At 45.2% G+C, this 142629-nt stretch overlaps 9 protein-coding genes and 4 pseudogenes across 14 annotated transcripts; 7 read left to right on the forward strand and 6 right to left on the reverse strand.

The window, feature by feature from the left end:
- Positions 1-21118: 21118 nt before the first annotated feature.
- LOC136549121 (uncharacterized) lies at positions 21119-21421 on the reverse strand. Its single transcript, XM_066540410.1, has one exon. It carries the CDS (start codon positions 21419-21421, stop codon positions 21119-21121), a length of 303 nt encoding a protein of 100 aa, XP_066396507.1.
- A 13268-nt stretch (positions 21422-34689) lies between these two features.
- On the forward strand, positions 34690-44011 carry LOC136550382 (peroxisomal (S)-2-hydroxy-acid oxidase GLO4-like). 5 transcript variants are annotated; one of them, XR_010782265.1, is made up of 4 exons: positions 34690-35065; positions 37044-37160; positions 43298-43402; positions 43546-43579. XR_010782265.1 is itself a non-coding variant. In XM_066541937.1 (3 exons), exons 1-3 carry the CDS (start codon positions 38448-38450, stop codon positions 43723-43725), a joined length of 300 nt encoding a protein of 99 aa, XP_066398034.1. In that variant the 5' UTR covers positions 38403-38447; the 3' UTR covers positions 43726-44011. The 5 variants fall into 5 exon arrangements, 1 of the variants encoding a protein (XP_066398034.1); XR_010782263.1 differs by lacking the exons at positions 37044-37160; positions 43298-43402; positions 43546-43579 and adding exons at positions 35450-35545; positions 35630-36078 and having other exon boundaries at positions 34690-34882; XM_066541937.1 differs by lacking the exons at positions 34690-35065; positions 37044-37160 and adding an exon at positions 38403-38462 and having other exon boundaries at positions 43546-44011.
- Positions 44012-46255: 2244 nt separating this feature from the next.
- LOC136549122 (uncharacterized) lies at positions 46256-46708 on the forward strand. Its single transcript, XM_066540411.1, has one exon. The coding sequence runs from the start codon at positions 46256-46258 to the stop codon at positions 46706-46708; it is 453 nt and encodes a 150-aa protein (XP_066396508.1).
- A 3392-nt stretch (positions 46709-50100) lies between these two features.
- Positions 50101-56789, forward strand: LOC136550381 (peroxisomal (S)-2-hydroxy-acid oxidase GLO4-like). Its single transcript, XM_066541936.1, has 12 exons — positions 50101-50260; positions 53430-53579; positions 53654-53778; positions 53859-53905; positions 54008-54085; positions 54172-54296; positions 54643-54709; positions 54836-54898; positions 55330-55399; positions 55543-55643; positions 55839-55943; positions 56281-56789. The coding sequence occupies exons 2-12, from the start codon at positions 53434-53436 to the stop codon at positions 56458-56460; spliced, it is 1107 nt and encodes a 368-aa protein (XP_066398033.1). The 5' UTR covers positions 50101-50260; positions 53430-53433; the 3' UTR covers positions 56461-56789.
- Positions 56790-58798: 2009 nt separating this feature from the next.
- On the forward strand, positions 58799-68353 carry LOC136550386 (peroxisomal (S)-2-hydroxy-acid oxidase GLO4-like; annotated as a pseudogene).
- LOC136550384 (small ribosomal subunit protein uS2y-like) lies at positions 62575-66060 on the reverse strand. Of its 2 annotated transcripts, XM_066541938.1 has the most exons (6): positions 65795-66059; positions 64869-65131; positions 64594-64791; positions 64282-64483; positions 63455-63505; positions 62575-62888 (listed from the first exon to the last, which is right to left on the reverse strand). In XM_066541938.1, exons 1-6 carry the CDS (start codon positions 65943-65945, stop codon positions 62776-62778), a joined length of 978 nt encoding a protein of 325 aa, XP_066398035.1. In that variant the 5' UTR covers positions 65946-66059; the 3' UTR covers positions 62575-62775. The 2 variants fall into 2 exon arrangements, with proteins under 2 accessions (XP_066398035.1, XP_066398036.1); XM_066541939.1 differs by lacking the exon at positions 63455-63505 and having other exon boundaries at positions 65795-66060.
- Positions 68354-68497: 144 nt separating the features above from the next.
- On the reverse strand, positions 68498-71429 carry LOC136550385 (small ribosomal subunit protein uS2-like). The gene is given in 6 exon segments (XM_066541940.1): positions 68498-68751; positions 68754-68801; positions 69584-69788; positions 69900-70097; positions 70177-70439; positions 71178-71429. Coding segments are annotated over 6 exon segments (909 nt in total). The 5' UTR covers positions 71326-71429; the 3' UTR covers positions 68498-68704.
- A 198-nt stretch (positions 71430-71627) lies between these two features.
- On the forward strand, positions 71628-73414 carry LOC136552699 (uncharacterized). The gene is made up of 3 exons (XM_066544262.1): positions 71628-71893; positions 72538-72794; positions 72931-73414. Exons 2-3 carry the CDS (start codon positions 72545-72547, stop codon positions 72963-72965), a joined length of 285 nt encoding a protein of 94 aa, XP_066400359.1. The 5' UTR covers positions 71628-71893; positions 72538-72544; the 3' UTR covers positions 72966-73414.
- Positions 73415-75367: 1953 nt separating this feature from the next.
- Positions 75368-79092, forward strand: LOC136550387 (uncharacterized). Its single transcript, XM_066541943.1, has 5 exons — positions 75368-75590; positions 76386-77227; positions 77308-77508; positions 77973-78168; positions 78652-79092. The coding sequence occupies exons 2-5, from the start codon at positions 76424-76426 to the stop codon at positions 78834-78836; spliced, it is 1386 nt and encodes a 461-aa protein (XP_066398040.1). The 5' UTR covers positions 75368-75590; positions 76386-76423; the 3' UTR covers positions 78837-79092.
- A 709-nt stretch (positions 79093-79801) lies between these two features.
- On the reverse strand, positions 79802-82176 carry LOC136550388 (ethylene-responsive transcription factor 1-like; annotated as a pseudogene).
- Positions 82177-85741: 3565 nt separating this feature from the next.
- LOC136550389 (uncharacterized) lies at positions 85742-92049 on the reverse strand (annotated as a pseudogene).
- Positions 92050-108240: 16191 nt separating this feature from the next.
- LOC136549123 (uncharacterized) lies at positions 108241-110615 on the forward strand. The gene is made up of 5 exons (XM_066540412.1): positions 108241-108349; positions 108454-108522; positions 108723-109049; positions 109750-109811; positions 110517-110615. The coding sequence occupies exons 1-5, from the start codon at positions 108241-108243 to the stop codon at positions 110613-110615; spliced, it is 666 nt and encodes a 221-aa protein (XP_066396509.1).
- A 298-nt stretch (positions 110616-110913) lies between these two features.
- On the reverse strand, positions 110914-112069 carry LOC136549124 (uncharacterized; annotated as a pseudogene).
- Between the last annotated feature and the right edge of the window lie 30560 nt (positions 112070-142629).

Raw genomic sequence — 142629 nt, forward strand, 5'->3', positions numbered from 1 at the left:
AACCCCTGCCCAGTCCTGCCTCCCGTCCCGTCGACCATTCCGCTGTACTGTGCCGAGCATGTGGTCGATGTCAGTGGCAGCAGTTGGCTGAGTTAATGCGACGCGATGTTTTGTCAGAGGGACAGGTGAAGGAAGAGGCAGCGGAGTGTTGCTGAGCCCGCCTCGCGTGAGGCGGAGGGTCGGCGACCCAGCCGAGGCCTGCGACGAGAGGGGGTCGGCTGAGGCCTTCAGTGGGGGATCGCCCGAGGCCAGCGGTGAGGGGGCCTCGAGCGATACGGAGAATTGGCTGAGGCCTTTGGTGAGAGGTCGCTCGAGGCCAGCGATGAGAGGGCCTCGGGTGAGTCGGAGAGTCGGCTGAGGCCAGCGATTGTTAGCTGGTTTCGATCTTTACGAAGTCTAAGTAGTCGTTTTTTGGTTCTTGCTTAGGGTACCCCTTCTCATGGTATCCGACAGTAGCCCCCGAGCCTTGGGGGGAGTGGAGGCACTCCCCCTGAGGTTCTGACGAGAATTGGCTCTTGATAGTTCCTGTCAGGATGGTGTTTCGTACTCAAGGTTTCGATGGGTGCGCGCGAGCGCACCCTCCGGGTGTAGCCCCCGAGGCCCTAGAGGAGTGATTTCACTTCTTCAGGGGCTTTTTTCACTTTCTAGTGAGGGGTTTTCATTGTGTTTGCCGAGCCCGTGGATGCGAGTTCGGATCGCTGGGCCTCGACGATGCTGTGGGAAGAGCCCCTTAGCCTCTGCCTGGAGCGAGAGGGCCGTCAGGGGTTCCCCTAGCTTTTTGTATGACCCTCGCGCTTCCTTTTCGCTCGGAAGGAGGGGTGGAAGATGCCATGCTACCCTCAGTGGGCGTGAGCGCTAGCATTTCCGGTGAGCTGTTATCGGGTAAGTCCGAGTGGAGGCCCGTACCCCGTTCGCTGGGGGTCGGCTAGCGGTCCAGAGACGCACTCCAAGAGTACCGGAGGGTTTCTCTAGTGGGTGCCGAGGCCGTTCGCTGGGCCTCGGTGGCTCGGTGCCCCCTACGGTGGGATCCCATTCAGAGACCTCTCTGCCGGTCTCGGACATGACACAGGGCATCCCAAGCGTTTCGCTTGCTTGGGCCTCGGCCTCGTACAGGCTCGCCCGTAGTTGCCCTTAACTCTGTTGCCCTAGGATGGCTGTCGAAACCCCTAAGGGCCCAGCCTTTGAACCCCTAGACCGTAATGGGCTTGGGTCGCTTGTCTTTATCTTGGGTGCAGGAAGAGCCCCCGAGCCTCCGCACGGAGCGAGAGGGCGGTCAGGGGTCCTCCTGACTTTTTCGTCCGTCCCCCGCACGTCCTTTTCGCTCAGACGGGGGGTTGTTTGCCGAGCCCACTCGTGTGCGAGCCTAAGCCACTGGGTCTCGACAAAGTTGCAGGAGGAGCCCCCGAGTCTCTCGCACGGAGCGAGAGAGCGGTCAGAGGTCCCCCTGGCTTTTGGTTCGCCCCTCGCGTGTGAGGGTCTGTCTACCGAGCCCCCCTCGGGTGCGAGCCTAGGTCGCGGGGTCTCGGCATCTTTGCAGAAGGAGCTCCCTAGCCTCTGCACGGAGCAAGAGGGCCGTTAGGAGTTCTTCTGGCTTTTTGAACGACCCTCGCGCTTCCTTTTCGCTCGGAAGGAGGGTTTGTTTTGCCGAGCCCCCTCGTGTGCAAGCCTAAGTTGCTGGGCCTCGGCAATGTGTTGCAGGAAGAGTCCCTTAGCCTCTGCGCGGAGCAAGAGGGCTGTCAGGGGTTCTCCTGACTTTTTGTTCGACCCTTGCACTTCCTTTTCGCTCAGAAGGAGGGGTGGAATGTGCCACGCTACTCTCGGTGGGCGCGAGCGATGGCATTTCCGGTGAGCTGTTATCGGGTAAGTCCGAGTGGAGGCCCGTACCCCGTTCGCTAGGGGTCGGCTAGCGGTCCGGAGACGTGCTCCAAGAGTACTAGAGGGCTTCTCTAGTGGGTGCCGAGGCCATTCGTTGGGCCTCAGTGGCTCGGTGCCTCCTTACGGTGGGATCCCATTCAGAGACCTCCCTGCCGGTCTCAGACACGACACAGGGCATCCCAAGCGTTTCGCTTGCTTGGGCCTCAGCCTCGTACAGGCTCGCCCGTAGTCGCCCCTGACTCTGTTGCCCTAGGGCGGCTGTCAAAACCCCTAAGGGCCCAGCCTTTAAACCCCTGGACCATAGTGGGCTCGGTGCCCAGTTCCTTTGCCTAAAAGGAATCAGGTGGGGGTTATTTCTCTCCCTATGGCTAACAACGGCAGGCGTGTCTTTTGAGGCGGCTTTTTTGGGGAGGCGAAATGGCGCCTGCTGCTGCTGAGGTTGGACGCGACGTGGTGTCAGCCGATGGGACGTAACCGTACGCGCAATTAATGAGGAGGGAGTGGGTGCATGGGCGGTAAGACCGGATCTAGATAACCGCAGCGGATTTTGGGGGGAAACTTCCCCGATTTCGTCGCCCACGATTTGCTCCCTTCCCTGTATAAATACGAAACGAGCCTCGCCCCTTCTCCCCTTACCTTGCCTGTGTCTACCTTTGCTGCCTTCTAGCTGTTGCTAAAGAAAAACAGAGAGCACCGGGAAGAAGGGAGAGAGGGGGGAGTGAGAGGCAGAAGGCGAGCCTTACAGCCGTAGTCGCGACCTCCACCGCGTGCATGGCCAACATTGTGGTCCTCCCGGCGGACCCATGGGATCGGTCTGATGTGATCGTGGGAGTGCTGTAGTCGCTTGTTGATGACGGTCTCCTCCGCCCGATCACCGATCCCAGCAGGCCAGAGTGGATGGCTCCGGGAGGCGAACCAGAGCCGAGGCCTCGCGACGGCTATGTCGTGAGCTTCGTGTCCTTCCACGAGCGTGGTTTCGGCCTTCCGGCGGATCGGTTCATGCGGGCGCTCGCGCATTACTATGGCGTGGAGCTCCACAACTTCAACCCCAACTCCATTGCGCAGGTGGCCACCTTCGTCGCTGTCTACGAGGGGTATCTGGGAATCCCTCCCCATTGGGAGCTGTGGCTTCACCTGTTTCGGGTGACGCATACCACCAGGCCGATGGGTATGACGGGCATGAGGAAGGTGACGAGGACCGGCGGCTGCACTCTCCAAGTGCATTAGGACCAGCTGAACCTCTACATCCCAGCCCATCTCACGTCATCCAATCATCGCTGGTACTCCAGCTGGTTCTACCTTCGCAACGACGACGGCGGGCTTCCTCCTTATACTGGGAGGGTAGTGGAGGTCTAGCCAGAGCACTGGCGGTATGGCGTCCTGAGCAAGGAGCAACACAGGCTGCGGCCACTGCTGAAGGCGCTAGAGAGGCTGCGCGATCGTGGCCTTACGGCGACAGTGGCGATGACGGCCTTCCATCGCTAGAGGGTGCTGCCGCTGATGGCATGACGGCGACGTTTGTTTGAGATGACACCGGACGAGCCGATTGACGGCATCCGGATGTCCGCCGCACCCCTCTCCGACGAGGAGGTTCTGCGCCGAGTGAACGAGGCGGTCAAGGGGCGGCAGAAGATCAGCGGCCTGTCCCTGTTCCTGATGCGCCCGATGCCAGGGTACCTTTCCCTGGTGAGTCGTGTGCGGCTGCAGCCTCCGAGGCCTCCTCGTTCCTCTCCTTGGCCTAAGCCCTTATTCGTATTCGTCGTTTTTTGCAGGGGATGAGGGACATACGAGCCTCCCCACCGCCCATCCCTGAAGATGCACAGCGGCGGGCGGCGAACCGGGCGTACGCGGAGGCCCAGAAGAAGAAGAAGGACGCTAAGACAGCAAAGCGTAAGAAGAGGATCGTTGAGCGTGACACTCTAGAAAAGCGTCGCCGAAAGCAGAAGCTCGAGGGTCTCCTAGTGGAGGCGTCTCCGTCGATGTCGGTGGAGGGTTCGAGCGGCGACGATGGTGGTGAGGTGGAGCGGGGTCCCCTCGACCGCCTCCCTGACATCAGGGAGATGGTTCTTGGGGCGTCGGCGGGTGGTCCGGCGTCCCAAGGAGGAGGAGGAGACGGCGACTCGGGGCAGATGAGCGCCCGCCCCGCGGCCGAGGCTGATACGCCCGAGACGAGGGCGTTGGGAAAGCGCGCCATCAGCCCACTGGGCTCGACGGTAGAGGTGGAGCAGGCGGCTACGGGGCCGGCTCCACTGGGGGTTGAGCGAGCGCCAGAGTCCGACGAAGGTCGGCCAACCTCGGCAGATACGGGGGCTGCGCCACCGCCACCGTTGCAGAGGAGGGACACGGTGAAGAAGCGGTTGAGCATCCGCTCGGGGTGAGTATTTTGCTAGTGAAGTCTTTTAACATCTCCTGCTTTTGTTTTGGTCGTGGGTCTAACCGTGTTTTACCCTCAGCCGGAAGCATTAGGCGGAAGTGCCTGCCTTTGCGCCGCGCAAGGCGCTCAAGGTGGGCACGGATTCCATCGCCCCAGGGGCGATGGAGGCACAGGAGTTGGTCGCCTAGGTAGGGGCTACCCAGGCGGCCGTGGGGCGAGAGGAGGAGGAGGATCCTACACTCCGCGAGGCCATAGCACCTGCAGCTGTCGAGGCCACTGTGGGTGCGGCTGAGACCCCCTTGGCCGTGGAGGCCACCGAGGGCGAGGTCGAGGTCGAGGCCCCCTCGGTTATCGAGGCCACCAAGGGCGAGGTCGAGGCCTCCACGGTTGCCGAGGCCCTCCGGACCTCAGGGGCCGAGGTGGTGGAGATCACGACGCCTGGGAACTTCGGGGCCGAAGTGGTGGAGGCTGGAGGGAGCGCGGCGAGGGCGGCAGCCCTGGAGGTGGAGATGGAGGCGAGGCAAGCCTCAACCCTGCCGCCAATTCAGAGCGCGCTTCCGATACAGGGGAGCGCCCGAGAGGCGGAGGTCCGCCCGATCCCTGCCGACAATGCTTCCCGAGGGAAGGGGGTGGCCGATGCCGAGGCGGCCAGCGCCGTGGAATAGCCGGCTTTGGCTTTGGGTGAGGGAAGTGCGGCCCTCGTGCGAGTGCGGCCTGAGCCGTACGGGTGGGATCACCCGCGCGTCTGGTGGCAGAGCCGGGACGACCCCGAGGGGGAGCCCATCTTTGCACTTGAGGACGTGGCCGAGGGGGGTCACTGGGACACCCTCGAGCAGTATCGTAGCCTGGCGGAACGGTCGCTGCGGACAGCGCTGTCCGTCATGGCCAATGACCTACCTGGGGTCTCGCGGGTACGTATCCCCCTTTTCTCGTGTGACGTCGTCTTTCTCTGGGTTTATTCATAGTGCTCAACTTGTGTTCTGCCTATCCAGGAGCTCGAGGCCCGATCCTTCAGGAAGTCGTTGTTCCTTTGGTGGGAGAGGGGCGTCTGGGACGAGCTCTGTCGGCAGAGGGAGCTGCTCACCCATGCCAACAAGCTTCTGTTGGCGCGGAGCACAGAGGCGGAGGATCTCCATCTTTGCTGTGACAACCGGGAGGCTGAGGCAGCCATGGCTCAGGGGCAGGTCGCCCCTTTGGTGGTGCGGGTCAAGGAGCTGGAGGAGGAACTGACCCGTGTGGCCGACGAGCGAGACGCTTCCAACTCCCGGGCAGAAGAAGTGAGGGCCGCTGCCGTAGCCACCACCAGGCAGCTGGGTGCAGAGCAGCGGGCGCACGAGCTGACGAAAGGTGCCTTGGCAGAGGCTACCAAGGCGGCCGAGGCTTCCTAAGGCGAGGCCCTAAAATGGAGGGAAAAGGCCGAGGGTGAGTCCTGTTCCCTTTGTTTCGTTCGTCTTTTCATGCGTTCGACACCTGACTTCTTGTCGCGACGTAGAACTGGAGAAGGAGGCTTCTAGGGCAGCCGAGGCCTCTCGTGTCGAGGTCCAGCGCTGGAAGGAGAAGGCCAAGGGTGAGTCCTGCAAGCCTCGCGCCCTTGTTTGGCTTGTTTTCTTTGACGCTTAATCCCATTCTACTTATTTTGGCGTAGGGTTGGACGATGAGGTCTCGCGGTTGACCGAGGCCTCCGTTGTGCTGCAGACAGTGCTCGATCACGAGATCGAGGAGCACGAGGTGCTGTAGAGCGCCGCTCGTGCCATCTGCGAGGCCCTGGAGATGGAGGGGGTTCAATCGGGTAGCTCCCTTAGGAGCCGCCTGACTGCGTTGATTGGCCAAGCGCATCAGCGACTGCGAGAGGCGCTACACATAGGCGTCAAACGCGCCCTGGCCGTCGTCTCTTCGCACTACGCCGGTGTTGACGTCGAAGGCGTCAGTGATGGCTATGTCCTGTCCGAGGATGCCGTCGAGGCCGAGGAGGAGCTGATGAGGCTAGAAGCGGCAGTCGAGGGCCCCAGCACGGCGTTGGCGAAGCTATTCGAAGAGGAGGTGGTCCCTCCTTCGCCGTCTGCCGACGCGGGAGACCCTGCGCCTTGACCTAGGCCGAGGGGGCCATGTAATAAGTTAGATTTATTACTGTATCATGATGTTTGTTGCCGTCAAGGCCTTTGTGAGGTGCTTGTATATATATGTTTTTTCTAATCGTTTTATTGTATTTCCGAGCCTCTGTCCTCTGTCTCGCCTCCAAACGTATCATCTGTAAAAACTCCCTTGGAGCCTAAGTTGTCCCTCGGGTAAAAGGTGGTGAGGGAGTTGCCGTAGCCCAGAGGCGTAGGTCGTTCTCACAGCTTGGCCGGCCTTTTAGCCTTGAGACATGTAACACCTCGGGTGTTTAAATATTAAAATCTGGCATGTCATCATATGCATTGCAAAGCATTTGGCATTTGGTGAAAACTTTGATATGCATACACTAATACGAGTTTATATTTATGTGGTATGTGTTGCATTGTATTGTTTGACTCAAGTTCAATGTTTGTTTGGATTTTGAATTTTTCTAGAAAACCCTGCTTTTCAACATTTAAACCCTACCCTGAAAATCCATTTCAAAATCTAAGCATATTTTGGGGTTGGGCCCAAAAGCAAAAGTGTAGAGCTTGGCAAGTTATACCAAGTTTGTTTTGGAGTTTTTCAAGTTGTTTAGAAAATTTGTAGTACTAACCACATACTCCGGTAAGCCTGAACTTGGCAATTCTATTACGAGAATGGCTACTCGCGCACTGGGAGTGGAGAGATGGCGGGAATAGCGTGTACCCACGTGGCCATGGGCTAGAATGGTGGAGTACTGTGTTCTCGGGTGGCGCGGACCCGTTCTTGTTTTAGAGGATCCGAGGATAGGTTGGTATATGGAGGTCAGGGACCTACATATGTCGTGTGGTCTGGAATTCCCAGCTGGGTTTATAATCGGTTCGAATCGTCGTTGCTCCTCGGTTAAGGAGACTCAACTCACTGTTCATCATCGTAGAATTAATAACCGGAACTTGAATAAGGCTTGTGAAGGTGCTGATTATGAAGTTTCATGATCTCAGTGCGGATCGTGTCAGCTTTATATATAATTCTTGAGAAGTTTTCTATATAAAGAATGTTGTTAAAATAGCTTTTACACAAAAGAACTTTGATCATTGTTAAAGCTATACCTTGAATCCCTGAGCCTGCATTACTGAGTTTATCAGTTAATATTTCGGATAAGTCTTGTTGAGTACTTTTATACTCAGGGTTCGTTGACCCCTTGTTGCAGGTGAACCTCATGAGCAGATCTGTTTTGGATCGTGCTGCATGACTATCGTTCGTTCTGACGATGAGAAGTAAATGTGTGATCCTTGGGCAGGATGTTTATTTTGTGTGTTATGTATATATTAATCATGCCACTCCACTACTACTATGGTTTGTAATAATTAAAGAACTTAGTTTGTAAGGTTTGAAATAACTGGTTTATAAACTATGTTATCGTAAGACTTCCACTGATTTTATTCTGGTTTTGATATTTGAATAAATGTTGTAATACTGCAATAACTCTGTAACGTGATCCTGCTCAGAAATCGTGGATGATTCGGGGTTCCCCGAGGACACCCGACAGTCTTTTTAAGTTCATGGAAACATATGCATAGATGTCAAAGGTCGTGAGACAGTGACAGATGCATGTGGGCCCTATAACTTAGGAGGTTCTGCCACAGAATGGTATCAGAGCGATCGTTACAAGGTTTTGTTGTATTGTTTTACAAAAACTTCAAAATGATTTGGATGACTAAATTTAACTTGGTAATTTAGTCCAAATTGCTTCTGACTTATCTTATTTCTTTCTCACCATTCCCTATTTGATTAAAAGGTTTTTGTGTGGTGGAGTAGTAATCATACTATGCCCTATATAAAAATAAATGTTGTTTATGTGCATTATAAACTTTGATGTTTTTGTTCGTAAGAACGATTCATGCATCAGGAATAATTCACTCGTTACTTCCTTCACCTCTTAGTCTGGAGTTAAGCAGTGAGTCTGGTTTGAGGAATGTAATCCCTTTTAGCTACTTTTTAGATTTTGATCTAATGGTCTTACTTGGATTAAATTGGTTTCCTATAGTATGGCTCGTGCCAAGATGACGCCCCGTAAGTCCACCGGACCCAAAGGAGTTCCTCGTCACCAACTTGCCCCTAGAAACGATGGTGCTAGCAGTAGCAGTTCTAGGCCTGATCCTAAGGCAGAGATATAGAGGATTTCCGCAGAGTTAGCACAAGCTACTAGAGATAGGGCTTTGGATGCTATATAGGTGGGAGAATTACAGGATCAATTGAGGCGTCTCACTACCGCACATAGGAACTGTGAAAGTATGTTAGTTCATACTGTGGAAGGAAGAAATGAAGCTTGGCACAGGGAAAATGTAGCTAGAGCTCGAACTCATGAGCTAGAATTCTATATAGAAGATTTAGAAGAACATAATACATATCTACATGAGGAAGTTCATAGGCTTAGCAATCTACTAAATCCGAATCATGAGCCTCAAGCTGATGCCATGGACCCCGGTGTCATCCTTGCCGATGATGATGAATCGGGAGAGGAAGAAGAAGAAGATCCTGAAGAATTAGTAATGATCGATGAAAGTGATGATGAAGGCGGTAATAATTCCGGAATAGATACCGAGCCTGAAGTTTGAAGAAATTGAGGAAAAGAGTAGAGTTGTATAATAGTAGCTCTAGTTAAGTTAAGTAGTTTTGTTCTCGTACTCGTGGGTTTGTTTGTACATTAGTAAACTCTTTGTAATGTGTCTAGAGTAAGCTTTGGTGCAATTCAATAAAGACATATGAATAAAGTTTGGTTTGTTATGAGCAGATGCGTCGTACGCGGAGTTCGTATATTCCTGGAACTTCACAAGATGAGGATGGTATTCCAGATCCGCCACCAGTTCTAACCAATTTAGCTGATGCTATAACTGCACTTGTCAATGTGATGGCTGAAAATTCTCGTTTGCTTCATGAGATGGTCCAGAGTAATCAGAATCAGATGTACGGAAACCGTGGACGCCACCATAACCGACAAGAGGCTACATATGTTGATTTCACAGACACAAGACCCCCAGTGTTCACCAAGGCAGATGAACCATTGGAGGCTGATGACTGGCTTCGAACCATAGAGCAGAAATTTGACCTTATCCCATGCACGGAGTATCAGAAACCTACGTTTGCCGCCCAACAACTTAGAGGAGCAGCAAGTGCTTGGTGGACAAACTTAGTGGCTATGCAACCTGCTGGTATTCCAATAACTTGGGCTAAGTTCCGTACTGCCTTCAGAGCCCATTATATCCCTAAAGGAGTGATGGCTATGAAGCTAGATGAATTCCTTGCTTTGAAACAAGGAGATCAAACCGTGATGCAGTATGTGGGAAGATTTAATCATCTGTCCCAATATGCATCCGAACATGTCAATACTGATGCCAAGAAGAAGAGGTGGTTTATGAGAGGCCTGAATACCAAGTTGCAGACTATGATGACCACTTGCACTAATGTTACTTATCATGAGGCAGTAAATATTGCAATTGCTTCAGAATCAAAGTATCGGCAGCATAAGGAGCTCAAAAAGAAAAAGAGTGTGCCATCTGGATCTTTTGGAGGAAATCCGAAGAGGCAGAGGGTGATTTATCATCCAGTACATCATAATCGTCCTCCTTATCGTCCGCCGCAGTTCCAAGCCGGGCAACAGTCAAATGTCCGTCCTGCTATAACCTATCCGAGTTCACAGTCAACCAATACTCCTGGTGCCAATGCTCCAACATCCCAGGGTCACAACTATCCGTGTTACAATTGTGGAAGAACTGGTCATTTTTCCAGGGAATGTCCATATCCTAGACAGGCTAATCAAAATTATCAGAAGACCCCTGCTAATCAACAACAGGGTCAGGCACCAAACAAAAACCCCAATCAGAATGCTCAGAAGGGCAAAGATGAGAGAAAGACAGGACGGGTGTTCTATATTCAAGCTAGAGAAATTCTGGAAGGGGAGCCAGTGATGATGGGTATGTTTCCTGTTGCCAATCACCCTGCTGTTATACTTTTTGATTCTGGCGCATCGCATTCATTCATCAATAGAACATTTGTCGTGAAGTATGAAATTTCAATTGGGGCAACAACGGAAAGTTTCTTTATACAGTCGCCCGAGGGACGTCTATGTACTAAGGAAATGGCATACCAGGTACCCGTAAACCTGGGTGGGCATATTTTTCCCACTACCATGATTATCCTTAAGGATCAGGATATAGATGTAATTTTGGGAATGAATTGGATGTATCAGCATAAGGTTGTTATAGATGCTTTGAATAGGACCTTACGAGTGAATTTGCCTGATAGTAATTCTCAACTTCTTATCCAACTTCCAACCCTAAGAAGATCAGTGTGCAAGATTTGTGCAACTGCTGTCAAAGAGATTAGAGATATTCTGGTAGTGTGTGAATTTTCGGATGTGTTTCCTGAAGATTTACCCGGTCTACCACCTGATAGGGATGTACAGTTTAATATAGAGTTACAACCTGGAATAGCTCCGATTTCTCGGAGAGCTTATAGGATGCCACCTAAGGAATTGGCTGAGTTGAAGACTCAGTTACAAGAATTGATTGAGAAAGGGTTTATCCAACCTAGTTCTTCACCTTGGGGATGTCCGGCAATTTTTGTGAAAAAGAAAGATGAGACCCTGAGGTTATGTGTTGACTATCGTCCGTTGAATGAAGTGACCATCAAGAATAAATATCCATTACCTCGGATAGATCTGCTTTTTGATCAATTGGCCGAAGCCAAAGTTTTCTCCAAGATAGATTTGAGATTAGGATATCACCAAATCAAGATAAAGCCTGAAGATATTCCCAAAACGGCGTTTACCACAAGATATGGATTATATGAATACTTGGTAATGTCTTTTGGTTTGACAAATGCTCCAGCTCATTTCATGTATCTAATGAACTCAGTATTCATGCCTGAGCTAGACAGGTTTGTAGTGGTGTTTATTGATGACATTTTAGTATATTCCAAGAATAAGAAAGAACATGCGGAACATCTCAGAATTGTTCTAACCCGTTTGAGAGAACATCAACTATATGCCAAGTTCAGGAAGTGTGATTTTTAGCTTAAGGAAGTGCAATTTCTTGGACATGTCTTGTTAGCCGAAGGAGTTGCAGTTGATCCAAGCAAAGTGAAGGATGTGCTTGATTGGAAACCGTCAACCATAGTTCATCAAGTTCGGAGTTTTCTGGGTTTGGTGGGATATTACCGCCGGTTTATTCCAGATTTCTCAAAAATATCAAAGTCCATAACTGAATTATTGAAGAACCAAGTTAAGTTTGTCTGGTCATCAGATTGTGAGGAGGCTCTCTAGACTTTGAAGAGACTGTTAACCACTGCACCAGTATTAGCCCAACCAGACATCGAGAAGCCGTTTGATGTTTATTGTGATGCTTCAGGTATTGGTATTGGATGTGTATTGATGCAAGAAGGTCGAGTCATTGCTTATGCATCCCGGCAACTTAAGCAACATGAAGAACACTATCCGACCCATGACTTGGAGTTAGCAGCTGTGGTTCATGCTCTGAAGATTTGGCGGCATTACCTGCTTGGTAATACATGTCATATGTATACAGACCACAAAAGCTTAAAGTATATCTTCACTCAGTCAGAGTTAAACATGCGACAAAGAAGATGGTTAGAACTGATTAAGAATTATGATTTGGAAGTACATTATCACCCCGGTAAAGCAAATGTAGTTGCAGATGCCCTCAGTCGCAAAGGTTATTGCAATTGTTTGACAGTGAGGACAATGGATTTAAATTTATGTCAAGAAATGGAGAAGTTGAATGTAGAAGTAATTCAACAAGGAAGTTTGACCAACATAATTGTTGAAGCCACTATTCGAGATCAAGTTATTGCTGCTCAGAAGGAAAACAAGGGTATAGCCCATATCAAGGAAAGAGTTAAGAATGGAAAAGCGGAATGCTTTAGTATTGACAATGAAGATGTGTTATGGTTCAAGGATCGCCTGATGGTACCAAAAGTTCCTGAATTGCGGCAGTCAATTCTAGATGAGGCACATGCTACTAGGTTATCAATCCATCTGGGAAGTAACAAGATGTACCATGATTTGAAGCAAAGATTCTGGTGGACTAAAATGAAAATAGAAATTGCTAGATATATAGCGAAGTGTGATACTTGTCAAAAGGTGAAAGCTATACATTTGAGGTCTGCTGGTGAATTACAACCATTGCCTATTCCATCTTGGAAGTGGGAGGACATAAGTATGGATTTTATTGTTGGTCTACCTAAGACATCAAAAGGATTTGACTCAGTATGGGTTATTGTAGATCGACTCACTAAGTCAGCACATTTCTTCCAATTAAGACAATATATCCTATGATCCAATATGCCAAAATGTACTTAGCAAGAATCATGAGTCTCCATGGAATACCCAAGACTATTGTGTCAGATAGGGGTACATAGTTTGTCTCCAACTTTGGAAACAATTGCATTCTTCATTGGGTACTAAACTTCTATATAGTACAGCTTATCATCCACAGACTGATGGACAGACTGAAAGGGTTAATCAAGTACTTGAAGATATGTTAAGGTGTTGTGTCCTTAACTATTCCAATAAGTGGGACGAATGCTTACCTTTGGCCGAGTTCTCATACAACAATAGTTATCAGGAAAGTATTAGAATGACTGCATTTGAAGCACTCTATGGTCGTAGATGTAGAACATCATTGAGTTGGTCTGAACCTGGAGAAAGAAGATTCTTTGGAGTTGACCTTGTGAAAGAAACAGAAGACAAGGTTAGGCAAATACAGAGTAATTTGAAGATAGCTCAATCCTGACAAAAGAGTTATGCGGATAGAAGACGGAGACCATTGGTATTTACCAAAGGAAATTTTGTATATCTGAAAGTATCACCAATGAAGGGAGTTACCCGTTTTGGTGTTAAAGGAAAGTTGGCACCTCGATACATTGGACCATATCAAATTTTAGAGAGGTATGGAAAAGTGGCATATCGCTTGCAATTACCTGAACGTCTCATAGCTGTGCATGATGTGTTCCATGTTTCTCAATTGAAGAAGTGTCTCCGAGTGCCTGAACAGAATGTTGAAGTTGAAGGAGTGGAACTAGAACCGGATTTAACTTATTCCAAATATCCTATCCGAGTGTTAGCTCAGAAAGATCGTGTTACTCGAAGACGGACAATCAAGTTCTATAAAATACAATGGAATCAACATTCAGAAGAGGAAGCTACTTGGGAATCAGAAGACTACTTGTTAGAAAAGTTTCCAGAATTTCTAGCGTCAATATAGAATAGAGTAATGTTAGTTGAGTTCGGTAGTACAAATTATGTTTTGTAAAGGGACCTCAGCTGTTTTATGGACAGAGTTTGTATGTGTTCTCGCGGACACATTTCCTTTTCCATTACTTACCCTATGGCTTTGAATCTCGGGGCGAGATTTCTTTTAGGGGAAGGATTATAACACCTCGGGTGTTTAAATATTAAAATCTGGCATGTCATCATATGCATTGCAAAGCATTTGGCATTTGGTGAAAACTTTGATATGCATACACTAATATGAGTTTATATTTATGTGGTATGTGTTGCATTGTATTGTTTGACTCAAGTTCAATGTTTGTTTGGATTTTGAATTTTTCCAGAAAACCCCGCTTTTCAACATTTAAACCCTACCCTAAAAATCTATTTCAAAATCTAAGCATATTTTGGGGTTGGGCCCAAAAGCGAAAGTGTAGAGCTTGGCAAGTTATACAAAGTTTGTTTTTGGAGTTTTTCAAGTTGTTTAGAAAATTTTTGAGTAAATCAAAAAGGCGTAATTCGGTAAATTTCTCTATTCAAATTCAAAAGTTCATTTCAAAATCTACACCAAATTAGGAGATGGTTATAAAAGCAAAGTTGTAGAACTTTTGATTTTGAACAACTTTTATTTTTGGAGATTTTTGAGTTGTTATGAAAATTTGGGAGTAATTTGTGAATTTTGGCGAATGGCAAACTTGTAAATTCGATGAACAGTACTCACCGCTCAAAGCTACACCGGCGGCGACCTTCGGTTTGCTTCCAGGCGCGGTCGTGGCCGTCTTTGGCGTTGCGCTGGCGCGGTGAAGGCCACAGCGTAGCTTCCTTGCGCTTCTGAGCTGCTCTATTTAGCCCAGGCCGTCGCCGTTGGCCCCGTTCTCTTGCTCTGTTTTCCCGACGTCACCGCCATAGCTCCGGCGAGCCCGCACCGTCTCCCTAGTGCCGTGGTCGTCTTGGTAAAGGCCGTTCCAGTTCCGTCTTTCTCTTGCGCATCCACCCAGCCAACTGTGGTCGGCTGATTTCGCCGGGAACTCGCTGACCACGCTCTTCTTCCTCGCGGCCGGCAGAGTCCCCGTCGAGCGAGCGCCGTCGTGGCCAGTACTCTACGGTGAGCTTCTGATCTCGGGAAGCATTGTTTTAGCTTCTCCGTGATGCCGTGGTGCTTAATATCTTGTTGATTGCTCGTTTTGTCCACCACAGCCACTGGAACACCACCGTCGCCATTGCTCGCACCGCCGTGATCGCGTGTGAACGCCGCCCCCGCTTCACCGTTGCTTCTCCGGCCTTAATTCTTGCTTAAACGTGTTCGTGGTGAGCTACTGGACCTTCCCATGCCCTCTGTTTCCCCGTTTTTGGCTTCGTTTCGCTGGCGTAGCACTGCCGTGCCACCGCATCCGCCATAGCCGACGTTGAGCTAGCATAGGACCGTTATCAGATCAAATAGGGACGTCAATAGATGCGCCTAGTCTTGGTGAACGTTTTGGTACCTTGGCCATCGCCATTGGACTCACCGTCGGCGAGTTATCTCTGGTCAGAGCCGTCGCTGCCATGGTCAACGTCGGAGGTTGAAGATGACATGTGGGACCCGTTGTCAGTGACTCAGCGTTCAAATGGATTTTTCTATTTTCAGATTTGAATGAATAGTGTCTGTTTTTGTTATTTTTGTGTAGATTTATTTAGAGCTCCAAAAATTATGAAAATTTTTGAGTGACTTCTCTGTGAGGTATAGTATTTAAGAAAAATATGAAATAATGTTTTTCAGTAATTTTTAAATGTGATAAAAATTGCTCAATTTATTCATAAATGGATTCCCATGATTTTTTCTAGGCTTATTTATTTATCCAAAAATTATGAAATTTGTTTTGCCACTTAGTTAACATGTAATGAACATGTACTAAAATTTTGAGCTCAATCAGAATAAGTTGATTTATTTCATAATTTTGAATTAAATAATTAATTCATAAAAGCAAATAGTAACCTTTAATGATTTAGGTTTTTGTTTGGACTTTTGGATTGAGTAATGACCTCGGATCATTTGTTGTTAATGATCCTTGGCAGTTGATATATGTGTTACGAAAAAGATTTAGTTTGTTTGACTTGCAACTGTACCGCGAAGGAAAGTTGTATTCAAATTATTAATTTTGCATCCATCGTCGAGCATCATATTTCGTATTCCGCATCATGTTAAACATGGCATTGTTATTACGTATAGTGAACGAAGGTGAAAACGTGGTAGTTAATCAAGCTGTTGAAGAGGTTAATCCGTCTGTTGAGGTCGGATCGAATACTTGTGTAACGTCGCAGGAATCGGACTTTTCCGTCAACGAAGGCAAGCCCCGGATGCATACAACCCTACCTTGTGTTTTACAAATTAATTTTGCTTTTGCTTTCCGTTACTGCATTAAGTGATTAAGAGTTAAGTAAAAGCCTAATTGGTGCATTACCACCCTTGTTATTCCATATTTACCATATTACCTGTTTTTAAACTCGTATATGCCTAGTTTTGCTTAGCTATGCGTAGAACGATGAAAGTCGGGTGACTACCTGCCACCTGCTAGTTTTAAATGGAACATTGGTTAATTATGTTAGCATGTGATATGGGAATGTGGAGTAATAAATCTAGACCGGGCGGACTCGGTGTGTGTGAGCCACAACACATGGAGGTCTTGTGAGCGGGTTCTTTCCGCCTGTGTCGATTAAGGCACGTCCGTTGTTGAATTGTATGAGGTGAGAATTTGTAGTACTAACCACATACTCCGGTAAGCCTGAACTTGGCAATTCTATTACAAGAATGGCTACTCGCGCACTAGGAGTGGAGAGATGGCGGAAATAGCGTGTACCCACGTGGCCATGGGCTGGAATGGTGGAGTACTGTGTTCTTGGGTGGCGCGGACCCGTTCTTGTTTAGAGGATCCGAGGATAGGTTGGTATATGGAGGTCAGGGACCTGCATATGTCGTGTGGTCTGGAATTCCCAGCTGAGTTTATAATCGGTTCGAATCATCGTTGCTCCTCGGTTAAGGAGACTCAACTCACTGTTCATCATCGTAGAATTAATAACCGAAACTTGAATAAGGCTTGTGAAGGTGCTGATTATGAAGTTTCATGATCTCAGTGCAGATCGTGTCAGCTTTATATATAATTCTTGAGAAGTTTTCTATATAAAGAATGTTGTTAAAATAGCTTTTACGCAAAAGAACTTTGATCATTGTTAAAGCTATACCTTGAATCCCTGAACCTGCATTACTGAGTTTATCAGTTAATATTTCGGATAAGTCTTGTTGAGTACTTTTGTACTCAGGGTTCGTTGACCCCTTGTTGCAGGTGAACCTCATGAGCAGATCTGTTTTGGATCGTGCTGCATGACTATCGTTCGTTCTGACGATGAGAAGTAAATGTGTGATCCTTGGGCAGGATGTTTATTTTGTGTGTTATGTATATATTAATCATGTCACTCCACTACTACTATGGTTTGTAATAATTAAAGAACTTAGTTTGTAAGATTTGAAATAACTGGTTTGTAAACTATGTTATCGTAAGACTTCCACTGATTTTACTCTGGTTTTGATATTTGAATAAATGTTGTAATACTGCAATGACTCTGTAATGTGATCCTGCTCGGAAATCGTGGATGATTCGGGGTTCCCCGCGGACACCCGACAGTCTTTTTAAGTTCATGGAAACATATGCATAGATGTCAAAGGTCGTCAGACAGTGACAGGTGCATGTGGGCCCCTATAACTTAGAAGGTTCTGCCACAAGACATACCTTTGGTCCTTAGGTTCTTTACAAATGGTCTGTTAGAGCGCGCTAGAGAGAGTTTGGCATAGGAATTTAACTAAAAATCGATTAAGAAATGGTGTCCGGGACTTAGGGGGGTTCCCCCCCCCCTTCTAGCCCTCGAGGGAGGCTCAGCCCTATGGAGGCATGGCTGAGTCTCCCTTGAAGCGTTATCATAAAGTGTTTTACCTTCTGTTCCGATTTCTAGACAAGTCCTTTGAAAAAACCCCCTCAGAGCCTGGGCTGCCTCTCGAGTGAAAGGTGGTGAGGGAGTTGCCATAGCCCGGAGGCATAGGCTTATCTCTCGGCTCGGCTAGCCTTTTGCTCTTGAGGCGAACCTCCGGTCCTTAGGTTTTTTTGTAATTGACTTGTCCTAGTACAGGACAGGTTCCCCTTGATGGGGGTTTCTCGAAAAATTAGAACAACTAAAGACGCTTCTTTAATGTATTTTGAGAAACAAAATATACAATGCTTAGAAATTTAAGGGTAGAAGCGACGTAGCAATTCTATGTTCCAAGCGTTGGTGAGGACTTCGCCCTTCTCGTTGGCTAACTTGTAGGTCCCGGGCTTCAGCACTTGAGCGATGATATACGGCCCTTCCCAGGGTGGGGTCAGCTTGTGGCGGCCCTTGTTGCTCTGCCTCAGTCTCAGCACCAGGTCACCCACCTTCAGGTCTCGGCTTCGGACGCATCGGGCATGGTAGCATCATAGGGCTTGCTGGTACCTGGCTGAGTGTAGCAGCGCGACGTCTCGGGCTTCCTCTAGTTGGTTGAGGGCGTCTTCGCGGGTAGTGCGGTTCCTTTGCTCGTTGTACGCCTGTAGCCTTGGGGAACCGTATTCTAAGTCAGTGGGGAGGATGGCCTCGGCTCCATAGACCAGGAAGAACGGTGTGAATCCCGTGGCTCGGCTCAGGGTGTTTCTTAGGCTCCAAACGACTGACGGGAGTTCAGCAAGCCATTTCTTGCCAAACTTCTTCAACCGGTTGAATATTCTTGGCTTAAGGCCTTGTAGGATCATGCCGTTGGCACGCTCTACTTGGCCATTCGTCCTAGGGTGTCCTATGGCCGACCAGGCCACGTGGATGTGGTGGTCGTCACAGAACGTCAGGAACTTGCGACCGATGAATTGTGTCCCATTGTCAGTGATGATGGTGTTAGGAACCTCGAACCTGTGGATGATGTTAGTGAAGAATAGAACCGCTTGCTCAGATTTGATTTGCGTGATCGGGCGAGCCTCGATCCACTTGGAGAACTTGTCGATGGCTACCAGCAGGTGGGTGTAGCCCCCGAGGGCCTTCTGCAGAGGCCCAACCATGTCTAGACCCCACACGGCGAATGGCCATGTGACGGGGATGGTTTGGAGGGCTTGGGCCAGGAGGTGCGTCTGCCGCGCATAGTACTGACATCCCTCGCAGGAGCGTACTAGCTTGGTGGCGTCAGCAACTGCCGTTGTCCAGTAGAAACCTTAGCGAAAGGCGTTTCCGACGAGTGTCCGAGGTGCCGCATGGTGCCCGTAGGCTCTCGCGTGCAAGTCCCAAAGCAGGGCCTGGCCTGCCTCGGTAGTGATGCATCATTGGAGGACGCCTGACGGGCTTTGCCTGTACAACTCGCGGTCGCAGAGGACGTAAGTTTTGGATCGTCGTGCAAGCCATCGGGCTTTGGTCCTGTCTGCAGGGAGCTCTCCCCGGATGAGGTAATCAAGGAGCGGGGCTCGCCAGTCCGTACCCTGGTCGGCCTCGGGAGGCTCTGCTTCGATTTCCATGACTTTAGGCTCGACTGCGGAGGGTCTCGGCGGTAGAGGGGGCCTCGGGCCCTTCGACGGGCTTGACCGGTGAGCCATCTTCCGCCGCCGAGGTGCAGTCGATGGAAGGTTTGCGGAGGTCTCTGGCGAAGACGTTCGGGGGGACCAGGGCCCTCGCCGACGCCATCTTTGCCAGTTCGTCCGCGGCCTCGTTGTACTTTCGTGCAACATGGTTGAGTTCGAGACCGTCGAAACTTGTTCTCTAGGCGACGTACTATCGTGTAGTATGCCTTCATTTTGGGGTCATGGTAGCTTGACTCTTTCATCACCTAATTGACGACGAGCTGCGAATCACCCCATACGTCGAGACGTCGCACTCCAAGTTCGATGGCGATTTGCAGGCCGTTGACGAGGGCCTCGTATTTGGCCACGTTGTTGGAGGCGGCGAAGTGAAGCCAGATCATGTAGCGCATGTGTACTCCGAGGGGCGAGACCAGGAGCAGGCCCGTGCCAGCCCCAGTCTTCATCAGAGACCCATCGAAGTACATGGTCCAGCATTCTGATTGGATCTGAGCGGGTGGCAGCTGTGTGTCGGTCCACTCGGCTACAAAGTCGGCCAGGACCTATGATTTGATCACTTTCTGAGGCGTGAAAGACAAGGTCTCCCCCATGAGTTCGACAGCCCACTTGGCTATTCTACCCGAGGCCTCTCGGTTTTGGATTATCTCTCCCAGAGGAAAAGACGACACCACAGTCACTGGGTGGGACTCGAAGTAGTAATGTAGCTTGCGTCGAGCCAAGACTATGGCATAAACCAGCTTCTGGATGTGGGGGGTAACGCGTCTTAGTCTCGGAGAGCACTTCGCTAATGAAGTAGACAGGTCATTGGACGGGTAGAGCATGTCCCTTCTCCTGCCTCTCGACTACTACGGCCGCGCTGACCACTTGGGTCGTCGTGGTGACATAGAGTAAGAGGTGCTCGCCCTCGGTGGGCAGAACCAGGATGGGGGGGTTGGTGAGCAGTGCTTTGAGCCTAGCGAGGGCTTCCTCGGCCTCGGTGGTCCAAGAAAAGCGCTCGGACTTTCTCAAGAGGCGGTACAAGGGCAGGCCTTTTTCGCCGAGGCGCAAGATGAAGCGGCTTAGGGCCACAAGGCATCCCATGACCCTCTGCACCCCTTTGAGGTCTCGGATCGGGCCCATGTTGGTCATGGCCGAGACCTTCTCTGGGTTGGCCTCGATACCATGTTCCGAGACTATGAACCCCAAGAGCATGCCTCGGGGAACCCCGAAGACACACTTCTCGGGGTTGAGCTTGATGCCCTTCTCTCTATGACATGTGAAGGCAACCTCCAAGTCACCGACGAGATCACTGGCCTTCCTAGACTTGACTACGATGTCATCCACGTAGGCCTTGATGGTTCACCCGATGTGTTCGCCAAAGACTTGGATCATGCACCGCTGGTAAGTAGCTCTTGTGTTTCTGAGGCCGAACGGCATGGTTACGTAGCAGTACATGCCGAATGGAGTGATGAAAGAAGTCACGAGCTGGTCGGACTCTTTCATCTTGATTTGGTGGTAACCGGAATACGCATCAAGGAAGGAGAGGGTTTCGCATCCTGCAGTGGAGTCGACGATTTGGTTAATTCGTGGTAGTGGGAATGGGACCTTCGGGCATGCTTTATTTAGACCAGTGTAGTCCACGCACATCCTCCACTTGCCACTTTTCTTCCTGACTAATACAGGGTTAGCCAACCACTCTGGATGGAATACTTCCTTGATGAACCCAGCTGCCATGAGCTTCTGCACTTCTTCGCCGATGGCCCTGCGCTTCTCCTCGTCGAACCAGCGCAGGCGCTGCTTTGCCGGCCTGGAGCCCGCCCGGATATCTAAGGCATGCTCGGCGACCTCCCTTGGTATGCCCAGCATGTCCGAGGGACTCCATGTGAACATATCAATGTTTGCACGGAGAAAGTCGACGAGCACGACCTCCTATTTGTTGTTGAGGGTGGCGCTGATCTTCAGTCCTCGGACATTGGGGACGATGGGATCGATAGGGATGAGCTTGACGGCCTCCATGGGCTCGAAGGTCTCGACGCACCGCTTGGCGTCGGGAACCTCGCTACCAAGCTGGTCAAGATTGGCGATGAGGGTCTCGGCCTCCACGATGGCCTCGGCGTACTCGATGCACTCGACGTCACAGTCGTATGCATGTTCATACATGGACTCAACGGTGATGATGTCGTTGGGGCCTGGCATCTTGAGCTTGAGGTAGGTGTAGTTGGGGACCGCCATGAACTTGGCGTAGCACGGGCGCCCCAAGATGGCGTGGTAAGCCCCCTTGAACCCAACCACCTCGAAGGTGAGGACCTCCTTGCGGTAGTTGGAGGAAGTGCCAAAGCAGACGGGTAAGTCGATGCGCCCGAGGGGGCCGTGTGCGCTTTCCTGGTACGACGCCGTGGAAGGGTGCGAACCGCCTCGGAGCCGTGACTGGTCGAGCTCCAGGAGCTCCAGAGTGTTGACGTAGAGGATGTTGAGGCCGCTTGCCTTCCGTCCATGAGCACTTTGGTAAGCCGGGTGTTGTCGACGATCGGGTCGATGACAAGCGGGTACTGCCCAGGGTTTGGAACATAATCGGGGTGGTCATCCCGATCAAAGGTGATTGCCTCCCGAGACCAATCGAGGTACCGGGGGGTGGCCACCTTGACCGAGAAGACCTCCCGGCGTTCCCTCTTTTGCTAGCGCGCCGTGAGGCATGCCGAGGGTCCACCAAACATCATGAAGGCGTTGCGTACCTCGGGGAACCCATCATCTTTATCGCCGTCCCTCTCGCCGGCGCCCCTTTTCCTGGCGTCATCGTCGTCGGGGAGCCCAAGCCTGGCGTAGTAACGCCAGAGCATGGTGCACTCCTCGAGGGCATGCTTCACCAGACCTTGATGGTAAGGATAGGGCTTCTTAAGCATGTCGTCAAATAGCCCAGGGCCCCGGGGGCCTCGGGGATTCCTGCGATCTGCTGTGGCGACATGGCCGGCCTTGAGGACCTCCTGCTTCCTTGAGCGACCCTTCTTCTTTCTCTTGGGGATGCGGGTGGGTGAGGCCTCAGGGGCCTTGTCCATCTGCTTCCCCTTGGCGTCGTTGTTGGGGAAGATGGCCCCAACCGCCTCTTCACCCGAGGCGAAGTTGGTGGCGATGTCGAGGAGTGCGGCCGCTGTGGTTGGTACGTTCTGGCCCAATTCTCGGACTAGGTCTCGGCAGGAGGTGCCAGAGAGGAATGCTTGGACGATTTCCGAGTCACCGACGCGGGGCAACTTAGTGCATTTCTTGGAGAAGCGCTGGATGAAATCTCAAAGAGATTCATCTGGCTTCTGGCGGCAACCTTTGAGGTCCTAGGAGTTCCCGGGGCGCACGTAGGTGCCCTGGAAATTCCCGACGAAGACCCTCACCAAGTCGTGCTAGTCGTGGATTTGCGCGGGGGGAAGGTGTTCGAGCCAGGCTCACGCTGAGTCTGACAAGAACAAAGGGAGGTTGCGGATGATGAGCAGGTCATCATCCGCACCACGTAGCTGACAAGCCAGGCGATAATCGGCTAGCCATAGCTCAGGGTTCGTCTCGCCGCTATACTTTGTGAGGTTGGCAGGTTGCTGGAACTGGGCTGGGAAGTGAGCGTTGCGGATGGCTCTACTAAAGACCCAAGGGCCTGGTGGCTTGGGAGAAGGACTGCGGTCCTCTTCGCTGTCGTAGCGGCCGCCTCGGTGTGGGTGGTAGCCCCAGGCAGCCCCATCGTCGTGGCGCCGTTGCCTGCCAACTACTTTGTGGTCGCCTTGTGCCTCGCGTTGGTCTCTAGGTCGATCCCGCACCGAGGGGGCCCTGTTGGCCGTCAGCACGTGAGCGGGCTCGGGACGGACCGAGGCATCCTAGCCCCGGCGAGGTTGCGCCGTGGGTTGCTCCGAAGTGCCTCTGCGCCGGCGGGAGGCGGAACTTTCGGCCTACTGCACCGCAGCGGTCTCGAGGAGGTCGCGGAGCTCTCCGTGGACCCGTCGCCCCTCAGTGGTGGAGGGCTCAGGCATTGCTCGGACCAGCATCGCAGCCGCTGCGACATTCTAGCTAGCACGATTAAAGATTGGGGGTGGCTCACCCCCCTCGTTGTCATTGATGCGGTGATGGACGTCATGGGCCCTCTGTCGGGCTCCTCCGCCCTCACCACGCCCTTGCTGCTCCTGCTCGAGAGTGTCCCGAAGCTGTTGCAGAAGGAGTCGGTCTTGTTCGACCTTGGCTTGAAGCTCGCAGAGCTGCTCTAGGTCTGGGCGTCGATGCTCCCCACGGACGGGATTCTTGTTCCGTGCTGTCGGGGCTTCGAGATGTGGAGGTGTGGCATCACCCGCCCTTGCCCAGGGCGGGGAATGGTTGCCTATCCTCTCGTCCTCTTCGCCCACCCTTGGCATCCTGAGCCCGACATGGAAGCACTCACGAGATAGATCGTAAGTCCCTTCATCGTCGGAGTTGGAGTAGCCGAAGCAGTAGTCGCTTGCAGTCATGAAGCGGCGCATGGCTTCGGGGTCACAAAGACTAGAGAAGTCTGCTCTGGCCCACGCCTCGTCTTCTTCCGAGGAGTCAGCGTGGGCGTGCGCCGATGTTGCGGGGGAGAAGTGGAGGGCGAAACGTTGGTGGAGTCCTGAGGGCTCTGCATGCTTGGAAGCGTAGGCAGAAGCGAAGGCGGCGGCAGCGTTTATCAACCCGAAGGGGTACAGGGATGGTGCCATTGCTGGGTGCCGCTCCGCCGGGGCTGGCCCCTCAGGAGGTGGCGGGACAGAACTCGATGACGAGGCGTCGCCGTGCGTCGCCGGAATCTTTTCCTTGCCCAAGCTTAGGTTGGATAAGTCCCCGACCAGGGACTCTGTACCAACAGCCAGGCAAGGGATACCGGTGGAGCGCGGTGCGTTGCCCTGAGCTTGCGTGGTGTCAAGGCAGTCCCGCTCACGTCGCGCCTAGCGAGTGCTACGGGAGCCATGGCCCAGACGCTGCCTGCGCCTAGGCTGCGGGTCTGTGGTAACATCATCGGGCAGTGGAGCTCGGGGTGTGAGGAGTACCATATCGTATCCACATCCTAGAGACATGAACTCTAGGCTCCCGAACCATACCACCATGCCGAGACGCAACGGTCGTACGGGGTCTGCCATCCGGAACTTGCTGGGATGATGAAGCTAACACGCAGCGAGCCCCTACCTGGCGCGCCAACTATCAGCGTTTCGGACCGGGGGGTCCTTAACCAACGAGTGAATTTGTGCTGCATGCCCCTAATCCCCGATGGTGATGCAAAGAGACACAAGGTTTATACTGGTTTAGGCAATCGACGCCCTACATCTAGTCAGAGAGATCGATCTTGTATTCCTTGCACTAGAGTGCTCGTAGTAGGGGGTTACAAGCTAGGTGAGAGAGGGAGCTAGCCCTAGGTCTCGGTGGGGGTGGTGCGAGCGGCTTGAGGCGTTGTTCTCAAGCAGCGTAGAAGTGTGTGGTTCTATTAGTGAGTTCCTCTTTCTGCTCGTTGTTCTCCCGTCCCTAGAAATGGCCCCGGTCCCTCCCTTTTATACTCTAAGGGAGAACCAGGAACGTACATATGTTGCTACATAGCGTTCTATGAATGGGGATGGCATGTCCGAGCCCTGCAGCCGGCCACTGTTGTGGTATGGTCGATGGAGTGGCTCCGTCCTTGTCGTGCAGAAGTGACACGCCGATCATACTTGATCTTGTGCGTCGTGGGGCTCCAGTACACCTTGAGGCAGGACATGGCGGGTGACGTGCCGGTCATCGTGCGATGACGTCGTAGGGAGCCGAGGCTCTACAGATGCCGAGGCTGAGCCATCGTGGGGGGCTCGGCGGACATGGATCCTCAGGCTGCCAAGCCCCTGAAGCGAACTGCCGAGGCTTTGGAGGGAATTATTGGTCCTGGGTACTGATTCCGAGGCCACAGTATCCCGGATGTGGCTCCCCATGCCGCGTTGTTCTCGGAGCAGGAGTTGGCAGCACAGTGAAGCATGGGCGTCAACCATGTGCATAGCGGTGGGCACAGTGGCGGGTAACCCCTGCCCAGTCCTGCCTCTCGTCCTATCGGCCATTCCGCTGTACTGTGCCGAGCATGCGGCCGATGTCAGTGGCAGCAGTTGGCTGAGTTAATGCGACGCGACATTTTGTCAGAGGGACAGGTGAAGGAAGAGGCAGCGGAGTGTTGCCGAGCCCGCCTCGCGTGAGGCGGAGGGTCGGCGACCTGGCCGAGGCCTGCGACGAGAGGGGGTTGGCCAAGGCCTTCGGTGGGGGATCGCCCGAGGCCAGCGGTGAGGGGGCCTCGAGCGATACGGAGAATTGGCCGAGGCCTTTGGTGAGAGGTCGCCCGAGGCCAGCGATGAGAGGGCCTCGGGCGAGTCGGAGAGTCGGCCGAGGCCAGCGGTTGTTAGCTGGTTTCGATCTTTACGAAGTCTAAGCAGTCGTTTTTTGGTTCTTGCTTAGGGTACCCCTTCTCACGGTATCTGACGAAAACATTTCAACTACAAAATTGTATTGAGAACTACAACTTTGATATATACCATGGCAACATTTGTGGTTGTTTGAAATTTGTAAATTTTAAATTTCAAAATCTAAGAACTTAAAACAACATTTTGATACTCTAATCTAAACAGTTTAAAATAAAAAACTTCTCGACGACAAAGATGTAGATTGGTAGGGAGGTGCCTCTCTAGTTCAGTGGGGCCCACCTAGAATAACACAAATTTCTTTGGAGATACTTTTAGAAGGGTTACAAAAGCTAAGGTTTGAAACGCAATATGAAAAGTAGATATAGATTGATTTTGATTGATCAGGTGCCCTCAGTCAATCATGACCCTTTATATTTATTGGGTAGGGTAGTCTTATCTCGTTAGGAATCATTTACAACTTGAACTCTACACGGTAACTAAATTATTACAACTTGTATCGGGCAAAACTGGCCTGTCCAATTTCACCAAAAACCTCACAGCAAGCCCAAAAACGGCTCTCAATATGAAGGAAGCTAGAGAGCTTGATGGACCATGATAGTGCTACAAAACATCATCCAATGGCAAGTAGTAGCTTTATCAGAAAAAAAGAATATTTTCTGGACATTTCTTAGATCTGTACAAGTTCAACTAGTGTGTCTCAGGGTCTGTTTGGTTCGGCTTTTAGCTTTAGCTTTTGACTCTAAAAGTCAAAAGCCCAACCAAAGGGGCTGTTTTTCCATGCGGCTTTTTTAGAAGCAGCAGCTTTTTCGTAGTACATTTTTGAAAGCTGGTTTGACTCTGCTTTTGGCTTTTGGCTTTCTGCTTTTCGAAATTGGTGGAATAAAAAGCTCTTCCATAGTTGTTTCAAGATAGGTAAAGATAGAAGATATATTTTATACTTGTTTAACTAAACAGCTTTCAGCTTTTCTATAGCTCACAGCCCACAGCAGCTTTCCCACAGCTCACAGTCCACAGCAGCTTTTTTCCATAGCCACAGCTCAACCAAACACATCCTCAACTTCTGAGTTTCCAAGGTAGTTTGGTTTCCGTCGCATGTCAATTTTTTGCTGGACCGCGCAGATCCGGTCGCGTTTAGTTCGGCCACCGAATCGGCGCCGCCAAATTTGCTGCGCTACTGTAGGTACAGTACCGTTTTGTTTTTATTTGGTAATAATTGTCCAATCGTTGACTAATTAGGCTCAAAACGTTCGTCTTATAAAGTACAACCAAACTGTGCAATTAGTTTTTGATTTCGTTAACGTATAGTACTCCATGCATGTACCACAAGTTTGATGTGACGGAAAATCTTCTTTTTACATAGTGCCAAATTCTGAAATTTGGGACAACTAAACATGGCCCAATACTGGCCTATAGTACTTCACTCTGCACTATGCAGTCCCATAATAGGAAGATAATTTGTCAATGATAGGCACGTAGCTGATAGGAGTACAATCTGAATAGGAAAGGACAACGGTGTTTTAATGCACTGCGGTTTAGTAATTTCGTCTGTTCAAAGGACACATGTGAAGTCCAATGTAAGGCCTTGTTTAGATTGTAAGAGCCTGTTTGGCACGGCTCCAGTCAGCTCTGGTTCCCGCTTGTAATTTCACTGTTCATTCACTGTAGCAAGAGCCGGTTTTCTCTCTCCTTCCCTCTCCCTCTCATAGACAGTCACAGCCAGCGGCTTTACCGGCGAAGCTCGAAATTTTGGCTCCGCTGGCTCCGTAAACAGTACCCGAGCTACAGTGAGAGAAGGCAGCAGGAGAGAGAAAACCGGCTCCGAGCTACAGTGTTTCTACAGTATCTTACAGGTGGGAGCCGGAGCCGTCCGGATCTGTACCAAATGGGGCCTAAGTTTTTTCACTCTCTTTTCATCACATCAAATCTTTGGATATATGCATGGAGTATTAAATGTAGATAAAAAAATAAATAATTACACAATTTGATTATAAATTACGAGACGAATCTTTTGAGCCTAGTTAAGTCATGATTGGACAACAATTATCAAATACAAACAAAAGTGCTATAGTGCCAAATACTAATTCCTAACCTCAATCTAAACAAGGCCTAAGGCATAGTTTCACAAGAATTTTGTCAACTAAACAAAATGTATTTATACTTCTATAGCTCCTTGTGTTGTTTCTTATCTAATGACATATTATCTATTAATAATTACACACAATCTAGCCCATTGAAATTGATGGTTGTTCAGCTAAACATGATTCTATAAGACATAATCTGCCGCTCCCCATTTGAACTAGTCGGCTAAGCTGTTCACTCCTGAATTAGGAGTTGGAATTAGTCGGCTCAGCTGTCCAGTCCCTCCTGCTGTTGTAGTAAGGGAGTAGGAATGACTTACTTCAGCCATGTAGTGTATAGATGGCTGAGCTAAGCCTTATACCTTAGGAGTAGGTAGTTGGTGTACCTTAGGAGTAGATAGTTGGTGTATTGGTGTACTCATCAACAACTACGTACCTGGTAGAGGTACCAAGCACCTGTATATATGCTATGCCAAGGCAATACAACAAATAAGTTTAGTTTGCCACATTCAAAAGCAGAGCTTTCGGCCAGCGCTAAGCTTGCGCTGTGTATGTGAGTTGTTCTCAATATCTTCTTCTACCTCTAGCCATAGTGAGTGAGAGTGCTGGTAAGCTTATTGCTTACCTGTGCAAGGCAGCCGAGGGACCAACAAGTGGTATCGAAGCCATACAAGCGTCATCACCGGACTAACCACTAACGATGACGGACGATTTGGAGATGGGCGACAGCAACGGTGCTGCTATGGCTACCCAGCCACGATAGGAGGTCGTCGTGCGTATGGTGCGGGAGGTCAGCGACACCAGTTGGCTGACGCTGGCTCGCACCAACTATGGCTAGTGGGCGGTGACCGTGAAGGTCAAGCTCAGAGCCCGATGGCTCTAGAATGCCATTAATAAGGGCACCGACAACGAAGAAAATGACATGTCAGCGTTGGAGGCTATCATCGTTGTTGTGCCAGTAGAGTATAGGGAGCCATTGGGGGGCAAAGAACTCTGCTAAGGAGGCATGGGAGATTATTGCAGCGATGTGTGTTGGCTCCAACCGCGCAAAGAAGGCGACAACCCAGCTGTTGAAGCAGGAGTACGCCACCCTCAAGTTCAAGGATGGTAAGTCAGTGAAGGACTTATCCCTCCGCCTACAGTCGCTTATCAGCAAGTTGAGGAGCCACGACGTCACCATCAACGAAGAGAGAGGTGGTCTTCAAGTACATCCACTCCGTGCCGGTGAAGTATATCTAGATCGCTCTCTCTATAGAGACGATGCTAGACTTATCCTCCCTCACTATTGAGGATGTGATAGGCTGCCTGCAGATGATGGACGAGCGCATGGAGCAGGCCACAGCAACGATAGACAACGGCAAGCTGTTGCTGACAGAGGAGGAGTGGGCTGCTTGGATGAAGAAGTTCAGGAAAGCCTCCTCCAGCCACAGTGGTGATGGCAAGCGCCACGACAAGGATTCTTTGGAGAAGAAGAAGGTCGACCTCAATGCCTACCGGCGCTGCGGAAAGATAGGCCATTGGGCAAAGAAGTCCCCAAATTGCAAGTAGGAGAAGAAGGCTGAGGCTCGTTTAGCGTAGGCTGATGAGGATGATGAGGCCACTCTCCTGATGATGACATCACACGCAGGCGAGCTGTGTGACAGCTCCCTAGCAGGGAAGCAGAGGAGGATGCCGTTCCCAAAGGCGTCCAAGTATCGCGCGGTGGACGCTCTCGAGCTCATCCACGGCGATCTCTGCAGGCTAATCACGCCAAGCACAAACAGTGGTTGGTGGTACTTCCTCATGCTCGTGGATGATTGCAGTCGCTATATGTGGCGCAACTCCTAATGAGAAAGGATGAGGCGACAGAGGCAATCAATAGGTTTAAGGCACGTGTGGAGGTCGAGAGCGAGAATAATCTACGCGTGCTAAGGATGGATCGTGGCGGTGAGTTCACCTTGGTGGAGTTCACCACATACTGCATGGATCAATGGGTGGTGCGTCACCACACCGCGCCGTACATACCATAGCAGAATGGTGTGGTGGAGCGATGGAACCAGACGGTGGTCGGCATGGCGGGGTCGATGATGAAGGCCAAAAGCTTGACGACAAAGTTTTGGGGAGAGGCGGTGACCATAGCGGTGTTCATCCTCAACTGTGCACCCACCAAAGCCCTGAAGGGCAAGACGCCATTCGAGGCTTGGCATGGACACAGGCCGAATGTGTCCTCCTCAGGATATTTGGCTACGTTGGCCATGTGAAGAACGCCAAGCCTCACCTTGGTAAGCTAGAAGACAGGAGTACGCCGATGGTGCTCCTGGGCTACAAGAAGGGCATCAAGGCGTATCGACTCTATGATCCCAAGAGAGGCAAGGTGGTGATCTCTAGAGATGTGATGTTCGATGAGATGGCGGCCTAGGACTGGGAGGGTCCGAACACTGGGAAAGCTAGCAGCTTGAACAACACCTTCATCGTCGAACACTTAGTCATCCATGGTGGTGGAGACGCTAGAGAAGAGGTGCCGACCACTCCAGGAGTGATGCCGAGCGGTCCAGCAGCAATGCTGACCACTCTAGAGGGGGTGCCGAGCACTTCAGCAGCAGTGCTAAGCACTCTAGCAGTGGAGCCGACCACTCTAGGAGTGGTGCCGACCGCTCCAGCAGTAGATCCAACCACTCCAGAAAGTGGTGCCGAGTGGTCCAGCAGTGATGCCAACCACTCCGGTGGTGGTGCCGAGCGGTCCAGCAGCGATGCCGACCACTCTAGCAGAACAGGAAGACTGGGAACCACCAATCGAGTTCACCTCCCCTCCAAGCGACATCAGTGAGTTTGTGGATGCCTTCCATGATGGCGAGAAGGTGCGTTTCCATAGGCTGGACAACATCATCGGCAATATAGGGGCCACAAGCCTAGCGAGTTGGCTGCTCAACGATCTAGAGCTGCTCCTTGTTAGTGCCGAGGAGCCACCGACATTTGTAGTGGTTGAACACGACGCTAATAGGCGACGAGTGATGTTGGAAGAGATAAAGGCCATTGAGGACAATGGCACATGGGAGCTGGTAGATCTATCGGTGGGCTGCAAGTCGATCGGCTTGAAGTGGGTCTATAAGGTGAAGCGAGAAGAGCACGACGCCATTGTCAAGTACAAGGCTCGGCTCGTTGCCCGCGACTTCGTGCAGCATGAGGGCATCAACTTTGAGGAAGTCTTTGCTTTGGTGGCGCAAATCGAGTCCATTCGTCTTCTATTGGCCATGGCAGTAGCGAAGGATTGGCACATCCACCACCTCGATGTTAAGTCTACGTTCCTCAACGGCGAGCTCGCAGAGACGGTCTTTGTCAAGCAAGCTCTGGGCTTCACCATCAAGGGCGTTGAGCACAAGGTGCTCAAGCTGTGCAAGTGAAAGCTCTAGTTTGGTTTTGGTGAATTGATGAAACTCTAAGTGCTAACCTAGTTTATCAAAGTGTTCATGAGATAGGTAGCACATTCTAAGTGGCAAAGCAAATAAAGATCATAACATGATGATGGTGATGATCAAGTGTTTGGACTTAAAAAGAAGAAAGAGAAAAACAAAAGGCTCAAGACAAATGTATAAATTTTAGGAGCCATTTTGTTTCAGTGATCAAGACACTTAGCGAGTGTGATCATATTTAGGTTCGATAGCCATACTATTAAAAAGGATGGAACTCGTATCGAAATGCAGTTATCAAAGTGCCACTAGATGCTCTAACTCATTGCATATGCATTTAGGATCTAGTGGAATGCTAACACCCTTAAAAATATTTGTGAAAATATGCTAACACACATGTGCACAAGGTGATACACTTAGTGGATGACATATTTGAGCAAGGGTAAGAAACTTCACCGGTGGAGTGTCTGCCCGTGTAGAAAAGATAGGATTTCACAGAGTGCATCAGAGGCTGGTCTCAATTGGACCAGAGCGTCCGGTCAGTGGAAGCAGTGAAGACGCTGGCGTCGGTCTTCGACCGGATGCTAGGTCACTTCATGACCAGACGCTGGCTGGCTGTGTTCAGTCCTGCTGATATGGCAGTGCATAGAGGAAACGATAAGTGACCGGACGCTGGGTGAGTCCGATCGGGCATGACCGGATGCGTTCGGTCACGAGTGGAGTGTTACTAGAAATGACCGGACGCTGGGGTCCTACGTCCGATCATGATCAAACTGACGCGATAGGTCATAGCTGGAACCTTACTAGAAGTGACTAGACGTTGGGGTCCTACGTTCGGTCATGGCACTATGTTGCGTCCTGTCATCACTTGATCATTGGGATCGGGCGCTCAGTATTTGAAGAGAGGGATGACGTGGCAGCCATCCGTTGACCGGACGCTGGCAGGGTACGTCCGATCACCCCGAGCAATGCCTAGTGAAGAAGTATAATGACTCTATTTCGTGGAGCTTCTATTTAAACCTCATGGTCGGCTCAAGCTCACTCTCTTGACCATTTGCATTGACATAGCAACCTTGTGAGCTTAGCCAAAGCCCTCTAACTCATTTTCATCATAGATTCAACATCTTTATGAAATTGAGAGTGAATCCAAGTGTATTGCTTGAGTGTTTGCATCTAGAGGCACTTGGTGTTCATGTTTTGCTGTGGGATTCACTTGGTACTCTTGGTGGTTGCTGCCACCTAGATGACTTAGAGTAGCGAGGATCGTCGAGCGGAGGTTGGTGATTGTCTTCGGCTTCGATCTTGGTGATTGTGAGGGGTTCTTTACCTTTCCTCGGTGGAGAGGTAAAAAATACTCTAGTGAATTGCTCATGGCTTATGTGATCCTCATCTTGTGTTGGTTGTGTGGCACCCTATTGAGGGTTTGGCGTGTGATGCCAATTAGCGCATGAACCTCCAAGTGAGTGAATCGCCACAACAAGGACCATCTTGTCGGCAAGCAAGTGAACATCGGTAAAAAAATTATTATGTCATCATTTGATTCTGAGGTAACTGGTCTTTATTGATATTGATTCTTGTGATTGATTGGTTCATTTCTAGACTCGACGGTATAACCATCTTGCTCTCTCTCTTTACATTATCGTAAACTAATTATCAAGCTCTTTAATATAGCTAGTTGTGAGAGCTTGTTAGTTTGGTTAGTGTGGCTCTTTAGTTAACCTTTGAGAGCACACTAACTTAGTGTAGTGACATAGCTAATGTGTGGTTAGAAACTATAGCAGCTAGAATTATGGTAGGTGGCTTACATTTTTAGTAGGCTAGCGCAACACGTGCTTCGCCTCATAATTGTTTAACCGGTTTGTTAAGTGTTGTTGTAGAAATTCTTAATAGGCTATTCACCCCCTCTAGCCATTAGGACCTTTTAGCAAGACGCTCTATGGGCTGTGGCAGGGCCCTCGGGCGTGGAACGCTAAGCTCAACGCCACTTTGGACGAGCTTGGGTTCATTCACTGCGCTACGCAGCACGCGCTCTACATGCGGCGATGGGGGAAGAAGGAGCTCGTTGTCGACGTGTATGAGGATGACTTTATCGTCACTGGAGCGTGGGCGAAGGACATTGACGACTTCAAGCGCGAGATGGCTGCTCGTTTAAAAATAAACAATCTCGACATGCTCTCCTACTACCTCGGTATTAAGGTGAGGCAGGGGAAGGAGCACATCTCCCTGAGCCAGCGTGTCTATGCGGAGAAGCTACTGGAGCGCAGCAACATGACGAAGTGCAAGTCGTGCGCAACTTCAATGAAGGAGCGGTTGAAGCTGTCCAAGCACAGCACGGCGGCGAATGTGGACGCGATGCGCTACCGGAGCATCGTCGGCAGGCTACGTTACCTCACGCATACTTGGTCGGACATCGCGTTCGCGGTCAGGTACGTCAGCCGTTTCATGGACCCATGAGAGGATCACTTATCGACAGTGAAGAGGTTACTGTGCTATGCCAAGAGAACGTTCGATCAAGCGATCATCTTCCCCAAAAGTGACAGCAATGGTGGGCTGCGGCTCACGGTCTTCAGTGAGGCACCCCTCAAGGCAAAGGAAGGTGAGCCGGAGCTCACTATCTTCAGTGATACGGATATGACGGGCGACATTAATGGGCGACAGAGCACCTCCGGCATGCTCGTCTTCCTTGGAGCGGCCCCCATTGCTTGGCAGTCGCTGAAGCAAAAGATCGTGGCGCTGTCGACATGTGAGACGGAGTACGTCGCAGCAGCCACGGCGGCGTGCCAGGCTGTCTGGTTTTGCCGGCTGCTGGGCGAGTTAACCAATGAGGAAGCTCACCTGCCAGTTCTGATGGTGGACAACCAGCCCACCATCGCCCTCGCCAAGAATCCTGTCCTCCACGACCGGAGCAAGCACATCGACATCAAGTTCCACTTTTTTCGGGACTGCATCGATAGAGGGCAGATCGTCAACGAGTTCGTCGAGACCGGCAGACAGGTCGCTGACATCCTCACCAAGTCACTCGGACGCCTGCAGTTTATGGAGCTGAGGAAGATGATTGTCATGGTTGAGGTCAATACATCAGGTTAGCAGTAGGATTAGGAAAAAACTGTAAGACATAATCTGCTGCTCCCCATTTGAACCGGTCGGCTTAGTTGTCCAGTCCCTGTTGCTGTTGCAATAAGGGAGTAGGAATGATTTATTTTAGCCATGTAGTATAGAGATGGCTGAGCTAAGCTTGCTACTTTAGGAGTAGGTAGTTGGTATACTTTAGAAGCAGGTAATTAGTTTACCTTAGAGTAGGTAGTTGATGTACTCACCAACAATTACGTAATTGGTAGAAGTATCAAGCACCTGTATATATACTATGCCAAGGCAATATAACAAATTAGTTCACTTTGCCACATCTAGAAGTAGAGCTTTCGGCCACCGTTGAACTTATGCTATGTGTAAGCTGTTTTCAATATCTTCTTCTATCTTTAGACATAGTGAGTGAGTGTGCTACTGCTTACTTTTGCAGGGAAGCCGAGGGACCAGCAGACTCAGAGTTAAAAAAATAACAGGCAACTTGGACATAACAAAACCAGGCACGGTACCTAAAAAATGAGGACTTTGGACGAACAAGTAGGAGATTTATTATTTTGATGGCCTGTTAGGGAAAAGGGTAGAGTGGTTGGTGAAGCATTGCTGTCACTTTTGATTCTGGGTGCAGGATCAGGATGTGGCCACCACTGGCCTTGTCCTCTACCTGAGTTTCTGAAGCTGCTGCCTTTCACTCATCTTTCTGCCATCCTTGACTGCGGTCCTTCCTCCCCCAAGTCCCTAGAGGTATGGCGCTGCGGCTGACTATTCCTTCTTCAATTCACTCATGTAGTCATGTATGAGGAATTTTCTCTCAGTTTTGTGTTCCGACCATGTGGCGAAAGCCTGTGTGCATCTTCTTGATTTCCGCCGAACCCTAGGTGGATGGCCATGTTAGATGCTGCTGCAAATCTTGAATGCTCCCCAACTGTAAGCAATAAAAGGGATTGCCATACTAGACGGCCTGCCAATTTTGTACAATCCGCGTCTATATCCGGCATTCCCCCAGATATGGGGGCTGTCTTGAATTCAGTGGGGCACCCGTTCGGTTGTGATTTCTTCAGAAAAATATCTTTCAGTTGTGTTGGTCTTCTAATAAGCGCTACATCACTCATTAGCCTGTTCGTTTGGCTGTGACTTGTCGTAAACGATCGTAAATTTTCAGTCGGAACAGTATTTTTCTCTCACACAAACTAGCTAGCAGTACTTCTTCACGAATCAGCAACGATACGAACCAGTCAACCGAACAGGCTGATGAGTGCTCAAGTAAGACAATCTGTTGTAATAGGAGCTGCTCTTCTTTTTCGGTGTTAGGTGTTGGGTCGGTGGTAATCGTGGGATTACTATTGGCCGGTTGTGTACTTCAAACTCTACTTCCTCTCAATGAAATACGTGTCCTAACCGAAGAAGGTAGGACAATCTGGACTTCCCTGTACTTTTTAGTCCTGCAGATTCTTAGTATTCTGACTATCTCAGTTTATTTAACCTTTGCAGCAGAAGATAGCAGTATGTTTGGTCCTAACTTAGATATATGTATCTGAAAGCTTAAGTGTTTTTTGAAGAGAAGAATTCTGGAAACTTCAGTGACGGCATGGGTTTCAGCTATAGCAGTCTTACTCGTCCTTAAAGACAGAGAAGAGATTAATTCAAAGTTTAGAAAGAATAGGTGCTATGGGCGCATCTTATCAAGTTATCATTTATGTGGGGAGGGAACGTCTATTGTGAAAATTGGAATATTCCCTAACTAAGTCTGTATGATTGTGACATAGGAGTAGCATACATAAATACATCAAAGGGCAGCATGCATTTACATGTATTTAGCATGCCAGCGCACTTCTGAATAATGAAGTGTGATGAATGCTGAACAGATTGAGTTATGTTTCAGTTGTGATGAGTAGGACCGATACTAGATCTGAACAGTGATTTCAGAGTCATTTGAGTTTTCTCGTTTCTCCTTCATTGCCCACTGTTGTTACAGATCAAGAGTAGAAATCCACTTTGCTGCCTTTTGTTGTCTGTGCATTGTTGTGTCTAGCTCTAGCCAGAGTCGCTACAAAGTATGATCCGCAGTAGTTATTTTTGCAGTACATAACTACTCCACCTAAAACTGCAAATTGGAACGCAATGTCTTCACTGAAAAGTGAAAACATATGTAGATCAATTAGTCAGTATGTCCTTTCACATCTGATGGTTGAAATTTTCAGTTGCAATACTAGAATCTGCTGGCTTCATCGAAACTGATTCATAAATTTTGAGTTCACTTAAATACGTTGATGCTAGTTTTGTCACATGGTACTTATTGCTGTATTCCGTGTACATATGGTAGTTTGGTTTTATCTTTCATTTGCATTTCTAGTAGGGCTCAATTGTTTCGGTTAAATGAACATGTCCTAGTGTTTCTTAGAAGGGTTGTGAGGGGATACGGTTGGCAAAGATGAGGCAGCAGGAATTTTACATTTTATACCAAAAATAGTAGTTTGGCCACACATGTTTGGTTATCTTAAATCTTCTTCTGATGCCTAGTATGTAGATATTCCTCCTTATCTATTGGGCACTCTTAGAGAAAATTTATATTGTAAAACTTCAGGTCAATCTACTTTGCTTAACTCTAGCATTTACCTAGTTTTGAACTAGTTTGAACAATTGAGGAACAATGCAAAGTGGTAATCTTCCATTCCAAATAAAAGGCTAGAAGTAAAATGACTATATTACTCTAGTCGTTATTATTGAAGCATGCAAGTATCCTAAGGTTTTGTATGTGTCCAAATTGACATGTTTTAGTGCCTGTACTGAAAAAGGAACATTTTGTAGCCTAATTTTCTAAAATTTTGAACCTAACGTATGACTGTAACTGTAATAGATATATTTGCAACATAAGAATGACCTTTTTAACAATTTAATGAAGCAGAATGGAGGATAATCTACCAGTTAATGTCCGGGAATACCAAGAACTCGCCAAGAAAGCACTACCAAAGATGCACTATGATTATATCAACGGGGGAGCAGAGGATGAGTATACACTGAGGTAGAATATTGCAGCGTATGGAAGAATTCTGTATTGTTCGCCTCACCAATACTTTTAAACCTCATTAAGAAGTGGGTCCTTACTTTTTGGCATCGATTATACAGGTTACGGCCACGAGACCTTATAGATGTAAGCAAGATAGACATGTCAACAAGCTTATTAGGATATAATATGCCATCACCAATAATTAGCAAATCCAGAAGGTACAATATCAAGTCATCCAAGTTTTAAATGATAAAACCTGCTATGTATCTCCACAACCCTTGGTTAAATGTTCATTTCAGGGGAGGTGGCCAAGCTTCCCATCGCTGGCAGTGCCTCCCTCTGGATCGGATTAGGGTTAGGACAGTGGGGCTGTTACTGTAGCGGTGAACCTCGTGTCAAGAGCCGTTTGCCCCACCTCCTCTTTATAGGCACTATGCAACGGGGGCCCACTAGCCACTAGATGGCTGAACGTCCCCGGTTAGGACGCGGTCAAGGGGTCCGTCTCAACCATTGGGTCAAGACGGATGAGATCAATTCTAACATTCTCCCCCTTGATCTCAACTCATACTTTAACTTTGAACTTTGACTTTAATCCCTTTCACTTTTATTTGTTCCATCATAGATTAGTGCATAGAGCATGCTTCATCGTCACGGTCAATCGTCGATAGACTTAACAGCTACAATACACATCTCTGTTCTGAAACAGATTCTTTAACTTTTGGGCCCTTTATTGTCCGGAAATCATAGGCTATACCATAAACTCATGTCGATTGTGTGTTCTCTAAACACACTGGGTGGTAAGTCTTTTGTACGCGGATCCGCAAGCACTTGCCTGTTACTTTAATACTTTTAGTATGATTCCGGACTTTCTCCTTCACAACGTATAACTTTAACGTCAATGTGTTTGGCACCACACTTGACCCGTTGTTATGGGAGCGAACTATTTAGATGGTTATTGCTGTTGTATACCATTATCAATTCTGGGTATAAGTTCTTTTAACCATTTCGCCTGTCCTTAAGCCTCATAACAAGCTATACTGTGGGTATGCATATTTGATGACACCACAACTGTTTCTTTGGAGCTTTTCCACAATAAAACTCCAATTGCGGGTGTTAGCTACTATGTGGATTTCACTAAACATCTCGTCAAAATTTAACATTTGTACCTACAACTATTTGAGAGTACTTATTCTTTCTTACTCACCATGAGGCCTATAAATCTTTGCACAATTATAAAACATTCTCAACTCCATTCCAGTGATCTATATCTGAACTGGACTTCTGCCAAAACATTCCGGATACATGAACTATGTCAGGGTAAGTTCTTACTTATAAGCACTCATTAAGCTTTCAACAGCTGAAGCATATATGACGTCCTTTCGATCTCACATTGGTTATTGGAACACTGAAAGTTTCCAAAACTATTACCCTTGACTATAGGAACAGACGCCGGTTTATTTACATATATACTTTATTTCTTTATAATCTTCTCTAAGTATACACTTGAGATAGTTCTAATACCCCTTTTCCTTTTGTCTCGGTAAGTTCCAATTTCTGGAACGAATGACGCTTTACCAAGATCATTCTCATTTAAACTTGAGGACAAGAATTGTTTCTTCTCCAACAGTAGATTAACACCACTACTAGCGAGTAAGGTGCTACCCACATGTAGGATTAGGAAAATAAATTTCCCATGTTTAAACTTTGCATAAATACAATTGTCCTCTACATTCCCTTTAAACCCAAACTTTCTTATTGTACTGTCAAACTTCAAGTACCAATGTTTTGAAGCTTGCTTTAATCCATAAATGGATTTCTTTAGACAACATCCCTTACGTTCTTTTCCTTCCACGACAAAACATTTTGAGTTATGCCATGTAAACTTTTCCATACAAATCCCCGTTGAGGAATGTGACTTTACATCCTTCTGATGTTACTATAAATCGTAACGTGCCACTAACACCATTATGATTCTAAAAGAATCCTTGCATGTTCATTATAATCTATTCCTTCTCTTTGTGTGAATCATTTCGCCACAAGTGGTCCTTTATAACTTTCCATATTCCCTTTGGAGTCACATTTGTCTTGCAGGCCCATTACAGCCTACTGTTTTGGCTCCATTGAGAGTTTCTTCTAAGTCCCAAACATCGTTGGTATTTATCGATTTTATTTTATCTTTCTTTGCTTCTTGCCATTTAGACGAGTGAACGCCTCTCATGGCCTTTTTTCAAATGAGTTGGAATTACCCTTCATTTGAATTTCTTTCTTAACATTGACTCTTTAGTCACCAGAAATATCTGATTTTCTTATTCTTTGAGACCTTCTGGGGCCTCGTGGCACTTCTTTCATATGGGGCTATTGTTACTCTTCATTGCCAAAATGCTATTGTTCTATAGCCTCCTGTATCACAAGATCCTTATTTACTTATTCATCTTCTTTAAGAGCTAACATCAGGTGTTGTATATGTCATACAACATCAACATGTATGAAGCAATTTGTTGCTCTAAAACACTGCAGTGGATATGTAATCCCACTTCTATTCAAGCCTTAGGTATCTACATACCATGCTCTCCCAGATTACTCTATCTTCTGTAAAGATGGTGTATCTTCAAATTTCTTATTTTGGGTTTAATCTGCTAAAAACTCATATGACGCGTTTAGCACTGCCTTGATAACTCTGAACTCATCCAGTATGAATACTAGCCGACTATGCTATCTTCCTATTGGAATTGTAAAAGATTCAGGAATTTAGCTATTTCTTTACTTTAGGGGTATCGTTATTATGACCATCTTACTCCCTCAACGATCACATTTTTATAGATTACTTTTACCTTCAATGCATAGTATGCATTGCATTATCTGAAGTATAGGGAAGTTTCTTTCTTAATTGTCTTTCTTAATTAATCTTACATTTCTCCCCCTCGAAATGTGGTATGAACTTTTCTACCATAATTTCGAAACATTTAGAACTCTTGTGAATGAGAAAACTTTGATTACTTACTTTATTCACATGATTATATCATGCAAACAAAATTCGTATGGGAGTATATTTTCCTCATTACACTTCAAAACTCAACATAGTCTATTATTATCAATACTTCTGCAAGTCACACTTGCATATCATTCTTATCTTTTGGTTCACATGCAACTTTCTTTTGTTCCTAAACTCATTGAGTACTTAATGACCATGACACATTCAAAGTGTACGGTCAATACTAGGATAGCATAAGAGCTATCCCAAACTTCTCTCCATGTGCGAGATATTTCTTTAGAGCACATGAGTCATCACATCCTCCTCCCGCCATGTGGGATAAGTACTATGCCAACTTTACCCTATCATGTGGGTATTTTCTCAAACTTTTCCCGTCATGTGGGTACTATCACAAACTTTTACCGTCATGCGAGATAATTCCCTTAAATGGACATAAATGCCAGGATTGGCTCGTGTTCAATCATCAAATTCAGAAATAAATCCGAATATTCTTTTAACACACATGTTTAATCTAATGTTGGTCAAATTAAATATGTATATGACTTTTACAACTCTCATAAGTGAAACTGAAATAAATTCTTCTTCACAGAGAGTACATAAAAGACATTTCTCAATGAAGACTCTCATTGATCTATCTCTTTTCTTGTATCAATATTCTAGAATTCTTTTCTTTTGAAGCCATTCTTTAAAGAGAACACAATCCCTTAAGTAATGGCATTCTTTCATACATAATTTGCCCTTAGACATTTCATCATCTAAGTCACAAGTACCCAGCTCATTTCTCTTACTGCCTTCAAGAATGAAAGTACGGAAGTCTTTTGTCTGAAAAAATATTCAACAATAATGCTCATTAAACTTTGAAATCTTTATGTTTTATTCTATATCACCGATGGGCAGAAATAGAATAAAACATCATTCTTCTACATTAATTCCACATCACCGTTGGGCAGAAATAGAATTAATGTATAGAACCTCAATAATCTTAAAAACATAGAACTGCTCCTCAGAATTAAATTCTCCCGTTGGTTCGAATTTAATTAGAAGACAATCAACTTCATTTCAGCGAAAACATGAAAATACATTTATCTAGTTTAAGAGCATTTCTTGATCTTTATCTTTTCTCTGAAAAATTGGTCACTTTGATGCAAAATTCATCAGAGATTTAAATTTTAAACGTAGAACTCATAGAATTATAATATTGTTATCATCAACGTTGGTCAGAAAATAACAATACCATAATTTAACTTTAACTATCAATCGATTATTCCTCCAATTAATTTTTTTCTCTTTGGTTTCAATTTTAACCGGAGGATTAACTTTTCATCATTTACTGAATAACTACAACTGCTCTTCAAATTAAATTCTCCCGTTGGTTCGAATTTAATGAGAAGATAATAAACTTTAACTTCGCAGCGGAAAAAAAAAACTTATTTTCTTGAATTTTACCCACAGGGAAAATCACTTTTCTAATTTCTTTTGAGCCAATTTTCATTTTTCAATCTTCTGGAAAAAAAAGAAAAAACAAAAAATCGGCTCGCGGGCTCATTCTGACTGTTTTGGCCCAATAACCAGCAAAAACCGGCTCGGCCCACCACTCCGCGCGCGCGCAAGCCGCACCCAGGCCGCAACGTGGGCCTGGGCCGGCAAAGCTCCGCCTGGGCCGCGACACTGGCCCGTTCGATCTCGGCCATCAGCGCCGATCCGACGGCCGAGCGCGCATTTCGCTCGGATAAAACGCCGACGCCGCGCGCCCCCGAGGAAAACCCTAACCTCATTCTCTTCGGCCCTCTCTCTCTCTCTCTTCGCAGCGCAGCAGCACCGAGCGAGCAAACAAGAGCGACGACGACGAGAGCGAGCATAGAGCCCCAGCGCCGTCGCCGCCCCCTCGCCAGTGTGCGCGCTCCCCAGCGGGTGAGCGCGTCGCCGTCGAGCGGCCTGGCCACGGCGCCCCTGAGGCCAGTTTCGGCGAACAGCTCCCCCCGAGTTCGGCCCTCTTTTCCCCGCGCGCCGTTCTGCACGACGGCGAGGTAGACTCTCTGGGTTTCCCTCTTCCCCTTTTCCCCTTCTTTGGTTCTCGTTCTCTTTTGGTTCTGATTCCACCGATTTGGGGATTAGCGTTAGGGTTTCGGTTCCTATTCTTCGTCCCCGAGTTTGAGTCACGGGTTTAGGGTTCGGATCAAGCGGTCTTGAGGCCGAGCCCCTTCTATCTTCACCCGTTTAGGGTTAGGGTTAAGGAACCCCTTCTATCTGCTCAGATCCGAAGGATCTAATCCGTTCTTTCTTTTCTGTTCTTTTGATTCTCTTCCCGTGCGTCAGCAAGCCGGCGGCGGGTGCTCCATCCCGCGTGAGGCGGTAGTGACGGCGGCGGGGAAGCCCTGGTAAGACTTCCCCGGACCGTCCAATTTCTTTAGGGTTAGGGTTTGGGTTCACTTTTCCGAGTCGAATTCGGTTCTTCATCTTTGTTTTTCCTACTCGATCTACACGGAACCCGCTCTGATACCAATGTTATTACTTTGGACCATCTAGGTGTAGATCAGAGGGTGATTTCTATTCTTTTCGGAATAAATAAGTGGATGATCTTGGGACACGAACTAGAAAGGGTGACTAGAGGAAGAGAGAGAGAGAGGTGCAGAGGTATCTGACCGTCAGTCTTGGAGGAGGAGTCCACCGTGGTTCTCACCGTGGTGGTGGTGGTGAAGTCGTAGACGTCCAGTGATGGTGAAGAGATAGCAGTGACGTCCCGGTAGCGGCGTGGACGTCGGGGTGGTGCAGGGGCAATGGTGAAGATGCTGGCGGTGCTTCCCGTCGCTGGCAGTGCCTCCCTCTGGATCGAATTAGGGTTAGGACAGTGGGGTTGTTACTGTAGCGGTGAACCTCGTGTCAAGAGCCGTTTGCCCCACCTCCTCTTTATAGGCACTGTGCGACGGGGGCCCACCAGCCACTAGATGGCTGAACGTCCCCGATTAAGATGCGGTCAAGGGGTCCGTCTCAACCGTTGGGTCAAGACGGATGAGATCAATTCTAACAGAACCCGATCGCTGCATCATTGCATGTGTGGGACAGTGGGCGTGCTGTTATTGCGACGTGCGGCGGTAGCGGCTATAAACTGACAAAGGGCCTCCGGGGTCGTCGGGGTGTCGTGTTGTGTGCTGCATTGCAGGTGGTTAAGGCGGTGGTGGGGGCCGTGCTGGTGCTGGGGGACGGTGGCGTCCGGCGGGGCACCGACGTGTTGAAGGCGCTGGCGCTGGGCGCCAAGGCAGTCATGGTACGTACGTACGCAGCTCCTCTCCTCTCGCCGAGCAAGGACTTGCTGGGCATGCACGGGCAGTTTCGGAAGAGGAACCGAAACGTGGACAGTTGGTTGGTTGGTTCGTTCGTTCTGACGAGGATGAGCGCGTGCGTTTGCAGGTGGGGAGGCCAGTGTTCTACGGGCTGGCGGCGCGCGGGGAAACCGGTGCGAGGCACGTGATCGAGATGCTCAACAAAGAGCTGGAGCTGGCCATGGCGCTCTGCGGCTGCCGGAGCGTCGCGGAGGTCACCAGGGCGCATGTCCAGACCGAGGGCGACCGGATCAGGGCCCTGCTGTGACTGAGTCTCTAAGTGAGGCTGCGACCCAGCGAGCGACCAATCTGGACGGACGAACTGAATCCATTTATACTAATACTATACTACACAAGAGTCCGACCATCGTGCTGTCAGGGTTGCGATATATGATTCGTGCTGTCAGGGTTGCGATATATGATTATATGAACGTGAGGGCATGTGATGTGACATTGATTATTGCCTCCACAAATATGCTTTGTGCGTCGCCAAGATCCAACTTACTATTACCAGAGCCTGGGCTAGATTAAGCTTTCAGTGATTACCTGCTCAACATATCTTGAGAGCTACTTTTCAGCCATAGAATAGTGTTTTTCTTTTACAATATTTCAACATAAGCATTAGCATAAGTCAAATTTCAGCATAAGCGAACACGTGAGAACATTATCATGGAGCAAGTCTCGTAGATGCTGTTGCTGAGAGCGTGTGGGCTCACTTTGTTTGGTCTTCACCGATGGATGCTTTGCTCTATGGGTGGATGCTTTGCCACCATGACTTTGTCTATCTTGTAGGTGAACCTTTGCGTTGATTCTTTTGTTGCAGGCTCGGTTGTAGGTCTTGGGTGTTGAGGGCAATTGCAATTTCCCCTTCTTTCTCTCTTCCTATGTTTATTCCAGGTCATTCATCACTAGCTTGGTGGTTTGTAATCTGTGCTATGAGGGTTCTCTAACAGCTATGATTCACTCCTCTTAATGAAAAACAAACTATATTCCCCGGTCGCAAAAAAAAATATCATGGAGCAAGTAGTAACATTTCAAGCTCTACCCTCCAAGTGACACAAAATTACTTCTTCATATGCTTTCCATATGCATTTCATGTAAACCTCTTCTTCATATTCTCCTTCAAGTGCCTAAATACAATGGTCACCCAACGCATCGTCTCGGACCCTCACGTCATCTCGGGCAATTCGAGGGGTGCTCGGCCGCCGTCGCCGAGGCCTGTACCGTCCGGCCGCAGCGAGCGGTGGCGACGGGCAGCGGTGGTGCCCCTAAAAAGCTACGAAAGATTCCAAATCAAGAATAGTGGAATTCAAACCACACAGGTCCAGCCTTATAACTACTCCTTAGGAGAATAGGGCTCCGTATCTCACCTTTAGGTCCTGTTGGGCACAACTTCATCACAGGCTCTTTAAGCTGTTTGGAGCCGTTTTGCGCTAAACGAGGTACAACAAAATAGCTCCACCTTCGGAATATGGATAAATTCCGAGATGATCTTGCATGGGCAACATATCTTTCTAGATCATTATAAGCATATATGTTTTATGAGTAAAGTGCACCGGTGGTCCTCGAACTTGTTTGGCTGTGTCATCCCGGTCCCTAAACTCGCAAATCGATCGTTCAAGTCCTCAAACTTATTTATCTGTGTCATCTTAGTCCTTAACTCTCAAATCGCTCGTTTAGGCCCTCAAAGTTGTTCGGCTTAGGTCCGTAAACTTACGAATCACCCGTTTAGATCCGCAAACTTATTCAGTTCTATCATCTCGGTCCCTAAATATTGTAAACTTGTAAATTCAATATATATTTATAGAACTGTTCAAAAATTATAAATCTAATTTGGTTAGACTTTTGGTAACATGTACTTTAAATTAGAATAAAAGAAATCATCATGTATTTTCTATTATAAAAATATATGTGACTATTTAATCATGTAACTACATAGTTAAAAATAGAAAGTACATGGTGATTTCTTTTATTCTAATTTAAAGTACAAGTTATCAAAATTAGACTTATAATTTTGGGATAGTTCTATAAATATATATTGAATTTACAAGTTTACAATATTTACAACATTTAGGGACCGGGTTGACACAACTGAAAAAGTTGGAGGACCTAAACAGATGATTTGCATGTTTATGGACCTAAATGGTACAGTCAAATAAGTTTGAGGGCCTAAATGAGTGATTTGCGAGTTTAGGAATCGGGATGATACCGATATGTTTGAGGACCTAAACGGTCGATTCGTGAGTTTAGGGACTGTAATGACACAGCCGAATAAATTCGAGGACCGCTAGCACACTTTATATTATAGACCAACACATATCATGACTTTGCACAACTACTTTTGCAACGTTCAGATGAAACACATAAAATATACATCTGAAACGCATGAAACACACGGTTGCAACGTGTGCTCATTTACATGCTGCTTAGGTAAATGGAGGCTCATCGGCGTGGAGCTCGATGCCACGGAGTGGCGACGAGGTCGTCGATGCAAAGCTCATTGGAGGACCTCGGCGGTGGGCGCAACAGGTAGACGGAGCGCGGCCGTGGCGGGCGGCACGGTGGAGGCAGCGAATCCGTGCAGGCGAGGCGCGTGACGGAAGGGAGCAAGTGTCGCAGGCGAGTGTGAGCGGCGTGGGCGGGAGCAGCAAGGCGGAGTGGGTGCGCGGCGTCCGGATCGACGAACGCATGCATTTAGGGCCTGTTCGGCTGGTATTAAAGCTGGCTGATAAACCGACTGAAGTTGTTTTGTTGTGAGAGAAAAATGCTGTAGATTCGTGGCCGCTGCCTCCATGCGCATGTCGTTTGGTGGCGCCCCCGCCCTGCATCTACGCCACCGTTCGCTCACCACTGTAAAAGCCGCCTCAGCTGGACGCCTGGACTCGTGCTCGCCGCCGCCACGAGCTCAACGCCCCGCACACCGGCCCGCGCGCCCCCGTCAGCCATACCCGTGCTCGCCACGCCGACCGTCTTGCCTTCCCCGCGCTCGCCACACGTACGGCTACAAGCTCGTGCACCGCCGCACGGGCAACCCACCGCTGGCCGCCTCGCCCGTGCGTGTCGCTTGGCCCTCGGCGCCTCGCCTCGGCCACGCCACGCACGTTCCGAACACGCCGCAGCGCCCCTGGCCGACCAATGGGTTGGGCTGCGCCAGTGGGCTGTGCAGATCAATTTGTTCGCCCAAATCACCACCGTCCCTCTCCCTCCGGGCGCCGCTGCGGCCTGCTTTGCTCCCCACCTCTCATTCCTGATGGTGTGCCCCACTTCTCGTTCCTGATGGGTTAGATCGTGGATTCGTGGTGGAGGCAGATTCGTAGATGGGTGTCGTTGGTGGACAACGGCACCGACCTGGAACCGGAAGCCGTGTCTGAGCACCCTGGTCTCGTCCTAATTTTTTACAATTTAGTCTGTTTTTTAAGAAAACTTACGTCTAACTTTCTAGAAGACTTAAACTTATCTTTAACCCTGAGGTCAGCGTTAGGACTCATGACGTTAGGGTAACACGTCTCGGCGCCACAGATCACAGATCTTGACTCCGAGATGTCTGACCGTGTATAGCAGAGCATTCTAGGTGGCGTTGACGTGACCGATACCTCGGCGCCATGTATTCTGACGTTGAGCATGAATTCAGAGCGCGGTGGAGCAGGCGGCGGAGGTCGCTGAGGTAGCTGCTCTGCTAGACCGGGGCCCTACTGAAGTGAAGCGACTGCAGGATCACAGGGAACAGACAGGGGCATCTGTTCCAGAAATTAAAGGCCCGGTCAAGAGTTCGGGTGTGTTTAGTCGGGTGAATTTAGTAATTTGGGCTATTGTAGCATTTTCGTTTTTATTTGACAATTAGTGTTCAATCATGGACTAATTAGGCTCAAAACGTTCGTCTCGTAATTTCCAACCAAACTGTGCAATTAGTTTTTTTTCGTCTACATTTAATGCTCTATACACATATCGTAAGATTCGATGTGATAGGTACTGTAGCACTTTTTTGGATTTTGGGTAGCAACTGAACACGCGCTTCATGGAATGCCAGCAACTCATCAGCTGTTACCTGTCTACCAGCTCCATTGCTTGCAGCAATAACGACCCCCGTAAGTACCACTACCACAGTACCAGTTCTGCAAAGATCGATAGATGCGGTTGCAGTAACACACTGACCCTGGCCTTCATCAGATCGATCCCATGCCCCTGGTTCGCGCCAAACCTGTACAAACCCAGCGGCAGCGGCTTAAGGTCCGGTTTAGTTCCTAAAAATTTTCATCCTAAATTATCACATCGAATCTTGCGCCACATACGTAGAGTATTAAATATAAACAAAAAAACTAATTGCACAATTTGATTGAAAATCGCGAGACGAATGTTTTAAGACTAATTAGTCCATGATTAGTCATAAGTGCCACGGTAACTAATATGCGCTAATGATGGATTAATTAGCCTTAACAAATTCGTCTCGCAGTTTCCAGACGAGCTATGTAATTAGTTTTTTATTAGTATCCAAAAACCCCCTTTCCGACATCCAAAACATTCAATATGACATTAAAAAATTTTATTTCACCAACTAAACATAGCTTAAATTTCCGCTGTACGTGCGCAGTAACTGCAGTCTCTCTCTCAATCTCTCCCTGCAACTGTAACCTACTGTGCAAACCTAACAGCATTGAATCATCATCAGTTCATCACCATCCTGGATTCCTGGTTGTGGTGCTACCAAGCATGCATCGAGCCGACGACGATGCTACTTCTAGGACCTCTTCACACCGGCCTGCTCTCCTGGGCCTGGCTATAAGTAGCAGCGCCAGAATGCGACCTCACCGACATTTTGGCAAGCTCCATCATCCCAGATTGGCATGGGATCGATCTGATGAAGGGAAAATCACATGAACATGAAGGCCAGGGTCAGTGTGTTACTGCATTCGGATCCTGAGATTTACTACTACCGCATCTATCGATCTTTGCAGAACTGGTACTGTGGTAGCGGTACTTATGGGTCGTTATTGCTGTAAGCAATGGAGCTGGATGATGAGTTGCTGGCATTCAATGAACTCTTGATCGGGCCTTTAATTTCTGGAACAGAAGCCCCTGTTTGTTCCCTGTGAACCTGCAGTCGCTTCACTTCAGTAGGGCCCCGATCTAGCAGACCAGCTACCTCAGCGACCTCCAGTGCCCGCTCCACCGCGCTCTGAATCCATGCTCGGCGTCACTATTCTGACGTCGAGATATTGATCACGTCAACGTCACCTAGAATGTCCTATTATGCATAGTCAGGCACATTGGAGCTAAGATCTATATCGCCGAGACGTATTATCTCGACGCCATGAGTCCTGATACCGACTTCAGCGTCCAAAGATGAGTTTAAGTCTCCCAGAATCAAACATAAATTTTCTAAAAAAAAAGCCAAATTTAGAAAATTGTGGCGGCTCGTCTCGTCGCTACAGAGTCGCTGACGTCGCTGATGCTTCTGCTCTGCTTCGGTTAAGGGTGTGCTACTGGCTGGTGACAAGATTTGGTTAAATTTGCCCCCATTTTTTAGGCACAGAAGGTGTTTGCGGTTTGATACCAAGTGAAATTTAACGATGTTCATTTGAGTTTAATGGCAAAGCGACAATAATGGCACCGGAAACTAAAATTACGAACCAACGACAATCATCGTCGTATTCGGCTTATAAGCCACGGTTTATCAACCAACGAACAGTATTTTTTTTCATACCAAATCAGCCAACGGTACTTTCAACCATAACTTATAAGCCAAACAAGCCCAAACGAATAGGGCGAACGAAGGAAGTCTATAATTTTCAATGGCACGAGAGAGAAGAGTATACAATCAATGGCATTAAAGGAATTTTCTCCGTTCTTAGATCTGTGCAAGTTCAGCTATACAGTCTGTTCGGCTTGGCTTATACGATCGTATAGGATCGTGGATTATAAGCTGGAATAATATTTTTCTCTCACACCAAACCAGCCAGCAACAAATAATCCACGATCGTTTACGACGAAATGAACAGGCTGATAGTGTCCTAAATTTCCAAGGTAGTTTGGTTTCCTTCACATGTCAATGTTTTGCTGGACCGCGGATAATCGTCATGTTCGCTTAGCTTATAAATCGTACTTTTTTAGTCAACAAATAATATTTTTCTCATTTAATAAATCAGTCAACAATATTTTCAATCTTAACTTATCAGCCTAGCGAATACCTAATGCCTATTGTCCTTTACACTGCAGCCCCAGCACAGGAAGATGATTTGTCAGTGATAGGCACGAGAAAACGACACATGTGTCTTAAAGTCTAATGTAAGGCAGGCATACGAAATATATTTTTAGCTTCTTGTGTTTATACTTTTAGTTCCACAAGAATTTTTGTCAACTAAACAAAATGTATTTATACTTTTATACCACCTTGTGTTGTTTCTTATATAATGACACATTATCTACTTAATAATTACACACAATCTAGCCCATTGAAATTGATGGTTATTCAGCTAAACATGATTCAGAGTTAACAAAAATCAGGCAACTTGAACATAACGAAACCATATTCAAGGAGGGTGATGTTATCATCCAAGCACGGTACCTAAAAAAAAGAGGGTTTTCGATGAACAAGCAGGAGATTTATTATTTTAGTTCACTGTTAGGGAAGAGGGTAAGAGTGGTAGGTGGAGCATTATTGTCGATTTTGATTCCAGGACCAGGATGCGGCCAGCACTGAGTTTCTGTTTCTGACATCACACCGGGGAGGCAAGCACTAACCTCTGAACCTGCTGCGTTCCACTCATCTTTCTGCCATCCTTGATTGCAGTCCTTCCTCCCCCAAGGTATGGGGCTGCGGCTCACTGTTCCTTCTTTAATTCACTCATGTAGTCATGTATGAGTTTTTTTTTTCTCTTTGTTTTTTGTGTACCAATCATGTGGAAAAAGCCTGTCTGCATCTTCTTGATTTTTGCCGAACCCTAGGTGGATGACCATGTTAGATGCTGCTGCAAATCTTGAATGCTCCCCAACTGTAAGAAATAAAAGACATTGCCATACTAGACGGCCTGCCAATTTGTACAGTCCGCGTCTATATCCGGCGTTCCCCCAGATATGGGGTTTATCTTGAATTCAGTGGGACACAAGTTCGGTTGTGTTTCTTGAGAAAACTATCTTTCGGCCCGTGTTTAGTTCACATCGAATCTTACGATACATGTATGGAGCATTAAATGTAGACGAAAAAAAAACTAATTGCACAGTTTAGTTGGAAATCGCGAGACGAACGTTTTGAGCCTAATTAGTCCATGATTGAACACTAATTGCCAAATAAAACGAAAGTGCTACAATAGCCAAATTCCAACTTTTCAACCAACTAAACACGGGCTCAGTTGTGTTGGCCTTCTAACAAGCGCCACTTCAAGTTCACCACTTTGGACCTGACTACTTATTACGATGAGTGATCAAGTAGGAAAATCTGGACTTCCCTGTGCTTTGTAGTCCTGCAGATGCTTAGTATTCTAACCATCTCAGTTTATTTAACCTTTGCAGCAGAAGATAGCAGTATGTTTGGTCCTAACTTAGATATATGTATCTGAAAGCTTAAGTATTTTTTGAAGAGAAGGTGTCTGGAAACTTGAGTGACTGCATGGGTTTCAGCTATAGCAGAGTCTTACTTGTCCTTAAAGACAGAGAAGAGATTAATTCACAGTTTAGAAAGAATAGGTGTTATGGGCGCATCTTATCATTTATGTGGGGAGGGGAACATCTATTGTGGAAATTGGAATATTCCCTTGCTAAGTCTGTATGATTGTGGCACAGGAGTAGTATACATAAATACATCAAAGGGCAGCATGCATTTACATGTATTTAGCATGCCAGCGCACTTCTGAAGAATGAAGTGTGATGAATGCTGAACAGATTGAGTTCTGTTTCAGTTGTGATGAGTAGGACCGAGACTAGATCTGAACAGTAATTTCAGAATCATTTTAGTTTTCTCGTTTCCCCTTCATGGCCCACTGTTGATTACAGATCAAGAGACAAGAGTAGAAATCCACTCTGTTGCCTTTTGTTGTCTGGGCATTGTTGTGTCTAGCTCTAGCCAGAGTCGCTACAAAGGTATGAGCTGCAGTAGTTATTTTTTCAGTGCATAACTACTACACCTAAAACTGCGAATTGGAACACAATGTCTTCACTGAAAAGTGAAAACATACGTAGATCAATTACAATTAGTCAGTATGTCCTATATCTGGCGTTCCCCCAGATATGGGGGTTATCTTGAATTCAGTGGGACAACCATTCGGTTGTGTTTCTTAGAAAAATACTTTCAGTTGCGTTGGCCTTCTAATAAGTGCTACTTGAAGTTTACCACTTTGGACCTGACTACTTATTACGACGAGTGATCAAGTAGGAAAATCTGGATTTCCCTGTGCTTTGGAGTCCTACAGATGCTTAGTATTCTAACTATCTCATAGCCTTTGCAGCAGAAGATAGCACTATGTTTGGTCCTCGCTTAGATGTATGTGTCTGAAAACTTTGGTATTTTCTGAAGAGTGGTCTGAATTAGCAGTCTTGCGTCCTTAAAGATAGAGAAGATATTAATTCAAAGTTTAGAAAGAGTAGGTGTTATGGGTGTAAAAAATTTTAGACCATAGAGCTAAAGCTACTGTGAAATCTTAGTTTGGGTCCACATGCAGTTATGGTGCCTTGGACACAGTTGTTCCTCAGCGCTGATTTGATTGAGCTCGAATTTCCCAAAATACTGAAACAAAATGGGCCTACCCACCTTGCGGTTACTAGAGTTAATGATCCTATGCCAGAGGAATAGCAACCATATATATGGGTAACATCTCTGGTGAAAATTGGAATATTCCCTTACTAAGTCTGTATGATTGTGACATAGGAGTGGTAGACATCAAAATATCGAAGGGCGGCATGCATTTACATGTATTTAGCTAGTCAGCACACTTCTGAAGAATGAACTGTGATGAATAGCTGAACAGATTGAGTTCTGTTTCAGTTGTGATGAGTAGGTCAGGGACTAGATCTGAACAGCAATTTCAGAGTCATTTTAATTTTCTCGTTTCCCCTTTATTGCCCAATGTTGATTACAGATCAAGAGTAGAAATCCATTTTTCTGCCTTTTGTTGTCTGTGCTTTGTTGTGTCCAGCTCTATCCAGAGTCACTACAAAGGTATGATCTACAGTAATTATTTTTGCACTACACAAATACTACACTTAAAGCTGTAAATTGGAATGTAATGTATTCACTGAAAACATATGTGGATGAATTAGTCAGTGTATCCTTTTACTTCTGATGGTTGAAATTTTCAGTTGCAATACTAGAATCTTCTGACTTCATCGAAACTGATTCATAAATTTTTGAGTTCACTTCAATATGTAGATGCTAGTTTTGTAACTTGGTACTTTCATTGCAGTACTACGTATGCATCTGGTAGTTTTGTTTTACCCTACATTTGCATTTCTAGGGCTCAATTGTTTTGGTTAAATGAACATGCCCTACTGTTTCTTAAAAGGGTTGTGAAGGGGTACAGTTGGCAAAGACGAGGCATCGGAAATTTACATTTTATACCAAAAATAGTAGTATGGCCACACTTGTTTGGTTATCTTAAATCTTCTTCTGATGCCCAATATGTAGAGATTCCTCCTGATCTGTTGTGCACACTTAGAGAAAAATTGTATTGTAAACTTCAGATCAATATCAATCTACTTTGCTTAACTCTACCATCTACTGGTTTTGGACTAGTTTGAACAGTTGAGGAACAATGTATAGTGGTAACGTCCATTCCAAATAAAAGGCTAGAAGTGAAATGACTATACTAGAGTTTTTATTTTTGAAGCATGCAAGTATCCTAAACTTTCGTATTGTCCAAATTGAAATGATTTAGTGCCTGCACTGAAAAAGGAACCTATTGTTGGCTCTTTTTCTTAATTTTCTAAACCAATGTATAACTGTAATTGCAATATAAGAATGACCTTTTTAACATGTTAATGTAGCCGAATGGAGGATAATCTACCAATTAATGTCTGGGAATATCAAAAACTCGCCAAGAAAGCACTACCAAAGATGCACTATGATTATATCAATGGGGGAGCAGAGGATGAGTATACACTGAGGGAGAATATTGCAGCATATGGAAGAACTCTGTACTGTTCACCTCACCAATTATTTACAACCTCATTAAAAAGTGGTTCCTTACTTTTCAGCGTGTATTACACAGGTTACGGCCACGGGTCCTTATAGATGTGAGTAAGATAGACATGTCAACAAGCTTGTTAGGATATAATATGCCATCGCCAATGATTGTCGCTCCTACAGGGGCACACAAATTAGCAAATCCAGAAGGTACAAAATCAAGTCATCCAAGTTTTAAGTGATAAAACTTGCTATTATCTCCACAACCCTTGGTTAAATGTTCATTTCAGGGGAGGTGGCCACAGCAAGAGCTGCCGCAGCATGTAACACCATAATGGTAACTGCTGAATTTGTTTTTGGGGGTCATCTGGTGATGTACTCGTCTTTAGACCCTATGTAGATTGTTACACATGTTCATATATGTCAATATGTCATACAGGTGCTTTCCTTCTCATCAAGCTGCAGAATCGAGGAGGTTGCCTCCAGCTGCGATGCCATTCGCTTTTATCAGTTATATGTATGATGCGTTGGCATTGATCTTTTTTAGTAAATTCCCCTTTCTGCTGCTACCTGGTTTCTGAAAAATTCGTTTGTGTACCTTAGATGTGCAAGAGAAGGGATGTTTCGGCAACATTGGTACGGCGGGCTGAGAGTTTAGGATTCAAGGCAGTTGTTTTGACAGTTGACAGGCCTGTGCTTGGTAGTCGTGAAGCAGATATTAGAAACAAGTACAGTGCTTGTTATCTTTGTTGAAATCTCCTAAAGTTCAGTGAAATTATGTTCTTTTACAAATCATAATTCCAGTTTCCTAACCCATTGTTACTGAGGTTAAAATCTTCAATTACTCTATCCATTCCAAATTATAAGATGTTTTGGTTTTTCTAGATATATGCACTTAGATATACATTTTGTCTAGATACATAGTGAAAGCTATGTGCGTAGAAAAAAAAGTCTTATAATTTGGAATGGAGGTAGATCGTCAATACATTTATAGCTTCAACAACACTATGTTGCAAAAATTTCCCTTTTGTTTTATTTTGGGATGTTCTGTAACTGAGCTGATTGTTCATGCAGGATGATTGCTCCACGGTTTGTAAACCTTGAAGGTTTAATGTCATCAGACAACGACATAGAAAGTGCTGTGAGTGAAACATTTGCTCGATAAATCTCTGGTTTAGAGCTACAAAAATTCGTTCACAGTGGACGAACTCCTTTCTTTCTGAAAAACTGAACCATTATCGTCTCGCAATCTTGATCGTGTTGTTAGGAAGGTGGCTCCAAGCTGGAACGATTCTCATGGGAGACGCTGGATCCATCATTGTCATGGAAGGTACGTACAGATAACACATAGCAGACTGTGGCCGTGCCATAAACTTTCTTGAATCTCGAGTTCCATAGCATGTGGTCTGGCACCTACGGTACTGGGCAAGCATATGGAACAGTTATGGGTGGTGCATGGACGCATCAACATCGGGCATAAGGGCTGACACTGGATACTGAAAACCTGTTCTTTGAGCAGCCGTATGGCACTTAATATAACATGCTGGTATAGCGACCGTTGGCCTACTGGCATAGTGGCATCTTTCTCCTGTGATCCTGTCCAATGGACACGTAGTGCCCTTGAATTGCATGCATCGCCGTACTTGGTCACAGCGGCCTTGGATCACTGTACAGGCGACCATGCCATGACGGGCCGTCTTGCCGGCAATTAAACGGCTAGTGGGTTGATGGGGTGTGTTTTTGCTGAATTTGTGCGTGCAGGACGTGGAGTGGCTCAAGTCCATCACCAACCTGCCGATCCTGCTCAAGGGCATCGTCACCGCCGAAGACGGTAATGAACGATAACTAGCATAATATATACTCTATCAGTGTATCAGCGTTGGATTACTGGCATGCATGGTGCTGAACCGGAGAACTGGTATGGTCTCACTGTATGTGTCACTGAACTCTGATGACTCCGGCGGCGTTGGGCAGCGAGGAAGGCCGTGGAGGCGGGGGTGTCTGGCGTGATCGTGTCCAACCACGGCGGCAGGCAGCTGGACTATGCGCCGGCCACCATCTCGGCGCTCGAAGAGGTAATAACTGGCCGCCGGCCGACCGACCACATTTATCCTCCTGACTCGCGCCACGCATTTACCCGATCGATCGCTGCACGTGTGGCGTGTGGGACACAGTCAGCGTTTGGGCGTGCTGTTATTGCGAAGTGCTTCTGTAGCGGCCGTATACTGACAAAGGACCGCCGGGGTCGGGTGTCGTGCGCTGAATTGCAGGTGGTTAAGGCGGTGGAGGGGGCCGTGCCTGTGCTGGTGGACGGTGGCATCCGGCGGGGCACCGACGCGCTGAAGGCGCTGGCGCTCGGCGCCAACGCTGTCATGGTACGTATGCCGCTCCTCTCCGAGTCCGACTTCTTGCAATTGGGCATGCACGGGCTGTTCGCCTGTTAGATCAAAGACATTCGCCGGGCTTTATTGAAAGCTTATCGAACGAAAGCCCATGATCCAGTGCTGGGAGGCCAGCTTATAATGGAGTTCAGACACCTATTACAGAGTTTTAAGTTCGAATAACAAAAGAACTCAACCAACACCTCCACCCAGATCTCACAGCAACTCAAGACACACTAAACTTGGCACACAGCAAAGCGCCTGTTTCGGAAGAGAAACCTTACCGTGGACAATTCGTTCGTTCTGACGAGGATGAGCGTGTTTATTGCAGGTGGGGAGGCCGGTGTTGTACGGGCTGGCGGCGCGCGGGGAAGCCGGCGCGAGGCACGTGATCGAGATGCTGAACAAAGAGCTGGAGCTGGCCATGGCGCTCTGCGGCTGCCGGAGCGTTGCGGAGGTCACCAGGGCGCACGTCCAGACCGAGGGCGACCGGATCAGGGCCCTGCTGTGATCCCGCGACCATCCGGACGGACGGACTTCCTGAATCACATAGGCGTTGTTTAGCTGCGTAAAGTTTGAAGGTGTCGTATGGAGCGTTCGGTACCGAATCCGTCAGCCGCAGGCCGAATTTATTAAACCTAATTAATCTATCGTTAGCACTTGTGTTACTGTAGCACTTTATTATCAAATCATAGAGTTTAAAAGATTCGTCTCGCAAAGTAGTCGTAATCTGTGTAATTAGTTATTTTTTTAATTCTATATTTAATACTTTATGTATATGTCTAAACATTATAAACTTTTGGAAGAGGAACTAAATAAGACCATGATGCTTTGCTACTACTACATTAATACTACAGACTACAGAGTCCGATCATTCATCATGTTCGTTTGGGCTTGTTTGGCTGATAAGGCATGACTGAAAGTACTATTGATTGATTTGGTGTGAGAGAAAAATATTATTTGTTGGTCGAAAAAGTACGGCTTATAAGCCAAACAAGCCCAAACAAACAGGGTATTATGCTCGCTGTCAGTGTTGCGATATGAATGTGAGGGTATGTGATTGACATTGATTGCTGCCTCTAGAAATAAGCTTGAGCTATTTTTTAGCTATGGAATAGTATTTTTCTTTCACAATATTTTAATATAAGTATCAGCATAAGTTAAATTTCAGCATAAACGAACAGGGTGTAAGATTCAACTTACTATTTCCAGAACATGAGCTGGATTAAGCTTCAGTGATTTCCTGCCCAAAGTGCTCAACGTATGTTGGGACTTCGGAGCCCTGTCCCGAATACATGAGAATATCGACGTGGAGCAAGTAACATTTCAAGCTAGGCACAAATAACACAAAATTGAACTCGTAACGCGTATCGTAAGGGCGTGAACCGTGAACAGAGAAATAACGTCAGCCTTATGCCATGTACTTCTATGATCTTGTCTGACGTGGAAGAGATAGAAATTAAAATATCGTCTTGTATCTGACGGATGGTTTGAGAGCACGAGTGAAAACTTTATAGACAATAGTACACACGTGAACACACATACTTAAACCCTATCTCTATGAGTGAGCACCTTCGAAGGCTCCTCGCTATCGACGGGATGTCGCCTACCACTGAAAGGGTGAGCACCTCCGAAGGACTGAGCCGACAGATTTCGAGATTCAGGAAGTCACCACAGGTGTCACGCTGTCGACGGGGACGTCGCCTACCACTGAAAGCATAACGTCATTAAATCCTAAAAAAACTAGAAAAATACGAGCACTCATGCCAAGTCGAGGACTTAAGCCCGGGTGAACAGGTTCCACCACAAGGAACCCAACGTACTGATCTATGATCAGTTCGCTTCCATTTAGAATTTTTGAATGACCTCATATGTTGAAATGGTCTACACCAAAATATAATTCTTGATGCGATCTACAAATATGTGGTTGTATAATTCTCGATGCGATCTACAAATATGTGGTTGACAATTTTTTCATTTAAAATCATTTAGAGTCACAAATACTTATTTTTATTTTCTTGGATTTGAAAATTAAAAATTTAGAATTCTCAAAGGACCTCAAATGTTGACTTGTTGTATACTAAAGTTGGGATGCTCAGTGTGGTCTACCATTTTGTAGTTGACAAATTTTTTTATTTAAATTATTTGGAGTACTAAATATTCGTTTTTTAAATTATCATAATTGAGATCCATTCAATTTTTCAAACGTTCTCGAACGGATACTTACCAAAAGTTCGATACTTATCAAAATTGCAGCGCTCAATAAGATTTAAACTTTATAGCTAAAACGTTCTATATTTGAGATCGTAAATATTCAGAAATGGTTTGTACCGAATACTTTCCCTGTTCGTCTATGTGCACGTAAAATTTGAGCTTAAAAAAACTCTTCTTAAAACTTTGTGCAACAAAGAAAATGGAAAAATCAACATAAGGCTCAGGGTGGACGTGGACCCGTTGAAGTTCACGAAAATTCCCACAAAGGCACAAACTATATGCATAGGTGGAGCATATAATCATCTATGTGCACGTCAAATTTGCGCTTAAAAAACTTGTTTAAAACTTTTTCAATAAAAGGAAAAGAAAAAATCAACATGATAATGGTTCCTTTGCTTTTTTTTTTCCTTGCAAAATTTTTATGCGCACTACGTCGATGGGACCACTGGAGCCCTAGGAGCTCAGAGCACTATGAAATGTTGGGTCCTGTCATCCTGTGTCTCGCCCTCTCTCTACCTGAGCTTTTGACATCCCACCAAGGGGGCAATGGTGTGCCAGTGAACTTTTATACAACATACTCCGTATCAACCACAGCGATATTTGCAACGTCAGAATGGCCTCTTGATGTAGCAGGAATGGAGGATAATCTATCAGTCAATGTCCGGGAGGATCAAGAGCTCGCCAAGAAAGAACTGCCAAAGATGCACTATGATTACTTCAGTGGGGGTGCGGAGGATGAGTACATTCGGAGGGACAATATCGCAGCATATGGAAGAATTCTGTATTGTTCACCTCACCAGTCACCACTAATTCTGAACCTCATTCAGAAGTAGGACCTGAACCTCATTCGGGAGTATCAAGAGCCCACGGGTCCTTGTGGATGTCAGCACGATAGACATGTCCACAAGCCTATTAGGAATTGATATGCATGCCGTCACCAATAATTGTCATTCCAACAGGGGCACACAAATTAGCAACTCCAGAAGGTACAAAAGCTCAAACTCATCGAAGTTTTGAATGATAGAATATGTCATCTGAGGATTGGTGCTATACATTCAGAGTTTCCCTTTATATTTCATCAGCTGAATAGCTGTAATAACGTTGTAAAAAAATCATGGCTGTGTGCGGCTGCAGAGGCCGGAAACAATTCCATTTTCTTAAAAAAAGCAGGATTGGTGCCATCTCCACAAACTCTTGGTTAAATTCTCATTTCAGGGGAGGTGGCCACAGCGAGAGCTGCAGCAGCATGTAGCACCATAATGGTAACTGCTGAAATTTTTCTTTTAAGGGTCATCTAATGATGTACTCATTTTTATGCCCTCTGTAGATTCTTGCACATTTTCTTATATGCCATACATGTTCTGTCATTCTCATCCAGCTGCAAGATAGAGGTTGCTTCCAGCTGTGACGTACGCCATCCGCTTCTATCAGTTACATGTATGTATGAGGCCCCTCTTTCCGTGGCCACCTGACTTCTACAATTTTCCTTTTGTGTATGTACCTAATAAGGTGTACAAGAGAAGGGATGTTTCAGCAACATTGGTGTAGCGAGCTGACAGTTGACACGCCTGTGCTTGGTAGGCATGAAGCTGACATCAGAAACAAGTACAGTGCTGATCAGAGTGATTTTGTTTCTCGAGATCTCCTGAAGTTCAGCGAAACTATGTTCTTTGCAAATCACATTTCAATAGTTACGCAATGCTACTGAATGCTAAAATTTCATAAGCTATATCTTCCCGTGTCATATCATGATCCTCAATCATGTACTTAGAGCATTTCAATAGCTTGAACATCACAACGTTGCAAAAAAAAGAAAGAAAAGAAGATCCCACTTCTATTATTTGTGATTCTGTGTGCCTGAGCTGGCTGTTCATCCAGGATGATCGCTCCAGTGTCCCCAAACCTTGAAGGTCTAATGTCATTCGACGACGATCTTGACACTGTGAGTGTAACATTTGCTCGATAATACAAGTGGTCCATCAGAAGTACAAAAGCTTGTTCAATCATAGTGGGTCGTCTCCATTATCTAAAATAGTTACTCTGTCTGTTTCCTTTCTGAAAGACTAAACCACTGTCATCTTGATGATAACCCAGGACCAGGAGGAAGGCGGCTCCAAGCTGGAACGGCGGGCGCGCGAGACGCTGGATCACTCATCGTCGTGGAAGGGACTGTACGTAGAGCGCAGCGCAACCGGTGGCCGTGCCATAAATCTCTTGAACCTTGAATGCCCTAGCATGTGCGAGCGCCCGCCCCCATGCGCAGTGTACTAGTACTTGGCAAGCATACGGACCAGTTATGGGCGCCAAGGACGCGTCCGCGTCAGGCACCAGGTCGCTATACCGGATACTGAGAGCCTGCTCTGTGATCAGCTGGGAGCAGCATATGGCTCTTAACATGCTGCCATAAAAACGGAGCTGCCTTTAGGACACTGATGACATTGGCTGCCTGCTGCGGCCTTGAATCGCAGTACCGGTGGCCATCCGTCCATGCATGGCGTGATGGCCTGATGGGCCGGGTGCAGTAGTCTTGCCGGCCGGCGGGGCAATTATGTGGCGTGTATGGTGGTTGATGGCGTTTGTTAGTTTGTGTCCCTGAATTTGTGTGTGGTTGGTTGCAGAGCATGGAGTGGCTCAGGTCCGTAACCTGGCTGCCCATCCTGCTCAAGGACTTCCGTCGGTAATGAAATCACTTCACTACGTATCAGCGTTGAATTGCTGAGTGACGAGATGCTGATAATCGGCGCACTGGAAAATGGTAATTTCCTATATTGGTCACTGAATGAACTCTGACTCTGCGGCGGCGGCGCTGGACAGCCAGGAAGGCCGTGCAGGCAGGGGAGGCCGGCGCGACGGCGCCCGGCAGCTGGACTACGCCCCGGCCACCATCTCGGTGCTCGAAGAGGTAGCAGACGGCACGGACGTTCCCACATGCAAACACAGCGCATGCAAACACAGCGCATGGACTTCGGCAACGTGCGGTGATCAGTTGCACGATGCGTCTCGAAAGCTGACAGCGTTCGGTGATCAGTTGCACGATGCGGCTCGAAAGCTGACAGGGGGATTACCATCGACGGGCGGCGCTACATTGCAGGTGGTTAAAGGCGGTGGCCAGTGCCGGCCCAAGGGACAGGGCACGAGGTGCGACGGCCAAGGGCCCAAACGGAGGAGGAGCCCAAGCTCAAATATACAAACCTTCATGTCCTATAGTCTATTAGATATTAGCAAACTAATGAGAAGAAAGACATAAAACTGGCTAGGCGGCCCAAAAAGACAACATCGGTATTTCTTTCCTAGTTTCTTTCCCCACGACTCTCGGGTAGAGAGGAGACGAGGAGTCACGCTGCACACAGCACGCTCTGATCGTGAGTTCGCGACGTGCGGCTTACACACGCGGAGCTGGCGAGCCGCGCCGCCGCGAAGAGCTATACTACCGGAGACACGAACGCGGCGTACGAGGACGGCGACCAGGTAGGGCTCCACGACGACGACATCTTGATTCTTGGCTTCTTATGAATTGCGATCACCGATCAGTTGTTAGGCCCAAAGTATTTTTCCCTTTTTATTTTTAATCCAAATTAATTATTTGTATAGTATTTCAGACTTCCAGTACTTTGTACCCATATAGTCATATTTTTTTTCTAATTTAGGTGTTAGAATTTTAGAATGTTACCTAGAAACATTTGTCATGGGTAAGAAAAGAAAACAAATATATTGTTTTTTTTAATCTACATTGTTCTTCGATAATTATCATATATCTATAAATATATTGCTTAATCTACATTATTTCTCGATAATTATCAGACATGTTAAATTAAAAATATGTTATTGAATTTATTTTTGTTTTACAAGTAAAATTAACATCTATATATTATAAGATTTTATATATGATCAAGATGGCTCCTTACGACGAGATCTTTAAAATCCAGGACCGGCACTGGCGGTGGCGGGGGCCGCGCCGGTGCTGGTGGACGGCGGCGTCCGCGGGGGCACCGACGTGTTCAAGGCGCTGGCGCTAGGCCACCGCAGTCATGGTAAAGCAACAACTCCAGGTCACTCAAGATGGAACCGTGGCAAATTCTCGCGGGCGTCTGCAGGTGGGGGGACCGGTGTTCTTCGGGCTGGCGGCGCGTGGGGAGGCCGGCGCGAGGCACGTGATCGAGATGCTCAACGAGGAGCTAGAGCTGCCGGAGCGTGGCGGAGATCACCAGGCGGCACGTCCAGATCGAGGGCGACCAGATCAGAGCCCTCTTGTAAACCTGAGGCATTACCTGTTGTACCAGAACCTTCATCAGCTTTCAGCGAACCTGAACAACAAATCTTTGGTGCGGTGACCGGTGTACCACATTACAACATTGACAAACCCACAAAAAAGCAAGCTGGCGAGACACTTGCTGCAACTAAGAGCATACAGTTCACAAAATACGCTTAAAACAGAGCTATCCATTTGGCATAATAGAAAGGGGCCTGATTCACTCGCTGTCTCAGCTGAGTCAACACAAAATTGATTCTCATCTAGTAGCACGTAAAGAGTTCAATGCTACTACTCAAGCAGTGTCTACCAACGAGTTCTGATGATAACTAATATATGCCATCAACCATGCTGATTTACTCTTTACCCCCAGTTCGGGCCAGGGGCAGGTGCCGCATCAGGGGCAGCGCCTTGTTCCCATCCGGTGGCCGTTGGAGGAGCCGCGGCTGCATCCCAGACACCATCAGCAGGTGGAGCTGAAATTCACATGGGGAACTGTAAGAGCCACAGGTGTATGAAACTAAACAAAACAGATAATAAAAATAAAAGAAACAAGCAAATGAAACATTATTGAGTATACTCTATAGTGATCTAAAGCTTCCTCACAGTTACCCATAAAATCCTATATAATGAGACTAAACAAGCAGATAACCAGGCAATAATAAAAGTAAAAGAAACAAGCAAAATGTGATCAAACATTATTATGAGAATAGTAAATCTAAATCTGTAAAGATTTAAAGCTTCAACACGGTTACACATTAAAAACTATAGGTCAAAGGGCAACTTGTGATAAAAAAAATTGTTTGCATTTTAAGCCATGCTAGAAAAACATATCAAAGATTCATATCAAATCACCTTCTAGCTTTAGAAACACAGCAAGCTACTTCTAGGCAGACAAAAGGTAGAATAGAGCATCAACTATCAATAAATTGAACATTGTACCCTAGAAAAACTAAGCATGTGTAAACAGAATACTACTACAAAGATTAGAATGAATCGTCTTCAAATGCAAATCATATTACTATGAGAAGATAAACTGGACCTGGAGCAGCAGCCCAGTCTGCACCAGCAGCAGGAATGCCAGCAGGAGGAGCTGAAATTCACATGTGTAATTGTAAGCGCCACAGGTGTACTAAACTAAACAAGCAGATAACCAGGTAATAATAAAAGTAAAAGAAACAAGCAAATGTGATCAAACATTATTATGAGAAGAGTAAATCTATAAAGATTTAAAGCTTCAACACAGTTACACATTAAAACCGATAGGTCGAAGGTCTACTTGTGACAAAAAAAACGTTTGCATTTTAAGCCACGCTAGAAAAACATCAAAGATTCAGCTCAAGTCACCATCTAGCTTTAGACACACAGGACAAATTAAAGAAAGACTACAATTGATGAATACAATTTAAGGTACGAACCTAAATATCTAATACCCAATCATGGTATTAATTTTTAATTTGTAGGTGAACTAACATTTTAATATTGTTAACTAAAGAGGGACATCCAACACGCCCATATACTGCACAAAGTCAACTAAACTAGGACATAAAACAAACAAAGAAAAACAACCAACCATAGAATCAAACTAATGTTACATCGTTAGTTGTGCCACGACGATCTCTTTGATTCATGCCAATACAAATCTATACGTGGGTAACTCTAGATTCAAATCAAAGTCACAGATTTCTATTGCTTAAGTATCTCAAAGATCTTCTAGGCACACAAAAGGTATAATAGAGCATCAACTATCAATCATTTAAACATTGTACTCTAGACAAACTAGGCATGTGTAAACAGAATACTCCTACAAAGATTAGAATGTCTCGTTTTTAAATGCAAATCACATTATTATGAGAAGAGTAACTGTACCTGGAGCAGCAGCCCAGTCTGCACCAGCAGCTGGAATGCCAGCAGGCGGAGCTGCAGCTTCACCAGCTCCCCAATCGGCGCCCCAGTTGTCAGCCCCTGGAGCAGCATATTCTGCAACGGCGCCATAGTCAGGAGCAACCAGAGCCTCTTCTTCCTCCTGCTCCTTTGCTTCCTCTGGGTCTCTGTAGAAGAACAGATCAACCTGCAAAAGAGAAACAAGCATACGATTCAAGAAGCGACAAAAAGTAAATGCTTTGTTTATTCAGGTCAGAAATTGTTGGGATGAAACTAGTTCAGATTATATCAGTTTACCATTATGTCCCACTTGTGTCCTGGAAGAATTGTACCACGCATCTGGAGGACCATTCTGGCAAGCAGCCAGAACAGACAACCAATGCTCTGTTTCCCCTTGTTATTGGCAGGAATGCCAATATCAACATAGCGCATAGGAGAGTCAGTGTCGCAGAAGGCAATGGTGGGAATGTTTCCAAGTGCAGACTCCTTAATGGGCTGTGCAAAGTTTGATAAAGAAGATTTGTAAGTGCTCTGAATCAACAAAGTTTTTCCTTCAGCAGATATAAGTTTACCTGATGATCAGTCCTGGGGTCAGTCAGGATAAGAAGGCGCGGCTCACTGAATGAGGTTTGCAACTGGTTGGTGAATGTACCAGGAGTGTGCCTGCCGGCAATGGCATGAGCACCAGTGTACTGCGCAAACTTGAGGACAGCCCTCTGGCCATAGGGTCTAGCAGACTGTACTATAATATCTTGTGGATTTTCAATTGCAACAATGACCCTCGCAGCCAACTGTAGCTTCTCCCAGGTCTTCCCAAGGTTAATAATGTAGATACCTGAATGATAATATACAACAGCACTATTGTTAATTCACAGTTCGCCATAGTCAAATGACAAAGGGGATTGATCGGCAAAAGCAACTTAAGTTAGCACTGAACTACTAGACATTCTTCCCATTGATTCAAGTGAACAAACACAGCAACACAGACATAAGATGTTAGATATCAGTCAATTGATCCTATAATTTTGATAGAATCTAGTCTGAACCAATCCCACAGCTCATATTTATGGTATGACATTGAGAAGAATAGTAATTGTAATGTCGCAGCAAGACCTTACACGTATGTGTATCACACTCACTCCAGAAACCCTCCAAATCTTCATGCTAGACAAATCCTCAAGACCATACTGGAGAAATAATACTAAAAGTAGACGACGCACATGTGTATCACACTGATACCAGAAACCCTTAACAACTAGAAATTACATACACATACGTGTATCACACTGACACCAGAAAACCTTAACTAGAAATTACATACGTATGAATCAATATCTGTCGACTGAAACTACGCGCCAATATTTCTCAATTGAACTACAATCGCAGCCTAATATCTGCATGCGCATAGCAAGATCCCAACAGATCTATAACTAGATATGCAATACAAGACGCGTTCGATGTAAACATTTGGTTAGTCTAGAGAGAATTGGACTTATACCATCAGTGCGGCGCTTGTATACGTAGCGCTCCATCTGGAAGTCGCAGTTCTTGGTGCCGAGGTGGACGTCGGCGGCGAGCATCATCTGGATGTCCTGCTCCCGCTGCGACAGCGCCCGCGCGCCGCCGCCGCCTGCCGGTGCCGCCGCCATCGTCGCCGCCGAAGTTTAGGGTTTCTGACGGCTGCGCCGTGCGCTAGAGAGCTGGAACAGGGAGGTGGCGGCGCGAGGCAGAGGTCGCCAGGTGGCTGGTGCTCTGAGCTTTTATGTGGGCTGGGTCATCACGTATGAAAACCCTAGGTCGTGATGTCCTGCGGTTTTGCTTTACGGGCCTTCTTTCTGGGCCCTTTGGGGTGGGCGATGGACCTTGTAGAATGTAGGCCCACCACTCTTCTGGCGCACTGCAAATGGTAATACGAAACTCCATGTAGCGCCTGGGATCCGCGCTTCAACAGCATCTTAATCCTAAGAGCATCTCAAGAGTTCCCTAAACCTTCTCCTAATCCTTAATTTTTAGAAAAAAAGTGAAAAAATCCCTCTCCAACAACTCCTAATACAACCTCCTAATATATATTTTAGAAGTCAGGAAAAAAGAGGTTCCTTCGCCTCTTCCATCACCAGTTCGCGAGCTCTTTCGCGTCGTCCATCACCACTTGGCCTTCCAATTCCATGATCGGCGTCGGGAGCGAGAGCAGCGGCACTGCATCTCCCTGAACTTGCCGGCACCTGGAGCCAGCGACTTCCACGACGATGAGCCTGCACCCTAGCGCCGAAGACGCCGTCGACGGAGTGGTTTTGCTGCTCCAGGTCACGCGGTTCGCGCGTCGGCGACGGCGTCGCCTTGCGCAGCCTCGGAGGCGGGTCCCGGGCCACCGGAGGCGGCGGCGGCGGCGCTGACTCCATCGGTCCATCGTGATTCAGCTTGCATGTTTGGGCAGGTCCATACGCCGCACGGAGGAGGCGGCCGCCAGCCTCGACGTTCGCATCCACCGCCTTCCGGCCGTTGAGCCCCCGACGGACCACGCGGGCTCCATGGAGTTCATCTCGCAGGTCGTGCAGCTGCACGCGCCCCACGTCAGGGCGGCCGTCTCGAGCCTGGTGTGCCCGGTGGCCGCGCTCGTCCTCGACCTGTTCTGCGCCCCGCTAGTCGTCGTGGCCCGCGAGCTCGGAGTGCCGACGTACTGTACTTCAACTGCAACGCCGCGGCGCTCTCCTAATTCCTGCGCCTGCGGACGCTATGCGAGGAGGTGGCCGGCGAGTTCGGGGAGGTGGACGGCGCGGCGGACATTCCCGGGCTGCCCCCAGTGCCGCCGCTCTCGCTCCCGACGCCGATCATGGAATTGGAAGGCCAAGTGGTGATGGACCAAATTTTAATTTTTAGGGTGGAATATTGGGTAGTATTGGAGATGGATTTTTTTTTCTCCTAATATCTTTTTAGGAGTTGAAAAAGATGATGTTTTTAGGAAGGAAATTTAAGAAACTCTTGGAGATGCTCTAATTCCTGTTTATGTCCTGTGTCTCCAATCCCTGCTAGCCACGTCGTTTGCTCTCCAGCTCCTGTGACCGGCTGAGACGGACGTGGGCCGGTGCCGTTCCTGCGCTAGGCCGTTACAGGTGCCGGTGTCAAGGTACTATGACCGGGGGGCGGGGGGACCCCGTTTCTGTGCTGGCCACCTCCCACCTACAGTCGAGCATGTGTACCCCTCCATTTCCTATTCCCTGATTCTACGGGCCCTCCTTAGCTCTAGCCCATTTTCAGTTGCCCTACCCATTCTCCCAGTTGCCGCATCGTAGCCGTCGTCGCCACGCTCGGAGGCTGGCTTCTCCAAGCGCCGCACCGCATGGGGCATCAGCCTCGCCGCATCCGTCGCCTGCGTTTTTATTACCTATGGTCACTGACTGAACTCTGACTCTGCGGTGGCGGCGTTGGACAGCCAGGAAGGCCCCGGAGGCAGGGGCGGCGGGCGTGATCGTGTCCATCCACGGCGTCCGGCAGCTGGACTACGCGCCGGCCACCATCTCGATGCTCGAAGAAGTTACACACAGCACGTACGTTCGCACATGCAAACACAGCGAATGGACGTTCGCAACGTGCGGCGATCAGTTGCGCGATGCGGCTCGAAAACTGACAGGGGGATTGCCATCGCCGAGTGGCGCTGCATTGCAGGTGGTCAAGGCGGTGGCGGGGGCCGTGCCGGTGCTGGTGGACGGCGGCGTCCGGCGGGGCACCGACGTGATCAAGGCGCTTGCGCTCGGCGCCACCGCAGTCATGGTAAAGCAACTACTCTAGGTCACTGCCTGCTCCAGAGATGGAACCGTGGCAAATCCTGACGAGGATGAGCGCGTGCATGTGTGTATGCAGGCGGGGAGGCCCGTGTTCTTCGGGCTGGCGGCGCGCGGTTCCGCGGTGAGGCCAGGGTGAGGCACGTCATCGAGATGCTGCACGAGCTCTGGCCGCCTCAGCGTGGCGGAGATCACCAGACGGCACGTCCAGACCAAGGGCGACCAGATCAGAGCTCTGTTGTAAGCCTGTGGCTGTGGCTGGCAATACCTTTGTACAAAAACTTAGCTTCATCAGCTTTCAGGGAACCTGATCAATAAATCTTGGGTGCGGTGATACAACATTGACAACTCAGAGATTTAGATGCCACAAGAAGCAAGCAGGCGAGACAATTGCTGCAACGAAGAGTATACAGTTCACAAAATACGCTTAAAACACAGCTATCTATTTGAGATGATGACAAAAAAGGGGCCCGATTCACTCGCTGTCTCAGCAGAGTCAATAACACAATTGATTCTCATCTAGTAGCACGTAAAAACTTCTAAGCTACTACTCAAGCAGTGTCTACCAACAAGTTCTGATGATGACTAGTATAAGCCATCAGCCATGCTGATTTACTCTTTACTACCAGTTAGGGGTAGGTGCCGCGACAGGGGCAGCGCCTTGTTCCCATCCGGTGGCCGCTGGAGGAGCCACAGCTGCATCCCAGACACCATCGGCAGGAGGAGCTGAAACTCACATGCTTAACTGTAAGCGCCACAGGTGTACTAAACTAAACAAGCAGATAACAAGGTAATAATAAAAGTAAAAGAAACAAGCAAATTTGATCAAACATTAGTATGAGAAGAGTAAATCTATAAAGATTTAAAGCTTCAACACAGTTACACATTAAAACCGATAGGTCGAAGGGCTACTTGTGACAAAAAAAACGTTTGCATTTTAAGCCACGCTAGAAAAACATCAAAGATTCAGCTCAAATCACCATCTAGCTTTAGACACACAGGACAAATTAAAGAAAGACTACAATTGATGAATACAATTTAAGGTACGAACCTAAATATCTAATACCCAATCATGGTATTAATTTTTAATTTGTAGGTGAACTAACATTTTAATATTGTTAACTAAAGAGGGACATCCAACACGCCCATATACTGCACAAAGTCAACTAAACTAGGACATAAAACAAACAAAGAAAAACAACCAACCATAGAATCAAACTAATGTTACATCGTTAGTTGTGCCACGACGATCTCTTTGATTCATGCCAATACAAATCTATACAAGTGGGTAATTCTGGATTCAAATCAAAGTCACAGATTTCTATTGCTTAAGTATCTCAAAGATAGTCCTTCTAGGCACACAAAAGGTATAATAGAGCATCAACTATCAATCATTTAAACATTGTACTCTAGACAAACTAGGCATGTGTAAACAGAATACTCCTACAAAGATTAGAATGTCTCGTTTTTAAATGCAAATCACATTATTATGAGAAGAGTAACTGTACCTGGAGCAGCAGCCCAGTCTGCACCAGCAGCTGGAATGCCAGCAGCAGGCGGAGCTGCAGCTTCACCAGCTCCCCAATCGGCGCCCCAGTTGTCAGCCCCTGGAGCAGTATATTCTGCAACTGCGCCATAGTCAGGAGCAACCAGAGCCTCTTCTTCCTCCTGCTCCTTTGCTTCCTCCGGGTCTCTGTAGAAGAAAAGATCAACCTGCAAAAGAGAAACAAGCATATGATTCAAGAAGCGACAAAAGGTAAATGCTTTGTTTATACAGGTCAGAAATTGGTAGGAATGAAACTAGTACAGATTATATCAGTTTACCATGATGTCCCACTTGTGTCCTGGAAGAATTGTACCACGCATCTGGAGGACCATTCTGGCAAGCAGCCAGAACAGACAACCAATGCTCTGTTTCCCCTTGTTATTGGCAGGAATGCCAATATCAACATAGCGCATAGGAGAGTCAGTGTCGCAGAAGGCAATGGTGGGAATGTTTCCAAGTGCAGACTCCTTAATGGGCTGTACAAAGTTTGATAAACAAATCTGTAAGTGCTCTGAATCAACAAAGTTTTTCTTTCAACAAATATAAGTTTTTTACCTGATGATCAGTCCTGGGGTCAGTCAGGATAAGAAGGCGCGGCTCACTGAATGAGGTTTGCAACTGGTTGGTGAATGTACCAGGAGTGTGCCTGCCGGCAATGGCATGAGCACCAGTGTACTGCGCAAACTTGAGGACAGCCCTCTGGCCATAGGGCCTAGCAGACTGTACTATAATATCTTGAGGATTTTCAATTGCAACGATGACCCTCGCAGCCAGCTGTAGCTTCTCCCAGGTCTTCCCAAGGTTAATAATGTAGATACCTGAAGGATAATATACAACAGCACTATTGTTAATTCACAGTTCACCATTGTCAAATGACAAAAGGGATTGGTCGGCATAAGCAACTTGAGTTAGCACTGAACTACAGGACATTCTTCACATGGATTTCAGTGAACAAACATAGCAACATAGACACATGATGTTCGATATCAGTCAATTGATCCTTTAATTTTGATAAAATCTAGTATGTATGTTGTCTCAACATAGCAGGTCCCAAGCACTGGTAAAGGAGAAGGGTTGTGATAGGCTTGGCGAGCCAACGTTCAATCTAGCCATTCTAATGGAGATGAAACCCTAGTATGAACAAATCTAACAACTCATGGATGGTATGACATTGAGACGAATAGCACTTGTAATGTCGCAGCTAGACCTTACACGTATGTGTATCATACCCACTCCAGAAACCATCCAAATCTTCATGCTAGACAAATCCTCAAGACCATACTGGAGAAATAGTACTAAAAGCAGACAACGCACATATGTGTATCACACTGATAACCAAGAACTACAAATTACATACACATATGTGTATCACGCTGATACCAGAAAATCTCTACTAGAAATTACATACGTATGAATCAATATCTGTCGACTGAAACTACGCGCCAATATTTCTCAATTGAACTACAATCGCAGCCTAATATCTGCATGCGCAAGGAAGATCCCAATAGATCTATAACTATATCAAATACAAGACGTAGAGAGAATTGGACTTATACCATCAGTGCGGCGCTTGTATACGTAGCGCTCCATCTGGAAGTCGCAGTTCTTGGTGCCGAGGTGGACGTCGGCGGCGAGCATCATCTGGATGTCCTGCTCCCGCTGGGACAGCGCCCGCGCGGCGCCGCCTGCCGGTGCCGCCGCCATCGTCGCAGCCGAAGTTTAGGGTTTCAGACGGCTGCGCCGGGCGCTAGAGAGCTGGAACAGGGAGGTGGCGGCGCGAGAGGTCGCGAGGTGGCTGGTGCTCAGGTTTTATATGGGCTGGCTCGTCAAGAATGAAAACCCTAGGTCGTGATGTCCTGCGGTTTTGCTTTATGGGCCTTCTATCTGGGCCTTTTGGGGTGCGCGATGGACCTTGTAGATGTAGGCCCACCACTCTTCTGGCCCATGTACGCGTGACACTCTCATCTCCGGTCTCCGTTCTGTACTTTCTCTGGGCTCTGGCCGATTCCACAATCCCCCGTCGCTCAGTCGCCCTTCAGACGCCAAACCAATCGCACCGGAGGGAGGAGCACTCGCCGTCGGCCGTCGGCCGTCGGCAGTCACCGGGCTGGATAGCCAAAGGCGACTCCGGACGCACCGCTTGCCGTACGATAAGCCCATCCGCCCGCCGTGCGGACTCGCGAGTTGCGACCCTAAGAGCTGACTGATTCTAGGCGTCATTTCAGAGCCCACCAACGCCGCCGCCGCCGCCGCCGTCATCCAGTTCACCCAGGTGAGGGGATTCACCGCACCTCTAATCAACAGCCAACCGCGCCGCCTGATTGGCCTGGCCTCGCTTTTTCTCATAGTCGTGGCATCAGATGCGTGGACCTGCTTGTTCCAGCCAGATCAGGAATTGGTTTCTGTATAGATCGGGCGTGCTACGGTCGACTAGTTTCGAGCTCCTCGTTGTTCACTTTTTGGAGGAAATTACAAAGGATTGTACAAACAGTGTGTTGTGTTGCCTCTCTCTGTATGCAACTTCCTTTAAACTGGAATCGTGCCACAGTGATCCTCTTAAGATTGTGGATTTACTGACCTACCTACCTAGTCATGCACTCTGAATTTTGGAAACTGATAGGTTGTCAATTCCAGTTACGAACTTACAAATTTGTAGGTGATCAGTGAATGAATGCTTGAGGATTATGAAATGAGTTGTTTCTGAAGATGTTGTTTCTGACATTATTGTTCCTACATCCTAGATCTATTATCTCTATCTGCCTGGTGGTAGCAAATCTGCAAATGTGCTACTAGTTGCAACAGTATGCTCTGCTGACTGCCCCAATTATTCTAGGATATTATGAGATTGTAGTAGGATCCAATTTTTAGACAGATGATGTGTCCTTGATGACTGTCATAACCTTTGTGCATACACAGCTTCCAAATGGCTAGTGAGGACTCAAAAGATATGCTGAAGAATGTGGACTGGAAGACTGTGGGTGGTGCAGTGACTACTGAATCTAGTCAACCAGTTGTCAAGAAGCGCCTTCCAAAGAAGATCAGACAAGTCCCTGAGTGTTATTTTCTGCCTCGGCGATCTTTGCCTTCCGCGCTGGCAATCTATGGTGCCGTGTGTGCTGCTGGAGTTGGTGCAGGAATGCTGATTGAGGTGTGGATAAACAAAAAGATCAAAGGTACATGCCAGGAGAAATCATCAAATCACTCACTCTATTTTCTTAATGATTTACATTACCATCGTGTCTGGAAAACTCGCATTGCGTGTGTATTTTGCATAGACTCTAATTCTTAATAGCCACTTCATTCATGCAGAGGATAGTGCTATTATCTGGGAGATGGATAAATGATGTGCAGTTGTGCACCACACTTTGATATGGTGGAACCATTTTCGGCACTACGATATTTGCTAGCTCTGAAGCTAAGAATTTCGTTTGTAGGATTCCTTCGTTCGTTTATTTTATTTTGAGTGAGGTATTGCAGGGATGGATTCGAAAATGGTGTTTAGAACTATGCTTGTCCGCCTGCTTGTGAGTCGGTTCTGCCACAATTCCATGTTGAAGCAAGAATCTGAGCCCTGACTGATGATGTCATGTAGCAGCTCCTGCGCTTAAACTATATATTAGAAATAATATAATTCTCTTTTCCGATGTAAATTGGCACGTCCTTGTATGTGTATTCCTGGTTTCGTTGTGCACGTATAAAGTATATGATGCTTGAAATCTAGAGCGGCCATTTTGTAGGCATAATCACTACAGCACTTGTAAGAATCAATTCGAGTGTTTGCTTGGTGGTTGAGGTGGGTGCATTCTTGCCATGAAATCTGATTGATGCATGAAAAAGCATTTGCTGTCTTGATTAGCTACTCTTCTGTTGGATTTCAGTCTCTTATGTGTCGTACATTCGGTGCCTTTACTCTTACTCATAACAGGAGTACAGGACCCCAATGAGATTGCATCGGATGAGCCAGATTGCTGCTTCAATATCAAGCAGCATACGCTTCCCTTTGTAGTATTTGAACATCACTTGCTGCCATCCACCGTGGACTGTTTGTATCACCGGTCCTTTTACCATACCTTGAGTAAATAAAAGCTTTCCCTACTGGAAATGTAGCTCCACACAGCTCTTCTCCTGCTAAATCAAATACTGTACATTCCAGTCTTCAGATGACTCCCTCCTCGGTCCCTCGTAATGGCAACATAAGACCCTTTGATTTTTTTTTTTTTTTTTGGTCTGGTCTCATAGCTCTCAGTGCCCTTTCTGATTGGTGATTTCCACATGTATGGTCCGTTGCATTTCTTCACACAGGACACAGCCGATGCCAATTGCCAATTGTTTTTGTGTTACATACTTTTATATGCCGTGCGTTGCAAATGGGAGGTACAAGTACGACTTCGCACCTATTTTGTGATGGATATGAGACCGTGCACGCGTGAGTGGTTTGGTTTTTTGCAACAGTATATTGGTGCTCCGTGCATGCTGCCACACACATGGATACAACTCTGTGCTCCGCGTCTGTTGCCGCGCATGCGGAGACCGTTGTGCCCAAGGGGACCACCTCCGCCTGCACCCCCTTGCCGCGCCTGCTCATTGAACACTTGCAACATAAAGCATTTGCTGCAATATACGTCCGCAACAGATTAAACATTTACAACATACGCTTTGCAACATATGTGTATGGACACTGCAACATAAGCAACATCCAGATAAAACACTTGCAACATACGTTTGAAACAGCCGAAACATTTGAAACATACGCAACATCCAGATAAACACACTTGCAACATATGTCGAAAAAAAAAGATGAAACATTGAGAACAGAAGCTTGCAACATACGTGTACAACTATTACAACATATGCAACATCCCAATCTATTTTTGTAACATCTATCTGAAAACACATAGAACATACCTCTGAAACACTTGAAATGTACGCTTGCAACATGTATTTTTCACCCTTTTTTCGTGCGACGCAGAGCAGAGCGGGGAACGACTGGTTCCGGTCACTTGCGGTCGAGGATTGTGGCGCGGCCTGGCAGTGGCCAGCTGCGCCTGCGCCTTGCCTGGGCGTGGCGGAGGACGGAGCACGACGTGGCGCGTGGGGATGGTGGCGCCGCTGCAGTCGCCGAGCACGTGCATGGAGCTTGGAGGCGAAGGACGAGATGCCGACGACCGGGTCCAACAGCAGCTGCAGTCGAGCTAGTAGCGTACCTTGGCGGAGGATTCCTCCTCTCTACAGGGGACGAAGGCGCCGCGGGGGATGGCGGCAGCGGCGCGGTGGAGTAGGGTGGGCGGATGGGCGCACGATACAAGGCGGAGTCAGGAATTTTGTTTTTTTTTTATGAGAGAGACGGACGGAGCCGAGTGGCACGCCACGCCCGACGGGGAAATCTGTTCCCTTATTATAGGACGTTTAGCTGCCCAAAATCTTCAAATATACTAATTCTCTAGAGTGAATGGAAAAAAAAAACTATTATCGTAGATAGAGGAAGGAAAGGCATGAACACTGTAGGCAGAAAAGAAGCCCACCAAATCGAGCCCAAATAAGGTAACCGCGTATTGTTGGCCCATCGCTGCAGCACGTACTCGCGGCCCATCACGTGCCACCGCGTCAGCGTCTGAGGTGGGCCCACCATAACTCGTCAGGGCTGAGGCCGCGCGAGACGCCAGCTCGGACCCTTTCCTCGTTCCTGTCACGGACTCACGGTGGGAAAGGAAAACCCAAAGCCCCTGATAACTTATCCCCAAATTAACCGGTAGCGGGAAGCCGGTCGATAACCTCCTCCGAATCCCATCTTCTGTTTTCTTCTATCTTCCCCCGCTGCCGTTGCCGGCGGAAGAAGCCAATCGACGCGATCCCCGCCTCCGACGCCAAGCCCAACCCCGCCGCCCGGAGCTGCATCCTCTCCTCTCCATCCCGTACCACGACGAGACGATCCCATCGGCTCCCGCGCGGTCCCTCCGATCCAAGCACGCGTAAGCCTCGCTGCTCATCTCTTACGTTTCTCCTGTGTGAAGCTCCTCTGCCGCTCCGCCCGATTGCTGATTCGCCGTCTCCGCGCCGCGCTGCGCTTGAATTGATCGCTGTTCTGTTGGCTTGGTTGTCTCGCCTAGCCGGGTGATCGGCCGGTCTGCTTGCCTGCCCCATCTAATCTAGGGTTCCGCGGTTGCTGTCGCCTCAATCAGCCATTCGCGTACCTGTGCTTAGAGGTTAGGGTCCGCTGTCCACGACGTTGGGGGAGCACGTCCGCAATCATATCTTTTTGGGTAGCTATCTGGGTCATAGTTGATGTGGCTCGGTCGTGTCGTGCATCTGGGATTAGTTTCAGCTGGTTGATGCTTTTGTTTTCCACATGGCACATACATGTTGCATTGGTAGTTCATGGGTTGGTTCTGATGCTTAGTTTGGACTCGAAATACTGTTGCACTTGTCAAAAACGATTATTCTTGAATTATGCACAATATATAATGTGATGGGGTAGAAAAAAAAGATTTGCAGCAGCGCAACTGTTAGTATATGTTCGCTGAAAAAAAAGATTAGTTCATGGGTGCATGCATTCACGGAAGCAAACGACCAAGCACTACAACAACAACAACAACAACAGCATATACTAATAGTTGCGCTTCTGCAAATCTTTTCTCTCCCCATCACATTATATTGTGCATAATTCAAGAATAATCGTTTTTGGATAGCTAGGGTTGCGCTGCTGCAAATCTTTTTTTCCCCCCACTTTGCATCTCGTTCTAACACTTACCTGCAATTACTTGCAGGTAGTCCCTTGTTCCTACTATAACCTCTAGATGATTCCATGGGAACTCCAAATGAAATGACGGCGTACTCTTCCCTGTCCAAAATGGACACTGGCCAGAAGGGAGCTGCTCTGTCCAATGTAGTTGCTGGAAACAACTATCCGGTTCAGGATTATCTTTATGAGCCAGCATTTGAACCAGACTTCCCAGAGTATGATTCAAGGGATGACCCATTCGCTCCAACACGAGCTAGTCCAAAAGTCAATCTGAAGACTGTTCTAGGTGGGCTGGTTTCGATTGTCACTGGTGTAAACAAGAGTGAGGATGATGCATCGCAGCAGGAAGGTTTCAGCACGGACATATCATTCCTTGGATCTGACAAGAATGGTGATGTCAATGTGCACCCTTCCGTCTGTGTTCCAAGTGCCCCACCACTACTTGAAGCGAATGCTTTACAATATAGTGCATACAGGGAGGTGTTGCTAGCAGATCCACCAGAGTGGTTGCCAGATAGCTCTGCTAATGCGTGCCTGCAGTGCAACTTGCCTTTTACAGCTCTGACTCGTGGAAGGCACCATTGTCGGTTCTGTGGAGGTATATTCTGCAAAAACTGTTCCAAGGGAAGATGTTTGATGCCCATGAAATTCAGGATTCGTGATCCTCAGAGAGTTTGTGATGCTTGCTATGAGAGGCTCGATCCACTTCAGGGCTTATTGATCAACTACAATAGTAACTGCATGCAGCAAGCAAAACACGATGTCATGGATTGGACAAGCACTAGAAGCTGGTTGAACATGCCTGTAGGTGTATCAATGGAGTACGAGATATACAAGGCTACAAACACAATGAAGAAATATTGTCAGGTGTGTATGACGTTGTACCCATCAAAGAGATGTAACCTTATCATCCGGAGCTAAGAATTTTTCTGTTTTGGAATGTGTAGGTTGCTAGATTAAACCCTGAGAAGTCCATCCCATCATCTATTCTCAAGGGAGCGAAGGGACTTGCAATTCTAACAGTTGCCAAGGCAGGTGCAGTTCTTACGTACAAAGTTGGCACTGGTCTTGTGGTTGCTCGCAGATCAGATGGATCATGGTCTGCTCCCTCTGCAATTTTATCTGTTGGCCTGGGATGGGGAGTGCAGGTATTTATCCACTAATCTCATTATCTTAATATATATATACTCAGCATGTACAGACACATGATTTGTTCTTCATGAAAAAATACAAGAACTTTTGCGCTACTCAATAAAAGATATGCTGACAACATTAGGTTGGTAGTACAGAAAACACAATCTAGTTGATAGACGCACCAGGTGACTGGGTAATGAGAAAAACTTACCTCAGTGGTTATGCAAAAATATCCATATAATTACTATGGGATCTAACTATCTACGTATTTTTCTACAAAAAAGTAAAAAACTAGCATACCCATCCTGAACAACTTGTGAAAAAAAATACATTTGAGCATTATGGCTTGTTACAAGGTTGAGTTGCAAGGTGTAGATGATAGTAGATATTGGAGCAATGTAAAGAAGTGGATGCTTAAGTACAAGTCAGTAGGGTCTTTAATCTCCATTTGATGGTGGCCTTTCTTTGTATATTCCAGATTGGAGGAGAGCTGACAGACTTTATCATTGTGCTTCATGACCGTAAAGCTGTCAAGGCTTTCAGCAGTCGCATTCATCTTTCACTTGGAGCAGGATTGAGTGCTGCAGCAGGACCCATTGGCAGAGCATTTGAGGCAGACGTTCGGGCCAGTGAAAAAGGTTCTGGGATATGCTACACTTACAGCTGCAGCAAAGGTAGAAATTTGAACATTGGCTCTTAGCAGCACTCCCCTTCTAGATTCTTTTTAGATAGAAATTAGTAAGTGATAATTTGATCATAAAAAGGTAATGGCAGTGTTCTTTTAAGAGTGTGACTTAGGTTCCTACTTATCTTCTCCTTCTAGCAATAATTAAAAAGGTAATGTGTACGTACATTTACCCATGAAAAAGAGACCAGAACAGTCTGAATCACCAATTCGTACTACTCACATTGAGATATCACAAGATCTTTCTAACTTACGCATGGTACTCCCTCCATTCCAAATTATAAGACGTTCTGACTTTTCGAGATACATTGCTTTTAGTATGTATCTAGACATAGTGTATATCTATGTGCATAGCAAAAACTACATATCTAGAAAAGCCAAAACGTCTTATAATTTGGAACGGATTGAGTACATTTTAGCGTGTTCATGAATATCCTCACTATGCTTAATGTCATGGAAACTTTTAAAACAGGTGCCTTCGTTGGGGTTTCACTGGAAGGGAATGTGGTGACAACCAGGATGGAGACCAATCTACGCTTCTACGGCGATGCATACCTGACTGCAACCGATATCCTGTTTGGGAGGGTGGAGCGGCCCCGAGCTGCCCAGCCCTTGTACTCAGCTCTAGATGATCTGTTCTCCAAAATGGTTAGCTAGGCCATTTAGATTGGTGTGATACTATGCTGCATTGGTGGTATGCAGTCATGTATATAAACATAAAGTAGCAGCAAAATTTCTAAAAAAAAAGGAAATATGGCAGGGAAAAAATGTACAGCATTTGTTGGATGGTTTCACTACTGATATCAGTCCACACATGTAAATGTTGGCAGAATATTTAGTACGCTGCAGTGTGCCTCTGTGGACTCATTCATGCAATGGAAGATTGATACATTTGTTGGTTTGTTTGTGGCTAGATTATTTGATTCGATGGGGCCATTTGGCTGCAATCACGTGGTATTTCGCTGCAATCGCGTGCCGGCCGCTGCTTATTTACTAGTGAGTGGAACTGTGGAAGACTGATAAAATTTGTTTCTAGCCGTACTGTCCTTTCAGAAAAGGAGTTTCTAGCTGTATTATCCTTTCAGGCTCAGGGAAAGGAAATGGTTTCTGGCAACAGGAGGGATGAGCTCAAAGCGGCGTCGCCCACCGTCTTCCACTTCCACGTTCCGCGGCCTCCAAACACGACCAGGGCCAGGTTTGCAGCGGCCCTGCAGGCCGCCCACGAGCGCAGTGCGCACCCGTCTGTCTCATTCCCTCGTGGCCTCGTGGGCAGCGGCAGACCGGCAGAAGCATCGCAGCAACCGAAATATTATTGTCACGTTGAATCTAGCAAAGATTCCTTTGCTTTTCGTGTGGTTAACCGGAGTAAACGATTCCTCGGTCTCACCTTCCAAGGAGCAATTTGGCAGATAAACAAATAAGGTTATTGGTCCTTCCGTCAGTTAGGTTAACATCTTCGCCTTTGCTTCTGCAGCGCTTCCTCGACACAAAAGATGGCGTGACAGCACGTCTTCTTCATCCACAAAGTTGAGTACGGTGCCGTCAGCATGCAAGCACTGAAATTTCACGCCATGGTTTCTCCAGGAACTCCTTTTGAGAGTTGGAACATTGAGACATTCATGTACAAGTTGAATAGGTTCAGTTGGATTGAATTTAACCACCAATACTGGTGCTTCCATCAGGCCAACAGTAGCAAGATACAACATCACCTGAGCGGTGATCATAGAACAACAATTAATTCGGCGAAAAGAGCATGATAACAGGGAAAATCCATAATTACATTACACAGCAGTAAAACATGTTTCTATTTTCGCAAATCTATCTTCAGCATCCATGACGCTCGGGAACCCCAACAAGAATTACGAAGTGATCTTGGAATAGCACCACACTTCCACAGGAATGTCACTGCAATCATCGTCTGAAAATATAAGCCCGGACCTTCCCTCGCCCCCTGTATCAATGCAATGCAAGAGAACAATAACTCTTAGAAAAAGAGCTCCTCTTCGCAACGACAACGAAAAACAAAAAGGAATAGCTCAATTGCTTAATAAGGGCACTTACAACCTGAAACTATGATCCTTGAGCTGCTGCGTCTCAGTAAACACCGTGGTCCATTGGCACGTCATCGAAACTCCAGAGACATCCAATGTTGACGCCCTCCTGAACGGCGTCACCGTTGAAAAGGGCGTCGATGTTTTCATACGAGTTACCTTCGATGTAAGGTAACTGCATGAAGTTCGGGAAAGGCTCATAATACCCAAAATCATCGGCAGTCCTCGCTTCGCCATTGCCAAAAACCATATCTGTCACCCCAACAATTTCTTCAGCTACGTGTTTCCCTTCAGCTTCAAGGTAGCTCAACTCGTTGACCTGATTCAGCTCAAACGCGTCAAGCCATACGCTGGACATGGGTGGCAGAGAAGCTGACTCTGGCAACTCAAGCTTGACGACGGAGGCATCATCAGTGCTGCTGCCAGCTGAGATGACATGATCGACAGAGGTGCCGTCAAGCTTCAGCACCTCCTGTGACCTAATCATCTTTCCTGGTCGAGTCACACGCCCCCGGTGGCGTTTCTTGGGATGTGTGATGGCGTCGGGGAAGTTCACCTTGGCTTTCTTGCCACGTATGCGCCAGGCTGCCATGTCATAGGCTCTTGCAGCCTCTTCAGCGGTTCTGTAGGTGCCAAGCCAGACTCGGACGCCCTTGCATGGGTCTCTGATCTCAGCTGCCCATTTGCCCCAAGGGCGCCGCCGGATCCCACGATACTGTGTCCTTCTCTTCCTGCTGGCCACTTTGGCAGTATGAACATTGAACCCCACCACGAGATTCGAACTGTTCATTTGGAACTCTGCATGAGAAAATAAAACAGGTTAACGAACAGAAATCCCAATTCTATCCCTTCTGTATCTGAGATCAAAAGGATCCAAATATATATATGCTGGATCTACTGTTGCATTGATAACCATATGTAAGGATAAGAAATGATGGTAACCATGATACAACAGAACCTCTTTGAAGCGCACTATGAAAATGAAAACAAAAGGATATAATAACATAACAATACAAGAGCAACATAATCAACAACTTAAGAGCAGAATAAAGAAGCAGCAAAAACTAAAGGATCAGAAAACAAAGCCATGCAGTTTTCACCATCTTCCTCGCTATCACCATCCTCAAATCCCTCGAAATCAGCCTCAAAGTCATCGTTATCGTCTTCACCAAACTCTCAAGAACTCTTCCTTTTCCAGTTCTTCCCACTCTTACTGCTGCCACTCTCTGTCCATAGGTCATCGGCAGTAACCTTCCGCCTAACTGGCGAGTAGAGATCACTGAGAATGGCCCCACCGCACATGGCAAGAATTCTAGCCAAGAACCTAACAATGGAGATGGGGGATACAGGGGTGGGTGATAGCTTCGGGCTAATGACTTAATGCAGTTAAGTTTGTGCTTGCATATTTGTACTACAATTGGGTTGTTCTAGGTGAGCTAATTTATTACAATGACAAGTTACTATAGTGCAAGTGGAGTTGGTGAGTGGACAAGTTGGATGCAAATGATGTTCTGCATTGGAATATATGTGGGTGCATGAACCAAATGGAGTACCAGGACAACACAACAAGACATAATAATATTCTGTGCACAAGTTGGCAACTTGTGATGAGTGCAATGTGAAACCCACAAGGTATAAAATATGTTTCCATTTGGCATTACTTTGGCAATTACACACAAAGAAAAGGTCGAGTTTTTGCTTTTCAGCAATTTGCATAATCGTGATGGGTTACTTTGTACTGTGAGCAATTGTATCACATAATAAGTAGAATTATTTACTTTTTAAGTATTAAACATGTAGAGTGTGCTGCTAGAAGGCAACTAATAGGTAAAATAATATGAACAGTTTTTATTTGAGTCAAATGCGGTTATTAAATTTGTTATGGACTGTAATCCAGGTCTATAAACTTTGAAACTGCACTTGGGGGTCTTAAAATTTTTAATAGGATTTCTAATGTGGCACTGACAAGATGGAGATGTGTTCAGTTAAAATTTCTTATAAACAGAAGCTTTTCAGATTTGTCTTTTGAGTTTTTTCTTGGATAAATTCTTTTCCTACCATTATGATTTTGCATTTTTTTCCCACTGCTAGTGACAGAGGTGTGAGACATTGATGGAAAATAACAAATGGTAAAAGTTTGCAGTGGCAAATAAGACACTTTATTCTTCTTTAGTCTGCTTCATGAGTGTTTGGGGGATACTTTTCCTTTTATTTTCTTCTTTCACTTTGATTTGTCAATAAAAAATCTCCACACTTGCATACCACATCAATAACAGTAGGGGTATTTTGGAAAGTTTGGACATGGATCACACATTTAACAAGTCAATCCTGAAGTTTCAAAGTTTATGGGCCACAATGATACACCATGATGAGTTGAAGGGCCACTCGTGCATTTCACTCTTTTTACTTATTTTTCTTCCTTTGGTCATCAGTTCATCACAAATGTCTTATAGTTCTCTGCAGGCCTATCTTTTATTCTTCGCTGTAGTACCTTTTATTAAGTACAAGAATGCACTACCGAATTGTCCTTGAATGCTACATGTACATGACCCTTCCATGCAAACTGAAAGATTATGTCCTTGAATTGTTGTTCATGAACCTCACGTTGTGAAGTTCTAGAGACTCAAATAGAAAAAATGGACCATCCAAACACAAACAGTATAGATTATGTCAACACGTGATTTAATACCTCAAGACCACTGCTCAACTAGATCTGATTGCTTCTATATCTATGTCCAAGATGTCACACTTGGCAGAGAGGATACAGTCAACGTAACGTAACGAATAGGATTGACCTTACAAAACTATAACCAAACATACACCAGAAATGTACAGGCTAAGCAGACCAACATGCAACAAGATATTCAATCAATTGGGCATAAAACACAAGTCTCCTTGACCAAGCAGATACGAGAGAGTACCTTTTTATTTCCATCAGCAATATCCAGAATTACACCTGGTCTGGTCAGAGTCCGATTCCACGAGCTCTGTACACCAAACCATAATGGCAGTGGTCTCCGGACTCCGGTCATCGTCGACTATCCTTCTCAGAAGCTGTCAAACAATAATGCACCACACAAATTTGTAGAACGCACGAATGAGAGGGAAAACATATGCGAAGAAGTAATCGCCATATACAAAGTAAAATCACGGGCCCTCTTTTGACGCAACAACAGGGCACCGTGAGCAATTTCAGACATAGCTCGTTGTACTGAAAACAGAGAGGAAAATTCACCAGCGTCCACGAAGTTGGCACAAGGTATCACTTAGGTCCCCGAACTTTCAAAGTGATATCTGTAGGTCCCTAAAGTTGGCAGAGGGTGTCATCTAGGTCCCAAACTTTCAAAGTGATCACCGGAGGTTCCTAAACTTGACAGAGGGTGTCATCCAGGTCCCAAACTTTCAAAGTGATCATCGCAGGTCCCTAAACTTGGCAGAGGGTGTCATCCAGGTCCCAAATACTGTAGCGATTCGGCACAGAATTTAAAAAAATGAAATCTAAATTTTGGTAATGTAGCTACATTCTGCAGAAAATTCTAAAAATTGTATCTTTTTAATACGATCTCGCACGAAGATGATTTTTATATAAAAGTTGTAGCTCTCGACGGGATCTACAACTTTCTAGTTTTGAGTTTTTTAATTTGAGGTCGCTAATACACTCAAAAAAATTAAATAAATTTTCAGCAGTATATTAATCGCGTACGAACGCTTGTCGCCTTGAAAAAAAAACAAATCTTCTTTATATGTCATCTGATAGAGATAATTTCTATATAAAAATTGTAGCGCTCGATGAAACCTACAACTTTCTAATTATGAGTTTTTAATTTAAGGTCGGTAAGATGCTATAAAAGTTAAAATGCTGATTTCAGTTCATGTATAGTGGTTTTGCATTTTAAATTTTTTTGAACATCTTAAAGACTTCAAATTGAAAAACTCAAAATTAGAATGTTGTAGATCTCATCGAGCGCTACATCTTTCATATAAAAAGTATCTCCATTTGATAGCATATAAAAAAGATATGTTTTTTTCAAGGCGACAAGCGTTCGTACGCGATTAATATACTGCTGAAAATTTATTTAATTTTTTTAAGTGTATTAGCGACCTCAAATTAAAAAACTCAAAACTAGAAAGTTGTAGATCCCGTCGAGAGCTACAACTTTTATATAAAAATCATCTTCGTGCGAGATCGTATTAAAAAGATACAATTTTTAGAATTTTATGCAGAATGTAGCTGCATTACCAAAATTTAGATTTCATTTTTTCAAAATTCTGTGCCGAATTGCTACAGTATTTGAGACCTGGATGACACCCTCTGCCAAGTTTAGGGACCTGCGGTGATCACTTTGAAAGTTTGGGACCTGGATAACACCCTCTGCCAAGTTTAGGGACCTCCGGTGATCACTTTGAAAGTTTGGGACCTAGATGACATCTTCTGCCAACTTTAGGAACCTATAGACATCACTTTGAAAGTTCAGGGACCTAAGTGACACCTTGTGTCAACTTCGTACACCGCTGGTGAATTTTCCTCGAAAACAGATGGCAAAACTAAGTATAAGGAGGTACCAATCGAGCAGAGGAGTATGAGAAATACTAATCTTGTAAAAGCTCGAGTCCGCAGCCCACCGGAAAGCCACCATCCTGCTGGGCTCGGTCTGCCACCTTCCTGGCTTCCGGCCAAGCTCCGCGCCCCTCTTCCTCCTTGACTAAACCCTGGCAGGTGGCCAGGCCAGGAGGGGGCAAGGAGGCAACAACATCGCCACTTTGCGAGTCCTGGCAAGGAAGGTGTCCGGCAGTGGCCCATGCGGAAGTGATCGTGTAGGCGTCAGGTCGGACGCCCATCCAGAGGCGGCGGCGGTGGCGGAACACCGCCACTGCTGATTAGGAGACGAGTTGGTTGGGTGCGTCATAATCAATAGTTCAAGGGCCGTTTCTGCAAGAAATCCCCAAGCTCAATAGCTCATCAATGCACAAGGGCCTTTCACTGAATTTTCCTCGGCTACATAGCCTTTCTCCGGACTCCGGCCCGAACCCGGAGGCGAGCAGCGCCGCGTCCGCTCACCATTGACGAGCGTATGGAACCTGTTGGACTTCCAGCGACGAGAGCAGCTGCCGGACGCGGAAGGGACACCCGTTGCTGAAGGATGAGCCGTTGCGTTCTCGTCATTCAGCGTTCCAACGGGCGGTGCGGGGTGGCTTGAGGGACGACGAGATGCCGTTCCCGTCCTCCGCCCGCCGCTCGTGCGTGTTCAGAGGCTGTCAGTCCGTGCTGAAGTGAACCAGGTACCGTGATTTCTAGCACCGTATTCTCGCATTCACGCGCTTCTCTAAGTTCTTGCTTGGTTCCTGTGCTGCATCAGAGCTGTTTGATATATTTCCTCGCTTGGTAGTGGCGTGCATTCAGTGACCGACATGGATTGGCAGGCACAAAATGTAGTGAGGTGCTTTGTTGTGGTAGATTCTATTAGGGGAACACTGCGTTTTTTTTTTCTAGGCTGTACCTGTTGTGCTTATTGTTCACAAGAATTTCTCTAGCGATAGTACTTATTTTCTTCATGCACTTCCGCTTCATGTGCGAGTTTCTTAGATTCACTGCAAATTGGTTACTACGTGGTGGCAGTGATCAAGGGATTCTGTTTGAGCTTAAGCAATTGCCGATGTATGTAACCTCATATGCATCTTAGCATGTCTGGTGTTGAGAATTGACGTGCTAGAGTTTGAACCAAATCGAGTTTTGTATCTTGAACTGCACCTGAAGTAATGCTGGTTAACAATGTTATGCTCTCGTTAGGAGCCCCAGTTAACTAGACAGCTACAAAAAGCATAGTTGAATGTAGGATAATTCCATAGGCAAAGTACGCCTACAATTTCTAATAAAATAGTAAAATAGATAGCAAGGAAGTGAAAGTGACATTTATATTCCAACTATTTGTTTCATAACAGCACACCAGCCAACTAATCTAATATACATTTTCCTTGTGCAAAAGCCCTAGTACAGATACCAACACACACTGACACAGTACATATTGAAGAACATTGAATGTAAAGGTACGCTGAAGCTGAAGTACTGAACAATATTAATATACATACAGGTGATGTCTGCACCATGGACTTAAAATGATACATAGATAGCAGTCCTCATGCAAGTTAGATTAGTGGCCTGCTCTGGTTGGCTTCTAGCATTGAACGGAGGTGGCTCACTACTTCCTTGAAGGATGGTCTTTTGTCAGGCTCATTTGACCAGCACTGCTCCATCAGTTCCCTCCATTGTGGATCACATGATGCTGGCACTGGTGGCCTCAATGTGTTGCTCAAAATTCCTCCTGCAAATTTTCAGTCAGTATTTGGGACCCCAGGTGATGTTAGAGCATAGGATACAGTTCATGTTAACTTCATAACACACCTATAACTCCGCCATGGTGCATGCCAGCATATGGTTCCTGGCCCGTGAGTATTTCCCACATTATGATTCCAAAAGAATACACATCAACCTGTTGCAGTATCAGATATATTGGTATAAATATAGGCAGTACAAATAATTGAATAGCTAATATTTCTTCTTCATTTCAGCAACTTTAGTCTTCAGAAATAGTTTTTGAACATTATATAGTTTCCATACAAGCTACGGCCCTCCCGTATAACAGAAATAAGCAACTCAGTTATCTTAGTATAAGGAATCACTTGATTCAATGGTTGGCTTTCAGATTATTGATTGCCATATAGAAACACACATAGGGCCCGTTTGGAGGGCTCTAGCTCCGGTTCCTGCACTGTAGCCTCATTGTAGCGGTACTATAGCGTCTGGCTGGAGCCCCAAAACTCCAGCTCCTCTGTTTCTCAGTTCATTTTTGAAGGAGCTGGAGACGTTTTTTCATGTGCCACAGCACCAAACAGTACTGTACAGTGATTTTGGAGCTGGAGCACCCAGAAGCCGCACCAAACGGGGTCATCATACCATAACACCTTTTGAGTCTTGTAATATCACTGCTTTCCTAGATCATAAAGAGAGCTTGTGAGTCCTACCTTGGTTGATACCATATTGCTGCTCATTTCAAGCATTTCAGGAGCCATCCATGGAAGAGTTCCCCTCATCCCACCTGAGACCATTGTAGTTTGTTTCACCTTGGACAAACCAAAATCAGATACCTGCAATCATAATTTATCAGTTGCTCCATTTCAGCTCTTTGGAAAAGAAGAGGCCATTTATACTGTTAACAGACAGATGCCTTGGAGAAGAGAAGGACAGAAGCAGAGGATAGGGTGGAGGAACTCTGTATGACTAAAGTTCAGGTGTGTTTTTACATATCCGCTACCCTTCTCTTCCCTCACCACTGTACATTAGTTAAGCCACTCTGGCTCCGCTCACTCGCATATTGGACTAGCAGTCTCTCTTGGGCCTGCTAGCCTCCTCCCTTAACTCTACTTCTTCACCCATGTGCCCTGCATGTGCTGGTGGACAGCTGCTTGACAGGGAACAGGGCTGACATTCCCCCCATCTTATATACATATACATCTCATCATTCATTTTAGATCAACATAAATGATAAAATGATGAAAAGGTGGCATACCTTGCATATCGGACGAGATGGATCATTGAGATTCACCAGTAAGTTATCACATTTCAAATCGAAATGAATTATATCCTTAGAATGCAAGTACTCCATTCCAATAGCCGCATCCATAGCAAGAGTAATCTGTTTGCGCCGGTCAAGTAATTTTTGTTTGTGCAAAAGGACTTTCTTGAGAGATCCACTTGCCATGAATTCTGTCACAGTTGCTAATGTCCCCCCAGGTCCGTTATTCACAATCCCGTAGAATGCCAGCACATTAGGGTGGTGAAGTTTCGAGAGGATTGCTGCTTCTCTCCAAAACTCCACAATCTGCATGATAAAATTGGTTACTGTTTTTTGATGAGCAAAACCTAGGTCACTATGTTCTGGGAGACTTCTACTGACTACTAAGTCTATGATCGTGATTGTAACTTCAATTCATCATGTGAACTAACCAGTTTATCTGTCTCAGGTGATGAATACATGAAGCAGCTGTTCTTTATCCGTTTGATGGCAACGTCTGTTCCTCTCCATCTTCCATGGAAGACAGTTCCAAAAGCACCAGAGCCCATCTCCTGCAGATCTTCGAGGTCCTCATTGCTTATTACCTGTGATGTAAGTAAAACGAATAATCAATGGTACATTGTGGAAAACCGTGTGCAGTGATGGTTCCTTGTGCAATATTTCTTGTACTAAAGTTTCTTTGTTCTTCATTTCTTTTAGTTCCTTCCATCCATATCTTTTAGTTCCTTGCGCAATATTATACATATTCCTTTTTTCTTAGTGAAACTCGCATATTGTGGATCCCCCACAAAGTATTATACAGATTCTCACAAACATATGTAGTTGTAATTGAACTTATGTCTTGGGACTGAAGATTCTACCTTAATTTACAAACAAGCTACACACCTGTACGTTGCTTATAATGTCTCTGTCCAATGTTGCATTTGCAGGAAGGGCTTGTTTATTTTCCCTGGTTTCGTGTACCTGCCATCAGAGGAAATGCAATGGCTGTCTTGGAAATTGCTTCCGAAGTTAGCTCTCATGAGTACATATGTGGAGGTGATGAGGTGTACCTCAAGCTCTGAGATTGATGATGAATTTTTTTCTGTAACTTCTTCTGATAAAGATCCAATCTGCATATGGTTGCCTTCACCTCCCAGTGAAGTAGACCTAACAATCTGTATGTCCTGCTGTCTGCTATCGGGAGAAGCTTGCTGTTTTTCTCCAGAAGCATGCACATGCCTATTTTTTTGCAGCTCAGCTGCCTTGTTGTCTGAAGATGTAAAAGGATGTGGAGAACATGCCATTTCACTGTCATAGACCACTGGCATAGAAAGATTATCTTTCTTGGCCACATCAGTGTGCATGACATCAGGAAGAATATGCTCTATACAACCGGTAGTATTCACTGAAAATACTTGCTCATGGCTGTATGGATTCATCACACTGATGTGTGTGTCATCCCACAAAATATGAGCTCCTGCTTCATTTGACCCAGATATCTGGGTAGGGGCAGGCCACTCTGTCCTGTTTTGTAACTTAGTGCTTCTAATTTTGTTGAGCTGATCTGTATCAGAATAAGGGATGATGTCTTCTTGGGAGCTACATCTTGTGTTTATCATGCTTTCATCAGAACTCGGCCATTTGTGCACTGGTTTTTGATAATCTCCTGAAGGAGATGCAAGCATTTCATATACAGATCTTCCAACAGGCTCTTCTGTCACCAACTTTTGAAAGTCGATTGAATTGTTGGATTGGATAAATTGGACGATTGTCTCAGTCTGTTCTCTCAGCAACTTGTTGACAGGACTTGTATGTTGTGTCATGCTGCTGAAGTTTGTACTCAGTGACGGCATCCTCAAGTTGTTCTCGTCTGATGGTATCATCAATTTTGTTCTTGATGATGCACTTTCCTTATCTCTTTCTGCGTTATGACCTATCTTGGATATGTCGGTTGCTGTCCTATGCAGTTCAGGAATCTGCCTTGAGGTGCTATTACTACCATTTTGCTCCCACTTAGACGGATATGTGAATTCCAATGGCATGGATGAAGCAAGGTTAACATTTCTTGACTGCTTTCTGGTAGGATAGGAGCTCGCCTCGCCTTTATTTCTCTGTATAGCACAGTCTTGATTGGTCATTTGTTCCATGATAATGGGAGGAAACTTATGTAGAGGAATCCTGGATTCTTTTGATGTTTCTGTAACAATATTTTGTGAACGCTTGCTTCTAAGGCATGCTGAAGCTTCTTCTGTCCTGCCTGTGCCTGTCAGTGATCCCGCGTCATCAATATCAAACATCAGCTGATCCAGATCACTGGCTGATGCACTCCCAGGTCCTCGTGCACTTAATTTCTCACCTGGTCTAGTGTATCTGTATCCATTTATCAGAGCAATGTATTGTGCTTCAGTATCTTCATCTGTTGAGCTTCCTACCACAAAATGTACATGATGCTCATCATCTTCATCAGTAAATAGGTACATAGTTGGCCGTTCTTTGCTTTCTTCTAGGACAATGCACTCATCAATCATATGCTGAACATCATCATCGGAGGAAACAGAGATGAGCACATTCACTTGCTCTCCTGGCAAATGGTACTTGACTATGTGAGCTTGCCTGATGAGCTTGGTTGTCTTGCTCATCAGTTCTTGCCATGACAATCTTTGACTTATCTGAATCAGATGCTTTTCACCACCAACATACCGGAGCTTTCCATCTACTGGCCTTGGTAGGAATCTTCCACCAAAGTTGCAAAGGAACTTCATTCTAGTTGATCTAGAATTATATATCTCTTGTTGGTACCTCTTATTTGTTTGTTGATGAGTTTCACTGATTGAAGGAAATGTCAGCAGCTTCTTTGATGATTCATCTCCAGAAATATTAGCTTCTTCCCCCCAAGGAGTGTAGCTGGTTTTGATGTTCCTGTCATCAAAGGTGATTGAAACCAAAGGCTTCCTTGTGTTTGCCCTGTCTTGCATGAATTCAAGAGCAAACTCTTCTCCAGTTCGGAATGAGTAATTCAATAACTGTGTCTTCCCAGTCGTAACAAAAAACACTGGCTTAGGGCTGATATTGGGGACACCTGGTGGCGAAGCTTCTGAGGGGCTGATATGTCCAGCGTCAGGACCTCCAGTTCCAATTGTTTGTAAATTACATGGAGAATACACAGCGTTCTTTGACATTACCTCTCAGGTCAGTGTTTGATCTGAGCTGTATTTCTCATTCCATTTTCAGTATCCAAGTGAACTATGATATTAGTTAACATGAACATTATCACATAGCATCACTTATGCATCCTTGCTCAGATAGTTGTAGTTTTGTTCCCCTATGGGCTGAGAGTTATGGACTGGAGATATACAATTAGAGGGTTAGAATAATAACATATAGCTTGTATATATCATAAGTTTTTTTTTTTTTTTTTGAAATTGTAAAACCATACGAGAAGGCAGAAAGTCAAAACTTGAAGGCTTAGCCATGATTCTTACTACAAGAAGGTGAAGTGTTCGATTCATCTCAAACTGCCCATAATTGTTCGGCTACCAGTGATTATGCAGAGTTTGTCAATATTTATAAAATCAAATAATAATTTCAATCATGTATAAACTTTACTTCAACAGGTTGATATATAAGGATATTAGTAATCACTTCTACCAAAGGTAACAGTGTACATGGACATAGTTTGTAAAAAATCATGTTCTTTTGAAGGTACAAAATCGCACAAATTGTTGCAGAAGAAAATAAAAGGACAAAGAAGATAGCTGCTAACCTTCATGATCTCCAGCTGAAGTCTGAGAAGCTGACCCTACCCTTGAAAGCTTGTTAGCTGGTATGTATCGTCTACCTTACATTTGTGATTCTAGAGAGATTGTATATGTTGATGGGTAAGCTCAATTAGAATAATATACTAGTAGACTTCAAGATAGCTGGATTGGAGTTGGGGCAATGGGGTCTAAACTAAGTCGTCTAGGAAGCAGTTAATTGGCTCTGTCCAGACTTCTAATTGGATGACAGCAATGGGCTATATTATTATTATTAGAAGCAGGGATGGGCCTGGTTGAACATTTTTTCTTGGTATTATTAGATTATATTATACGCCTCATAGGCAGCCTAGGAGGTCCATTATTCATACAGAACTGGAGTTAAGTGAACTGTATTGTGATACGTCGATCAACTTTGAACATATGCCATCAATATGTATTAGGCAGTTCTCTATTCGTCAGATGAAATGGCATAATTGTAATTGTATATCTAATGAAGAAAGGAACTGAGTTGCCCAAGTATCTATCAATTATGTATCTAAATATAACTGTCAGTGAAACGTTTATGTGAAGTAAGGTTGTAATATTTGTCAAGCAATGCTATATAAACCTCAACCAGAGATATTGCATTACTTGGGGGCAAGGGGCTGTGCTTTTATACTCTCATTTGTCACTATCAGATACCAACTTAGACATAGATATTGTGGCTCATTACTGCCACCATATATGATGCAACATTATGTATGCATCGTATTGAGTTCTTTAATGCCATTTGTAAGTCCAACTGGACTATTTTTCTTGAAATATATAGTTTTTGGCCGTCAGAAGGCGAGTGGCTTTCGTAGTTTCGTATGCAGACTGGACTCTGTAGGCCAAGCTTGAATAAGTTTAGTTACACATTGGTCCCACCATTTGTTCTTTTTAAGTTGACCTATGACTTCTTGAGTTAGGCGAGTGGCTTTCGTAGTTTCGTATGCAAACTGGACTCTGTAGGCCAAGCTTGAATAAGTTTAGTTACACATTGGTCCCACCATTTGTTCTTTTTAAGTTGACCTATGACTTCTTGAGTTCAGATATTTTGAGTCATCTGCAGACAGATCATACAGAATCTTTTTTCCCCTTTTTGTGTTCTTTATTTACTGCTGCCTGCAAATGAGAACCATAAGTAGTTTTGGTATTGATTGACAAAGGTAAAGTTTGCTTATTCTTTGATTCTGGTTAGAGGTGAACGTAAATGAACAAGATTTGGAAGACCTATGTCTTTCATTGATCTCTGGAATGTATTTATACAAGTGAAGGGGTGTCACGAAAAGACACGACTGTTCCCAAAAGACATGCCATTTGGGATTAAAACTAACTGTCTAATCCTATCCACTAATCATGTGCTTGATAGATGAGATCACTCGTGAAGAGACGCATGTTCGTCTATAGACGCCTGTTCGCGTATAGGTGCCATTTTCACAACACGCCCCTTGATCGAATCTTCCTTGAGATCAATGCAGCTGTAAGCTGAAATTTCTCGAAAAACCCTATGGGAAAATCTGAGGAATATATGGATATGCCATAAAAACTCCTTTAAACCTTATTGGAAAATAAGGAGAAAATAGCATATTTGTTTGTGTTGTTTAAATAAACCACTATGTTATTGGTATCCCATTAAAACCCCTAGTGAGGAAAAAATATTGGAGATACGACATAAAGATAACTCCTTCAAAAACCTTTCAGGAAAAACGTGAGGAGTAGTAAAAGTGATATGCTGCTAAAACTCCTATAAAAATCCAGTGGAAAAATTAGGAGAAAATATGACGACATATTATTGTATTGCCTCTTGGATAACTCACATGAAAAACCTTTTCAGGGAAAACCATGGATGAGTTGTGAGGGCAATATGTGCCTTTGATATTTCCCACAAAAACCCCGATGGGGAAAATAGAAAATATGACACATGCTTATGTTAATATTACTTCATTAAAAACTTTAACAACAAACCTTGTGAGTAAAACTTGTGAAAGAAAAGAGCATAATATGATACTGGTACAGGTCAGCATTTAGGAGATGTCTCCCCCTGATTCTTGCAAATTTTGAAGTCGTCGTATACCAATCTTATGTACTAATTTTTTAAACATAAAAGTTGGTAAGTACTTAGTAAATAGGTTAGCGAGATTATCGCATGACTTGATTTGCAAGATGTTTATTTCCCCGTTTTCTCATAATTCATGGGGATAAAACAGCTTAGGGGCAATGTGCTTAGTGACATTACTCTTATGTAACATGTTTGTATCTATGTAACATAAGCAAAATTATCTTTATAGATAATTGTAGGTGATTCAATCAAACCATTACCACATGACTATTGTATGTGGTTAATTATTCTGCGAAGTCATGCACATTCATGTGATGCCTCATATAGAGCAATAATTTCAGAATGATTAGTAGATGTCACCGTCAGAGTCTGTTTTGAAGACTTCATGAAATAGTTGTACCTCCATGTAAGAATACAAATCTTTTTTGGATAGGGACCAGATAAGTAACCAGCATCCGTGTATCCAATCATATTGGGATCATGATTTCTCTTAAAGAATAAACCAAGATCCTTTATGCCACTAAGATATCTGAGGATATGCTTCGCTCCTGTCTAATGACGGTGAGTTGGATTTGCACTATGTCTAACTAGTATGTTCATTGCAAATGCGATATCAGGTGTAATTTGCAAGATACATAAGTGCTCCAATGACACTAAGATATGGAACCTTGGTCCCAATATCTTTTCTCCAATACCCCGTGGTCTAAATGGATCTTTCTCTATTTCTAAAGAACGAACAACCATCGGGGTTTTGTTATGATATGATTTATCCATATTGAATTTCTCCAATATTTTCTGGATATAGGCTGATTGATGCACTAAAATCATTGAAGGACGGTGCTCAAGCTGTAAACCTAGGCAATATTTGGTCTTACCCAAATCCTCCATCTCAAATCTATATGATGGAAATTGTAACTCAAATGATTGCATAATTATTTCTGTATCATGATGATATCAAAATGATCAATATACGCAATCTTGCTTAATTATACACAATGTATGTTGCGATTTGTATTTGGATTCAGAATGTGAAATCCTTTGGGACTTATATGTCCGAATCTATCAAATTCATTTGATCTGCCAATTATTGAATTTGGATAACTTCATTTTCACACGTACCATGGGGTATGCTATGCTAGGTCTCTACGTGAAACCATATGCTATAAGCTCTCATTGTTTACCACCTTGCTTCTTAAAAGAAACTCTGTGAGGGAAGATATTACTGTGGTAATACTTCTCATGATTGAACAAGAGCAATCTCCTTAATTGTTACCTTTTAGTTTGACCAAATTTGAGTGTGAAGATACTCTGTCTAGGACTTTTGGTCTAGATCTAGTAAGGTGAAAAAGTCATCTTTGAGGAGTATATATCGCAATAATTTATAGTCCTTAAATGATTGATTCATTGCTTGGCATCAATATAGCATATGAAAATATTAACCCTTTTGGACTTCGAGTCATTTTTCATATGGAGTTAGGGTATTCCAATGTCCCAGGATCAGAATTTGGGTGCACCGTTGATCTGGGTGGATTTTGATCCAGGTTTTGGATGCTCATCTATTTGGGTGTCTACCAACTTGAGGTTGGCTTAGATTTACTGATTTGGAGGATCTTGTCCTCGGTATCCTCGGATGCTTACTTAGAGCATTATCCTTAGAAGCGGCTGTACTTCTCCCCCTCTTCTTTAGAAGTGGGAGTTGAAAGGTTTTAATTGGTACCTCTATTCTTTTGGGCACATTATAAGTAAGATAAGAGGATTTTGTGATACCCTTATTATCAATAAATGTTTCTGGCAGATTCTTTGCAATTTGATGCAAATCTAAGATATTCTATACAATTAGGTTTAGAATCTTTGGTACGTGGATGTGAGGATTGCTTTTTTTATTTATGGCATTCTTAATGTGGTATAAATCTCCCTCTAATGCCTGGAATTATCCTCAAATATGATCAACATACGGGCAATTTATAAATCCCTTGCAGAGTTACCTCTTGGGATCCCTAATGCCCATTGGTATGTTGGGGTGGTGATATGGATATGTGAAAACATACTTGATGTGCAGATGAGAAATGTTTGGCTGCGGCCAAATAGTTTCACATACATACTACAACGGAGGGAGTTGTATAAGTGCAGCTTGATGAATTTGAATTAACGATGCAGTGTGTAAGGCCGCATGAAAACAACTTAGTGCTGGTAAATTACAATTCAATTTTAATATGTCATGCAATTTGATTCTCAATAAGAGACTCAATCAAACCATTATTGGTATGGACATAAGGTACTTGATATATAGTACCCAAAAACCAAACAGTTCCATATAAAATGGATTTGATCCTGCGTCCAGGGTAATTTGCTCTAAATTGAAGATTTCAAGCAATGAGTTTGGTATAGTGATGATTCTCATGACTAAGAGACACACCTAGGACTATATTATGGATGCATAAATATGCATTACATAGAATCTTTATGGTCCATAAAATGGTAAATAGAGCACATGTATGTTCTTGAATTTCTTCGAGAAACTTAGTGGCTCATATTGATGCTATGACCAATAGAATTCTCACGTTATCTCTATAGTTGAATAACCAAGGCAAATGTGCCAAGTCTTGTTGATATCAAGAGAGAGAATTATTTTGTACGCAACATTGGATACAGGTTATGTATGTGTAGTCAAATTCAACTGAGGATGTTTTGTTTAAGTATTGCCATATCCGTTGTTAAGAGAAAATACTCCTCTTAGTTGTCATCTCGGGGTTTTCATATAAAAACCACATTGACGAATATCTCTAAAATTTTAATTGGGTACATTATAGAATCAGAATACAAGAATAGATTCATGCTTATTATTTGAGTACCAATAGGGAGTATGATAGTAGTACGACCAAAATCAACTACCATTATATCGCGTCTAGCGATTGTCAAAATATTTTCTTGTCTCCATGTAAGAGTTTGGAATATTTTGCTTCCCTATATATAGAGTTTGTGGTATAAATGTCCACTACGCAAAACTCCTCTTTGCATTTAGATTGACTCTCGTATAAGTCTATATATAGTATGAAGAATAAAATGATATTCTTTGCAGATATATAGCTTACATACAAGTTAATTAATAGAATATCAAATGTGATGGCACATTATTGTAATATTCAATTGTAACTGATGATAACATTTTATATTACAACACCCAAAATGGGACATAGATACTAGGTATCTTTGTAAATGGGAGACAAATTTTGGTCTCCAAAATGGATCAAGCGAAGTAAATTCGATGATCGTGCTCTCCATGCTTGTAATACCCACTTAGTGTGTTTGGCTGCTACTTGGTTTCTTCATGAAACTTGTTGTGAACAACTGGTCTTCCTGGTGATGTCAGGTTGAAGATAGAAGCGTGCTTCATATCTTTATTGTTGAGCCATATATTTATGTTCAATGGATTTGTAATACTGATCAATTAAATGTTTAGCATGACATTTCCAAGTTATGTGGCTGTAACATACACAATTGGAACAAAATATGGTTCTGTCATATTTGGAAAATACCTTGACCCTACGGAATGCACAGGGCTACTACTTTTTTTTGTGTTAAATCTTACCATTAAAGTTCTTTGGATGGCATTATTACATGGCATCGAACTTGTTATGATTCTGAAAATTCAATGTACTTCAGATGATATAGCATCACTATAATGCTAATGACGATTCCTCAATAAGAGTTTATCATACACTTAGATATGAAGTAATGTAGGAATTGATCTACAATACATTTGGTAAGTTTTGTGCTTTCGTGAAAACGCAATGTTGGGGATATTTTGGAACAACATAATTATATTCTCAAGTGGACTTAAGATCCTAGAGGTAAAATTATGGCCAATCATAGTTGGCATTTGGGCAAAACTATTGCCTTATGTTGTTCATATCACTGTGAGAGCTAGCCATATAGTGCATCGATTTATATCCATTGAGATACACATATTTTATGATCTAAATATGTATGGTGCTTTATTTAAATAAAACTCCATATTTAAATTGATCATAAACGGTGATGCTCTCTTACGAGGAGCATCAAATATTGCTATGAATCCAGAACATCAAGTTTAATATTACGTCCATTGACCATGTTGGATAATGGTGATCATCAAGAGTGAGAGATCAAACTCTTTCATGGCCATTACTTCAACCAGGTGTAAACCATAGATTTTCTGAATTTGCGCTAAGGGTAAATTGAAATTGCTATGGTAGTGTTGTATTAATGAATGCAAAATAAATAGAAGACAAGATCTATCTATACTTGATAATAAAAAAATAAAATTTTCGACCATTTTTTTTTCCATCCATTTTCTTTGATCTCTTTTCCTCTGGCTACCGGAAAGTAAAGAGTATTCCGTCCGAACTTATATTATATATAACATCGTGTTGGTTTCCTTCCCAGAAGTTGCACGCCTACTTCATAGACTCTTTACACGCATAGGCCAGGCCTTCCGATGGACGGGGCACGCCTACTTCATGTACAAGCGTGGCGACGCATGGAGCGCACGCGCACTGTCTTCACGCCGCGCTCGCCTGTTGCGCCGACTATAGCGCCTCGGCCAACATGGAGACGGGCGCCGGCGATCCCACCGCCACAAGGAAGCTCTTCGAGGAGTGGTGCGCCAGAAGCGAGGCGGACGGCGGCGCCCTCGAGGACGACGACCGGTCGGTGTCCCTACGGACCCAGTACGTCCTGTTCGAGGTCGAATATGGCGGCGCCACCCGCGCGCTTGCCGTGGTCGACGTAGCCGTTGGTGGCGTGCCCGCGGAAAACCGAGGTGCGTGCTGAGTGCGTCCTGGCGGAGGTCAGGCTCGGCGACGACGCCGACACGCGTGCAGCGAGAGAAGAAGAAGAGGAAGAATAGTAATAGTAATAGTAATAGTAATAGTAATAGTAATAGTAATAGTAATAGTAATAGTAATAGTAATAGTAATAGTAATAGTAATAATAAAAGAGAAAAGTAAGGATTTTTTTTTATTTTTTTCATTTGTTTTTTCGGCTGTGTTCTATATGTCCGGGTGCTTTCTGTGTTTTTCTTCTGTTTGGTTTTCTGTTTCCGATTTTTTTTCTCCTCTTTTTCCTGTCCTGATTTTTTCTATGTTTCTCTTTTTCCTTTTTCTTGCTTTTGCTTGGTTTTTTGTCCAATTTTTTGCCACACACACTCCTCGATGCCTGTGGTCATTTTTCATAAACGTTAAAATAAAATAAAGTCAATATTATTTTTTCCCAAAAAAGATTTTTACCACTAAGTTGTTGACATAGTTTTGATTAAAAAAATGTTTTCATTAAAATTTAAATCAGTTCGACTAAATCTTCATTAGTTTGTTTCCCAAAAAAGATTTTCACCACTAAGTTGTTGACATAGTTTTGATTAAAAAAATGTTTTCATTAAAATCAAAATCAGTTCGACTAAATCTTCATCAGTTTGTTGTTTATGTTTTGTTGTCTAATTCAGTCTAAATAAATGTAACTCTAGAATGACCGTAGGCGTGGGGCCGCACAAGGGAGGCCGGGCGCAGGGCCAAGGCGGTCAGGGCCGCCGCGGTGCAAGAAGCCGCGCGTGCGCGTGCTCGGCCACGAGGACCACTTGGGCGCTGGCCATGGGGGCGCGAGGGGCATGGAACTCGTCCATCGTGCGATTTCTTAGAGAGGTAAGAATATCTCGAATTGGGAAAAAAAAACACAACAGTACATACCATTGTTGGATTGAGGCTTGCAATCCTTTCATGTTCTTTTCCAATTAGCACTCGTTCAGCGAAATCGAAAAAACTGGCCCCCATGCTTCATATTGTCTTGCTCCTCCATCTAACATGTGATGCAGATGATTCACGGTGCATCAATTTCGGAAGACAAGAAGCCGGATGAAGATCTTCTCCGCTGGATAGAAAAACATGAGTTGCAAAAAGCAATGGACAGAAGATGAAGATCATAGTTTCCATCGCCACGAAGAACGGCATTGTCGTGGGTGAACTGCTTGTCTCCGGCGATATTCCTGTGGCGAACTGCCTTCGGCCTTCCTCGTTGTTGAGATCGATGGCCGTACAATAGTTCATCACTTCATCGTCTGTCGTCTCCGGTGAGGCATGCATTCCTCTCCGTTCTTCTGACCGGTTCGTAGAGCAACGGTGCTGATAACGTATACAAGATTTGGAAGACCCGTGTCTTTCATCGATCTCTTAAATGTATTTATATACAAGTGGAGGGGTGTCACGAAGTGATACGACTGTTCCCAAAAGATATGCCCTTTGAGACTAAAACTAACTGTCTAATTCTATTCACTAATCATGTGCTTGATAGATGAGATCACTCGTGAAGAGACGTCTATGCGTCTGTAGACGCCTGTTCGCGTATACGTGTCGTTTCGCAACAATTCTAAAGAAATGTTTTTGGATTTTACTTTGTCTAGGAACGATCATGACCAAAATCACATTTTTGGTTAAGGGCCCATGGTTGGATCGCTTGGCACGTCAATTGATAAGTAAATGCGGAAGCTTCTGTCAAGTGTCAAATGATCGATCAACTTGCGCTGAAGTGCTGCTCAGATTTACAGCTTATCGTCCTGTTTGTTTGGCTTATAAGCCATATTTTTTCAGTCAACGAACAATATTTTTCTCTCACAACAAATTAGCCAACAGTACTTTCAGCCATAGCTTATCAGCCAAACGAACAGGGCATATATCGGTTGTTTCCTCAATGAATCTGAATGGAACATGGAAGGGATTCGGTATCCAGTAATGAGTAATTCCGCTTGCTTTCGGTTTCTCTAAGAAGACATCGTCCAGCATACAGAGGTGAGGTTGGCAGTTGACACTGGTATGTGATACTATCCCTTTGATATAACCTAAGAGGAGAAAGATTTTTTTTTTTTTGGCGAATTGAGGGAGAAAGCATGCTTATAATATGGCAAAATTGGGAATTGGCAGTTGTTCTGCACTGAAAACTTACAAGACTACAAGAGCAAGGGGTGAATCCAGAATCTGGTTCTGAAGCATATACTGACGAACATTACCACAAGTCGTCACTGCACAGGAACATCTCGAACATTACGGCTAGATGCAGCCGATTGATATGCATACGGTTCAAGTGCGTACTCCTCCCAACAAAAAATATTCAGAGATTAGCACACTGCTATACGATCGACAGAATGGATAAATTAAAACTGGTACCCTACCAACTGTTACCAGAGTCATGGTGATCGATGTAGCCAAGAAATTTAAAAAAAAAACATTGTCTCAGGGAAACTGGGGAAGCAATAATATATATATATATATATATATATATATATATATATATATATATATATATATATATATATATATATATACATATATATATATATATATATATATATATATATAGAACTACTATCCTGTAGCTGGCTACAGAATAACTTATTCTGTAGCCACTTTGAGTTACGATAATTACTATGTTAATTTACGAGATTATAGTAACTCCTTACTAAGTGGTTTAATATAATGTTATGGTAAATATCCCTATGTGTTATAGTAACCCAACTATCGTAAATATGTATTGACATTACGGTAAATTAGTATATAAAATTATAGTAAATGGAGGTGGCTACAGAATAACTTATTTTGTAGCCGGCTACTGAATAGCCTCTCCCTATATATATATATATATATATATATATATATATATATATATAACTACTATCCTGTAGCTGGCTACAGAATAACTTATTCTGTAGCCACTTTGAGTTATGATAATTACTATGTTAATTTACGAGATTATAGTAACTCCTTACTAAGTGGTTTAATATAACGTTATGGTAAATATCCCCATGTGTTATAGTAACCCAACTATCGTAAATATGTATTGACATTATGGTAAATTAGTATATAAAATTATAGTAAATGGAGGTGGCTACAGAATAACTTATTTTGTAGCCGGCTACTGAATAGCCTCTCTCTCTCTCTCTCTCTCTCTATCTCTCTCTCTCTATATATATATATATATATATATATATATATATATATATATATACACACGCGCGCGCGCGAGTGTGTGTATTAGAAATATCCAACTACAACGGGTGGTAACTAACACCCCCCTAGGGTAAATATCCATAGTGGACCACATGAACCCAATTTAGAAAAAGAAGTATGCTTGAACTGGTGTACTAACTTTTTATACCCCAATTAAAATTGCTAGCACACTCTCTTAGCTATTGCTCTACTATCACCCCATACAAAAGCTGTATCTAATCTGCATTTAGGGTCTATGGTCTTAATAGCTCTTTGGTTATACAAATGTATATTTTAGTTTGACTCGACAACAAGCTAAGACAAACTTTTTAATATTTTGATATGAATTTATTAATATTTTTAGCATAAAGTTTCAAATTACTTTATAAAATGCAAATATGAATATGTATTTTCAAAGTTTTTGAACTGCATGGAAGTTTCTGGCACTTCAAAGTTTAGGATCGGGGTGCGTTGCTTCGCGTGTTTGGCGTCCACGCCTTCCAGCAAGCAAACGGACGTTGCATGCCAGTATACGTCAGCACCGCTCGCGCGTTACCTATTCACCGGAAAGTACCCTGATTACGGGCCACTAATATGCAATGAATTCAATTGACATCTTTCTATGGAGTCCCAATGCAATATTTTAAGTGTCGTTTGGATCTCAAGGGATTTTGAGTATTCAGATAAAAAATCCCAACAGATTTATTTGATTTTGAGATTCTAAAAATCTGTGAGGTAAAATTCCTATAAATCTAGATCGTTTCGATGAGAATCTTGGATTGTGGAATTTTTTCTATCTGGATTCTTAAAATCCCTAGGTCCAAACGGGCAGTTAATATACTTTCGAATTCGTGCCAATCCTTTCCTTTCCTGTCCTACACAAACTTGAACCGAAGACCAGGCTGTCGTCCATACACGGCCATGACGTTGGCACCTACTGCTACACAGGGCCATGCGTATCTGTCTTTTTGCCTGATACACACTCTTCCATTGGAGATTACCAAATAGTTCCAATATTCATAGCATTTTTTTTTCACAATCCTTCTAGCTTTGCTACAAGAACTTTTCATTTTTAAGTTTGAACTGATGCACTAGTGTTGCACGATTTCTCAGCATATAGCTATCTTATTCCAATAGCATCAATTTTAGGTAAAAAAATACTTTATAAGGTGTCATCTTCCTTTTTCTTTTTTTCAACTCACTCCCTGACCGAACAAGCCAGCCAGATCGAAAATGAAAACAACAACTCCTGGAAACACACCAATCCTGTTGCCCGTGTATATATTATAGAGTTAAATGCACCATAGATCCATTAACTTGTGAGGACGTTTTAGTTATGTCCATCAACTTTCAAAGTGACTTTTTGGGTCCATAAACTTAGTATGTGTATCACTTAGGTCCATAGCTGTCCACATTGGCTTCTCGTGCTGACATGGCATGGTGCCGTGGCCATACAGGCGCGAAACACAGGCCAGCCGCAGCCGTGGGTGCGCGAGCAGGCGCGCCGCCGTCTTCCTCGTCGCGCTGCTCTGCCACTAGCCGCGTGCCCTCCCCGAGCGGTCGCTGCCCGGCGCCCGCCGACGTGAAGTCCACGAAGCTCTGGATCAGCGTCGGCCCCACGTACATGACGGTGAGGCGGAGCAGCGCCAGCGACGCGTTCAGCAGGAACTGCGCCCAGAAGGTGCGGAACTGCGGGCCTTGAGGTCCGGGTCCATGGCCACTGTGTCGAGCGTGGCCGGGTGGGTGAAGGGCGCGGACGTCCACCGCGGCGCGCAATCGCCGGTGGCGTTGGCGTAGAGCCGCAGCTCGTGGCGGCGCGCCTCCATCTCGTTGGCGACGGACTCGAGGTGCTGCAGGTAGGGCCGCAGCACGCGTGTGCGGTCGTGGCGGCGCACGCGCAGCATGAGGCGGCCGTCCCCGGCGGTTGTCCACGCGAGGCGCGCCCCCTAGGAAGGCGTCCCACGCGGTGTGGCCATGGACCCCAGGAAGGCGTCCCGCGCGGTGTGACCGGTACTAGCGCTGCACCAGCAGGTTCATCCACGCCCACGGCGCCGTCGCGTACGGGGTCACGTTCGCCTTGCTGTTGCTGTTGGTGGTGGTCTCCTCGTCCGCCGCCGCGGCCCCGGTGGCGTGGTCGTTGACCGCCACCACGGCTACGACGCCCGTGGACCCGAGGATGGAGAGGAGCGGGAGGGGAAGGCACAGGACCAGTGCCGCGACGGCGAGCGCGTCGTCCGGGAGCCTAGCCGCGCCCGATGCGAGGCGCGCCACAGAGGTGCCGGCGAGGAGCGCCGTCAGCGCGGGCGCCGCCAGCCAGTAGAGGTGCAGGGTCAGCGGGTGCGCCGCCGCGCGGAACCGCTTCTCGTGCGCGACGACCGCCGCGGCGGCCAGGTGCGCCGCGCACTACAGCGCCAGGAACACCGCCTCCTGGGCCTCGCCGCCCCTGTTGACCAGGGAAAGGACCAGCAGCACGTCGTAGAACGCGGCGAGGACACCGGACGTAGCCAGCGCAATGACGAACCCGGCGCGGACCCGAACAACCACGGCCCTGTCCAGCAGCGGCTGCTTGTCTTCGCCGTTCAGGGCGCCGCCGGCGCCATGGCGTCGTCGCCGTGTGGAGATGAGCTTGGCGGCGCCGAGGCAGAGCAGCGCGACGAGGAAGACGGCGGCGCGCCTGCTCGCGCACCCACGGTGACGGCATCGGCTTCTGCTCGCGCGCCCGCGGGGCTGCGGCTGGCCTGTTTTCGTGCCTGCATGGCCACGACATCATGCCATGTCAGCACGAGAAGCTAATGTGGACAATTATGGACCTAAGTGATACACATAATAAGTTTATGGAAAAAAAATCACTTTAAAAGTTGATGAACCTAACTAAAACATCCTCACAAGTTAATAGATCTCTTGCGTATTTAACTCTATATTATATTTCCATCTGAATGAAAGCCATGCCAGGAACGAAACACCAATGGCCGTGAATGCACAAAAGGAGACGCGCGTACCCATGAACGTGCAGAACGCCAGAACCCATGCATGGCCTCTCCGTCATTCAGACTTGATTCAAAACCAAAGGTCGCCCATATGGACCCCCATGTGCATGCACTTTTCCTGCTTTTAAAAAAATGATTTCCTGCTTTCTTCTTTACCTCACCTTTTCCAGGTTCCTCTCTCTCCTATTATTTGGGCCCAGTTTAGATCTGAAATTTTTTGTAAAATACAACTATAGCGCTTTTCGTTGTTATTTAACAATTAGTGTCTAATCATAGTCTAATTAGACTTAAAAGATTCGTCTCGTGGATTTCGTCTAAACTGTGTAATTAGTTTTATTTTTTATTTATATTTAATGCTTCATGCATGCGTCCAAAGATTCGATGTGACGAAAAATCTTGAAAAATTTGGTAAAATAAAGTGGAACTAAACAGGGCATTGGTACAGACTTCCTTGCCGTCTTGACGATGGGAAGTAGCACAGCAGCGTCGGCAAGCATGCACGTGTAAGCTCCACGAGGCGAGCTCCATGCCGGAGACCTCGCGATCTCCGTGCTGTCCGCATGGTCTGCGAGCTCCGCGCAGTCCGCACTGGCGAGCTCCGCCAGAGCCGAACGGTGGCAACCTTCGCACTGGCCGCGCGGGCTGCGACCTTCGCGCCGTCCACGCCGGCGCCTCTGCCCAACTGCGCCGGCGAGCTCTGCCAAGGCCGCACGGTCTCCGCACAGGCCGCGCGGGCTGCGAGCGCCGTGCCGTTCGTTCCGGCTGCGAGCTCTCCCCAACTGTGCCGGCGAGCTCCGCTAAGGCCGCGCGGGCAGCGACCCCTGGATTGGCCGCGTCGTCGACCTTGCGGCCGGCTCCGCCCATCTCGTAACTTAATATAGTAAATTAGTCATACCTGAAGTTCAAACCTTACTCAAGGACGCATCCACCTGGAGGATGGAAGTCCCCAAGCGGCACCAAATCAGCAACCGAAACAGAGCAAGCTATACATCTAGCCCTACCAAGCTGTAACGCTCGCACGAGAATTCTGCGCCATCGGGGAGGCCTGAATGTGAAGGGTGTGTAGAGCTGCAGGTCCTCGTCATTGACGTGGACGGAGGTAAGCGATGGCTTGGGCGCTATTTTGGGCTCGCAGGCCAGGAGGAAGCTTGGGAGCTGGGAGTCATCCCGAGCCTGCTCACAGCGCCGCCTCTCGTCAGATCTGTGGAGAAACATGGCAAAAAGATACGGGTCGCCGAGGAGGCCGCACCGCCGCACCCCTTTCTCCTCCATAGCGCTCCTGCTCGCCGGCCGCGGAGGTCGCTCTCACCTCACGCTGATGCGAGGAAGAACCGCTGAGCTCACGTGTCCCCCGGCCCCGCTGCGTCCACCAAAGGACGTCCTGTGCGCTGCTCCCCTTCTGAGGGGATGTTGGGTCCCACATACTAAAGTTTAGTCCATATCACATCAGACATTTATATGTTAATTAGGAGGATTAAATATGAGTTAATTATAAAACTAATTATACAGAAGGAGACTAATTTACGAGATGAATCTATTAAACCTAATTAATTCATTATTAGCACATATATTACTGTAGCACAATATTGTCAAATCATGGACTAATTAGGCTTGAAAGATTCGTCTCGCAAATTAGTATCAATCTATGTAGTTAGTTTTGTAATTAGTCTATATTTAATACTCCATGCATGTATCCAAACATCCGATGAGACATGGACTAGAATTTGGTCTATGGAATTAAACACCTCCTGAGTACTGAGCCCGCGAAAACCTCCACGACGCGAGGCCCGCGTCCACGTGACACCTCGTGCACTCTATCGCCGAGCCCAAAGTCTCGCTGCGTGTGGGGCTACGGGAGGCCATGTCCCACCAAGCAGATCAAGGGTAGACGGAACACACTTTTTGGCGTATAAGACTGCCTCCAACAGAGCATGTAATCCGAGACCTAAATGCAAAATAGGTTCGGCACAGTGTTTTGGCTACCGAAACAACGCTCCAACATAAGACCCAAACACCTCACCCATTTTGCATACGGGGTTCGCCGAAACGCAAATCTGTGTCGTCGAAAGAGAACGACGCAAATCTCTGCCGACGCGCAAGGAAGGGGGGAGAGGGCGCAAGTCACCTAGAGGCCGGCGCGGGCCGAATCAGCGTAAATCGAGGGGCGAATCGGGCGGATCTCACCGCCGATTCGGAAAATCAAACGGCGAATCGCGCGAATTGGGCCGAGTGGGTTCGGATAAGACGGAGGCGGGGGTCAGAGCGCGGCGGAAGCCCCTGATGGTGGCATCGCGGGGAGGGAGCTTCTTGAAGAGGAGCAGCCACGCGGCGGTCGGGCCGCCGCTGCCGGAGGACGCCGAGGAGACGTGGTAGAGGCGGCGGAAGTCCGGGGAGGAGACGAGGCTGGAGAGTGGGCGCGCCACGGAGCGCACGCGGAGGAGCTCCGGGACGGCGAGGCGGAGCAGGATCTCGTGGAGGAGCTCCGACGGGAGTAGCAGCAGCGGGCCCAGCCGCCGTGGCGGCCGAGCTCGCGGGCGATGGGTGGGGGTGCTCGCGGGCGAGGGGGTGGTGGTCGGCCATGGGAGGCGGGGAGCCCCCGTGGCGCCGTCCCTGCTCGGCCCCCGCGGCACCTCCTCCTCGCCCGCGACCGTCGATTGAGATTGAGGAGAGAGGGACAGACTTTTGTTTAGGCTGTTGGAGAACGACGAGTTTTGGGTGCGGGACATTTTACTGTGCATGACCCAAATTATGGAATGGGTCTTTGATTTGAGTACTTGCTATTGGAGATAGTCTAACTAGTGCCCCATTGTCCTATAGCGGAGGCCTCTCCTCTACTGGATTTTTTTTATTTTAAAATTATTTTCAAATATAACACTATTTTATTTTTTTGACGCCTGTATTCACACACACGGTCAGCAACGCAGGACGTGATTTGATTTGACGCATGACACTGATAGTCAGGCGAGCAGAGCTCAGGGCCTCATTGTGATCCATCCATCTCCATCCATTGGTCCGGTCCGTATGCCGTTTAGACTTTCGAGGCCAAAGACGTACTCCCTCCATACTCATAAAACATATCGTTTAGGATATGATTGTGCTTATCAAGAAATGATTAATTAGAGGGTATTTTTTCCTATATGTCACTATTAAATAGGGTTGCGGGTGCATTCCATACGAGAAAGAACCATAACTCAAACGGCTAGCGTAGCGCGTCGTGAGCCCTGAGGACCGGGTTCGATTCCTGGCGGGTGCATATTTTTTGCTAGTGCCCTGATTTTGCATGGCACTGTTTTGTTTTGGCTGAACGTGGCTAAGCGCGTTTCTGCGCGATTTTGGCCTGGCGCGCGCGAAAGATGCATGTCGCTGTGCACTGGCGCTCATTTGTTTCGTTCGTTTTTTCGTTTGAGTTCACTGGCGCTATTTTCTTTTCACTGCGCGCGTGCTCAACATGCCTGACGCTTGGAGTGCTTCGTCTATTTAAACGCCTCATACCTAGCTTCCTGCATCTACTACCTTGCCTCCTTGCTTGCTTGCTTAAACTACCGTGCTTGCTTGTTCTTAGCCATGTTCATCTACGACATGGCTTAGTTTTTTCTTCTTCTTCCACTTCTCCATACGGCACAATGGGTGATCCGTTCCCTGCCTTTGATCTGAATGTTCGTATAGAACAAGATGACGACGGCAACCTTCCCTTCAATCTCAACGAGCCAATATTGGAGGATCACAGCAACGGTATTGTGTCCATTGTTACTCAGTTTGCTCTTTCCATTTCTGATATTCATAGCAGTCGCTTGCAAATGTCTCCTTTCTCAGTTTGTTATTTCCTTTTTCAACAGGAATTGATTTGAACTTGCCACTTGATGAATTTGGTGCTGTTGACTTTGATTATGTACAAAACCTCTCAGGTAAGCCATGGCTATTATTTGACGTGTATTTGATTTGATCTTGTCACTTGATGTAATTAGATTTTTTTTATTGGTAAGCATGGCAATTATTTTGAATGTGCCATTAGATAAACCTGCATGCCGTATCTACTACTCCGTGGCTTGTTTAATTTCTTTTAATAGAACAGGTCATGACTAACAAGTGATTATTTTTTTAATAGAACATGCTGCTCCCATTGAAGCAAACCATCAAAGAAAAGACATGACAGAAGACGTCAGAAAACAAATTTATCAATCATTGTTGGCTAGAAGTAAGAATGGAAAACTAGGCAAGAAAGATACAACAATCGTTGCTGATCAGTTTGGAGTGCACATTCGGACAGTTCAGCGCTTATGGAAGCAATGTAAAATCCAACTTGCAAATAACATTTCGGTTGTGGTTGCTAGTCGAAAGAAGGGTAGAAGTGGTCGTAAGGCAGTCCCTCTAGATTTGGAACGATTGCGCAACATTCCTCTCAAGCAAAGAATGACCATAGAAGATGTGTCTAGTAAACTTAGTATTAGCAAAGCTAGGATACAAAGATATTTGAAAAAAAAAGTTTGCTTAGGTGCCATTCTAGTAGCATCAAACCATACCTCACAGATGCTAACAAGAAGACTAGGTCGAAGTGGTGTGTTGATATGATTGAGCAAGGTTTGGTTGATGATCCAAAATTTAAGGATTTGTTTGACTTTATGTTCATTGATGAAAAATAGTTCTAACTCTCTCAAAAATCTGAAAAATATTATTTGTTGCCCGAGGAAGATGACCCACATCGCACTTGTAAGAACAAGAACTACATCCCTAGGCTCATGTTCTTGTGTGTATGTGCTCGACCAAGGTTTAGGAATGGAGAATGTGTTTTTGATGGAGAATAGGTTGTTTTCCACTTGTCACTTATGAACAAGCTATTAGAAGTCACAATCATATTCGTGGAGAAGAAGTAATCAAGCCAATTACATCAATCACAAGGGATGTGATCAGAGATTTCATGGTAAATAGAGTGTTCCCTGCAATTCGAGCCAAGTGGCCAAGAAAAGATGTGAACAAGTCAATTTTCATACAACAAGATAATGCACCTTCTCGTTTAAAAGTGGATGATCCTATTTTTTTGTGAGGCTGCTAAGCAAGATGGGTTTGACATTCGACTAATTTGTCAACCACCCAATTCTCCGGATTTTAACATTCTAGATTTGGGGTTTTTTTAGAGCTATTCAATACAAGAAGGATGCAAAAAACAATTAAAGATCTTGTTCCAGCCGTGCAACAGGTAAATGATCAATTGTTTCATATAATTCTATAATATGCTTGTTTTATTGTTTCTTCAATAACTAATTGATTGATTTCTTCATCACATTTTTGTAGGCATCCTTAGGGCGCGTTTAGTTCCGATTTTTTTGGCTCTTGGCTACTGTAGCACTTTCGTTTGTATTTGGTAAAAATTGTCCAATTATAGACTATTTAGGCTTAAAAGATTCGTCTCGCCAATTACAGGCAAACTGTGCAATTAGTTATTCTTTTTACCTACATTTAATGCTCCATGCATGTGCCGCAAGATTTGATGTGACGGGGAATCTTAAAAATTTTTGGTTTTTGGGTGGGATCTAAACAGGGCCTTAGAGTACTCTCCATGAAAAGCAAACATGATTTTTGTAACACTACAAAGTGTTTTGAAAGAAGCTATGAAGGTCAAAGGATGCAACAAGTTGAAGATTCCTCACATGCAAAAACAAAAACTTGAGAGAGAAGATTCCTCACATGAATGAATGGGCTAATAAGTGGGCTTGATCCCCTAGGGCCTGTCACTGATCGACGGTCCCACTAAAGCAACATGTCATCACTGCGCCAGGAGCCAAGGATTGAAGCCCATGCCCAGCGCCCACACAATCCATTTTTTAACAAAAAAAAATACATCCACTTTTAATAAAAATAAAATATACTCATGTGCTTTGAGCCTTTGACTCGGCAAGTCCAGACTGTGAGCTGCGCCAGGTATCGCAACAAGAAAACCCCGGCTGGACGGCACGGGCATACAGGCAGCAGCAGCACCGGCAACACAGGGAAATATTACTAGACGAAAGTGAACAGCACCGTAAAACGACCTCGGTGTCAAACTCCTGAAATTACACGACTAGATGGCAGCCGATCGGGTGATATGCATACTGTTCAAGTGCGTTTTCTTCCCAAAATTATTCAGAGATTAGCACACTGCTATACGATCGACACAAAGGATAAAACTGGTACCCTAACAGAGTCATATATAATATCAAATAACTGCAAAGTATAGGGATACCACATGGTGAATGGTGATGGATGTAGCCAAGAAAAAAACAGTCTCAGGGGAAGCGATAACGCAAAGCCCCAAAAATTGTTCAGAACATTGTGTCGATGGTGCCACCGCCGCCGTGGAGACGTCTCGACTTGTGCTTGATCATCCCGAGCTTCATCACCTTCCCGTTGCCACTGTCACCAGCTTGGCTATCATCGTCGAGACAGGGCATCACCACCACACCGGTCAGCACAGCAAAATCCTCCCCAGTTTTTCCATCATCTGAAGAAGAACCACTGGTGGTCTTGAAGAACCTCGCGATGCAGAACCTGCCAGAACCCAGGTTGACGATCTGGGGATCCCTGCATTCCCTGTCCCTCCATTCCTTTGGCGGGTCAAGCTCCTCCCAAGGGCCCACTAGCTCCTGGGACTGGGAGTCCATGCCGGAGAGGTCAGCCGCAGCCAAGCGCCGGGACTCGGCGGAGAAGCCGAACCAGAGGTTGAGCTCGGGCACGTACTCCACCTTGCCGTGGAAGGGTAGCTTCCACTTGCCGACTTGCGTCCACGTGTGGCTCGCCGTGTCCATGCAGTAGGTGCTGGCGCCCTCCGCGGATACGCAGATGTGGGAGCCGCCGCCGACCACCGCGTAGGCTGTGATCTCGGGGTGGATGTTGTTCCAGTCGTCGAGGTTCTCACGGACGAACGGCGGCGGAGGGAGGGGGTGGCACTGCCAATCACCCTTCTGCGCCTAAGTGGGCACGCGGCGGTTGCTGATGAAGACCTCGAACTGGAGGCTGTGCTCGCCCTCGCCGCCGTGGCTTGCGCTTGACTCCGGCTCGGGAAGCCTCTCCATGACGAAAAGGCTGCTGCCGCACTCGAAATCGTCCTTGTTATAGACATAGGCACGGCCATCGTTGACGCCGTCGGCACAGGGGACGAAGAGGGATAAGGGCATCCGCTTGGGGTTGCGGAGGACAGGCATGGTGCCCGCGGTGCACGTCTCGGCGTCGAAGACGAAACTCCGCCCCAACTGGTCTGCGCAGATCACCTTGCGGTCCTCGAGCGGGAAGCAGTGTATCCTCCACTCGTCGTTCGCGTCGGAGTACCCGGGTCGGAAGTGTTGAGATAGAAAAGATTATCTAGGGTTCAGTGGGTTCTCTTTACTGTGAATATGATATCGAGAGCAGAGAGATAGAGAGGGATAGAAGAAGAACATGTCAACCTGACACCATAGAGGAAAATGGTCCAGAAGTCGCCATCTCGTTTGTCGGTAAAGTCTGCGCACGGGCAGCGACGTTCGGGAAAGAGGTCAATGAAGTCATCGACGTCGATGGAGTGGGGCGACGCGGCTGGTGGCTTCCTGTCACTGGCTGTGCCCCTCTCTGATCGGGATTAAGGTTTAGGTTTCGGTGGAGAGCTCGGCTCACGGTAAACCTCGTACCCAGAGCCGCCGGCCACCACCTCTATATATAGCGCAGTGTGATAGGGGTCCTCCAGCCATAGTGGGCTGGCCGTCTCCGATCAGGGCGTAGATCAAAAGTCCAAATGGACCGTTGGGCCTAGTTTAGGATTAGAGATCAATCTAACAATCTCCCCATTGATCTACTACCATCTTTCAATTTCATATCATTTGCTTTTATTCATTCCATTACATATTAGCGCATAGAGCATGTTTCATCGTCACGGTCAATTGCCGATAGATTTAACTACTACAACACACCACTCTGTTCTGAAATAGATACTTAACTTTGGACCTTCTTTTGTCCAGGAATTATAGGTTTTTCCTTAAACCCATGCCGGCTATATGTTCTCTGAACACGTTGGGTGGTAAGCCTTTTGTAAGCAGATCCGTGAGTATCCTTTCGGTACTTATATGCTCAAGACTTATGATATGATCCCGAACTTTATCTTTCACAGCATAATACTTTATGTCAATGTGTTTGGCAGCACCACTTGAATTATTGTTGTGAGCATACTGTACTGCCGGATTATTATCGCAGTATAACTTAAGTGGTCTATAGATGTCGCCAACCACCTTCAAATCAGGTATGAACTTCTTTAGCCAGTTCACTTGCCCTGTTGCCTCATAACACGCTACAAACTCGAAATACATTGTGGACGATGTAGTGAAGGTTTGCTTTGAGCTTTTCCATGAAATAGCTCCCCCTGCGAGAGTGAATACATATCCAGACGTGGATTTTCTATCATCTCCCGCATAATCAGAATCTGAATATCCCACTATATGTAGTGAATCTGATCTTCTATACGTCATCATGAGTCGTTTCGTTTCTTGCAAATAACGCAAGACTTTCTTTACTAATTTCCAGTATTCTATTTTAGGTTTGCTCTAGAATCTACCAAGTAACTCGGTAACAAATGTCAAGTCAGGGCGCGTACATACTTGAGCATATTGCAAGTTTCCGACAACTGAAGCATATAAAACCGTTTTCATTTGATCGATCTCATACTGATTTCTGAGGCATTGAAAATCTCCATATCTATCGTCCTTGACTATAGGAGCAGGTGAGGGATTACATTTGTGCATATTGAATTTCTTTAAGATCTTTTCTATGTATGTCTTTTGTGACAGTCCTAATATTCCTTTGCTTCTATCTCGGTGAATCTCGATTCCTAGAACAAACGAAGCTTCACCAAAATCTTTCATAACAAATTTTGAGGACAAAAACTTCTTTGTCTCCAGTAGTAGTCTGACATCACTACTAGCAAGTAAGATATCATCCACATATAGGACAAGGAAGATAAACTTTCTATTCTTAAACTTTGTATAGACACAATTATCCTGTGTGAATAACCATCCATACTCTTTATAGAAAACGGACCATAGATGTCTGTGTGAATAATCTATAAAATTCCTACGCTTCGTTTGACATCTTTTTTAATTTTCTTTACATACTTTCTTTTTATGCATTCTCTACATTGTTCTAAATTTAAGAACTCTAATGGAGGAAAAATATCATTCTTAACTAGTCTTTCTATACTCTCCCTCAAAATATGGCCTAAACAACAGTGCCATAATTTCGACGACGTATCGTGAGCTCTCTTTCGTTTTCTGTTTACATCCACAGACGAGGATACATTCTCATTGTCGCACGCAACGTTCCTATGATCGCATACAACATTCACATCATCACGTAGTGATAACAAATAAAGCTCATTTTATAAGATAGTAAGACCAACACATGCATTATTAAATGTTATCTTACATTTGCCATTTCCAAAATGGCAATCATATCCATCATTGTCCAAACATGAAACACTAATCAAGTTTCTCTGTAAAGAGGGAACATAAAGTACATCTCTAAGTAAAAGTGTGAAGCCATCAACAAGCTCTAAAGAAAGATCGCCAACGACTTCAACATCTGCTCGGACTCCATTTGCAACTTTAACGTGTCTTTCTCTTCTTTACGTAGTCCTCATCGAACGGAATCCCTGTAAGGAATTAGCAACATGAATAGTTGCACCTGAGTTAATCCACCAAGTAGATTTCGAATACTGTACATATAGGGATTCATTTATGAATATAATAATGTTCTCACCTTTCTTTGCCTTGATCATCTTTAAGTAATCGGGATAATCTTTCTTATAATGTCTCGTCTTCTTTCAATAGAGACATTGGTCTTTCTCTACTGTGAACTTGTTCTGCTGAGGCTGATGCAGTATGGGATCCTTTTCCTTTGACTTTGAGGAGGAGTTAGCATTAGTATTTTTTTTTCTTATTGTCTTTCACATAATTAATAGTGCAACTATTGGCAGCTTTCATTCTCTCCTCCTCTTGCACACACATAGCCATGAGCATCTCTAAGTTTCATTTCTCGGGCTGTATGTTGTAGTTGATAACAAAAGTGTCAAATTCCTTTGGCAAGGAAGCAAAAATCAAATGGATAAGAAACTCTTCCTTGAGAGCCAGATTCATTGGTTTTAGCTTGGATGCTAAATTGCTCATCCTTAGTATGTGCTCTCTTATGCCACTATTTCCAGAGTACCTCTCATTCACCAGCTGCTTTATCAGCTGAGTAGCATATGTCTTTGAAAAGCCAGTGAACTGACTCTTTATTCTATCGAGGTACTCTGTGACCGTGTCACACTCTAGAATTGAACCCATAATTACAGGCTCAATCGTGTTCTTTATCACAGCCAAATATTTTTTGTTGGCAGTGACCCACTTCCTATGCTCAAGGTCATAGGACATCTTTTGGGATTCAAAATTCCTCTCTCTAGTTGCCCAAGCGGCATCAGCCTTATTTGTCTTCCTCACCGGTGCCACAGGCTCAGTGGGACACGGTGAGGTGACTACCCAGTCCACCTCAATCAAGATAAAGGCCATGTCAATCTTTTCTTCCACTCCGTGTAGTTGTCATCTTTAAGAGTAGAGGTCTCTTTGATACAACCCATCAAGTTGTATCCGTCTAAAAACACAATTCATATAGAGTGAGAACATAAATAATAACAATAATTGCATGCCTTGATTCCAACATTAGTCAAAATTAAAACATACAACTGTTTATACATTAAATCTACATCACCGTTGGGCAGAAATAAAAATAATGCATAAAATTATTAAAATTACAATATTATTATTAACAACGTTGGTCAGAAAATAACAACATCGTAATCATGTCAAAATCTCTTTTTCTCCAATTAAATATCACGTTGGTTCAAAATAACTATAGAATAAACTATTTCTTTAGCAGCGGAAAATATAAAAATTATCTATTTTTCAGAAGCATTTCTCTGTAATTTCTCTATTCTCTGAAAAATTATCCTGATGGTTTAAAATTTAACAGAGAATTAAAATAAAATAAACTCGAAACTTTATTTATTGTTCATTCTGGCCTAGCCTGCAGCAACAGTAACCGGCCCAGCAGCAACAGGGCGCGGCCTGCCTTGCCACAGCAGCCCACGCACGCGCGCTCGCGACACCTCCCCGCGCCCAAGCCACAACCTGGGCCTGGGCCGGCAAAGTCGCCCGCCTAGGCCGATTTCGGTCTAGTCGCGCTCGTCCGTTCATCCAGATCCAACGGCCACGCGCGTGGATCGGGGACATAAAAACCGACGCCGCGGCGACCCCGGTGAAAACCCTAGCCCATTCTCTTCCTTGCCTCGCTCCGTTCTCTCCTCAGCGCAGCAGCAGCAAGCAACCGAGCGAAAGAAAACGCGAAGACGGCGCCATCGTCGGTCCCCTCGCCGGCGTGCGCCCCCCCAGCGGGTGAGCACGCCGCCGTCGAGCGGTCTGGGCGGCGGTTGCCTGATCCCCTTTCTGAAACCCTAAATCTGACCTGGTCGCTTCTTCTCCTTCTCTGTCTCATCCCCGCGACGGCATGGACTGAGATGATGACAGCGTCGTCGTCGGCCCTCTCGTCGGCGCGCGCGCTCCCCAGCGGGTGAGCGCGCCACCGTTGAGCGGCCTAGCCGCGGCGCCCTTGGCCAGAGCACTCGCGCGCGCACCGACAAGGCGGCAGCGCGGTGCAGCGGCGAGGTAGGCCTCTTCCCCTTCCCCTTTTCTTCTCTGATTTGATTTTCCTTTCTTCTCTTCTCGGATCTATCCGATTTAGGGTTGGAGATGGGGTTAGGATCGAGATTAGGGTTTGGTTAGGGTTAGGGTTTCATTCATTGTTCTTCTTCCCCAAGTTTGATTCACGGGTTAGGGTTCGACTTCGCGTGCCGAGACCCCTTTCTTTTCTCTATTCTTCACCCGATTAGGGTTAGGGTTCGGTGACCCTCTTCTCTTCTCAGATCCGAACAGATCTAATCTATTTCTTACCCCTGACATGATCTACATCTTGACAGAGGGTTCCGATAGGCTAGATCTATACCCAGTGAGGCTCTGATACCATTGTTGAGATCGAAAAGATCATCTTGGGTTAGGTCTAGTGGGTTCTCTTTACTGTGAATGCGATATCGAGAGTAAAGAGACAGAGAGGAATAGAAGAAGAACGTGTCGAACCTGACACCGCAGAGGGAGATGGTCCAGAAGCCACCATCTCGTTCGTCGGTGAAGTCTGCGCACGAGCAGCGACGTTCGGGGAAGAGGTCAATGAAGTCGTCGACGTCGGTGGAGCGGGGCGACGCGGCTGGTGGCTTCCCATCACTGGCTGCGCCCCTCTGTGATCGGGATTAGGGTTCAGGTTTCGGTGGAGAGCTCGGCTCACGGTAAACCTCGTACCCAGAGCCGCCGGCCCCCACCTCTATATATAGCGCAGTGTGACAGGGGTCCTCCAGCTATAGTGGGCTGAACGCCCCGATCAGGGCGCGGATCAAAGGCCCAACTGGGCCGTTGGACCCAGTTTAGAATTAGAGATCAATCTAATAGGATGGTGAATCTGGGCCTGGGAAGGAAAATCCTCTCCATCTTCATCTTTGACGCCGGCGGTCGAGAGGTGGCGGCGTCTCGCGCTCCTCCTGCTGATGAGGTACCTGATCCATCTCCCTTTAGTGGTGGTGGTGGTGTGCCAGGGTAAAAGAATCGCTGGCTCGTGAGGTCGATGCAGCGCAGTGACTTGAAGCCAGGGATGTGGTCGTTGACGATGAGGTTAAGAAATGGCCGGGAGAGGCCCATCGTCGTCAATTCAGAATACAGATGAACAAACCTGCGCAGGCGGAGAGATGCATTCAGAGATGAGATTGCAGAACATCACAACATACAAGTCGATCGAGATCGAAGGGCGAAAGAAATAAACGCATTGGCTTCCGATCGAATTGTTACTCCACAATCAAACGGGATGAATTAAGGTGGCGGCGGACCTTGAAAGAGGAAGAGGGCCAGAGCGGCGCCCCAAAACGCCGCAAGCCAAGCTGACCAGAATGGCGGCGTAGCTAGGTCTCGGAAGAATTTCTCGGGGTGAAACGTTGAAAGGCAGGCACTGGCAGGGGCGTACCGGGCCTGGCACGGCCCAGTGTTTACATGTGGAGCTTTCTGCTTCCATTGGACCATTTTTTATCAATGTTAGTGTTTGAAAAAAAAAGTTGTCATATGGTATTTCGATTCGGAAAGCATACCATTTCCATAGTCCGTGAAGGGTTTTTCTCGCATGGTACTGCATGATATCAAAACTAATATAAATTTAAGACCAATAATTTTGACTCGTTGGGCGTGAGCTGGCTCAGTTCGTTAGAAAATATAAACGAGCCAAGTCAAAGGAGCTATCAAGCTACAAGCCTTTCGGTCAGCTTTAATATATGTTACCAGGCTATATGACTACTCTTGAAGCTTAGTGTTTTGCATTTCTCTATCCGCACCTTCTGGCATGTAAACACTTTGAGACCAACTATGAAGTTGGTATTGTCTCCAAGGTGTTATAATTTCTTACTAATATCATTATCATCTAGAACTTTTTAGCTCAAAAGAATCAAAATTAAAAGAATCATTGGTGGTGGTGGTGGTGAGCCAACTAGTGCACCTATGGACTATGACCACTCAAACTTTTTAATGGCTTACTTATAGGTCATTATAAACTTTTATAATGGCATACAAGTAAAAGACTTTTTTTTTTTTGCAAGAGGGTGCGAGCGGTTTGGTCTCTTGGAAGGGATAACCAGAGGAGAGGAATAGTGTAGGTCGTATGGGCCTAGGCCCAAATAGAGATGGCAACGGTGTCTCCCTCATTTCTTCTTAAAAAATATTTGAAATATGGTTTACCTTAATTATGACCAATACTTTGATTAATTGATGCAAGATTATGTACAGCCGAGTTAAATAACAAGTAGGGGCACTTTAGACATTTGGTATCTTTCATTAATTACAGATGAACAGAAGGAGCCGTCTTGTCAAACGTTTTTCACAAAGGCTTCAGCTCCTTCGGAGAAGCCACTTCTTCTGAGAAGCCAGAGCCAGAGCCGTTTTAGGAGGAGACAGAGCCCTGCCAAGCAAGCCCTAAAAGAATCGATGGCTCTTGAGGTCGATGCAGCGTAGTGACTTGAAGCCAGGGATGTGGTCGTCCACGATGAGGTTAAGAAATCTCCGTGAGAGGCACAAGAGGGATTTTTTAGCGATTATTATGTTTGTTTGTTTTATGTGTGTGTGAGAGAAAAAACATTATGTTTGTTAGTTTCAAGATAAATAAAACGGTACGATGATATCCCATCTTATGAAAACATGCTTTTTTGAGAACGAAGAAATAGCAATATTTTTTGAGAAATAACAATGAACATGTGACACACATGCCTACTATTCTAAAATAACAATTAATTGACTAGATAAGTGAGCTCACTGTACTAGAAAATCATTTATTGTTCTAAAAATATATACTATAAAATAAAACTAAGCTATATGCACTGGCAACCTCTAAGTCACATATTATCTGTCTTTGCTTGCTTTCTATTGTATTGGGGAATAGGATTCACTTCTGTTTTTGTGAATGTTGGTGCTGCCTTGGGTCCAGATTGCAGGTGCCGCTGGTCGCTGACCCAAGAAAACATCAAATGTATTCACAATGCCCTAATGAATGTCAAAAATGAGGATTGTATACAACACCGGAGTTGTTTTTTTAAGCGTACCAGGGTTCCATCTATTCGATCACGGAGCACATGCGCGGGACTGGCCGAGGTCATCAAGGTAGAGGCGGCGGCGGCGGCGTGAACTGGGATGCCGCGTCGGACGCGGCGGACGCAGCAGGGGACCTGGAGTACGCGACGGCGGAGTAGGCGGAGGCACACGTCTGCCGGCTGCTGGACATCCTCGCCTGCACCACCGCGTTTGCCAAACCCCGGGACGGCGCCACCAGGCACAAGTCGTCCAAGCACGGGCGCCCCACGACACAGCCATCCCCTCCCGTACTCGCGTCAACTGGGGCTCACGCCGTCGTCAGCGGCGAGGCCGCGCTGCCGATATCGGAGGCGCACAGCGTGGCCGCCATCCGGCCGCCGCCGAAGCTTGGGGAGTTCTACGACTTCTTCTCCTTCGCCCATCTCACCCCGCTCGTCCACTGTGAGGATCCTCACTACTATTTGTCTAATCTGTCATACTCTCCTGTCCATTCTCTGGCTGAAATAATAGCATTCAACAATGCTCAAATCCAGTTGAGGTCAGCTCCAACCCATATCTGCACTCTTCCAATGCAAGTTATCTACATATTCTAAAGATTGCAAACAATTAGATTCATAATGTATTTAAATATTGAAGCCTATAAATTTAATAATCTCTTCAGAACGTATATGTTGTTCGTGTCGCTCAACGATTAACAAAAATTTGGACTAATGGAATTCAGGAGAAGCTCGATCAAAGAGTATGGGCAACAAGTCCTGCTGCTGTCAGAAAACACCACCAGAATTGGTCTCCAGAAGTCTATAATTCATCACCTGGAGGTGCTATCAGAAAATGGGGTGGTCAAGCTAATGAATCAACTCCCCTCATACCTACATTGGTCTTCCTGGCATTGTGGTGAAGGCAGGGTATGATGAACAGGGTGCTCCGTTCAGCATTTTCTATAGCGGGCTCAAGGGTTATGAGCCGAGGTTGATTGAGATGGCCTATGCATTTGAATAGGCTACCAAGGTGCGAAAGCCTCCAACGCTCAAGAATTAGAACATACATCAGCATGAAAGTTGTCTGATAGTGCGTGTTTGGGTGTGCATTTGTCATTACCTTGGTTCGAACATAGGTAGCAGAATACTAAAAAACAAACCCTTATTCCATTTCTTGACTATGTGTTTGACAGGGATGTTTGAAATGTGAAACTGTGTACTCTGTACATACATGGTACGCAAGTCTAGCGAAAACTGTTAAACACCTGGTAAGATGCAGATTCCAAAGAAAAAGGTTGTCTAAGATCCTCTGGTAAGATGCTTGCGACGAGACACCTGTGAGATGCACTATACTTTTCTTTACATGTAAATTTTGATAAATTTCCCTTGCACACACATTAGGTGATTGATTTGTGTCATAACCTACGAGCATGGTAAATCCTTAAGGTTGGTTTATGGATTTCAATTTATATAATATGCATGTTCTTACCACATTCATATTTTAGTGGTTCCTTTTTGTAATATGGTGCAGACCATATGGTGGACTCTGGTGGGATGAGGTAGTGGGAACTGTGTTGACATCTCTCCAAATGCTCCTGTGCAGGTGAGTTGTAACCATTCGTGCTTGTGATGTAGTGCCAGTATTGGAGGCTTGGAGACAAATTGTTTCGATATATGTTGATGTTTATCTGATTAATACGTGTAGTTTTTTTTTGGACAAACTCAAAAAACTGCTGGCCTAAATGAGATAATTCAGCTCTTGTTCTACTATTCTGCTGTTGTTTCCACGCCCACCTTTAGCTGCAATGTGACACTGCAGGCAGTGCTCCTGTGCAGGTGTCAATGTTCTGACTAACAGGGAAGAAGAAGCAAGCTGCAATTTCCCTTTATCAAGAATAGTATTTGTAGGTTCCATAAAGAGCCTTGATGTATTTTGAACAGCACATACCTTAATTCTATATATGTTTAATAAACATTCCACTTGTTGACACTTCCCTGAATTGCTTTTTTTCCTTTTCTTTAGCTTGCATATGAAGGGCGGGCCTGGTGCAAGCGGTAGAGTCTTACCGCCTGTGACCAGAAGGTCCCGGGCTCGAGTCGCGGTCTCCTCGCATTGCACAGGCGAGGGTAAGGCCTGCCACTAACACCCTTCCTCAGACCCCGCACAGAGCGAGAGCTCTCTGCACTGGGTACGCCTTTTAGCTTGCATATGTACTGGTCAGGTCGATATGCCCCTTCTGAAAATTTGTTGGTTAAGAGTTCATCAGGTTATCTGATTGATGATTTTTGAATTTGCTTGTTTATGTTACTCAGGAGATAACTTGGATTGTGGTGACCAGGTGGCCTTTAATCCATTGTCAAACAATTCCGACTCCAAAGCATGCTTTCTCAAAGATTTGCTTTCCTATACATTTGGGATCATTGCCTTGGTTTCCCAAGCTATAGAATCAAGCCTGTGAAACAAAAGATGTTTAAATCCTCTATGAAACATGCCTGTAAACAGCTTGTCCAAGATTGGCATCTCGAGCTTTTGTTGTTGGACTCTGAGTCTGTCTATAGCCTTGGATAGATATGAGGATTGGCTTACTTCTTTTTTTTTTATCTTTGTATCATTTTTTGAATCATAAGTCAACCTCATTCCATGTTTGATTAGCAAAATATATATAGCACCTTTAGTAGTTTGAATTGGATTACCTGATATCATTGTAGCGTTAGCATGGGCATTGTCGTTTGGTTGTTTTCATGTGCATCTCCTGAAATGAAGCCATGGCGTTAGCACGGGCACTATACTAGTAGAACGTAGTTTCCCATCGAAAATTAGAACCATTGGTACACAAAAAAAAATCCAACAAAAACTGATATTGTTTACAACAGAAAAAATGATTAAAAATAAAAGGAACAAAAGAAGAAATTGGATAAGAAATGGACTTGTGTTCTACTCCCTCTATTTCAAATTATAAGATGGTATGTATATATGTTTTGCTATACACTTAGATATACCTTTGCATGTATAAATTTTGGAAGCCGAATGTCTAAAATAGGATCATGCAATGTTATGATTTATACCTAACAGTTTTATCAGAGACGTGCCGCCTTGTGAACCCATTCCACACCGCCGCCACGGGGCTGGGGCGCTGGGCAACCATGGCCTCCACCATCTCCTACGGCGGTCGTCGTCTAGTACAGAAAACATTTTTTTTATAGTAGATTTTTTTTAATCTTTACTAGTGGTGGTTGGTTTGAACCGCTGGTGAGAAATATGAGAAAAAAAATAAAGAATTTCTACTAACGTCTGATAGCGCTAAAAAATTATTCAATTAAGAGAGTAATAATATAGAAAAGGGTAAAGTTCACTTTAGGACCTCCAACTATCGTAGAAGTATGGATTTCAACATCCAACTTCAAAACCGGATAACATTGGCCCTCCAACTCTCGAAAAAGTTTACTTTAGGACCCTGGCCGGTTTCCCTGGCAGTTTTGCATGGCACTGTAGTAGTGCTGACGTCAGCGATGACGCCAGCACTTCTTTTTAATTTGCAAAATTGGTATCTTTTTATTTGGAGCTTCAAATATAGCAAATAATATATCAATTTTGATCGTCTCGACGAGCTCTTTGCAATGGTGTACTCCGTTTTGTTGTTTGAGATAATTTTATTTCATGAAAAAAATAAATATTTCTACAAAACAAGTTAGAATAACAGAACTCGTGGAATTTGTTAGATAAATAATATTTTTATTATTATGTAACACGAAATGTTGTCTTTTTAGGTTCATTTGACCATAGAATATATAAGTTTGACCATTTTTGAAATGCAATAATTCAAAACTTGTTTTGTAGAAATATTTCTGCTTCGTGTCCGCCCGGTCCGCAAATATTTCTGCAATAATTCAACAAGGGCGCCGTGTCCGTCCGGTTCTGGTTGCACAACACGAGCTTCTGCTTCGTGTGCTGCCACCTCGCGTCGGGCGGGCGCGAGGGCGACGAGGCGCACCGCAACGCCGACGCCACGGAGATCCTCGCCCGGACGACCTTCCCGCGGGGGCACGCGCTCAACTTACCGATGCCGCACAAGATTCTAGACCACGAGTAAGCCACTCACTATTGCTGCTACCTGCTCCCTCAATTCAATCTAGCTATCCACTGCCACTTCATGCGGTCATACTCATGCCATGCCAGCCAGGAAACAGATACGTACAGGTCGGCCGAATGGTCGTCCAGTTCCTGTGTGCTGCAATAGTAGCCGTAGGAAAGGAAAAAGGACAGGTGTATACGAATCGTATACTGTATCGGATTTGGGTACAAGATAAATATAATACTACTACTACCACTAGCTACTTAATTTCACCACAAAAACAAAAAAAAAACTACACTAGGAGCAGTAAACATATCGTTTGATCGTGTCATATGTTGACAGTTAGTTAACCGCAGCTAGGGAAGGTTAATTCAAAAATATCTAAGCGATCATGGCAGGTCTGATTGACCGTCCAACTCCCTGTTTTATATACTGACTACGTTGGTGTTGTACATATACAAATATACAAAGTATATAAAATACTTGCATACGTCAGCTTAATTGCATAACTTGTTTTGTAGAAATATTTATTTTTTCATGAAATAAAATTATCTCAAACAACAAAACGGAGTACACCATTGCAAAGAGCTCGTCGATACGATCAAAATTGATATATTATTTGCTATATTTGGAGCTCTGAATAAAAAGATATCAATTTTACAAATAAAAAAGGAGTGCTGACATCATCGCTGATGTCAACACTCCTTTTTTATGATATCAATTTCAGCTTGTAGATAACCTCCTGTCTATGGGTTGTACTATCTATATTTTTAGTTGTATGTATAACTAATTCGAAGCTCTTATAGGCTACGTTCACTTCGCTGAAAAAACAAGCTAAAATACTGCTTCAGCTGATTTGTTGTGAGAGAAAAATATTATTTCGATTGAAAAAATAAGCTGAAAAATTTAGATTATAAGATAATCTAACAGGGCATAGACGACCCCTCGTGTGCGATGCCCTTAGGTTTGGGACTGACCTCTAGGTAGTCGCAATGGATATTTATGAGGGTTTCCATCACTCTTAATTACACCGACAACTGATATGGCAAAGAAATTAACGAAGAGAGAGGGTTAAAAAAAACCGTTTCCTCCTCGAGCAACGACGTCTTCACGCGGATCAACACACCAAGAAACGATAGAAATCGCGTAGGTGAGAAACCACCGGTTTCCGTCGCCTTCCTCCGGATCCGGTGCGCTGCCGCCGCGCCAAGCTTCGCGCGCACGCCGCAAATCCGCCGAGGCCCCGACCTTCACGCTCGCGGTCCGCATCTCCCCTCCGGTGCACGCTCTGCTGCTTTCCGCTCGGTGGCCGACGGCACCGGTGACAGCTGCAAGGGGCACGCTCGCCGCGGGGAGGCGAGGCCCGCCGCGGAGCTCGCGCAGGCTTGCAGCAGCAGCGATCCGCGCACAGCTGCTGAAGAGTTTGCGGCCATACGAGGCAAGCTTGACAGGCTGCAAGGCAAGCTCAGGAAGACGTCGAAGAGAAGCAAGCAAGATTTGAGAAGATATCGAGAGAAGCCAGCAAGATTCGGATGGGGATGTTGGTGGTGAAATTGAAGTCCCGCTCGCCAGGAAGCTGAAATTGAAGTCACAGCGGTGGAAATTAAATTAGCGACCATCTTCATCGCGACGTAGGACTTGAAGACGAACTTGGAGTCACCAGCGCGGTGCCATCCACCTTGGCCTCCCGACGAACTATTTAATGTGGCTTTCGTTTCGTAGCTGTTGGTGCCATGTCCTTTCCTTTGTTGGAGCCGTCATTAATATTTTGCATCCGTGCAAAAGTACCAATTGACATGCGCCGGTGTTTATCGTCAGCCTCGGATATCTGCATGCTTACACGGATACGTCTTAATTACAAAGTAAACCGCACAACATCTTTTGTGACATACTAATAATATTAGAGATATTTCTCTTATCCACTAATCTATCTAAAAAATCCTAGAACATCATATTTTTTTGAACGGGGTGAGTACCGGCTAACTACTATCGTCCTTGATCCAAACAAGAAATTAAAATTAATACATATGGTTTTACCTAATTATAATATGTTTTTACCGAATTGGAAGTGGTTTCGAAATGCCTAAATTATTTTATATGCAGCATATTTTTAGATAATGGAACAAAATTTCAGCCCCTACTATCCGGAGATGGTACACAACTAAAGGTTTGGGTACAAAACAAAGCAAAGAGCTAAGCCTCAATGTGGTTCATGAATTTCCAACCAAATTTCACAAAGATAGCAAAGAGCAAAGTCTCTACCTCTGTATGGAGCATGGACCACTGTCGAATCCAATAAGTCACCCTAAAAATTACCTATACAGAAGTATTAGATTTAGCCTTGTTAAATACCACATCGTTTCTGTTCGACCAAATCGCCAAACAAAGTGTAGCCGCTCCAAGCAAAATTTGGCTTCTGAGCTTTGGATGTGATGTTCCAATTTTACCAACAATTGAGATTATTAAGTGAAGTTCTTTGGTATTGTAAGGGACCGTGATGTCTAAGAGGGGGGTGAATTAGACAACTTAAAATTTTAGCTCTAAATTATGGCCTCTTTTCTATTCTTAGAAAAATCTATGCAAAAGATAAACTATCTAAATGTTTAACTACGGTTTTGCTAGTGTGTTGCTATCTCGACCGCAAAAAAAGTCAGGCAAACAATATAAATGCGGAAGCTAAAGAGTAAGACACAGATATGCAAACTCCCGTCGACGACTACGGTATTTTTACCGAAGTATCGAGAAGCACGCACGCTTCCCCCTAATCCTCGTTGAAGTCTCTTGTAAAGAATCCCTCGCAAGGACCAAGCTCCTGGTCGGATAACTCCGTGGATAGCCCCGGGCCTTCCCCACGCGCAAGTGGGTCTCCGGTGTGTCCTCCGGTAAGCCTCTCCTAGACCGCTCCCCGCCATCTTCACTATCAAGCTTCCGACCGAACCACCGCGGGGCTTGTTTCCTTCAGTACACGGTGGCGACCACACCACAAACACGATTGGTGTGATCTCATAAGACTACAAGCCCCTCCGATGTACAACAATAGTGCGCGCAAGCACCGATTGGTCAAAGGTGTGTAAATCTCACTAAACACTAGGCTCAAACTTAGAGCAAGCGCATAAGCGGTGGTCTAATAAATCTAAGCACTTCGCAAAGCACATGCGCTAATCACCTAATGAATCACTAAGCATTATGCAAGTGGAGATCACTAAAATGGTGTATCAACACCCTTGATATGTTTTCTAGGCTCTTCACTTCTCAAATGGTCAGTTGGGGGATCTATTTATATGCCCCATAGAGAAAGTAGCCGTTGGAGGCGAAACATAGCTTTCTGCTACTGACCGGACGCTACTGTCGTCCTGACCGGATGAGTCCGGTCGTCCTGGCCGTTGAAGCTAGCGTGTTGATCGGACTCGGCGCTGAGTCCGGTCACTTGCCACCGGACACGTTCGGTCACGTTTGCGACGCTCTGGTACCTCTCTGGACTCGATCGGACGCTGCACTTTGTGTGTCCGCTCGTCTAGTGCTGCTGCATCCGATCACGTTGAAAATATTGTTGTGACGAAGAACAGAATCATCGGTGTGTCCGGTCACTGCTTCGCTCAGTGTCCGGTCACAGCTGCTAACGCCTGCTGTTGCCGAGCAATTGATCGGACACGTCCGGTCAGTTATAGGGCAGCGTCCGGTCACCTCTGTGGAGCTCGTTTCTTCACGATCTTGCGTCCAACTTAGTTCCCATCTTCGTGCTTGGACTATGCTTAATATCTTGGGTCTTCTCTTGTGCTTTAGGGTCTTGCTTATGGTGTTGATCGTGGGATCATCACGTTGCCTTCGTCCAAGTCATGTCTTGCACCCTATTGAACTACAAAACAATTACTTACAAATTTATTAGTCCAATTTAGTTGTGTTGGTCATCAAACACCAAAATCAAAAGTAAATGGGCATAGGGTTCATTTTTCTTACAATCTCCCCCTTTTTGGTGATTGATGACAACACGACCAAAGCAAGCAAATAATAAATATTTTGAAATTTAAAAACTATTTACTTGCTAGAATGCAATGCAAAGGGCAAGGTTATATGATGCTAAAAGATACCACATGTAAGCACATGCAAGCTAAAGATACCACAAGTAAGCTAATGCATATCACATGTAAACATCTTTAGAAACTTATCTTGCTCTTGCAAATGTCCCCATGTGGCATTATGGATTTAAGTCTCCCCCTAACTCCATAATCCACTATCCTCTCTTTCTCGGACCACTACCACTTATAAATTATTATCATTACCACTTATAAATTATTATGATCGAGTTTGCTTTTGGTCCTATAAATTCTTTCCTTTGGAATCAAACACCGAAAAGAAAGACATTAGTAGCACAAGGGAGTGTCAAACTTTGTGATCCGTTGTACGTGAAGTGGAATATGTCATAATTTGACTCTCACATTACATAGACTAAGCTCCCCCTAAATATATGCATACATATGATGGAGAATGAAGTTTATGCATAATTAGCAATTTAATGCACAAAGGAGTTTAATCTATATAATGCATGGAGAAAATATATAAATACAAAAGTAAAATCAACATGATGATATCGGTTTAGAAATACCATATGTGGAAACCAATTTGATTTATACCACTTTCAATAGGTGGTGGATATTTGAAGTATGATGCTTAACTCCGGAGACTCTATTTTCCTTGCAATGAGACTACTACACATATGATAAGCTTAAAAAGGTGTTAGTCTTAGAGCATCCAACTTGTAGAGTAACCTCCCCCTAAATTTATGCACACAAGTATGAAATACTTGTAGGAGACATGCACATTGATTTTAGAATAAAAAATACCACTTGAAAGATGGCATCACATGAATGTGAGAATCATTTTTAAAGTGATATTTGGGAGAAATTATCTACAATTTGGACTTTGACACATATTAGATGAACAATTATAAAATAAGCTATGTGACGTGCTCCTAAACAATTTAAACCATGTAGGTTTGCTCCAGGGGTTAAGAGTGAAACGGAGCAAGCCTACCATAAAATATACCTAGTGTATGCAAGACAAAAGATTAAACATGCAAATATAAACCTAGGCATAAAAAGAAACTAGATGCTAATTGAAATTGTAAGAAATTAAAATTAGTTACATAACATGGGAAGAAGAATTTAGGTCCATAGTATTCACTAACCCACTTGACAATTACCTTGTCCATAATGATGCACCCTATGAAATGCACCCATACTTTTGCCAAGTCTCCAAATTCCCTAAAATCCATTGAACTTCTCACTTCCCTTTCGGGATCCAAACCATCTTGGTGCTCTTCACAATGGAAATGGTCTCCTTTGGCACCCAAATGCGTTGGGCCCCATTGTTGGTTTGCTTGTCCACCTTGATGGCCACCACCTTATTAATTTTCTTTTTCTTCAAGAGACAAGGTGTGGAGGTCTTTTTATCCACTTGTTGGTGTAGGTGTTGGAGAGCTTGTTTGTTTCCTTTTTTGTTTTTCTCTTTCTTCTTAGCTCCTCCCCCATTCTTCACCTTGCACCCACAGGACTTGTGGCCTTCCTTGTGGCATATATAGCAAACCATGATTTGTCCTTCATCAAGCTTCTTCACTCCCTTGACGGTGTTATCTTGATGAAGTTGGGCTTGCTTCGTTTTGCCTTTTACTTGAGTCAAGTCCTTGGTAGAGCGAGCCACTTTTTGCTTGAGTTGCTCATTCTTCATTACAACCTCTTATGTGCATGTATCTATAACAACTTTTCGAACACAAACTTGGTTGCACAAGAGTGAGTCTAAACATAAATCATTGCAAGAAGTAAAAGCATCCTTTTTAGACATGTCAAAGATAGAACTTTTCTTTTTTAGGTGCCTTGGTGAGGGTTGTAGCGATGAAAGGTCCTAATGGCAAGAGGAGGGTGAATAGTCTAATAAAAATTTCTACAACAACACTTAACAAAATGGTTAGACAATTATGAGGCGAAACAAGTGTTGCGCTAGCCGACTCAAAATGCAAGCCACCTACCACAATTCTAGTTTAGATAGTGTATATTCACACAAAAGCTATGACACTACCCTATGTTAGTGTGCTCTTAAAGGCTAACTAAAGAGCCACACCAACCAACCAACCAAGCTCTCACAACTAGCTACACTAAAGAGCTTGTCAACTAGTTTACGGTAAAGTAAATAGAGTGATCAAGAAGGTTATACTGCCGTGTAGATGAAGAAACAAATCAGTCACAAGAATCAACATCAATGAAGACCAATCACCTCGAAATCAAAGAATGAACACAATGATTTTTTACCAAGGTTCACTTGCTTGTCGGCAAGCTAGTCCTCGTTGTGACGATTCACTCACTTGGAGGTTCATGCGCTAATTGGCTTCACATGCCAAACCCTCAATAGGGTGCCGCACAACCAACACAAGATAAGGATCACACAAGCCATGAGCAATTTACTAGAGTACCTTTTGATGCTCTGCCGGGAAAAGGTCAAGAACCCCTCACAATCACCACGATCAGAGCCGGAGACAATCACCAACCTTCGCTCAACGATCCTCGCTGCTCCAAGCCGTCTAGGTGGCGGCAACCACCAAGAGTAACAAACGAATCCCATAGTGAAACATGAACACCAAGTGCCTCTAGATGAAAACACTCAAGCAATGCACTTGGATTTACTCCCAATCTCATAAAGATGATGAATCAATGATGGAGATGTGTGGGAGGGCTTTGGCTAAGCTCACAAGGTTGCTATGTCAATAAAAATGGCCAAAAGATATGAGCCATAGCCAGTCATGGGGCTTAAATAGAAGCCCCCATGAAATAGAGTCATTGTACCCTTTCACTGGGTACTGATCAGGTTGACCAGATGCTCCGGCAGAGCTGACCGGACGCTGGACCCTCAGCGTCTGGTCGCCCGATGGCGGTCATGTGTCTCCTATGTTCAACAGTGAACGTTTGATCTCAACGGTCGATGTGTTGACCAGACGCTCCGACAGAGCTGACCGAACGCTGGACCCACAGTGTCCGGTCGTTTATAGTAAGGGTCCAAAATGAGTTTTTGCCGACCGGACGCATCCGGTCATGCAGGACCGGACACAGCCCAGCATCCGGTGCTTAACCCTAATCACTGTGCCATCCGACAACTTAACCGAACATTGTTCCTCAGCGTTCGGTCGCTTAGCGACCCAGCGTCCGATCAGTTGATCGACGCCAGCATCTCACTGTTACACATGACCGAACGCGCCGGTCCCTCAAAGGTCCAGCGTCCGGTCACTGTATAACCAGCGACACTTACTCATTTTCACTTCTAACTTCTCCACCCTTGCTTAAATGTGCCAACCACCAAGTGTATCACCTTGTGCACATGTGTTAGCATATTTTCACAAATATTTTCAAGGGTGTTAGCACTCCACTAGATCCTAAATGCATATGCAATGAGTTAGAGCATCTAGTGGCACTTTGATAATCGCATTCCGATACGAGTTTCACCCCTCTTAATAGTACAGCTATCAAACATAAATGTGATTACACTATCTAAGTGTCTTGATCACCAAAACAAAATAGCTCCTACAAATTTTACCTTTGTCTTGAGCTTTTTGTTTTTCTCTTTCTTCTTTTCAAGTTTAAGCCCTTGATCATCACCATTGTCATGCTATGATCTTCATTAGCTTCTCCACTTGAAGTGTGCTACCTACCTCATGATCACTTCATAAACTAGGTTAGCACTTAGGGTTTCATCAATTCACCAAAACCAAACAAGAGCTTTCAATCTCCCCTTTTTGGTAATTGATGACAACCCTTATACAAAGATATGAATTAAAATTCAATTGAATCCATGTTGCTTGTCCAAACATATTTACCATATGTAAAAGGATATGGACAAGTTTCATGAATCCTATATGGTAGCAATTACTCCCCCTACATATGTGCTAAGAGTTTGGATTGTAGCTTGCACATATGATTAGATAGAAAATGTAGGAGTCAATGTCTACCAAATGATGCTAAGGCATAAGAGATGGACCTTTGAAGCGTGATACCAATCGGAGTGCACCAATATACCATCCTTAGCACCATGGTTAGCTCAATACCACTTGGAAACAACATTTGAAAATGAAAGTTGTCTAGTGATTTCATTTCATCATTCAATCTTACAACTAACATACATCACACAAGCATGGATGTTTAAATTTAATACTTGTGCCATGCAAGCAACCATATGAAATGCACATTCAAATGCATCATCCAAGTTAATGAGCTTGCTCTCCCTACTTGTGTGCTCAAAATTTTAGTTGATCCCTTTCCTTTGTCATATCTCTCCCCCTATGTCATATCAAGAAATCTTTATGTTTCTCTCTCTTTATGATATTTCTCCCTCTTTTTCACTATCTTTACTACTATCTTTGTTTTTCTCCCCCTTTATCATCAATGACCACAAAGGTTCAAAATATAGATAGTATTACTTGTAGGGTCGAGACTATCAATGTCAATCAATAGGGTAAGGATCATTTTCCTAAATTTGGTCTAGTCTAGATCATTTATCAAAGATATTTAACTCAGTTTGATCCAAGGACAAGCTTCTTCACACCTCCAAATAAGGGTTATCTTGTACCATGTTGAGTTAAATACTTAGAGCTCATTTTCTAGATTAAACATTAGGTTTACAAGCCCATAAATATGTCATATGCCATCACTAGATCAAGTCAAGCATATAAGCAATAGTGATACCATATAGACATCAAAATCATTTGATTTTCATGAATGAGCCTAATAAAATAGAACCACTAGCAAGGTCCTAATAAAATTGAGAATGTGACTAGATGCACTAATCATGTCCTTAGCAAAGATGTATGTCATGCCAATCAACTTTTACCTTGGATTGCTCGAAGGAGAGGCATGTCATATGAGTGGGGGTGCATCAACACATATTTGAGAAATCCAATATGTTCAACTCATTCCTTAGCTTGCAAAACCTTTTCTCATCCAATGGCTTGGTGAATATATCGGCAAGTTGATCTTCGGTGCCTACACTCTCAATGCAAATGTCCTCCTTTTTGTTGGTGATCTCTTATGGAATAGTGGCGGACATCAATGTGCTTTGTTCTTGCTTGTTGAACCGGATTGTTGGTTAGCTTGATTGCACTCTCATTGTCACATAGCAATGGCACTTTCTTGAATTTGATTCTAAAGTCACTCAAAGTGGCCTTCATCCAAAGTACTTGTGCACAACAACTACCGGCGGATATGTATTCGGCTTCGGCGGTTGATAATGCAACACTATTTTGCTTCTTTGATGACCATGAAACAAGTGATCTTCCCAATAATTGACATATGCCCGAGGTGCTCTTCCTTTCAACCTTGCATCCCGCATAATCTGAGTCGGAGTAACCAACTAGCTCAAACTTTGCTCCTTTGAGATACCACAAACCAACATTTAGTGTATGCTTCAAGTACCTCAGTATCCTTTTTGTAGCCTTCAAATGACTTTCTCTTGGTAAGGCTTGAAATCTTGCACACATGCATACACTAAACATGACATCCAGCCTTGATGCGATCACATAGAGTAGGCTTTCAATCATAGACCGATATAATTTTTGATCCACCATATTTCCACTTGCATCACTATCCAAGTTGCCATTTGTTCCCATTGGTGTGCTAATGACTTTGCTATCAATCATGCCAAACTTCTTGATCATGTCCTTGATATACTTGCCTTGACTCATAAATGTACCATTTTTTAATTGCTTGATTTGAAGACCAAGGAAGTAACTCAACTCTCCAATCATGGACATTTCAAACTCATTAGCCATCATCTTTTCAAACTTATCACAAAATTCTTGATTGGTTGATCCAAATATGATATCATCAACATATATTTGTAACACAAATAGATCTTTTTCAATCTTCTTGATGAAAAGAGTGGTATCAACCTTGCCCATTGTGAACCCTTTAGAGAGTAGGAAATCCCTCAATCTCTCATACCATGCTCTAGGCGCTTGCTTCAAGCCATACAATGTCTTCTTCAACTTGTACATATGGTTGGGCTTCTTGTCATCTTTAAAACTAGGAGGTTGCTCAACATATACTTCTTCATTGATGTAGCCATTGAGAAATGCACTCTTAACATCCATTTGATAGAGCTTAATGTTGTAGGCATAAGCATAGGCTAGCAAGATTCTAATTGCTTTCAATCTAGCAACCGGGGCATATGTTTCTTCAAAGTCAAGACCTTCAACTTGTGTATATCCTTATGCTACAAATCTTGCTTTGTTCCTTACTACTATTTCATCTTGATCTTGCTTGTTTCTAAAGATCCATTTGGTTCCAATCACATTGTGTCCCTTTGGTCTCTCTACTAATTCCCATACTTGATTTCTTGTAAAGTTATTCAATTCTTCATGCATAGCATTCACTCAATCAACATCCTTTAATGCTTCATCTATCTTCTTTGGTTCAATGGATGACACAAATAAGAAATGCTCACAAAATGATATCAATCTTGATCTTGTTTGTACACCTCTTGAAATATCACCAATGATAGTGTCCAAAGGATGATCTCTTGCAATATTGGTTGGTTGGAGCATTGGAACTTGATTGCTTGCACTTGCTTGATCAATTGGTTGAGATGATGTACTAGCCACTTGATCTTGTTCATTATCATGAGAGTCACTTGCACTAACTTGATTTATATCATCTTGCACATTTGAGTTGGAGAGCACTTGTACTTGATCATCTTCATCATCATTCACTTGCCTAGGCCTTAATTCACCAATATCCATGTTCTTCATGGCATTTAAAAGTTGAATGCCTCTTATATCTTCCAAGTTCTCATTCTCTACCTATGAACCCTTGGTTTCATCAAATTCAACATCATAAACTTCCTCAAGAGTACCACTATCCAAATTCCAAACTCTATATGATTTGCTTGTGGTGAAATAACCAAGTAGGAATCCTTCATCACATTTCTTGTCAAACTTGCCCAATCTAGTGCCTTTCTTCAAGATATAGCATTTGCAACCAAAGACCCAAAAATATGCAATGTTGGGCTTTCTACCATTCAAGAGCTTATATGGCGTCTTCTCTTTCAATGGGTGACAATAGAGGCGGTTGCTACAATAGCAAGCCATGTTGATAGCTTCGGCCCAAAAAGATTAACTCACATTGTACTCACTAAGAATAGACCTTGTCATATCAATGAGTGTTCTATTCTTTCTCTCAATAAGGCCATTTGATTGAGGAGTGTACTTGGCCGAGAATTGATGTCTAATTCCAAATTCATCACACAACTCATCAATTCTAGTGTTCTTGAACTCACTACCATTGTTACTTCTAACTCTCTTGATGGTTGTTTCAAACTAATTATGAATGCCCTTGACAAATGATTTGAATGTTGCAAACACATTACTTTTGTCCACTAAAAAGAATACACATGTGTATCTAGTATAGTCATCCACTATCACAAAGCCATATTTACTACCACCGATGCTAGTGTATTGTGTTGGCCCAAACAAATCCATGTGCAATAACTCAAATGCTTTACTAGTGCTCATCATGCTTTTCTTGGGATGGGTGTTTCCAACTTGTTTGCCGGCTTGATAAGAGCTACAAAGCTTATCCTTTTCAAATACAATATCTTTCAAGTCTTTAACTAAGTCATGCTTAACCAATCTATTTAATTGTTTTATTCCAACATGACCAAGCCTTCTATGCCATAACCAACCCATGCTAGACTTAGTGAACAAGCATGTGGACAATCTAGCTTTACTAGCATTGAAATCAACCAAGTATAGATTCTCATATCTAAAGCCTTTGAAGATCAAATTAGAGCCATCTACACTTATGATCTCTACATTATCTACACCAAATATGTATTTGAATCCAAGATCACACAATTGTGCCACGGATAGCAAATTGAAATTCAAGCTCTCTACTAGCAACACATTGGATATGCTCATGTCATTGGATATTGCAATCTTACTAGGCTCTTTGACCTTGCCTTTGCCATTATCACCAAATATGATACTATCATAACCATCATTGTCATTGGTGTTGATTGAGTTGAACATTCTTGCATCACCGGTCATGTGTTGAGTGCACCCACTATTAAGAACACAATGCCTTCCTTTAGCTTTGTAATTGACCTACAAAAGAAGATCAATTCTTTTTAGGTACCCAAACTTGCTTGGGTCCTTGAAGGTTAGTCACTAGGCTCTTTGGTACCCAAATGACTTTCTTCTTTGAGCCCATCCATGGTTTACCAATGAACTTAGCCTTCACACTATTTGTGCCCTTAGTAAGCATATAGCATGAGTCAAGCTTAATGGAGGATACATTAGCATTTTTACTCTTATTTTTGTATTCATGCTCTTTATGACCCACTTGCTTGCAACTAGTGCAAAACCAATCATTGTTCTTCACAAAACTAGTATTATAAGGAGCAAAGGCCACCTTGCCTTTCTTGAGGGTATAGCCCAATCCCTCTTTGTAGAGAGAAGCTCTTTGGCTACCCAAGCACAAAAGCAAGCGGTCCTCACCGCCATAAGCCTTATCTAATGTGTGAGTGAGCTTAGTGACCTCCTTCTTGAGGTTCTCATTTTCAACCACTAGTGAGGCATCACAAGTGAGACCATCACTACTAGATAAGGTAGAAGTGGAAGTGCTATAAGAAGGGTTAGTAGTAGCAACAATGATAGGCATAGATAGTGATGTATAAATTAAATCACAAGTTACACCTACATCACAAGTTTCATCATGCTTCTTTTTATCTTGTTCATTAAGCAAAGTAGAATGAGCCTTTTCAAGCTTTTTGTGAGCCTTGCCAAGCTTCTCATGGGCTTCCTCTAGCTTCTCATGAGTTGCTTTGAGCTCATCAAGGGTTTGCTTAAGGGCTTTTACCTCCTTATTCAAGCTCTTGCATTCTCTTCTCTTAATGTCAAAATGTTCTTTAGCATCTTCTAGCATGTCAAATAATTCATTTTTAGTAGGTTTATCATTATTACTATCACTATCATTTTCATTTTCATCATCATGTTCTTCATCACTTTCATCATCATGAGATTGTACCTTAGTGGCCTTACCCATAAAGCATGATGAAGATTCAAAGAGAGAAGGCTTCTCATTGATGGCAATGCTTGCAAGAACCCTCTTCTTGGTGGTCTTGTGATCATCATTATCATCATCATCGTCACTTGAGGAAGCATCACTATCCCAAGTGACTACATATGAACCACACTTCTTCTTCTTGAAGGCCATCTTGTCCTTCCTCTCTTTCTTTTCCTTCTTATCCTTCTTCTTGTTCTTCTTGTTGTCATCATCATTGTCGCTATTGTATGGACATTGGGCAACAAGATGATCTTTGCTTCCACACTTGAAGCACCTTCTTGACTCTTCTTTATTCTTGGATGAAGACTTCTTTCTTCTAGCATGATAGCCCTTCTTCACCATGAACTTGACAAATCTCTTTACAAAGAGAGCCATCTTTTCATCATCATCATCATCCCAAAATTCATCTTCTTCACTTGATGTCTCTTGCTTAGCTTTGCCCTTGGATGATGTGGCTTTGAATGCCACGCTCTTCTTCTTCTCATCCTTCTTCTCATCTTTCTTCTCCTTCTTTTCTTCCTTCTTGTCATCATCTCTATATGTATCATTGGTCATTATATCTCCCAACACTTGATTTGGTGTCATGGCGTCCAAACCACTTCTCACTAGAATAGTGACCAATGTACCAAATCTTGAAGGTAAGCATCTTAAGAACTTATGGGAGAAGTCCTTGTCCTTCACCTCTTCTCCAAGTGCTTTGAGATCATTGACAAGCACTTGAAGCCTATGAAACATCTCTGGCACACTCTCATCCTCCTTCATCTTGAAGCTTGTAAACTTCTCCTTGAGAATGTAAGCCTTTGCACCCTTCACGGCTTGAGTGCCCTCAAATGATTCTTCCAACTTCTTCTATGCCTCATGAGCCATCTCAATATTTTTGACTTGCTCAAATGTTCTTTCATCAATTGCATCATGAATAGCACTTAGAGCAATGTCATTGTTTTGGAGAAGTATTTCTTCGGCCGCGGTGGGATTCTCCGGATCTTCAATCTCAATTTTTGTTTCTACCACCTTCCAAACCTTTCTGTTGATTGACTTGATATAAGTTGTCATCTTGGCCTTCCAATAGGGATAGTTGGAGCCATCAAATTGAGGTGGCTTCTTGGTGTTATTGATTTGAGCTATTTTAACACCGAAGGTTGTTAAGCCTCAAATAATGGTGACCTCGGCTCTGATACCACTTGAAAGGTCCTAATGACTAGAGGGGGGGCTGAATAGCCTAATAAAAATTTCTACAACAACACTTAACAAAATGGTTATACAATTATGAGGCAAAGCAAGTTTTGCACTAGCCTACTCAAAATGTAAGCCACCTACCACAATTCTAGTTTAGATAGTGTATATTCACACAAAAGCTATGACACTACCCTATGTTAGTGTGCTCTCAAAGGCTAACTAAAGAGCCACACTAACCAAGCAAGCAAGCTCTCACAACTAGCTACACTAAAGAGCTTGTCAACTAGTTTGCGGTAAAGTAAAGAGAGTGATCAAGAAGGTTATACCACCATGTAGATGAAAAAACCAATCAATCACAAGAATCAATATCAATGAAGACCAATCACCTTGGAATCAAAGAATGAACACAATGATTTTTTACCGAGGTTCACTTGCTTGCCGGCAAGCTAGTCCTCGTTGTGGCGATTCACTCACTCAGAGGTTCACGCGCTAATTGGCTTCACACGCCAAACCCTCAATAAAGTGCCACACAACCAACACAAGATGAGGATCACACAAGCCACGAGCAATTTACTAGAGTACCTTTTGGCGCTCCGTCGGGGAAAGGTCAAGAACCCCTCACAATCACCATGATCGGAGCCGGAGATAATCACCAACCTCTGCTCAATGATCCTCGCTGCTCCAAGCCATCTAGGTGGCGGCAACCACCAAGAGTAACAAGCGAATCCCATAACGAAACACGAACACCAAGTGCCTCTAGATGCAAACACTCAAGCAATGCACTTGGATTCACTCCCAATCTCACAAAGATGATGAATCAATGATGAAGATAAGTGGGAGGGCTTTGGCTAAGCTCACAAGGTTGCTATTTCAATAAAAATGGCCAAAAGATATGAGCCATAGCTGGCCATGGGGCTTAAATAGAAGCCCCCACGAAATAGAGCCGTTGTACCCTTTCACTGGGTATTGATTGGGTTGACTGGACGCTCCAGCAGAGCTGACCGAATGCTGGACCCTCAGCGTTCGGTCACCCGATGGCGGCCATGTGTCTCCTACATTCAACAGTGAACGTTTGATCTCAATGGTCGACGTGTTGATCGGACGCTCCGATAGAGCTGACTGGACGCTGGACCCTTAGCGTCTGGTCGTTTATAGTAAGGGTCCAAAATGAGTTTTTGCCGACCAGACGCAACCGGTCATGCAGGACCGGACACAGCCCAGCGTCCGGTGCTTAACCCTAATCACTGTGCCATCCGACAACTTGACCAAACACTATTCCTCAGCGTCCGGTCGCTTAGCGACCCAGCGTCCGGTCAGTTGACCGACGCCAGCATCTCACTGTTACACATGACCGGACACGCCGGTCCCTTAGAGGTCCAGCGTCCGGTCACTGTATAACCAGCGACACTTACTCGTTTTCACTTCTAACTTCTCCACCCTTACTTAAATGTGCCAACCACCAAGTGTATCACCTTGTGCACATGTGTTAGCATATTTTCACAAACATTTTCAAGGGTGTTAGCACTCCACTAGATCCTAAATGCATATGCAATGAGTTAGAGCATCTAGTGACACTTTGATAACCGCATTCCGATATGAGTTTCACCCCTCTTAATAGTTCGGCTATCAACCCTAAATGTGATCACACTCTCTAAGTGTCTTGATCACAAAAAAATAGCTCCTATAAATTTTACCTTTGTCTTGAGCTTTTTGTTTTTTCTTTCTTCTTTTCAAGTTTAAGCCCTTGATCATCACCATGCCATCACCATTGTCATGCTATGATCTTCATTAGCTTCTCCACTTGAAGTGTGCTACCTATCTCATGATTACTTGATAAACTAGGTTAGCACTTAGGGTTTCATCAATTCACCAAAACCAAACAAGAGCTTTTAAGCGACGGCTTCAAGATTAGTAACTTTATTAGTTAGCTCATCACAATGTTTGCACATGGTTTTCATTTTAGCAAGCAAACTTTTATAAGCATCTTGTGAGCTAGCTAACTTTTCTTTTAATTTTTCATTTTTCTTTATAAGTTGCTCATCATTGATTGTGCATGCATTTGTTGTTGCACTAGCCTCAAGTTGCTCAATTTTAATAGATAGTTCAATGTTGAGATTAGCAAATCTCTCATATTATTCAAGTAAGGTTTTATATGCTTCTTGTGAACTATCTAGCTTTTCTTGCAACATTTTTAGCTTTTTTGTTGGCTACTGCAAGCCTTAGCATATTTAAGATTTTCTTGCACAAGTTCATTAAGAGAAGACATTTCATCATCAGTATCACTCTCACTAGAGGATGAGCTTTTGTTACCTTATGCCATAAGGCACACACGAGAAGAGCTTGATGATGAGTGCTTGTGGCCTCACCTCTTGTGATGGTCTTCTTCTTTACTTAAAGAATGATTCCATGACCTTATTGATGTGAGGGCTTTGTCCTTGCATGCCTTCTTTTTTATCTTTAGGTGTGGGCTTGTTTGGACAAACTTCCACAAAGTTTCCCAACTTGCCGCATCCATAGCATCATTTCTTTCTTTGCTCATTTCTTTGATTGGTGAAGATGAAATCTTGAATTTAAATGGACACACCATTGACATTGAGCCTTTGGATAATTTTTCCACCTTGTTGATAAGTTTGGTTGATTCTTCGTCAAGGTTGGAGGTGGAGGAGGAAGATTGATCATTGAAAGCATCTAGGCCCCTAGTTGGATTTCGGTGATTAATGTCAATACAAGATTACTATGACTAACGTGTGTTTTGCAGAGACAATTAAGTTAGGTCATGGTAATAGAGATCGATTGGGCAATCGAGGTTGTCATGCCCCTACGATGGAAATCATTTCGGTTTTCAAAGGATGGACGACAAGGTTAAGGATAACTAGTTCTAAGTGTCGATTGAAGTTGGAGAGACACTTAGAGTAGTTTAGGACTTTGTTTTTTCCTTTGGCCGTACTATGAAGGGGGGTATGAACGGGTAGCTTGACCTAGTTGAGTCTAGTGAGTTAGGTGTGGTGCACACTTGTTAAAACTAGCTCAAGGTAGCTCCTATGAATGCCTAAGATCCTTTGGAGCAAACTTCATTCACATATGTTCGGAAGTTGGAAGTGAATGGAGGGTCAAATACTGACCGGACGCTGGCTCCGGTGCGACCGAACGCTGGCCGCAGGGTCCGGTCAGTTCATTTGACCGAGAAGATCAAGTCTGGTATGACCAGACGCTGGGAGGTCATGTGACCGGACGTTGAGGGCCAGCGTCCGGTCGACTCCAGTAAGGGTCCAGACTTGGAAAAGAGTGACCGGACGCATCCGGTCAGTGTGACCGGACCCTGTGTATCCAGCGTCCGGTCGTTTACAGTAAGCATCCAAGAGCGACCGGACGCGTCCGGTCGGTACTGACCGGACCCTGACAGCGTCCGGTCATCACTTGAAAACTGATTCACGGGTTGAACTGACCGGAGCGTCCGGTCATCACAACCGGAGCGTCCGGTCATCCCGCAGAAGCTCATAACGGTTCGTTTTTCAGGCTGGCTTATAAATAGAAGCTCCACTCGTGAGTGGAGCATCTTTTGCTCATTCCAACAGCTGAGAAACACATTTGTGAGTGCCAAGAAGAGCAAGGTCCTAGTGAGGTGTTTGTGATTTGAGAATCCAAGAGAGTAGCCTCACTAGCAAATCAAGAGTAGCAAAGTGTGCATCCATCTTCTCATTAGGCTTCGCGTGGTCAAGTGAGAGTTCGTGCTTGTTACTCTTGGTGATCGCCATCACCTAGATGGCTTGGTGGTGATTGGGAGTTTGGTGTTCACCCGGCGGAGCTTGTGGGTGACCCAACTCAAGTTGTGAGCGGTTTTGGGTGATTCGCCACGACGGAGTGTCGAAGAATCAACCCATAGAGAGCACTTGATCCTTGCGCAGATCAAGGGGGAGCTACACCCTTGCGCGGGTGCTCCAACGAGGACTAGTGGGGAGTGGCGACTCTCCGATACCTCGGCAAAACATCGCCGCGTTCCTCTCTCTCTCTCTATTTACTTTGAGCACTTACTTTGAGCATTTACTTTGAGCAATTCAATACTTGTTTTCATTTCCATAAGAATTGCTTGCTAGAGTAAGTTTGGAACTTAGGTTGAGAGGTTGTTGTGCTTTAGTTTGATATAAACACTTTTCTAGGCACAAGGGGTTAATTGGGCTATCCGTAGGATTTGATTATTGCAAGAAAAATTAGAATTAGCCCAATTCACCCTCCTCTTGGGCATCTTGATCCTTTCAATTGGTATCGGAGCCTCGTGCTCACGTTTTTAAGCTTAATCGCTTAGAGCAAGATGTCTCACGGGGATGGTCCTCCTCCTATCTTTGAGGGAGATGATTTTCCATATTGGAAAATCCACATGGAGGCTTACTTAGAAGCTCTAGATGTTGGAATTCTTAGAGCCGCCTCTCAAGGGTTCCCCGCACCTAGGAATGCCGCACAACTTCAAGGCGATGAAGTAAATTATGAAAAATGGAATGCAAAGGCTCGCAACACCATCTTTAGAGGCCTTTACAAAGATGTGTTCAATCGTGTAAGGAACCACAAAGACGCCCATGCACTATGGTCGGATGTTTGTGCGCTCCATGAGGGAACCAAGACTGAGCGTGAGGAACACTATCATCTTGTGATTAAAAAGCTAAATTCTTTTGAGATGTTTCCCAAAGAAAGTGCTAATGAGATGTATTCTCGATTAAATGTTCTTGTAGAGGAAGTCAATGGGCTTGGACTTACTCAAATGTCACCATCCGACGTTGTGAGAAAAATCTTGAGTGTCCTCCCCATTGACAAATATGGGCACATTGTGACCGTGCTACATCAAGGTGATCTTTCCGCCGCTACACCGACACAAATCTTGGGAAAGATCAATGCTCATGAGATGTACATGCACATCACACCACAAGATGGCTCATCCTCTACAAAGAAGAAAGAGAAAGACTTAGCATTCAAAGCTAGCCAAGACAAGGGCAAAGCAAG

This window comes from Miscanthus floridulus, chromosome 4 (genome assembly GCF_019320115.1).
Source record: "Miscanthus floridulus cultivar M001 chromosome 4, ASM1932011v1, whole genome shotgun sequence".
Classification (NCBI taxonomy): Eukaryota; Viridiplantae; Streptophyta; class Magnoliopsida; order Poales; family Poaceae; genus Miscanthus; species Miscanthus floridulus.

Excerpts from the sequence above, each read along its gene's own strand:
- LOC136549121 (XM_066540410.1), bottom strand. The coding sequence starts at position 21,421 with ATGGCGGTCCCCAACTACACCTACCTCAAGCTCAAGATGCCAGGCCCC.
- LOC136550382 (XM_066541937.1), top strand. Across the intron at positions 43,403-43,545 it reads TGGGCGCCAAGGCAGTCATG|GTGGGGAGGCCAGTGTTCTA; the intron begins GTACGTACGTAC and ends GTGCGTTTGCAG.
- LOC136549122 (XM_066540411.1), top strand. The coding sequence starts at position 46,256 with ATGTCGTTTGGTGGCGCCCCCGCCCTGCATCTACGCCACCGTTCGCTC.
- LOC136550381 (XM_066541936.1), top strand. The coding sequence starts at position 53,434 with ATGGAGGATAATCTACCAATTAATGTCTGGGAATATCAAAAACTCGCC. Across the intron at positions 53,906-54,007 it reads CAGCATGTAACACCATAATG|GTGCTTTCCTTCTCATCAAG; the intron begins GTAACTGCTGAA and ends TATGTCATACAG. Across the intron at positions 54,297-54,642 it reads GAAGCAGATATTAGAAACAA|GATGATTGCTCCACGGTTTG; the intron begins GTACAGTGCTTG and ends TTGTTCATGCAG.
- LOC136550384 (XM_066541938.1), bottom strand. The coding sequence starts at position 65,945 with ATGGCGGCGGCACCGGCAGGCGGCGGCGGCGCGCGGGCGCTGTCGCAG. Across the intron at positions 65,132-65,794 it reads ATACAAGCGCCGCACTGATG|GTATCTACATTATTAACCTT; the intron begins GTATAAGTCCAA and ends ATTATCATTCAG. Across the intron at positions 63,506-64,281 it reads AGACTGGGCTGCTGCTCCAG|CTCCTCCTGCTGGCATTCCT; the intron begins GTACAGTTACTC and ends TGTGAATTTCAG.
- LOC136552699 (XM_066544262.1), top strand. The coding sequence starts at position 72,545 with ATGGCTAGTGAGGACTCAAAAGATATGCTGAAGAATGTGGACTGGAAG. Across the intron at positions 72,795-72,930 it reads GATAAACAAAAAGATCAAAG|AGGATAGTGCTATTATCTGG; the intron begins GTACATGCCAGG and ends TCATTCATGCAG.
- LOC136550387 (XM_066541943.1), top strand. The coding sequence starts at position 76,424 with ATGGGAACTCCAAATGAAATGACGGCGTACTCTTCCCTGTCCAAAATG. Across the intron at positions 77,228-77,307 it reads CAATGAAGAAATATTGTCAG|GTTGCTAGATTAAACCCTGA; the intron begins GTGTGTATGACG and ends TGGAATGTGTAG. Across the intron at positions 78,169-78,651 it reads CACTTACAGCTGCAGCAAAG|GTGCCTTCGTTGGGGTTTCA; the intron begins GTAGAAATTTGA and ends CTTTTAAAACAG.
- LOC136549123 (XM_066540412.1), top strand. The coding sequence starts at position 108,241 with ATGGGTGATCCGTTCCCTGCCTTTGATCTGAATGTTCGTATAGAACAA. Across the intron at positions 108,350-108,453 it reads ATTGGAGGATCACAGCAACG|GAATTGATTTGAACTTGCCA; the intron begins GTATTGTGTCCA and ends CTTTTTCAACAG. Across the intron at positions 109,050-109,749 it reads GACCATAGAAGATGTGTCTA|AGCTATTCAATACAAGAAGG; the intron begins GTAAACTTAGTA and ends GGGTTTTTTTAG.